Source organism: Corythoichthys intestinalis, chromosome 19 (assembly GCF_030265065.1).
Source record: "Corythoichthys intestinalis isolate RoL2023-P3 chromosome 19, ASM3026506v1, whole genome shotgun sequence".
NCBI lineage: Eukaryota > Metazoa > Chordata > Actinopteri > Syngnathiformes > Syngnathidae > Corythoichthys > Corythoichthys intestinalis.
The window spans coordinates 36,531,862-36,653,577 of record NC_080413.1 but is presented as its reverse complement, the minus strand read 5'-3'; the positions used below and the strand labels follow the sequence as shown (position 1 = coordinate 36,653,577).

Sequence of the window (121,716 nt, the reverse complement as noted above, 5' to 3'; positions counted from 1 at the left end):
TTAACTAAACGATACTTATGTTTGTTGTGAAGGAGTTGCCGAAGCTTATGCCAATAAACGGTGCGTTCCAAAGAACGCCTGTGTCCACTCGCCTTTATAAAATATATATCTCTGTACATATCTTACCCAAAATACAACAACAGACACATAATTGCCACTAAAAGAAAGAAAACACCGAAATATTTGTGGAGCACAAATAGCAATTTGCATTGCATTGTGCATACAGCATAAACATCTCACATCTACTAATTCTCCCACGTTTAGAAGAAATAACATTAGTATGGAACGGCGCTGCACCCAAGCGGCCGGTGGCATTCTCTTCACTCTTAATGTCCATAAACGGCCTCATTGTAATCTGTTTGAGGCAATGTGCGAGCTGGTCATTGAGTGCATGCGTTAATTGCGTCAAATATTTTAACGTCATTAATTTTAAAAAATTAATTAACGCCCGTTAACGCGATAATTTTGACAGCCCTAGTTTGAGTATCTACCGATCCCGATATTTCCCGATCCGATTGCTTTTTTTTGCTCCCGATTCAATTCCAATCATTCCCGATAATTTTTCCCAATCATATACATTTTGGCAATGCATTAAGAAAAAAATGAATAAAACTCGGACGAATATATACATTCAACATACAGTACATAAGTACTGTATTTGTTTATTATGACAATAAATCCTCAAGACGGCATTTACATTATTAACATTCTTTCTGTGAGAGGGATCCACGGATAGAAAGACTTTGACTTTGTATATTGTGACTAAACATTGCCATCTAGTGTATTTGTTGAGCTTTCAGTAAATGATACTGCAGCCATGCCCCAATGCATGATGGGAAGTGGAACCATGACTGCGCGTCGTGCTACCAATGGATATATTTTCTCTGCTTTGGGAAATAACTTAAGGTGTTAAGACAAAGATCAACTGTCACCTTGCTTCCCCACATTGTTTCCCATGATATTTCTAATCATAGGGAGAGGAATTGCAAGGCTTTAGCCAATTGAAGAAAGGCTCCAAAGGCTGCCAAAATTCATTCAACTCATTTAGCGCTGCCTTATTTTTCTCTATATAGGTAAAACGGCGTCATTACAGATTGAGCGTGACAATGAGTGAGAAGGTCGTGCAGCGCATACATTAATTGCGTTAATTATTTTAACGTGACACATTTTTTAATAAATTAATTGCCGCCGTTATCGGGATATTTTTGATAACCCTACCGTAAGCCTAAACTAAAGACTCTGGATGAGTGTAACATATTATGTCTGTAACGTTAAATACAATTACAAAAAACGATTTAATTAAAATATATACAGTGATACCTCAGCTCACGAACATAATTGGTTCCCAGAAAGTGTGTGTAAGGCGAAAAGTTCGTCTTCCGAACATTTATTTCCCATAAGAAACCATTAAAATGAGAATAATCCGTTCCCAGGTCCCCATAAAACATAATTTTCTACTAAATAAGCCTTAAAACTACACAAAAATATACCTTATTTTATGTATAATAAATGTGCTATTGTATTATAATTAAAGAAATAAACTGTACTGTATAATAAAGTCGTTTTATTTACCTTTGTGATGGTAGTTGATGGCTTGATGGAATGGAGTGGGAGGAGGAGGGAGGGAGGGAGTTACTGTTTGGAAGGAGAGTTACCGGCAAAGTGCGCAGTTAGCGTAGACTCCACTGCTGTGCCCCCCACATGCTTTTGGTTGTTAATAAAAGCCATCCGACGCCTCTGGGTGTTTGTATGCACGCCGCCTCCTTTCTGGAGAGGAAATCGGGCGAACCGAAGACAACCGACGACAACGAGCCAACGTGACTCGCCGGTCCACTTCTCACTACGGTGGGAAGCTGAAAGCACCGCCAATTACCAGTCGAGGGCGAATTGGTAACACGAGTCACCTTCCATAAGGACTGTAGGTAACTTTTTCGGTCCCATAATAGCAAAAGTACACTCAATATGGTCCAAAATGTCTATCAAACACAAACCACGTCCGTACTCAACGAAAGTGAGGGGACGAACTGGGACGCCGTGAGCGTGCGTCAGCTTCTCGTGGCGCTTTTCGACCGCGTGAATTGGTTCGTCCGCCGAAAACTAGTTCGTCAGCAGAGACTATATGCTCGCGAATTTAATGTTCTTGAGGCGAAAAGTTCGTGAGCTTAAGCGTTCGTGAGCTGAGGTATCACTGTATATATATATACTAAAAAAAGGCATGGCCGATATTTTTTTGCCGATTCCGATACTTTAAAAATGACGTGATCGGCATCTCTAATTTTCATAGTTACATTATAAATCTCGTTGTACTTTATACGAGGACAATGACAGCTTTCTATTCTATTCTATTCTATTCTATTCTATTCTATTCTATTCTATTCTATTCTATTCTATTCTATTCTACAAGAGTGAACTTTAAAATAGTTTGCGTAGAAAATGTGCTTTCTTAACACTGATGAATTAGGACTTGCATTTTATTAAGGATGACATCTCATCTTAGCCTCAATGTAACGGGCTCTGGCTACTCCTCCTGCTCCTTAATGTGGAGCTCTTGTTCTTCTTCCTCTTCAACGCTGGCGGTCTCCAGTTCCTTTTCCTCTTTAATCTGGCAGGGACGCGGCTTCTCCTGCCCTGCACGAAGAGGAACTTCATTGACATCTGCAGGAAACATGAAACCAAAGACATAATTTATCAAACGTTGCACAGTGAAGTCTCATTGTGTAACTTTGATGTTGGGTTTAATTGTTCATGTAAATATTTGGTTGTGGTTTTTTGGAACATATGAGTCAATCCAGAATTGGAGAACAATTTATGTGCTGCCCTTCAAATTTTGCATCATCATGTAGTTTCTGAGAAATGTACTTGTCCTGAGACCATTTCTTTTTAACTAAGAAAAAGAACGCTTGAAAATATATTTTAAATTCCCAAATAATTCTGGAGTACCCCATAAAGCAGAAATGTGAAGTAATTTCATAACATGCCAAATAGGGTCACAATTAAAGTAATTAAACATTGTCCAACAAATACACCATGAAAAAATAATTTATATGTTGTACTGTATATTTGACAAAATAATCGCGTTTCCGAAGTTCGAGCCTGAAAGGGGACGAACCCGGAAGTGATACGTCACACCAAGAACAGCGATGGCAGCTCTCCATACGGCCGCCATACAAAGCCCTTCAAACAGCGATATAAGCAATAGATCGAGCGCAAGGGAGAAGATCCAAGTTTATAAAGAGTTGGAGGAAGAAGAGGAAGTTGGAATTTCATGTTAGACCAAACATGTATTAGCCAAACGCTAATCAGGGTGCAAAAAATGTGCCTAAACTACCTGACATGGAATGGAGACAAGACCCATCGAGATTACAACATTGGTAAGATATAGGCTGTTATTATTTTCATGATTTGTAGATGCAGGCATTTGCACATAATTGTATGTTTTTGTCTATCTGATGGCATTGTTTAAAAAAATAATAATCAGACTTCATGTTCATTTTGGCAGATCCAGCAGCTCTCGTGCATATAAAATAATAAGATAAAAGCGTTGGAGGGAAAGAAGGAGATGAGTCATTGATGGCTTTCTCCACTTTATTGTGGCAACAATAAGAAAACAAAATAATAGTGGACTGCCGCCACATTTGACCGCAAAGTTTTGCTTCTCGCTCATCTTCCCCTCGCCTCCTACTACTCACAGCTCTCCAGTCCCAGCGTCTCTTAAACGGATCATGCATAGTGTCTTGTTATGAGCTTTTTGTTGACAAAGGTATCGAACACACGACGTGCTGACAACTTTGTTTCTTTATTAACACATGGAGTTAACAGTACGAACACAGCTTGGGGCTCTCGGCAGGAAGTGGCGTCTAATGGCATGAGGAAATGTAGTTTTTTCACACAAGCGAAGAGATTACAAATCACCACTTCAGTGTTGTCCTGAGACTACATTTCCCATGATTCACTGCGAGACCTGCACACTCGCTGATTCGCTGCGAGACATTAAAACCAACACACTTGTTCGTCAACTGTCACCTGTCAGTGGCTCTCGTAAAACACAAACTACAAGTCTATCAAGCAATCACCGTGAAAGAAACGCCGAACCGTACAAATGCAATGCAATGATTGAAGCATGAAGGTGGAAATGCATAATACATATACAAATAAATGTGCACAAACTCACCGGCGGTGTGTCTCTTACGGGAACGTGACCGTGAATTATCGCGACGCCGACCCGCTTATAGGCACATCCACACCCCTTTCCTGATTAACAGTGGATTAACCCTTTCGGACAAGATCGTACATGAAGCACAATTTAAACACGCTGAACCTAGCGAACGCAACAACAATTATGATCGGGGATTGCCACGAGTTAGCTTTTGGATAACGTCTCTAGCTTTTACTGTTCATTCCACAACAGTTGGCAGCTCTGCTTCGACAAAGTCATCAGCCATCTATCCAAAAATCACACTTTTTGGCAAATCCTTGATCATAAGCAGACCGGTTAAGGAAGCAGGCATCTTTGAAGTGTTTGTAGCAGAGAACACTACTCGATGATGGCGTGAAATTCATTCGCTTCGTGCGAAGATGTCCATTTACATGCCCTGCTGTCCTTTGGCCACTCATACAACTTTTCGTTTGCGTGAGAACAAAACATCACCACACACCGCCGTGGCATCTTACCGAGAAGCAATGCAACAAACAATACTGTTCTATGGCGGACTTCCCTCGTGCTTCTTAGTGTGATGTAATTTCGGAAGATTTCCGAAGATTGCCGAAGAAAAGCATTTTCGTTGTCAAGGGCGTTGCTATGGGTTAAACCAGTGCTTCTCAATTATTTTCTGTTACGCCCCCCCAAGGAAGACGTAAATGTTTCGCGCCCCCCCAACTCTCTGCCGCCACTGTAAATAGTATCATTCGTCTATATTACTATTATAAGTACGCCTCGGCCTAACATTGTGTCCTTTTTTTTCTATTAAAGAAAAAAAGTAACATAGATCAGTGCTTCTCAATTATTTTCTGTTACGCCCCCCCAAGGAAGACGTAAATGTTTCGCGCCCCCCCAACTCTCTGCCGCCACTGTAAATAGTATCATTCGTCTATATTACTATTATAAGTACGCCTCGGCCTAACATTGTGTCCTTTTTTTTCTATTAAAGAAAAAAAGTAACATAGATCAACTTATAATAAAGTATAACTTTTTTAACATTGTGTTGCTTGTAACAGAAAAGACTTAACGCGCATCAATTTGCCTGAAGTTAAAAAAAAAATAAAAAATGAAAAAAAAGTCACATCCAAACTGTAAAAATACACTCAAGGTACATTTTTGACCATTTGATACTGAAAAATAAAATGTAATAAAATCAGTAAATAATAACAAATTCAAATTGATTAGAAACATTTACTCTTCAGGACAACATGCCAAAAAATTTGACCGAAAAAAAACAAAACTGAATAGAAGGGGGGAAAAAGGTCTTTGGACAGAAGGAAAGTTTTTATTTTCGCTGATTCACCACAGTGCTCACTGGTTTACTGATATAACACTGACAAAGCAGGACGATTGTGACAATTGGCAATATTCGGCACGTTTTCGCTGAAAAACAATCAAGCGGCTTATCAATGAGATTGAGGTCTAATGTCTTTAAGTGGCATCTTAACTGATTTGGCTTCTCCGCTATAATCATTTTTAGACTCAGTAAACAGTGGTCTTTCCTCATTTCCCACTATATTAAAAGTCAAAGGCAAACGGCCCGAAAAAAGCGCATTCTCGGCGGCCGAGGGAGAACCGTAGGTGAGGGCGGTGGTCGTGACGATCCCAAGCCGAAAACGGCACTTCTCGGCCGGACACGTGAGAACCGAAGAAGACAGCGGGTCGCTGCGTGAGTCCAGCTCTGCATGAGTCGCTTCCGTGTGCTCTTGCTTACTTCAAAAATACTGCACGCACTTTGAAAATGAGAGCGCCACTGCCACCCACGGAGTGGATGTGCAAGTACACTTTATTCTAGTACGGCAAAAAAAAAAGAAGAAAAAAAAAGCATGTTCCCCGAGGTCACTCGCGCCCCCCCTGGCATCGCTCTGCGCCCCCCTGGGGGGGCGCGCCCCACCATTTGAGAAGTACTGGGTTAAACAAAGAATCTGGAAGGGTTGCGTTAAAAAAAATAACAAAAATATGCTTATAATTGTTTAGCCATTGACATTATTCAAAAACATGGTTGTCCAACCTTAGTTCACATTTCCGCTTTAAAGTGCGTACGTCAGGATAAAAAGAAAGTCTTAAATACCATTATTATGTGAATTATGAATTTTTAGATATGAACATAGAACAGTCAAGATTCTTGGCTAAAAGCAAAAAAACAGGCAGTTATCAACTTATCATTCATTTTACATAAATATTTCATACATTTTTTCCATGCATTTTTTTCACGTTTCAAAGTGCATGCATGGGGCTATTTTATATATTAATTACCTTGAATCCTCGACCAAATAATTCTTGATACACTCCTGCCTGCTTGTAGGCAGTATAACTTTCGTCCTTTTTCCACCTAAATCTGGCGTTTGAACACAGCGTGTGTTTGAGTTTATCACAGTGAAAGCCAAATACTTTGCCTGGGTCGGCCCCCCATCTGGAAGACATGGTGCAATGTTTGTGGGAGCTGTCTTGTCAACTGATGGTGAAGTCTATGGATTAAAAAAAAAAGCCCTTTTGTTTTTCCTGTAGTAGTGAAACCGTACCGAACCGTGACTCCCATACCTGGGCCAAAAGACTGGCCTAGCATTTGTGTCCTGGAGGGCACACCTTGTGTGTGTGCATATACAGGGAGGAGCAGAGGTATTTGCACCGCTTGTGATTTTCAAATTCACCCACTTAGAAAATAGGTAGAGGTCTGAAATTTCAATCATCGATGAATTTCCACTCATAGAGACATGATCTAAAACAAAAAATCCAGAACTCACATTGTATGATTTTTCAATAATTATCTGGGTCTTTGAAAAAGACCCAGACAATGTTATTCTGTTTCTTTTTTTTTTTTTTTGAATGGGATTCCTTCGGCGCGCCGCGCAGCCTGAACTGCTTGACCGATCGGCACCATTCAAGTATCGACACATCCGGAATTTTTGCACGACGCAGGGAATTTTTCAAACTGCTCCGAAAAATTTTCTGTTGCGCCGCAAATGGCAATTTTCCGGGAAAAAAAAGCAATTTTCAAAATGTATCTAGTCCTACAATTTTTAACCAAATTACATAATTTAGGTATCAAAAAAATTCCGTGACGGTGAGGGGCATAAAATTTTTATACAGAATTTGGAAAAAATGTACGGTTTCCCGGAAATTTGACAAAAACTTGCCCATTATTTTTGAATGAGAAAAAAAAAATCAAAATGTATCTAGTCCTACAATTTTTGACCAAATCACACAATTTGGGCATCAAAAATTCCAGGACGATGAGGGGCATTAAAGTTATGCACAGAATTTGGAAAACATTTACGATCCCCTGGAAATTTGCCAAAAACGTACCCATTCATTTTGAATGGGAAAAAAAGTCAAGTTTCAAAGTGTATCTACTCCTTCAATTTTTGACCAGATCACACAATGTGGGCATCAAAAATTCCGGGAGGGCGAGGGGAATAAAAGTGTCAAGGAAAATGTTTTGAAAAAATGTACGGTTTCCCGGATATTTGACACAAACGTGCCCATTCATTTTTAATGGGAAAAAAGGAAAGTTTTAAAAAGTATCTAGTTTATTTTTAATGTACTGGGGGTTCATAACTTTCATAAACCCTAACCCTAACCCCTGAGAAAATCAGTTCTAATATTTAGTGTAGAAGCCTATGTTTGCAATTACAGAGGTCAGACACTTTCTGTAGTTCTTCACCAGGTATTCACATATGGAAACAGGGATGATGGGGAAAATATTACATTACGCCTTTGTGATGTATGATTGCTTCTGTGATATAGATTGTAACATCATCTATTGTTTTCACCTTGTTCCCATAGTTAGGAGACGCGCTTGAGTAGGGAATCTCACGAGATAACTTGTTTTGCACCATAGTACGCGCCTGAGTTCCATAGCTAGGACGAAATCTCACGAGATAACTTGTTTTGCACCCATAATATTTACCATTTGTTGCATCTGTTGCAGCACAGCTCATTTGTCCCATGTGAAAAGTCCTTTTTCAAGGGGGCTGAACCAAAAGTAGCTTTAATGTTAGTCACTGGACGGGGTCGCGCCGCTCGGAGGCGGAAGTTGGCCTCTCCGTCTCCAAGGGGTGCGTCTTTACAAAAGCTGACGTTTCCGGGCGACCCGTGAAGTCCGCTGGTGGATTAAGCGTACGGATCGCCCAGCTTTGTCCTTTTACCGCTTTACTGGAGTGTTGCTGGCTTCCCACTCACTTGTCACGGTAAGCAATTTTCATTGCTAAAGGGGCAATTTTGTTTTGATGTAACGGTAACACGGGGATTCTGGGGTTGACAAACTCAAATCTAGCGTCATCGTTGACATTTGTTGATACTTGTTTGCTTGCTCTTGTGAGATTGTAATCAATAAATCTCATTTATTCTGCATTTTCTAATCAATAAACATTGTCTATTGAGCAAAAGTGTGCCTGTTACTGATTCACCGCGAACCTGGAAATTTTGGAAAACAAGGGACTTTGGGCCATTCCTCCACACAAATCTTCTCTAGATCTATCAGGTTTCGGGGCTGTCGTTTCAGCTCCATCAAAAGGTTTTCTATTGGATTGATGTCTGGAGACTGGCTAAGCCATTCCAGAACCTTGATTTGCTTTTTACGCAGCCCTTCCTTGGTCAGCTTAGGTGTGTGCTTTGGATCATTTTCATGATGGAAGATCCAGCCACGACTCATCTTCAAGTATCTGACTAAGGAAAGGAGGTTGTGGCTCAAAATCTGATGATACATTTTACCATTCATCCTCTGCTTTATACAGTACAGTCGTCCTGTCCCCTTTGCCAAAAAGCCCCAAAGCATGAGGTTTCCAACCCCATACTTCACAGTGGGGATGGTGTTCTTGGGATTGTACTCATCCTTCTTTTTCCTCCACACACAACAAGTAAAGTTCGCACCAAAACGTATATATGTATATACTAGGGGTGTAACGATACACAAAAATCTCGGTTGGGTACGTACCTCGGTTTTGAGGTCACGGTTCGGTTCATTTTCGGTACAGTAAGAAAACAAAATGCAAAATATAAATGTGCTAGTTGTTTATTACACACTTTTGTGGAACATTAGCCCTTGCAGAACTGCCTTGGTAACAATTTACAGACCACCGAAGTATAACACAATGTTTTTTGATGAGCTTACCAAAATACTGTCTTCCGTCTGCATGGACTTTGTGTTGTTTTAGTGGGTGACTTTAACATTCATGTTGATAATCCTGAAGAAGGATGTGCTAGAGAGCTTTTAAATATTTTGGATACATTTGGTTTATCTCAGCATGTCACAGTTCCAACACATAACAGAGGGCACATACTGGATGTAATAATATCCAAAGGTCTTAACATCTCTGAGGTCACAGTGAATGATGTTGCTCTGTCTGATCACTACTGCATTATGTTTAAAATGACCACCCCTGTCCATCCTCTGAAAAGGGAAACAGAGGTAATTAGGAAGCGTTACATAAGTGATAACACATGTGCGTTATTCACACAGGCCTATGCCTCATCATTAACCCCTACAATAGCTCCAGTGGAAGAACTTGTAAATAGTTTCAGTTCCAGTCTGATGACTGTAATGGACAGTATTGCCCCGATTAAGACAAAAACTTTGTCAAGAAAGAAGAGGTCACCCTGGAGAAATGCCATACTAGCTATAAAACAAAAGCAAGTTTGTAGACGAGCAGAACGCAGATGGCGAAAAAACAAACTCCTAGTTTTTTATGATATCTACAAAGAGAGTCTTCGCAAATACAACCAGGAACTGAAAAATGCTAGACAATCATATTTTTCAGAGATCATTAGTAGAAACACCAACAATACTCGCACACTATTTTCTGTTGTTGACAAACTGACAAACCCACAAGCATCAACACCTCAGGAATTAGCATCTGAGGTGTCCTGTAATAATTTCGCAGCATTCTTTACACACAAAGTACTAAAGATTAGACAGACTGTGTGCAACTCCGGATTAACAAATGTTACACTAAACGCCTCCCAAAATGTCCCCCATGTCAATCTTAGACAGTTTAGCCTCCTGGACTATGCCACTTTAACAGAAATTGTGTCGAAATTAAAGCCCACAACATGCTGCCTTGACATCCTTCCTTCAAACTTTTTCAAAACTGTTTTTCATTGCATAGCCCCAGACATACTTCAGATTATAAATACTTCCCTCCAAACAGGAGAGTTTCCTCAGACTTTAAAAACTGCAGTAATAAAACCTCTCCTAAAAAAAACTAATCTGGATGCTTCAACCATTAGTAATTACAGGCCAATATCAAATCTGACATTCCTGGGGAAAATTATCGAAAGGGTTGTGTTTGAACAGATCCAGACTTTTATGATGCAAAACAATCTTTTTAACTCATTTCAGTCTGGATTTCGGCCACAACACAGCACCGAGACCGTGCTTATCAAAGTCCTAAATGATATTCGTCGGAATACCGATGCAGGCAAATCATCTGTTCTGCTACTATTGGATCTCAGCGCCGCATTTGACACGGTTGATCACAACATACTACTCAGCAAATTGGAACAGTGGGTAGGGCTTACTGACACTATTCTTCAGTGGTTCACATCCTATTTACATGATAGAGATTTCTTTGTGTCAATTGGAAACTATCAGTCAGAACGAACCAAATTCACGTGTGGAGTCCCTAAAGGGTCAATTCTTGGACCACTCTTATTTAACATCTATATGCTTCCGTTAGCTCAGATAATGGAACAGTATGACATCTCCTATCACGCCTATGCAGATGACACACAACTGTACATTTCTGTGTCCCCACATGATTATAGTCCCTTAGTCTCCCTGAGTAAATGCATTCGTCAAATCAATGAATGGATGTGCCAGAATTTTCTCCAGTTAAATGTGGAGAAGACAGAGGTGATCATTTTTGGGCCAAAAAAGGAAAGGTCAAAGATAAGCAGCCAACTTAGCACAATGTCACTTACAGCTACAAATCAAGTCAGAAACCTTGGCGTAATTATTGACTCAGACCTAAAATTTGATAGCCATCTAAAGTCCGTCACTAAATCCGCTTATTACCACCTAAAAAATATAACCAGAATTAAGGGTCTTCTGACTCAACAAGACATGGAAAAACTTATGCATGCATTCATTTTCAGTAGATTGGACTATTGCAATGGTGTATTTACAGGTCTTGATAAAAAAATCAGGAAGCTGCAGCTACTACAGAATGCTGCAGCCAGAGTACTCACAAATACAAGGAAACTGGACCACATTACACCGGTTTTGAAATCCTTACACTGGCTTCCAGTGAGTCAAAGGATAGACTATAAAATACTACTGCTTGTCTACAAAACACTTAATGGCCTTGGACCAAAATACATGCTTGACTTGTTAGATTCCTATGAGACATCTAGACCCCTAAGGTCGTCTGGAACGGGTCTTCTGCATGTTCCAAGAACAAGAACCAAGCAGGGTAGGCCAGCATTTAGTTATTATGCTCCTCACTTCTGGAACAAGTTACCCGAACGTCTGAAGTATGCTCAAACTGTTAGCTCCTTTAAATCAGCGCTAAAAACGCTTTTGTTTGGCACTGCATATCCATAACTGTCTATATATTTCAACCTACCTGCCTTCTATTCCTCTTGTGCTTATCTCCATTGCTGATTTCAATGATTATTAGTAGTAGTAGTTTTTGCTTTATTTTTATTTTTGTTTTATTTGTATTTATTTATTTTTATTCTGTGATTAAATGCGATCATTTGTCTTGGTTTTTACGCTGTGTTGATTTAAATGTGATTTTTATGGTCTTCATGTGATGTAAAGCACTTTGAATTGCCTTGTGTTGAATTGTGCTATATAAATAAATTTGCCTTGCCTTGCCTTGCCTATACAAATCTAGAATTCTGCTCAAAAATAGAAAATACAATATTCTGAAATGTAGATATTTTGAAAAACAAAATAAAAATAACTTTGGCTAAGACTTTTTCTTTAAAATACAGTGCCTTGCAAAAGTATTCGGCCCCCTTGAACCTTGCAACCTTTCGCCACATTTCAGGCTTCAAACATAAAGATATAAAATTTTATTTTTTTTGTCAAGAATCAACAACAAGTGGGACACAATCGTGAAGTGGAACAAAATTTATTAGATAATTTAAACTTTTTTTAACAAATAAAAAACTGAAAAGTGGGGCGTGCAATATTATTCGGCCCCCTTGCGTTAATACTTTGTAGCGCCACCTTTTGCTCCAATTACAGCTCCAAGTCGCTTGGGGTATGTTTCTATCAGTTTTGCACATCGAGAGACTGACATTCTTGCCCATTCTTCCTTGCAAAACAGCTCGAGCTCAGTGAGGTTGGATGGAGAGTTTGTGAACAGCAGTCTTCAGCTCTTTCCACAGATTCTCGATTGGATTCAGGTCTGGACTTTGACTTGGCCATTCTAACACCTGGATACGTTTATTTTTTAACCATTCCATTGTAGATTTGGCTTTATGTTTTGGATCATTGTCCTGTTGGACTTTGACTTGGCCATTCTAACACCTGGATACGTTTATTTTTGAACCATTCCATTGTAGATTTGGCTTTATGTTTTGGATCATTGTCCTGTTGGAAGATAAATCTCCGTCCCAGTCTCAGGTCTTGTGCAGATACCAACAGGTTTTCTTCCAGAATGTTCCTGTATTTGGCTGCATCCATCTTCCCGTCAATTTTAACCATCTTCCCTGTCCCTGCTGAAGAAAAGCAGGCACAAACCATGATGCTGCCACCACCATGTTTGACAGTGGGGATGGTGTGTTCCGGGTGATGAGCTGTGTTGCTTTTACGCCAAACATATCGTTTTGCATTGTGGCCAAAAAGTTCAATTTTGGTTTCATCTGACCAGAGCACCTTCTTCCACATGTTTGGTTTGTCTCCCAGGTGGCTTGTGGCAAACTTTAAACGAAACTTTTTATGGATATCTTTGAGAAATGGCTTTCTTCTTGCCACTCTTCCATAAAGGCTAGATTTGTGCAGTGTACGACTGATTGTTGTCCTATGGAAAGACTCTCCCACCTCAGCTGTAGATCTCTGCAGTTCATCCAGAGTGATCATGGGCCTCTTGGCTGCATCTCTGATCAGTTTTCTCCTTGTTTGAGAAGAAAGTTTGGAAGGACGGCCGGGTCTTGGTAGATTTGCAGTGGTCTGATGCTCCTTCCATTTCAATATGATGGCTTACTTCAATACTTCAATCTCTACCTCAAAGTTCCTCAAGACAAAGAAGATAAAGATCCTCCAGGACTGGCCAGCCCAGTCACCATACATGAACATCATTGAGGATGTCTGGGGTAGGATGAAAGAGGAAGCATGGAAGACGAAACCCAAGAATGTTGATGAACTCTGGGAGGCATGCAAAACTGCTTTCTTTGATGTTCCTGATGACTTCATCAATAAATTGTATGAATCCTTGCCAAAGCCCATGGAAGTCATACAAAATATTAAACCTGGATCTCACAGCACCACTACTTAATTCGCTTATGTTATGTAACATTTTTTGTATTTAAAGTACGTACATTTTTTGTTCAATTTTCACACTACTTTCTCTAGGCGACAAAACTTTTGTCTTGCCAAAATTTGACCTTTACGTTTTCATTAAATAACAAATCTTTTTTTAGTGAAACAAATATATTTTTGTACATTCAACACCATTTGGGAGGGTCTTAGCTTTCATGTGAGCCATTTCTGAAACCAATTGAATAATTAAAAGTCAGGTTATTAGCAATTGTTTCTACAAAATGGATAAGCGACAAGACTTTTGTCAGGGACAATAAGGAATTCAGGGATTTAGGCCTTTATTTACAAGAATTTTCAAAGTAAAAAGCTCTTTGTCTGCGTTTCCACTCTTCCAGCTTTGACAGAGATAGATAGGCCCCCTATCGGTCTTTGTCAGTCACGTGCCCAAACTAGCGGACACGCCTCCAAGCGCCATTTTGATTGTACCACGGATGTAAACAAACCAGAACAGGAGTAGCTCCTACGCCACATTACTGCCTCCAACTTCATCGCTGGATATAAAAAAAACTCCCTCGTTTATGGTATCAGCGCTTCCATTTTAAAAACTATAAATCTCTCGAAGCTCACGGACATTTCATGAATGGCTAGGTGCAGGATCTCTTTCCCATTTCGACCGCAGTGGCCTATAGACCTTACCCACGTGACGTCACAACTCCGCTCTCCTGAATGGTACCGCCCAATTGTCCGTCAAAACATAGTGTTAACCTGTTACGGCTACGTACATTCCTCCTATTTACGGCGTGTTTTTCTGCTCCTTAACATTAATAATCAAAATGGTGAAGGCGTGTGTGGCTGTTGGTTGCACTAACAGAGAAGATAGAAGGAGAGACTTGAAGTTTTACCGTATTCCGAGGGATCCAAAGAGGAGAGCGAAATGGACGGCTGCAATTCGACGTGAAAACTGGGCACCAAAAAATCACCACAGACTATGTAGTAGTCATTTTATATCCGGTAAGATGCATTTAAGATATACTTAGAGGGTTTTGGTCTGACAAATAACCACAATTAAGATCATTGCTAGGCTAATCGCCGACAACATACACGTATGTATGTAGTGAGAGTGCTATCGCTAAACCATATAAACATTAAAAGCCTTAACTCCATTGACAAACGACATGAAATACATTAGACTTGACAGTGGATGTTAGCAATAACAAAAGATTTTGAATTGAAAATTTCGTAACTCACCTTTCCAAGCACAAGATAGATTCCTGCCGAATTTTTGTGGACGAGGACCTGTTTCACCCAACCAGCAACGAAGTATTTATAAGCCTCCAAGCTCTTGAAGTTTTTCAAATTTTCGTGAGAATAGGCTGATTTTGTGTGGACAAGATAATTGTAAATATCAGCGTAGCAGATGTCAGGCAGACAGGGCGAAGACAGTGGGTCGAAAAACATCGATTTGGGCATCAAATATGGATCTGGCGACTGTATAGAACGAAGCTTTTCCACATAACGCCTTTTATGCAACACATCCAGTGAGTTTACGGCATCAGAAAGCACCGGGTCTTCCATGAAATGCATTTTAAATTCCTCGATCAATTGAAACCAATGCTAATACAGAGACAAAATGACGGACAAGTGGGCGGAACCATACAGCGAGCACGTGGTTTTGTGACGTTGGTGGGTAGGGTCTATACTACGAACTGAGTTCAACCTCCCCAGAAGTAATCCAGTTTACCAGCGGGTAACCAGAGTTGACAAAACCTGGTTGTCTAGTTTGTGGTCAGTCGGTGCTACGACGCTGGTTATGAGGTTGATTAGTCGAACCTGTGTCAACCCAGTCAGAGTTACTGCGCGTTCACATAAAAGGGGGCGGAGACCAGAGTCAAACACTACTTGTGACGATGGCACGGGCACCTTACTTCACGGAGGAGGAATGCGCGATGATCATGCGGAGTTATGAGGAATTAAAATCCACCCTCACCGTGAAATCGAACACCGTTTCAGCGAGTAGAGCGCGACGGGTCTGTTGACAGCGAATTTACAGATCGTGTGATTTGTGAATGCGTCAATATGCCAGTTTTAGGGCTGCAGCTATCGAATATTTTAGTAATCGAGTAATCGACTGAAAATTCTATCGATTAATCGAGTAATCGGATAAAACAAATATATTTTTAGGTGAAGAGCAATTATACATATACATGAGAAAACAAGACATTTCATCTAATCTTGAACCATTTTCAGTCAATCAATGTCTTTATTTTCGATGTATATTGTTGAAAACAGCCAACAATTGCATCTCAGATGTAACTAGAATTTAAAAAAAAGACTAATTCACTGCTTTCACTCAAAAAACTTTTAGATCTTATTAAAAAATATATATATATATATATATATATATATGTGTGTGTGTGTATATCTTACCTAAAAAGGCCGTTACGCTTGATAACACACATCACTTAAAAGTTAGGATTTTTTCCCCACGTGTTTCAATTGAATTTCTCTTTGTGTCAAGCCATTTTTAAGTTCTAGTTAAGTTTTAAGTTAGTCTAAACTGTAAGTCCTGATAGGATTTTGAGTTTTTGCAGTGTTCAAAATAAATGTATGATACAGGCTGTATTGGAGCACATTAGGGACCAGTGCTACTTGGTGTTTTATCCAGCAATGACTACTGAGCTAAAATTGATAGTTAGCATTATTGAGTTTTTATTTTACACCCTGATCACTCCACAATGCTATGTTATGTTAAAGCCTGTATGTAAGACACGTTAGCCACGCATCGACAGTGGTCATAGTTAATTGAAACCTAGCCCTCCGCAGGGCTAACGTTACGTGAGCTAGTAGCGACAGTAACATTAATCTTATTTATTAGCACTTAGCGCTCTTTATTAGCGCTTAGCGATGTACTGCTTTAAGATGGCGGCTGTTTACAAACGCTGCCCAGACGCAGCCGAGTTTGTCAATTCGCATCTAGTTCAACATACATGTGATCTCTATGAGACGCACCAGACGCTACCTGTTACCAATGTAGCATTGTGCGGGCTAGTATTTAGCAACGTCGGCGTCGTTTGTGGCGGCTGTCAGCTGCGGTAAGTTTTTTTTTTTCCCCTTCTTCCTCTCCGCACGTGACAGCGCGTTGTCCCGCATTAAAAGTAGTCCTAGCAAAACGTGATGCTTAGAGCTGTCAAAATAAACGATTACTCGAGGTGAATAAAATTACTCGGATCAGTTTTTAAACTCGAGTTACTCGAGTTGATCGAGTACTCGTTTCAGCTCTAGCCAGTTTACTTATGTCCATGCAAAGAAATAAAGCCTGCTGTCAGGACAATAAAATAAGATTTGGTACGTTAACAGTAAGAAATAATTTATCGCGCATCACCACATGAAGCAGGATAATTGTATGTTTAGTCCCATTGACTGTATGAATACGTATGTCCTTTTTTTCCCCCCTTAGTTTGGGCCTAAAAAATCAAGCCCGACCCGAGCCCGATCAATTAACTTGATTTGCTGGCCCGAGCCCGACCCAACCCCCCCCCCCCCTCCCAAAATTTTATGTTATCTTTGTGAGGACTCAGGCGAAGAAGGAAATGCGGGGATGCCATGCGTTGTTGCGTGAATTAAAGCCCGTCTTTTGTAACGAATTTTGGAACTAATGTACAAAACATTTAAAAAAAAAAAAAAAAAAAAAAAAAGAGAAAAAAAAGGAGGGGGGTGCATCAATAATCGTTTTATAATCAAATCGGAGCCTCTGAATCGTAATCGTAATCGAATCGTTAGGTGCCCAGAGATTCCCAGCTCTATTCCTGTATGTCAAAACCTCTGTCAGCCAAGACAATGTGCCCAGGTAACAAATTATCAAGAAAACCACTGTTCAGGATTATAAATTTGTCACTTGTACGACCTCCCCAGCCTTTTGATAAGAAACAAATGGCTACCCTGGGTGTAATGCCTATTAAGTACTTCATAGTGTGGTGGTGCTTGTAGCTGGAAAACATTTGGGCACGTGCTTTCAGATTTGATGGTTTCTCTGTGAAAATTTCAAAACGGTCAATCACAATCTGTGTCAAATTCTGACTGGTGTTGTGCGTCTCATCCTCTGTGATTAGCTGATCACCTTCTTCTCCAGCTTCATGTGTCCCCTCTTCAGTCTGTAGCTGACCACTTTCTTCTTCAGCATCAGGTGTCCCCTCCTCATTCTGTTGGTGACTGTTTATTTCACCAGGTTCAGATGGTCCCTTCTTGGTCTGCAGCTCTTCAATGTTTGCATCCTGCTGGACCCCCATCTCTGGTGTTTGCAATGTCTCTTTCCGTAACTGCTCACGCTTACTTCGTCTTGCAGAGCGTGCAGTGTTTGTCGGTGTAACACATGTGTGTCCCAGATGTAGGGATGATGCCCAGTCTGGGTCAGTCTCCATCATTTCATAAGCTGGTTCACCTGCAATCACGTTAGGTTTTATTTAGAAAGTTAGGTAAGACTGGATGTTTCCATGGCATTTCACAATCATAACCACTTAATAAGACATGCTACCATCCCATCCAACCATTCCATCAGATGTCAAGAGGAAATCTCACGCATTGATAAATATTTCTGTGCATTTTTGCTGTTTACCTTTATCTTTCAAATCATTCACTCTGTAATGTTTTTATAAACCATGACTGAACAAATTAAACACTGATTTATCACGAACAGGTTAACCCATTTCCTCTGCCCTCCTCTTTGCCTGCAGTTTACAAGTGAGGCTGGCTAGCTAGCTAAGGTTAGCCAATGAGAAAATAGCGACTTTAGAAAACAAAAAACGGCATATTCAGTATCAATACTTAAAAAAAAAGCTCTGACTTGCCTTTATGAAAATGCCGAGAGCAAACACGCATGAAGTCACCCTTCCGTCTCACCGCTGCGACCCAGGCCAGGTCATCCGACGCCTCTTCGTTAGTTCCTCAACCTGCCGTCCATAACCTCTTTTCCAAGTGGGGAAACGAAAAAATCTTACGTGGTGGTCACTTTGCTGCCATTTTTGTTGTGTGATTTAGTATGGCAGCCTTTCACACAACACGAGTGTACCATTTTATCAAAGACAATGATGAAAGCAAAGACGATTCTCACTGCTCAGTTGTTTACAGTAAGTGAGCGATGCACCCAAAATGGCGATTCAACCCAAAATGCACTGCAGCTTTTGCAAGCGTTACGTCACCTGACAAAGACCGATTAATCCTCCCTGCGCCACGTGTCCCGTCAGTATATTAAAAAGTCTAAACCCCCCCCCCCCCCCAAAACGCTATTATTTTCCCCAATATCGTTCAGGCCTATTCTAGAATATGTTAAATATTAATGCTGCTTTTTGTGTTTAAAACGGCTTTTCAAAAAAAGTTATTCAAATTATTATTCCATGTATTGTATCCTTACTTGCACGCATTCAATACGAATTGTTACAAACATTACTGGTTCATATCTGCTCGACAGTGTCAAAGATGTTTTTACCGCCACATGCAGGATAATCTGCGTATTGCCTTGTTGACCAAAACAAACACTGAACAAAGATGGCAGCAGGCTCCTGAGGGTTACATGTCCTTGGCCTGTTTAAAAAAAAAATCTAGAACCGCCACTGCTCTGTAGGGGTCTGGCCCACTTTAACCCTTAAGTATATATATGTTTATAACCAATGTAGATGTACATAAACATAAATATTGTGGAGAAATACAACTAGTAATGATGTAATTTAGGGCTGTCAAACGATTAAAATTTTTAATCGAGTTAATCACAGCTCAAAACTTAATTAATCGTAATTAATCGCAATTCAAACCATCTATAAAATATGCCATATTTTTCTGTAAATTATTGTTGGAATGGAAAGATAAGACACAAGACGGATATATGCATTCAACATACTGTACATAAGTACTATATTTGTTTATTAAGACAATAAATCAACAAGATGGTATTAACATTAACATTCTGTTAAAGCGATCCATGGATAGAAAGACTTGTAGCTCTTAAAAGATAAATGTTAGTACAAGTAAGAGAAATTTTATGTTAAAACCCCTCTCAATGTTTTCGTTTTAATAAAATTTGTAAAATTTTCAGTCAAAAAATGAACAAGTAGCTCGCCATTGTTGATGTCAATAATTCCACAATGCTCATGGTGCTGAAACCCATAAAATCAGTGGCACCCAAGCGCCAGCAGAGGGTGACAAAACACCAAAAAACACAAGTAACAAGTGGACATGACACTGTGCTGTCATTTTAATCTGTTTGAGCGGGGCATGTGCGTTAAATATTTTAACATGATTCATTAAAAAAAATAATTACCGCCAGTTAACGCGATAATTTTGACAGCCCTAATGTCATTGTAAGACACGAACAAACCTGCCCTGTGTAGCAGAATTTTCGGCTGCTTGGAAACAGTGTCCATCTGTTGGCGTTTTCGCTCATTCTCCTCTTTTGGTCGGCGAACTTCCTCCTTGTACTTTGGCGTCGTTCTTGCGCACATTTTCACACAATTAGTCCAACTTCAATTTAAGTCAAAGTAGCTTGATGACAATATTACAGAAAATTGATGTAGTAGTATTAAGAATATGTAGCTCTTCTTACATAACTAACCTGATATGACTTACAAAGCCTTGTGACATCATATGTCATCAGATCATTGTTAATGAACCCTTTTTTTTTTTTACATGAGTAAGTTTTCAGCGACGTAAATTAGGGCTGTGATAAGACAATGGTATGAAAAAGTATCTGAACCTTTTGGAATTTCTCACATTTCTGAATAAAATCACCATCAAATGTGATCTGATCTTTGTCAAAATCACACGGATGAAAATACAGTGTCTGCTTTAACTAAAACCACCCAAACATTTATAGGTTTTCATATTTTAATGAGGATAGCATGCAAACAATGGCAAAAGGGGGAAAAAAGGTTAACCCTCTGCCTAAGGAGACTTAAAGAGCAATTGAAACCAATTTTTACCAAACATTTTAAGTCAGGTGTGTGCCCAGTCACTGATAAGTGGTTTAAAGCTGCCTTGTCCACTATAAAATACACACCTGGTAAGAAATGGCTGCCCTGCCCACTATAAAATACACACCTGGTAAGAACTGTATTGACGAGAAGCATTGTCTGATGTGCATCATGGCTCGGTCAAAAGATTTGTTTGAAGACCTGCGTTCAAGGATTGTTGATTTGTATAAAGCTGGGAAAGGATACAAAACCATCTCTAAAAGTCTGAATGTTCATCAATGGACAATCAAAGAAGTTGTCTACAAATAGAGAGAGTTTGGCATTGTGGCTTCGCTCCCAAGGAGTGGCCGTCCACCTAAGATGATGCCAAGAGTTCAGCGCAGAATACTCAGAGAGGTAAAAAAAAAAAAAAAAGAACCATAGAGTGTCTGCTAAAGACTTACAGAAATCATTGGCACAGTCCAGTTTCTCTGTGCACACATCAACTATATGTAATACTATGGCCAAGAATGGTGTTCATTGAAGGACACCACGGAGGAAGCCACTGCTCTCTAAAAAAAACAAAAAAACATTGTTGCCCATTTAATGTTCGCAAAAAGGCACGTGGACACTCCACAGAAGTTTTGTTAAAATATTTTGTGGACTGATGAAACCAAAGTTGAATTGTTTGGGAGTAACACATAACGACATGTGTTGACGAAAAATGGACCAGCTCACCAACATCAACACCTCATTCCCATTGTGAAGCATGGTGGAGGGAGCATCATGATTTGGGGCTGTTTTGCTACAACAGGGCCTGGACAACTTGGAATCATTAATGGAAGAATGAATTCAAAAGTTAATAAGGATGTTTTGCAGGAAAACTTAAGGCCGTGTGTCATACAGTTGAAGCTAAAAAGAGGATGGATGCTGCAACAAGACAATGATCAACAACACACAAATAAATCAACTTCAGAATGGTTTCAGAAGAACAAAATACACGTTCTGCAGTGGCCATGTCCAGACTTGAACCCTATTAAGACACTGTGGAATGATCTGAAGACAGCAATTCATGCCAGGCATCCCTGACTGAACTACAGCAGTTTTGAAGAGAAAAATGGACCAAGATTACTCCTGATCGATGTGCCAGACTGATCTGCAGTTACAAAATATGCGGGCACAAAATATTAAATGTGATGGTTCACGTACATATTTTTCCACCCTTCTGTCATTGTTTTCATATTATCCTCATTAAAATATGAAAACCTACTGTATAAATGTTTGGGTGGTTTTAGTTAAACCAGACACTGTTCATCTGTGTGATTTTGACAAAGATCAGATCACATTTGATGGTGAGTTTATGCAGATATGTGAGAAATTCCAAAAGGTTCTAATATGTTTTCATACCACTGTATATCTAAATAGTGATGTTTGGCGATACTTTGTATCCCAAAAGGTTATCAAAATGCTCCTGCCAAGAATAGATATGGCTGAAAACACTCAGGTGACTTGAAGTTCCGCTCTGAGACCCCCAATTTGGCCAAATTTCAAAACTGTCCGATATGCATGTGTGATACATCATTGGAAAGCTTAAAATCTCAATTTTCTGGGGGAAGAAACTTTTTTAACAGGAGGGCTTTTTTTTTTTTTTCCCCCTTTTTTTAAAAAATGTTTTTCAGACAGCGAAACCCTATTTGGAGGTGAGAACACGCGAGAGCAGAATTACAGACGCCATGACTTTAACGAGATATTATTGCATACTTACCGTGTTTCGATCCAAAAACTCCATGTAGCATGTATCACTGAGTGTCAAACCACAGCTGTGAATGGCCACAGCTGGATTTTGGGGGGATTTTATGGGTGAAACATGGTAATATAACTAGGGTCGCAATGCAGAAATCGCAGACATCTTTTTCATATATTTACCCTTTTAAACGTTTTGTTTTTCTCAATTTTTCTTTGTTTGGATCGATTATTTGAATGATTATTTATCATCTAACATATTGGAGAAAATGCAACAGTAACAAAAAAAAAATACAATTAAGCGATAGATATGAGGTAGGTATCTGTTATATTTTTACAGACACCATTGTTTTCATTGTGACATCATTTGTTTAAAAGTAAAATATGCAAGTGAATAATTAAAAAAAAATTTTTTTTAATGAAATATTAGACAGATTAATGATTCTAAGCAAAAAATGACAAACATTTTGAATAATAAATATAATTACATTTGTTTTATGGCTGGGTTGAAACCAAAGCGGTTGCGCGACGTCTGTAAACGGGGGTTTCCAGGGTAAAACGGACAAATTAAAAATAGTTTGGGGGCTTAATGCGCCATGAATCTGCTATGGCAGCATATAGACATATTTTTCTATCAAACACGACAGTTCTTTTGGCTTTAAATACAGCAGTTTCTTTTAAAGAGGAGTGCAAGAGCAGAAACTGCTTTTTCAGTCTTGTCTGTGTTTTCCGCCATATATCGTTTTCAAAGGTGTAACTGTTTTGGGGGAAGGAAAAAAAGGACCAACAGGTTGCTGACAAAATCTTCCACTCGAATGGTGTCTGTGATAACTCATTGGCTGACATTGACGGCTCTAGATGTCCAATCCATTTTAACAGGGAGGGTCAAAGATAGATTGGACGTCTAGCGCCGTCAGTGGCACTGAAATAGAGCATTCACAGACCGTCTTCTGGGTTTCGGGGGTATTTATAGGTCACTTCATGTTCATTTTAGGGCATTTACAGATCACTTCCTGTTGAGGAGTCACTTCCCCAGGTCACTTTATGTTCAGTAACCCAAAATCATCAGGAAGTGATCTGTAAGCCTAGGTTCAGACTGCAGGACTTAATGCAAGAATCCGATTTTTTCGTGTTTTTCTGACTCGAGTGAGACATTAACTTGAAGTCTGAACAGGACAAGTTGCATAGAAGTGGACCATTTCAAATCCGATTTAGGTCACTTTCATATGTGGTTTAAATCCGATCAGGGCCACATTTTTCCAGAATGTGGCGGCGGTCTTAACTGTCAAGTCTCCCAAACCGGAATTCATGCAGCAATTACCAAGAGCGTAGGTTTGGTCTCAATATTGGTAGGGATGATATGATGATATGAGTAACCTGCATGTACACTTTTTGCTTGTGACGGGACTTTAAAGGGCAACTGAAGACTTTTCCGGATTTTGGTGTAATTTTAGGAATATAAACTTTGGACGAGTTCGTCAAAACAACCATGACATTATCAACACGTAATTGCAAGGATAATTTGTGTTTTTTTAGTTTTTTTGCACTCCGTTAATGGTCCCTTCGCAAACCCGGAAGTGTGACGTAGATTCCCCGACGCAACAGAGAAGACTATCCACAGCTAGCATTGCAGCAACAACGATGTCAGTGATATTTCCACCAAAGGTAATCATTCAGGATCGCTCTTTCGTGACGCTACCGATGGCAAAGGCTGCCAGGAAAGATGAACTACAATTAATCCCCACATGTTTGAACCTGAGGCGTCAGATGACGGCGATTTACTTGACACAGCAGATGTCGTCATGACGCCAATTGATAGCTTGACACTTCACGAACGGGAGAGTAAGTGGTAAGCCTAAGTCCAGCATCGTGATTTTTTTATTTGAGAGAATGCGATTACATTGTTGTATATTTTTCCATGCTCTCCACATGCTGTAGCTAAAACTGGATATTAGGTGATGGGACAGCTCCTACCGATCTAAATATGGTAAAGCTAGCCCAAATGTGGCTAAATGAATGATATGTTATTGATTTTTCAAAATAAATGACAAAACGATTTTATTTTCCAGGTGTTGCTGTAAACCGTCAAGTAATTACCCTTCCAACATTATGCCTGTGTCGTCAGGAGATCCCAGACGTGAGAGCCAAACTTGAGGAGGCTGAAGCACTGACAGGGGCATGAATTACATTTAAAAAATAAAACCATAAATTGTAAACAACATTGACACATTTTGTTGACTGTTTAATGTATTCTATTGGTATATAATATATTGTAACTATATTACATTCTGAAAAAATATTCAATAGGCCACAATAATAAACTAGGCCTGCAGGCAGGACTGAACGGGCCGTCGCAATCTAGCGCAACTCGGACGTCACGCAACTCGAACAGTGTGCAGGTCAGGGTGGTAGCAGATCCTCCTCTCTAATCATCTCATTAGAACCTAACATGCTCGAAAGTCGCCTCTTTACATTCACACACCTAAGAGATAAAAACCCCTATTGAGAGAGTACTACAAAAAAGGAGCCGCTACTGAGCTGAGCAGCCAAGCCCTTATTCAAAACCAAAGTGAATCTTCTAACTGGGCCAATTCGACTTAGTGTGCCAAATTCTGTGGCTCTATAAGCTGCCTGAGTCTCTGAAAAAAAATTCCTTTTAATGGCGAACAAAGGGTCGTCACGGCAACAGACAGAGACATGTGGAGATGGGCCGTAAAATAAGTATTTCAAAATGTCTTGAAACTATAATGACCAACCTGAAAAGAACTGGACATGTACTGGAAAAACGAGTGACTTTCTATTGCCACTAGTTGGCGCCGTAGGGTTGACGCAAATGACCCCTACAGGACCCTTCAGAGTATGACTCAACAAGCACGAGATGTTTGGCGCAGATATGTTGTAGATCTTCCAAGTTATGACTGTTCAAAACTTGTGGTGAGACAAAATGGCTTCAGTCATGTTCACTTCTCCTGTTAGACCTTCTGCTTCAACCAAACCTCAGTATTTTTCATCAGGCACCTGAACACATGTCTTATGGCTCCCCTGATGCAGGTTTCAGATGAATAGATTTTTTTTCCTTGGAGGAGGAGCTGTTTCGTAAAAAAAAGCATTTCCTGTTTCCACTAGGGGGTGCTAGGCCTAATTGGTAATATTTCAATGCACTCGTGTTAAGGGTGGGATCCCGCACATACATGCCAGATATGAAAAAGATTGAACGTTGTGTCAAGGAGCTATTAGTCATTTACTGAATTTGTCATTTTGCCGAAAAAATGGCCGACTTTGGCACCACGCCTAGGTCAGACCCATGAATGAAAACGCACCATTTTGAAAATTTTAGATCTCCTATGTCTCCTGAATAGTCTCACCAATTTTGAAGATGATCCAACTAACTCCTTCTGTGACAAGGTCTCAAATGTGCACCCTGTTAATTGATAAAAATTTCACATTCGATCTAAAATACCCGATTTCCTGTTGGGTTTGGAATATGGGTTAAAGAGACTTTTTGGAGCAGTTTTGCACAACGTATCGACTGCCTGCATTTCATTACTCTACGTTGAAAAAAACCTAATAGGAAACACCTTTTTGAAAAATTCAAGGGGGCGCCACTGAGCCATTTTGTTACATTTTTTGGTAACGTCGCAAGATTATTGAAATCCACGCAAAGCAACATGTATGTGCAAAATTTGGTGAGTTTTCGTGCATGTTCAGGCCTCCAAATGTAAACTATACTACAAATGGATAAAAATTTCTCATTCGATCCAAAATACACGATTTTCTCTTGGATTTGGAAAATGGGTGCAAGAGGCTTTTTGGAGCAGTTAGGCATAAGGTATTTACTCCCCAAATTTCATCGCTCTACGTTGAAAAAACCCAATAGGAAAGGCCTTTTTTAAAACTCCTTTCTGTTGCCACTAGTTGGCATGTAGAGTTGATGCAAATGACCCCTACAAGACCCTTCAGGGTATGACTCTCAACAAGCACGGGAAGTTTGGCGCAGATATGTTGTATATCTGCCGAGTTATGACTGTTCAAAGTTTTTTGGGAGACAAATTGTTGACGGTCATTTTCACTTTCCTGTTTGGACCCCTCCGCTTCAACGAAACCTCAATATTTTTCATCAGGCACTTGAACACAGGTCTTAAGGCTCCCCTGATGCAGGTTTGAGGTCAACAGATTTTTTTCCCTTGGAGGAGGAACCTGCCTCGTAAAAAAAGGCATTTCCTGTTCTCACTAGGGGGCGCTAGGCCTAATGGGTAATATTGCAATGCACTCGTGTTAAGGGTTGGATACCGCACATACATGGCAGATATGAAAAAGATTGAACGTTGTGTCAAGGAACTATTAGTCATTTACTGAATTTGTCATTTTGCTGAAAAAATGGCCGACTTTGGCACCACGCCCAGGTCAGACCCGTGAATGAAAACGCACCATTTTAAAAACTTAAGATCTCATATGTCTCCTGAACAGTCTCACCAATTTTGAAGATGATCCAACTAACTCCCTCAGCGAAAAGGTCTCAAATGTGCACCCTGTAAATCGATAAAAATTTCATATTCGATCCAAAATAACCGATTTCCTGTTGGGTTTGGAATATGGGTGCCAATGCTTTTTTGGAGCAGTTTTGGACAAGGTATAGACTCCCCAAATGTCATTGCTCTACGCTGACAGACCCTAATGTTATAGGCCAATTTTAAAATTTCAAGGGGGCGCCACGGAGCCATTTTGTTAAATTTTTTTGCAACGTTGCAAAATTATCGAAATTTACAATTTTTCGCACGTATGTGCAAATTTTGGTGACTTTTTGTGCATGTTCAGGCCTCCAAATTGGCAGTTTTCATTTGCCCTGAAAAAAAAAAAAAAAATCTTTTGCAAAACAATAGGGCCTTCGCACGCTTAGTGCTCGGGCCCTAATGATACCAGATTTATGTTGAATCAGCATCAGCTTTCGGTGTCAGATTGTGACGCAACATAGAAAGCTAAGTTATACCAAGCACACAATAGCACACATCAAAGAACATAAATTTAGTAAGCAATGCTAAGTTAGTAAGCAATACAAAGTTAGGATAGCAACGGACTAGCGCAACATTGAAAAATGATCATGGCAGTGGGAAATATGTATTTACTCTTTTCTGTAGCATTAAGTGTTCTCTATACAAAGATAAATCATTATCATTAAAATATGAAGGTAACTAGATTTTTCTTCTAAAAAATGTGTACTGCATATATGACTAGTTTATGATTTCATGTCATCAAAATTTGCTACATTTATTTCTCCTAAGTCATCGTCATCTGATGTCGCACACGGAAGAAATTCAGCATCTGGCAGGCCTCATAGGATTTCTTCAGTCGTCATCGCTGGACACCGCATCACTTGGGTCATCATATGACTCGACCCACTCTCTCTTGAGTTTGGGAAATTGGGTGGCGACTGACTTGCAACGCTTTTTTCATCGTGTTGAGGGTTAGGGTTTTTTATGTTTGGCTTCCTGGTGGAGAAAAAAAAAATCACAGCAGCATAAAAATATTGGATGAATCCTTATTTTAATTTAATAATTTCTTGGTGATCAAATAATAATGACCCAGTCAAAGCAGCATCTATTTGATGCTATTGTTCCCTCTTCAAATAGGCAGACCTTGATGTTGATGTTGTAGTACAATAGTTATTGTTTTATTGAGATGTATTTGCTACATTAGGGCCTGGCAGGTGAATTGTTTTATATATAGGCTTTATATTTACCCTGTGACAGGCCAAAAAACAACGAGCCAAGGACCTATTTGGTGCTGGGGACATTGGAATGTACATAATACCTATTGATATAGTAATAAAATCACATGAGTAGACCTGTCAGCAAACCTATGTACTTATGACAGGGCAACAGCAACAAAAAAAAAATGTCGCGCTTCAACAAACAGGCAGTAGGAGTCCCCCTCGTTTATCAACAGAAGTGCATCAAACTTTAAAATCAGAGGGTCTACTTGCGTCTTTGTAAAACCAAGGTTGCATTGTTGTAGGTTTTCAAAGCTGTCGTCGCTGAAATGATGAAAACAATGAGCCGATTGGGGACCTGTATGCATGCTCACAAAAACGGTCCAAACCTTTGCAGAAGTTTTTGGGGACCACTCCGAGAGTCTCGAGTCTTCCTGTGAGCAATTCATCGCTACACATCGAGATGGCATGACGAATCTCGCGAGTAAAACCCAGAAAATGTATGCAATAGAGCCTACCCACGTACCACGTGCTCGCTGTATGGTTCCGCCCACTTGTCCGTCAAAACATAGTGTTAACCTGTTACGGCTACGTACATTTCTCCTATTTACGGCGTGTTTTTCTGCTCCTTAACATTAATAATCAAAATGGTGAAGGCGTGTGTGGCTGTTGGTTGCACTAACAGAGAAGATGGAAGGAGAGACTTGAAGTTTTACCGTATTCCGAGGGATCCAAAGAGGAGAGCGAAATGGACGGCTGCAATTCGACGTGAAAACTGGACACCAAAAAATCACCACAGTAGTCATTTTATATCCGGTAAGATGCATTTAATATATATTTAATATTAATATATATTTAGAGGGTTTTGGCCTGACAACCACAATTAAGATCATTGCTAGGCTAATCGCCGACAACATACACGTATGTATGTCGTGAGAGTGCTATCGCTAAACCATATAAACATTAAAAGCCTTAACTCCATTGACAAACGACATGAAATACATTAGACTTGACAGTGGATGTTAGCAATAACAAAAGATTTTGAATTGAAAATTTCGTAACTCACCTTTCCAAGCACAAGATAGATTCCTGCCGAACGAGGACCTGCTTCACCCAACCAGCAACGAAGTATTTATATGCTTCCAAGCTCTTGAAGTTTTTCATATTTTCGTGAGAATAGGCTGATTTAGTGTGGACAAGATCATTGTAAATATCTGCGTAGCAGATGTCGGGCAGACAGGGCGAAGACAGTGGGTCGAAAAACATCGATTTGGGCATCAAATATGGATCTGGCAACTGTATAGAACGAAGCTTTTCCTCATAACGCCTTTTATGCAACAGATCCAGTGAGTTTGCGGCATCAGAAAGCACCGGGTCTTCCATGAAATGCATTTTAAATTCCGCCATCAATTGAAAACAATGCTAATACAGAGTCAAAATGACGGACAAGTGGGCGGAACCATACAGCGAGCACGTGGTACGTGGGTAGGCTCTATATATGGCGAGGATAGCGTGATGCTATATTTCCGTGTTCCGAGTGGTGGCGAGGCACCCTGGAAGTTACGTCATCAGGTAGCGGTCGGCAGGGCGGCGCGTCCCTCGTTGCTATGGTGTTGCTATGGCCATAACTCAAAAACTACGCGGTCAATTATTATTATTATTATTTTTTTTTTTTTATGTGACTTTTTGAGACAGCGAATGATGCATTGAATACAATTCAACTGAGTAAAACACCCAAGAGCGAAATCCGAAAAGCTCTTCAGTTGCCCTTTAATAAGACCAAGCAGATTGGACGAATGGCAGTCAGGGCTACATTTCTCACCAATATGAACCAAATTAATTGATAGGCTAAATTATTAATGCAAAATAAATCTTTATTGATTTATACTAACCTCCGCACTGCAAATTTATAACGTCTTAATCTGATATTTTTTCTTAAACCTGGTCAAATAATTTTCTCCATCTTGTTTTGAGTGTTTAAGGCTGGTTCACAGATTATTGCGCCAGATTCTTCCACTTACTTTTAAGTAAATATTACTACAGTATTTGTTCTTATTAGGACCGTACATCTAAAAGTTGGTCATTTTTTCACCTAAATTTGAAAAAAATGCTTTCAAATGATGTTTTGAACAATATCTATTATTGAATTAACATTTCTGACAAACACTTTTTACAAAAAATAAAAAAATATACAAACTTTTTGCTTAAAATAAGTCCGCTACGCGTATTTTCAGCTAGGTATTTTTCTTTATTTCAAGAAATCTGAGTCAAATTTACTTGAAGCACTATAATATCATTTCACTTATTTCTAGTAGATTTATACTGAAAATAAGGGAATTTAAGTTTTTTTCCTTTCTTTTTAAACTGTTCTGCGCATCCGCGTAATGTTAAAAATGGCTGCGAATGCAGCGGTTCCAAAGTAAACACTACAAACTTTCGATAAAGAAAGGAATATTCACTTATGTTTGATTATGGACGGACATGTAGAAAAGTTCTCTTCCGACACATCCTGTCAAGTGGCTGCACACAACTGAACTACACGCCGCTCTCTCACTTTTAACGTCTTTGCCATTTCTTTAAGCATTTATATATGTCATATTCATGTTGCACTTGTATGTTTATGATGTCACTTGTTTATTTAGCACCTCTGGATAACATTGAGAGTCCAACTGAATGTAAAAGAGTGCTTATTCACCACCGCAAAAGCTTTGGGAGCAAAATAGTATTAGGGTAAAAAAAACTGACAGAACACCGGCTGTGAACACGAGTGTGTGTGTGTGTGTGTGTGGGGGGGGGGGGGGGGGTCAAGTCATCAGCCAATGAAACTTGCATTTGAGGGGGAAAAAATGGACTAGCACAAAGGGGTCAATATGAGTCTGAACATATTGAAAGTACAGTAATTCACTCAAAAATGGCAGTGTTAATTCTATCCTTACAACATGGGAAGACAATTTAAATTACCTATATAACTGAAGTCATAATACAAATAAGGTTGCGTAAAAGTTGGTGGGGACAATTTGAACATCCTGAAAAGTTGGTAGTGTTATGTCCCTACCGTCCCTATGCAAACCTACACCCTTGTCAATTACGTCAGCAAAGCGCGAGTGGTTGTGTATTAGCGTTAGTGTTTAGCTTGAACTCGGCTTTTACGCGGGAGGCGGGCTTGACCACAGTCATAAAAAAAAAATTTTTTTTTTATTTAAATGAAGAAAAGGATGCAACCATGTGAAATGAACAGATATGTACTTGTGTGAATAAATGGAAATATATCTACATTTTATATTCTACTTTTTCCCACACTTTTGGCACTCTCAATGAGCTTCAAGATGCAGACACCTGAAAATGTTTTCAATTCACAGGTATACCTTATCAGGTTCAGTTCCTTGTTAAGAAATACTCACATATCAATGTCCGATCTTGCTTTTCTGTTAATTTAATTGCAGGTAAACAACAAAAATTAACATTGTTTTACTAATTAAACCAAATATATAAACAAAAATGCATATTCTAACTGAGGAAAAAGTTAGGACACCCAACCACCTGATAGCTAGTGTTAACCCCTTTGGCTGAAATAACTTCAGTGAGACACTTTTTGTAGCTATCTATCAGTCTTTGACATCGGTCTGAAGAAGGTTTACCCCACTCCTCAACGCAGAATACTTTCAACAGTGACTGACTGTTGGAGGGAAAACACCATGGTGAGATCAAAGGAGCTGTCTGAGGCCTTCAGAAAGAAGGTTGTAGTTGCTTATGAGTCTGGTAAGGGATTTCCAAAGATCTCAAAAGAATATAAAATCAGCAATTCCACTGTCTGAAATATAGTCTACAATTGGAGGACATTCAAAACAACAGCCAACATGCCCAGGTCTGGCCGTCCAAGCAAGTTCACCCCGAGAGCAGATCGCAAGATCCTAAAAGAAGTCTCCAAAAACCCTAAAATGACATCATGGGACCTGCAGCAGGCTCTTGCTACTGTTGATGTGAAAGTGCATGCCTCTACAATCAGAAAGAGACTTCATGACTTCATGGGAGGTGTGCAAGGAGGAAACCTTTGCTCTCCAAGAAGAACATGAAGGTGAGACTGAAGTTTGCCTGAGTGAATGTAGACAAAGACCAGGACTCCTGGAATAATGTTCTTTGGACAGATGAATCTAAAATTGAAATATTTGGACACCAGAACAGAGGGCATGTTTGGCGTAAAACCAATACAGCATTCCAGGAAAAGAACCTCTTTCCAACTGTGAAGCATGGAGGTGCAAGTGTCATGGTTTGGAGATGCTTTTCTGCAGCAGGACCTGGCCAGCTCACCATCATAGAATCCACCATGAATCCTATCGTGTATCAAATGGTGCTTGAGGAACAAGTGAGATCATCTGTGAAAAAATGAAAGCTGAAGCGAAACGACCCGGCAACATGACAATGACCCATAACATACCAGTAAATCCAAGGACTGGCTGAAAAGGAAGAAATGGAGAGTCCTGGTATGGCAGAGTCAGACCCCAGATCTTAATCCCATTGAGATGCTGGGTGCCTTGAAACGGGATGTAAATGCAAAGATCTGACAGCTGAAAGAATTCTGCGTTGAAGAGTGGGGCAAACTTTCTTCGGACTAATGTCAAAGACTGGTAGATGGCTACAAAAAGCGTCTCACTGAAGTTATTTCAGCCAAAGGGGGTAACACTAGCTATTAGGTGGTAGGGTGTCCTAACTTTTTCCTCAGTTAGAATATGCATTTTTGCTGATAAATTTTATTTAATGAGTAAAACGATGTTAATTTGAGTTCTTTAGCTGCAATTAAATCACTTTTCCAGAGATAAAGGAAAAACAAGATCAGACATTGATATGTGAACATTTCTTAATAAAGAACCGATTATTTAACTCATTCACTCCCAGCCATTTTCACCGGAGCAAGGCCCTTCGCTCACAGCTGTTTTAATGGATTTTGACTGATTTTGCAAGGCCCACAGAAAATTCTGTTCTGTTGCTATATAAACATGGAACCCACAAAAAGAAAGATTAATCTCTTCCTTCAACGGGAAAAAAACCTAAGTTCATATCTTTTTCCATTCTGGAGAAATCAGCATTAGAAACTAGCTTAGTTTGAGCAATTTTTCCAAATTCTCATGAAAAAACAAATTGAGATTTTTATGAAAGCATACATTTGAAACATAACTGACTTTAACACAGCTATTTTTTGCTTTAGCTACATCCCAAACATATGTTTTCCTTTTACAAAATAACATAAACAACAAGACAAATGGAGCTTTTGATAGCTAAGTAACAATTTATTTACACATAACTGAGATGACGCTGTTGTGGCCGCGACAGCCGGGTAAATTTTTCACTCATCACCGCCTGTCTCATAAAGATGGATTTTTTTGAGTCTCTGCGGGGTCTGCTCGGCGAGCAGCACGGACTCAACGACATCGTCCGCTGCACTGGTGGTCCCAGTTGTTCTGCTCGGTAGTCCGCCTGGCATCCTTCCGTCGGCACCCCGGCCATGTGGCCCGGCCGTTTGTTGCCGTTGAATCGGGTTACGGGTCTTACCAAATGCGCTACTGCCCTCCAGTGGCCAGTTTTATTGCTTTAAAATGGATTTTCAGCTTTGTGCTTTGGAGCTCTGTTGAATCAGAACCCAGAGATGTCTCTCATGAAAAAAACCCATAAAAGACGTATAAATACGTCTTTGGGACACTGAAACAATTAAAAATAGAACGTATTTATACGTTTTTGGGAGCAAATGAGTTAATGGGGTGTCCTATTTTTTTCCCGATTGTAATTTGTTGCCTTTTCAATGGGGTTGGGACCATCATTTGTAATGCATTGAATCAGGTGTGTCCAAACTTTTGGCCTGTACTGTGTTTATATACGTATATATACTGTATATATAATATACATCTTGACACTGTTTATGTTCAATCCTCGGTCCAAGCTCAGTTGTTGTTGAAGCTTTTGAAAGCTTACAGTAGGGGAGAACAAGTAATTGATACACTGCCGATTTTGCTGGTTTTCCCACTTGCAAAGCATGTAGAGGTCTGTAATTTGTATCGTAAGTTCTCTTCAACTGTGAGGGACGGAATCTAATACAAAAAAAAAACAGAAAATCACGTTGTATGATTTTTAAATAATAAATTTGCATTTAATTGCATGAAATAAGTATTTGATACATCACATAAATCGAACTTAATATTGGGTACAGAAACCTTTGTTTGCTATTACAGATACCAAATGTTTCCTGTAGTCCTTGACAAGGTTTGAACACACACTGCAGCAGGGATTTTGGCCCACTCCTCCATGCAGATCTTCTCCTGAGCCTTCAGGTTTCGGGGCTGCTGCCTGGCAACACGGACTTTCAGCTCCCTCAATAGATTTTCTATCGGGTTCAGATCTGGTGACTGGCTAGGCCACTCCAGGACCTTAAGATGCTTCTTACGGAGCCACTCTTTAGTTGCCTTGGCTGTATGCTTTGGGTCGTTGTCATGCTGGAAGACCCAGCCACGACCCATCTTCAGGGCTCTCACTGAAGGAAGGAGGTTGTCAGCCAAGATCTGGCGATACATAGCCCCATCCATCCTCCCCTCAATACGGTGCAGTCGTCCTGTATCCTTGGCAGAGAAGCAGCCCCAAAAAATGATGTTTCCTCCTCCATGTTTCACGGTTGGGATGGTGTTCTTGGGGTTGTACTCATCCTTCTTTTTGCTCCAAACACGACGAGCTGAGTTTAGACCAAAATGTTCCATTTTGGTCTCATCCGACCACATGACCTTCTCCCATTGCTCCTCTGGATCATCCAGATGGTCAGTGGCAAACTTCAGACGTGTCTGGACATGCACTGGCTTCAGCAGCGGGACCTTGCGTGCGCTGTAGGATTTTAATCCATGACGGCGTAATGTGTTCCCGATGGTTTTCTTCGAGACTGTGGTTCCAGCTCTCTTCAGGTCATTGACCAGGTCCTGCCGTGTAGTTCTGGGCTGATCCCTCACTTTCCTCATGATCAGTGATGCCCCACGAGGTGAGATCTTGCATGGAGCCCCAGAACGAGGCAGATTGACAGTCAACTTGAACTTCTTCCATTTTCTAATAATCGCTCCAACAGTTGTTACCTTCTCACCAAGCTGCTTGCTTATTTTCCTGTAGCCCATCCCAGCCTTGTGCAGGTCTATTATTTTATCCCTGATGTTCTTACACAGCTCTTTGGTCTTGGCCATTGTGGAGAGGTTGGAGTTTGTTTGTTTGAGCATGTGAACAGGTGTCTTTTATACAGGTAACAAGTTCAAAAAGGAGCAGTTACTTACGGTAATGAGTGGAGAACAGGAGGGGTTCTTAAAAAAGAACTAAGAGCCGAAATATTTACTAGTTGGTAATGTATCAAATACTTATTTCATGCAGTTAAATACAAATTTATTATTTAAAAATTATACAATGTGATTTTCTGGATTTTTGTATTAGATTCCGTCCCTCACAGTTGAAGAGAACTTATGATACAAATTACAGACCTCTACATGGCTTGCAAGTGGGAAAACCAGCAAAATCGGCAGTGTATCAAATACTTGTTCTCCCCACTGTAGGTTTAAAGAAATTTTAAATAACCATCTTGCCTACTTGGCTAAGCAAAGCAAAGGACCGTCTCTAAGGTGCTTGTCACATGATCTATTCGGAAAATAATTTTGACCCATTATGAAATACTTTGAAGGATTCTTGTTAATTTAATTGATTTTTGTTTTCTTGCTTTCCAACTTTTAAAGACAATATTTTAAAGTGCCTATGACAGCAAAAAGCACATTTTTTATCATATTTTCCGCAGTATTTTATGCTCCTGAATGAAATGGACCGCTTTGATGTGTGTGGAAGCGATCGCTATATTTATTTAGTTTTTTTGAATCCCGCACCATGAAAATGAGTGACTTCCGGCTCCAGTCTCAAGTTGAGAAAGAGGCTGCTGTGACGTGTACGGTAGAAGGAGTCCTCTTCACTGTCCAGCTGTACTGTTGTATGAGAAGGACTAAGAATTCAGCTGATTTTGCGGATTAATTTGTTTATTTTTAGCATCACGCCAGCCAAACGGCTGCAGAAAAATCTTGCTGTATGAGGGAGTGGCTTGTGTGCCTTTTTGGGGTGTCAAAGGTTCCCGTTCACCGGTGGATATTGGCCAAAACAAGCTCTACTTCTGTGGGACCATTGGACTAACATGAGTAAACATCGTGTTATGTATTATGTGAAACACTGGGATCCTTTTAATACGTAGGTGGCTTGCATTTTGTGGCTGACATTAGGCCTGTACGATATTGGAAAAAACAATTGCTGCAATTTTTGGGGGGTTTGCAATATTATATTGCGATATTAAAAAAAAAATTATTTTATTTTTTTTAAAAGAAATTTTCACTAGATGACTTGAATAGCTGTTTGGAAAGACTGTGGATGACTCACAATGACCAGTGTACAGTGATCCCTTGTTTTTCGCGGTTAATGGGGACCAGAACCCGCCGCGATAAGTGAAAAACCGCGAAGTTGTGCACCCCGCCCCCAAATTTGAATTTTTTTGTGTGTCTCAATGTATTTATTCAGATTTAGCATTGGAAAGAGATACATATAAGGCATGTTTTTTCTCACTTTTTCCCCAAAGTATGATTTAAAAAAAAAAAAAAAATATATATATATATATATATATATAATGTATATATTAGGGATGTCAAACGATTAAAATTTTTAATAGAGTTAATTACAGCTTCAAAATTTATTAATTGTAATTAATCGCAATTAATCGCAACTCAAACCATCTCTAAAATATGCCATATTTTTCTGTAAATTATTGTTGGAATGGAAAGATAAGACGGATATATACATTCAACATACTGTACATAAGTACTGTTTTTGTTTATTATAACAATAAATCCACAAGATGGCATTAACATTAACATTCTTTCTGTGAAAGGGATCTACGTATAGAAAGACTTTTAATTCTTAAAAGATAAATGTGAGTACAAGTTATAGTAATTTTAATAGTTTGTATATTGTGACTAAATATTGCCATCTAGTGTATTTTTTTAGCTAAACTTAATGTTTGAATATCGTATTATTTTGCATAGCTGATTGGGAATGCCAGATCTCTTTGCATTGAGCGCTTTTCTTTTTGTGAACATTATTTTATTTTTGAGAGATAGGAATATTATTTTTGTTGTGCTTTCACTAAATGATACTGTAGCGATTTAAATGTTCTTAACTGCCCAAATGCATGATGGGAATTTGAGGAACCATGAGTCACAGTGGTTGCTGCAAAGGATATATCTTCTCTGCGTTGAGTACAATACATGGTGTTAAGTAAATGATCATCTCCAGCTATACTTCCCCAGGTTGCTTGCCACAATTGTTAAACAAGTATGGAAGAGATGCTACTACAAAGCCCTTTAAATAGCACGGCTCCAATAAATGTCTGCGTTACCAAATTTTCCTGCTAGGAAATTAGTAGTGCTATGGACCCCATTGGACCGGTGAATCATGTTGGCTCATTGTCGTCAGATGGCTCAGTACGTCCGATTACCTCCTGAGGAAGACGGCGGCGAACATATAAACACTGAGAGGCGTGAGATGGCTATTTGTGAATACTTTTATTAACACAAAAAAAAACCATGTGGGTAACGCAGCACTCGGGCCTGCGCTAACTGCGCACTTTCTCTACTCTCACGCTTCCTCTCTCGCTCGACCACTTTCTTCCTCACTGCTCAATCTGACAATGCCGGTCACATTGAAAATAACAGCGGCCCCCTTGGCGGGTGCCGGTAAAACCTGCATCCACTCCACTTGCTTGTCTCTGCCCTTAGCTCTCAATATACTTCAAACGGCGCAATTGTAGTCTGTTCGCAGCAATGCTTGAGTGGGTCGTTCCGCGCATGCGTTAATTGCGTTAAATATTTTAACGTGATTAATTTAAAAAATTAATTACCGCCCGTTAACACGTTAATTTTGACAGCCCTAGTATATATATATATTAATAAATGGTTTTAAGCACTTCAAATGTATTACCATAATTTTCTCACTATAAGGCGCACTTGACTATAAGCCGCCACCCACCAAATTTGACACGAAAACAACATTTGTTCATAGATAAGCCGCACCGGACTATAAGCCGCAGCTGTCCTCACTGTATTATGGGATATTTACACCAAAAGATATAAACCGGTAACACTTTATTTGACAGCGGCATCATAAGACTGTTGTAAGACCAAATGAACCACCATGAAGCTTTGAACCAATTGGATGCAAACCTTCATTGCTTCAAGCTTAATTTGGTCATTATTGCTCCCTTGGGGAAGACAGTCAACCTCTGCTTCCACATGCTGTCAACACTGATGTTGTCCAACATGCCTCCTAGCATGCATTGCAGCGCTAATGATGTAAATAATAATCAAAATTCATGTTCTGTGCGAATTATTTCTTCAGTTACTGTTCCAGTTGTTTCATTGATTACTAGTTATGGTATTTGTTACCACTTTATTTGACAGTGGCACCATAAGACTGTCATTAGACACTCATAATTATGACATGACACTGTCATGAGCATGAATGAATGCCTATAACAGAAGTCATTTAGTGTTATCCGGCAAATTAGCTCACTTTTGAATGGATGTAAAACAACTGAGCTGGACATAAAATGAGGTAGTGGCATAATTTGCCAGATGACACCTAATGACACCTGTCATAAGCATTCAGTATGGCCCATGATAGTGTCATGTCACAATAATGACGGTCTTATGATGTCGCTGTCAAATAAAGTGGAACCTATTAACCCAAATAAATCAACAAATAAGCCGCATTGGACTATTTGGCGTGAAGGAAAAAAGTAGCAGCTTATAGTCCGAAAATTACGGTAATTATGATCAGTTTTAAACATAACTGTCCAACCAAATCATTTTTGAACATGAATAAAGTACTGTAGTAGAAAAATGCTTGGCTTTATTAAATACTTCTGTTTATTTACCTTAGCTGTGACTCTTGGTGGGCATGTAGAAATTACAAACTCCTCATGATCACTTCTGGCATTTAATTTATATGTCTCAAACGTCTCCACACACACACACACACACACACACACACATTCATTCCAAAGCGGCTTCCTTCCAGAAACTGTTTAACAAGTAAACGATGATTGACAGCTGCTGCGCTGTGATGTCCGCTTCTTTAGCAAGATCAAAGATACCAGCATCGTTCACTTTAATAAGCAAGTGCTGCAGTGACTGTGAGGTTCAAAGAGCTGGGAGAAGAGGGTGTGAGGCTCGGCGCAGAGCAGAAAGCAGGGCGTATGTGGATTAAAAAAAATAAAAACTATCGCACGTCCTTGCGATGGGACTATCGCGCACGCACACATCGCGATGGCGATGTTTAAACGATATATCTTTCAGGCTTAGCTGACATGCTCGTCGACTCGGCCGACGACACTGGCGGCTTGTCACACATCCCCCCGCCGGGAGACCACTATACTCGGTTTATTGCCCTCTTCATGTGCCCAATGTTCTATCAAATTTTCAACCCCATCAGAAATAGCAACTTTGTGTTAAAAATGGTCGCGAATACAGCGATGATAAACACAACAGACTATTTATTCATGTTTCATCATGGATGGGCATGTAGAAAACAGCTCCTAAGACACATTCTGTCTGTTATGTTAGCTGCACACTTGCACGCCGCTCTTTGTTTACGTCGTCGCCGTGTAGTAAAACATTATTTTTCATTATATTCTTGTTGACCACGTGGCAGCTACGTGTTCCTCTGACGTTGGCCGGTTTCTCCGGCGGTACTCTCCAGCTGCTTCCCCGGCGAGCTCTCCTGTCCATGGTAGCAGGGGAACGAGCTGTAACTTGCTCTATGCCGGGCGGTTTGCCGATCGGCGAAGACAATTGACAACCCCGGGGCAGTGTGATATGATCCGGGCTAATTTTGTGTGATTTTTTGCTTCGAAAGTGAAAAGACTTCGAGATGTCACTCGGTTCGGGTTAGCATGTCGGCTAGCTGTCACGCCTCTTGGTTTGTTTACATTCTCCGAAGCCGGGGCGCAGGGAAATGTCAAAAGCCTGTCTAACTACGGCGGCATAATATAGTGTTTGGGAGGTGCGACAGTAAAGGTGGAGTGAACAGTTTTGACCAATATGGAGTAATTTTGCCATGTTGTACTGAAAAAATGCATTTTTATTATTTCATATTCCATTTAGCACAAATTTGTCATGACCATACCATTTATTTAGCAATTGGGAAAAATACTTCGATAAAAAGAATATCCTTTAAAAAATATTGGAGTATAGAGACTGAAACAATAACATTTTGAGGCTCTCTTCGTCTCATTTTCCTCGTAATGAATAATTCCCCCCAATGGGCTGCATACTAAATCAGATGAAACCATTCTCCCGCTGACGTCATCTACCTGTTGGGGAAGCTTGAGCCCTATAATGGTAGGCGTGGCTAAACGGCGGATTAAAAGACTAATTTCTCATCATCTACGCATATCCAAATTGTTGTATATAGTCGACTCGTCTCAAAATATAATTCTAATTCACATAATAATGCAATTTTAGACTTTTTTTTTAATCCTGCCGTACGCACTTTGATGGGTAAGTATTTTAAAGGGGAAGTTCAGAATTTTTTTACATTATACTTAATTTTCGAATTAGCAGGGGTTTAATTAGTCGTTGGAGTCGATTTCAGCAAATTCCGTGCATTTGCCAGTTATTTGTTAGTTTCAGGCTCCGGAGTGGCAAAGCTAGCGGGGGGATCAGTGGTGGTTGAAATCAACTCCATCGACTACTTAAACCCCCGCTAACTCGAAGATTAGAATTTTTCACATGAGGCTTAAAGTGCATGTGACACGAAAAAGCATGTTTATTTCATAATACACGCGGTATTTTATGCTCCTGAATGATACGGACCGCTTGGATGTGTGTGGAACTGATCGCTATATTTACTTTTTTGAATCACGCGCCATGAAAATGAGTGACTTCCGGCTTCGGTCTTGCATTGAGGAGGAGGGCGTTGTGACGTGTACGGGTGAAGGCGTCCTCTTCACTAAACAGCCGTACTGTTGTGTATGAGGACTAAGGATTCAGCTGATTTTGCGGATTAATACGTTTATTTTTCGCATCACGCCAGCCAAACGGCTGCAGAAAAATCTTGCTTTATGAGGGAGAGGCGTGTGCGCCTTTTTGGAGTTTCAAACGGTTCCCATTCACCGTGGATATTGGCCAAAACAAGCCCTACTACTGTGGGACCATTGGACTTAGGAGGAAGTGAGTAAACATCTTGTTTTGTATTATGTCAAATACGAATACAGCGATTACAAAGTAAGCACTACAAACTTTCTTTAAATAAAGGACTACTTACTTTTGATCATTGATAGGCATATAAAAAGCTCTCCTCATGCACATTAGCTGCACAACAACTGCAGCCGCCCTACTCCGGGGAACGAACTGTAAATTGCTCTCCGCCGGGCCGTTTGCCGATCCGCGAAGACAATCGACAACCCAGTCGTCATGTCAAATAATCCGGGCTAGTTATGTGTTGTTTTCCGCTTCGAAGACTTTGAAACATCACTCGGTTCGGGTTAGCATGTCGGCTAGCTGTCACGCCTCTTACTTTTGTTTACATTCTCCGAAGACGGGGAAGGGAAATGACATATGTCCGATTTAGGTGTCATAAAATATCATTCGGGAGGTGCGACAGTAAAGGTGAAGTCGACAGTCTTGACCATTATGGAGTAATTTTGCCATGTCGTCCTGAATAGGTGCATTTGTATTATTTCATATTCCATTTAGCACAAGACTGTTCTTTGTCATGACCATGCCATTTATTTAGCAATTGGGGAAAATACTTGGATAAAAAGAATATCCAGTAAAAATACTGAAGTAAAGAGACAGAAACAATGACATTTTGCAGCTCTCTTCGTCGTGTTTTCCTTGTTGTGAATAGTTCCCCCTCGACGGGTTGACTGATCCTTCTCAAGCCATTTATATAGCTATTGGGGAAAAATACTTGGATAAAAAGAATATCCTGTAAAAATATTGGAGTAGAGAGACTTAAACAATGACATTTTGCGGCTCTCTTCGTCGCGTTTTCCTCGTTCTGAATAATTCCCCCTCAATGGACTGAATAGTAAAACCGTTGAGCTCAGTCTCCCGCTGACGTCATCCACCTGTTGGGGACGCTAAAGCCCTATAATGGTAGGCGTGGCTAACCGGCAGATTAAAAGACTAGCAAAGCGCAGATGACGAGAAATTAAATTGTTGTATATAGTCGAATCGTCTCAAAATATGATTCTAATTCACATAATAATGCTATTTAAGACTTTTTTTTTCCTGTCGTATGCTCTTTAATCTTCTCCTTTTAATTCTATTAACGGAAAGTTAATTACATGCAATGACATTTTTCTGACATTCTTATTTTGAGGCGGGGAGAAAAACTGGGAAAAATGTAACTGGTAGTTACTTTGATAATGAAGTAATCAGCAGTGTTGGGCACGTTACTTTAAAAAAGTAATTTGTTACATTACTCACTTCTTCCAAAAAGTAAGTGAGTTAGTAACTGAATTACTCTATAGTAAAAGTAACTAGTTACCAGGGAAAGTAACTATTTCCGTTACTTTAAAAAGAACTTGTTGTATGTCAAAGAATTTGAAATTTCTGAGCAGTATTCGAGTCAGTGGAATAAAGAACAGACAGGTAGTTAACTTGTTAGGTGCTTCAGCAGATTTGAATTGCTTACCACAGATGTCGACAAAAGCTTTGCCCCAGGAAATAAATTACACATTACATGCAGGTTCTTTCCTTTAATTTCGACAAACTTGAAATAGTGTCTATATCTCCACCTCTTAAAGGACAATTTTTCTTCTGAATGCTCTGCTATCCCGACCCTGTGCATCTGTTTTGCGTGTGTGTTTGCCGCACGCGCTGTTCCGGTTTGCTTGTGAAATCACCGGCTCTGATTGGCTTTCCACGACACATGACTCTAACCCTCAGCCAATCACAATCACTTCCATCGCATCTCTCGTGGGGCTGCATTCAGGTAGCTCGTTTCCTGACAATTCACGTCACCTTCAAAGCGTCTGCCGTCCTCAAGATGGAAGCAGAATTATTGCTGGCTGACAGTGGGAGATGGGAACGAGGCTAGCATCAGGTGTAGCAAACACAGAAACGTTACCAAACTTTGGAAAGCATTGTCTAATTGAATGAGCAGGGACAAACAGCTTGGAGTCAGAAGTACGTGCGATATTCTCGAACCTGAACGCACCCCAAGTCTTGGATGGCAAATCAACAGAGCAGAGAGTCGACTCGACACGGCTGGTAGTTTCTTCAATTTATTCAGAGTAAGTAACGCACCGCTTTTGACTGTCAGTAACGGTAACGGCGGAAAAAGTAATTAGTTCGATTACCCCGTTACTGAAAAAATAACGCCGTTAAGTAACGGCATTTATAATGGCGTTACTCCCAACACTGGTAATCAGTCACCAGATTACTTTTTTGAAGCGTAATCTGAAATTAAATTACCTTTTCCACGTAATCTGTGACAACACTGGTAAGGTGGCACAAATATTCCATTATTGGCCCATTGTTTTTATTTTGTACAACAACAGTTTTCAGAACAACGTAAGAGAAAATGTTTCAAGCTGATGAACATTTCCACACTTAATTTCATTGAAACTGAACACTGACAAGAAATGATAAAACAATTAGCGTGTGTTTTAAGTTGAAGAAAAGTCATTAAAATATCACTTACATCATCTGGATTCCTAGTGGTGGAAGCAGTAAATTGTGATGAATAACAGGTCAAGAAAACCGCATGATATAGACGATGTAAAATACTTGTGTGTCCATTTTCTCAACTCAACCTCAACTCTCCATTTTGGCCACTTTGGAAGATCCTCCCTCCCGTTCCCCACCATCGACCACATCACCCTTTCGCTTCCGAAGACCTTTCATCTTCCGTGTTTGAAGCTTGGACAGATCCTGCTTCTGCATGTGCACTTGGCCAAACTTGGTGCCAAATACATCGTGGGAAATATTCTTCTTCTTCGTGGGCTGTCAGGAGACACAGAGAAATTAATTCAATTTCAACAGTTGTTTCGTTGCCGTCTCTTGTAACTGTGGGAAAATTCCTTTTGATTATTATTTTTTGTGAAACACGTGTCCCAAAATATGCACTCAACCATGTTAACATAACCTTTTTATGTTGTTAGAATAAAATAAAATTTAGAAAAAAAAAAACAACACATAACACGCTAAATAAGTTTTACCAAAAAAATGGCTAGAGTAAATTTATCTCTATTTCATAACCTAATACGCTCTGTTTAAATGTCTTGCTCTACCTCATGCAACCCTGGCATGCATTATATCGGAAAAAGACAACTATTTTTTTGTAAATTGCATAAGTAAGTTTGTCCTTTTGCTCAGCAGTGACAGCTAGCTAAACGGGTAGCTAGCCAGCTTCTAGTCCTGGGAAAATGTTAACAGTACAGATATGCAACTTTGTGATTATGTGATCTGCCAATATGCCAAATATTGGAAACACCAAATAAATCCTGTAATAAAAAAATGACCATTGATCTGTAAGTAGGACGCTATGGCCTTAAAAAAATTTGAATTTGATTTACAATTATTTTAAGGAGATGAGGACAAAACAGCAAGTTTAAAAAAAAAAAAAAGTCAAATACTGAATAAATAACAAAGTGCAAAACGTCTGTCTTAAAACTTCTATTTTTCTCTTCCCTATTTGTGTTGCCTACCACCAAACACAAAGAAACTTTCTTCTGAAATGGTCTATCGTACAACTTGTCGCTAGATTTCCTTTTTGGCAAATTGTGTTTTTATCATTCGCGAATTAAATAAAAAAACCTTGAATTCATTCATAAATACAATTTATCGCCAAGCCCTAACTGCAAAATAAGCTCATCAATTATTTTGGTAGTTTATAACCTAATATTGATGAACATGTAGCATAAAATTATAAAATTGAAGGCTTATTTTTCATGAATTTTGACCAATTGTCCTCCAATAGCGTGCCGCATGATTACTATTTTAAGACCGTGACGTTGCCATCATAACGCGGAAGTGGGTCAATATTGACATGCCCTCGCATACAATCCATGTTATTTCTCCTCGTTTTCTCTGGTAATCTTTCAACAAAAAAAGAACATGCCAATCAAACACTGCTGCTATGGAACTTGTAGAAACGACTCTAGACATTACATCATATGAAGGACGTTTTCTTCATACGTTTCCTGAAACCAAAAACTCGGGAGGAAAAAATGTTACGTATGGATCAACTTGGACGTCCAAAAGACCAGTTTAACGCCAGCAAGGTGATTTCATATGCAGTTAACATTTTGTTGGGGGCCATGGTCCTGCAGAGGATGAAGAGGTAAGCCATTTTGATATTTTTATTTAATTTTTAGCTTGGGGTTTTGCTGTGCTGCTTCTGTCTGACAATGAATGACCTGAATAAAATTAAAATGGTATCTGACTGCTACCGTTACCGGAGATGTGTAAATAAATCATAGAATTAATATTTGTTTATAATGAAAAACTTAAAAGTGTTTTTTGGCTGTCACCGAGTAGCATTTCGCTACACAAAAATAGCAATGTAAATTGCCCCCAAGATCGGTCAGAGACGTAAGACAACCAGAGGATATAATATATAAGAAAGACAGGGCATATGGTGGTAAACATCTCGTTAGTACACTTATTTCCATGCATTTAATATTAGGGACAAACAGGTGGTTGACACACCAAGCCACAATTGCTAACGTCATGAATATTAATGAGCAAACGTGAGGTGTTGCTTGCGGTACGCCATTCTGGAATGACCCTAATTCTTGTCTATTTACCATTTAATTTGTGGACAAACAGGTGGTTGACCCGCCTAGCCACAATTGCTAACGTCATGAATATTAATGAGCAAAAGTGACGTGTTGGTTGCGGTACGCCATTCTGGAATGACCATAATTCTTGTCTATTTACCATTTAATTGGTAGCCAAATATGCGTTATAACTACCTTTAGAGCCTTTGGCTGCTTGTGAGATAACTTATACAAGTCGTCTGAGGCAATGTGTGTTCTTCTTAAAACAAAGTCAAACGATGGCCCGATCTCTTCCAGTTCAATGCGTGGTGTCCTGCAGCCTGACTTCTTCAACAAAGACCTGCAATCAAAATCAATGTTACCACAGACATTCATTGAAAAGGGCCAGTCAAAACCATCAATTTTGAAATTAAACCAGCTAAATTTTTCTCCGTCTATATCTGAAAATTAGCCATTCTGGTCTAATAAGAGCAATATGTAAGATTGGTGGGCAAAATGGTACTGCATCCAGAGATTAGTAGATTTTATTTATTTTGTTATAAATAAATACATACACTGCTGGCCAAAAGTATTGGCACCCCTGCAATTCTCAGATATTAACGCTCAATTTCTCCCAGAAAATAATTGCAATTTCAAATGCTTTGGGACTAATATCTTCATTTATTTTGCTTGCAATGAAAAAACACACACACAAAAAAAGGGTGGAGGAATTAAATCATTATCATTTTACACAAAACTCCAAAAATGGGCCAGGCAAAAGTATTGGCACCCTATGAAAAATCATGTAATGCTTCTCTAATTTGTGTAATTAACAGCAACTGTTACTTACCTGTGGCACATAACAGGTGGTGGCAATAACTAAATCACACTTGCAGCCAGTTAAAATGGATTAAAGTTGACTCAACCTCTTTCCTGTGTCCTTGTGTGTACCACATTGAGCATGGAGAAAAGAAAGAAGACCAAATAACTGTCTGAGGACTTGAGAAGCAAAATTGTGAGGAAGCATGGGCAATCTCAAGGCTACAAGTCCATCTCCAAAGACCTGAATGTTCCTGTGTCTACCATTCACAGTGTCAGCAATAAGTGTAAAGCCCATGGCACTGTGGCTAAACCCCCCCCCCCCCCCCCCCAAATGTGGATGGAATAGAAAAATTGACAAGAGATTTCAACGAAAGATTGTGCGGATGGTGGATAAAGAACCTCAACCAACATTCAAAAATTGTTCAAGCTGTCCCGCAGTCCGAGGGTACAACTGTGTCAACCCTTAATATCAGTCGACGTCTGAATGGAAAGGAACTCTACGGAAGGATAACCAGGAAAACCCCACTTCTGACCCAGAAACAAAAAATCCAGGCTGGAGTGTGCTAACTTGCCTGAGAAAGCCAAAAACGTTTTGGAAGAATGTTCTGTGGTCAGATGAGACAAAAGTAGAGCTTTTTGGGAAACGGCCTTAACAGAGTTTACAGGGAAAAAAAACGAGGCCTTCAAAGAAAAGAACACGGTCCCCACAGTCAAGCATGGCGGAGGTTCCCTGATGTTTTGGGGTTGCTTTGCTGCCTCTGGCACTGGACTGCTTGACCGTGTGCATGGCATTGTGATGTCTGAAGACTACCAACAAATTTTGCAGCATAATGTAGGGCCCAGTGTGAGAAAGCTGGGTCTTCCTCAGAGGTCATGGGTATTCCAGCAGGACAATGGCCCAAAACACACTTCAGAAAGCACCGGAGACTTCTAAAGTGGCCAGCAATGAGTCCAGACCTGAATCCCATAGAACACCTATGGAGAGATCTGAAAATGGCAGTTTGGAGAAGGCACCCTTTAAATCTCAGACACCTGGAGCAGTTGGCCAAAGAAGAATGGTCTAAAATTCCAGCAGAGTATTGTAAGAAACTTATTGATGGATACCGGAAGCGGTTGTTCGCAGTTATTTCGTCTAAAGGTTGTTCTACCAAGTATTAGGCTGAGGGTGCCAATACTTTTGTCCGGCCCATTTTTGGAGTTTTGTGTAAAATGAGAATTTTCATCGTCTTTTGTGTTTTTTCATTGCAAGCAAAATAAATGAAGATATTACTCCCAAAACATTTGTAATTGCTATCACTTTCTGGGAGAAATTGAGCTTTATCTCACAGAATTGCAGGGGTGCCAATACTTTTGGCCAGCAGTGTAAAACATTGAACCTATAGCGTATTTAAATTTTGGGATTAAATGTATATGTTGAAAAAGGTGTTGTTGTTTTTTTTGACACCTTGCTCGCTACCAGGTCATGTTGGATAAGGCGCTATTGGAACGGAAAAGTTAACCGTTGACAGAGAAGGTGCTACTGTATTGGCCCGAATATAACACGGCCCTGATTATAAAACGACCCCCCTTTTTCAAGACTAAAGTTTGAAAAAAGACTATTTGAACACCAAACTAATTTTTATACAGAAAATAATTACAATACATCCGAAACAAATGATTACAACAAAATACTTGAGAGAAAAAGCATGTTATTTTGCCTCATTCAAATCTTAATATCTGAACATTTGAATATGTCAACTAAAGCGCAATCACATTCGTTAATGAATGGCTTCTGGTTTTTGAAATGTAAATAAACCAATCTATTGTGATAAAACAACAAAATTGCAATAACTGCATTAACCATCAAAGTGAAGTCTAACTGTAATTGTCTTGAAACAAATCTGAATAAGGAAAAACATTTCAATAAAATAATGCAAACTGGTTAAGCTTGAGAGTAGCTGAGATCTGTCATGACAGAACATCGCTTCAATGATATCTGGCGCCATCTAGTGTCGTGAATGGGTTTAACGTCTAGACAGCGAATATAAGACGACCCCTCTTTCAGTCTAATTTCAATGCAAAAAAACCTGTCTTATAAAAATTTTTCTAAAATTTAATTCGAGGTTGAATATGAAGATGTAGAAAAGCCCACCGAGGAAAGGTTAGCTGCAGATTTAGACCATGGAGAATTCCAATAGTTTGTATCGTAGCCGTATTATGTTTTGTTGTTGCTGTTAAGCTAATGCCGTACAGAGCACAGTTGGATATTAGTGTGCTATTTATTTAAGTCTTGTGAAACTGGTTGTGTCTTAATGCCATCTAGCCGCGGAGATTTGCTTTATAATACATGGACGTTTTTATTTCCAATACAAAAACTCAAACACACACTGTAGGTGAAATAGAATGCTGTCTTTGTAGTAGCGTACTAGTAAACTATTCAGCATGTGCGTGTACTGCCATTGTACACGCCTTGTACTGAGAAAATGCGCGAGCAAGACAAATTTGGCCGAACCGGCTGTTTTTGGACGGGGAAAACAAGACTACAGCGGGAAAAAAACACGACTACCGAGTTCTGGTAACCTGGTCAAAGACAAATTTATTTATTTTGTAATTGGATGACTAGTTGATGTTTGGACATCTATTGTAAACACTGAATCAAGACAATAACTAAAACGGGCTGAGTAACGACTTTTAAAATGAAAAAATCTCAGCTTTACCATTGAACGCTGTGTAAGACTTTTCCAAAAAAACTCTTTCTTTAGGGTCTATTGAAATATTACGGCCATTTAATGAATAACTGAAGTGCAAATCTTACAAATTGCTCTTATAACAGGAAACGAGTTTCACCTGTAACTGCGCATGAATATTTTGCCATCCACAGCAGTAAAGTGCAAAACATGTTCTAAGCCTGCCAATCGGACGGCAGACACACAAGGACCCCTGAAGAAGTCTGGAAAACAAAAGCAAGACAGAAATGCATTATTTTCCATTAAATTTACATGTCATTTTGTGTTCCACGTGGACATACCAATAAGCAGACTTTTGAGACGTTTGTACTCGTTGTCCATTTCGAACGGTTCACCAGCAAACACGAGCATTGGTTTGGTCCCCTCGGGACATTTACTTATCTACAGCAAAAGAAACAGAATGAAAAACTGACAGACTCATGGAAAAAGCCATGTTTCTTTACTACACATGCACAGATGACGCCGCTTGTATGCATGCATTTTTCAGGAATTAAACTACAGTGGACACTCACGATACGTTCTCAACTCACCTTACGAGCTTTTCACGATACTAACAAAATCAAGTTTCTCTCTTGCTTGGCGTGTCTGAGTGCCTCGGCACACTGCCAGGTGGCATGCAAGCTCTTTCTTTTGCCTTTTCATGTCCTTGCCCCCGCTAAGGGGCATATACGCATCTCACATCAACATAATCCCCTATCTTCCCACATGCCACTCGTCCTTGTTGTCTTATTTTGTATTGAAGTGCATCCGAGTGACTTAAACATTAAACATGCCCCGTTTACTTACACCAAAAATTTAGTTTTGTTCATGCTATCGTTTCCTTTAATGTTAAGGAGCAAGTACAGTGGTATGAAAAAGTATCTGAACATTTTGGAATTCCTCACATTTCTGCATAAAATCACCATCAAATGTGAGCTGATCTTTGACAAAAACACACAGATGAAAAAAACGGTGTCTGCTTTAACTAAAACCACCCAAACATTTATAGGGTTTTTAATGACAGAAGGGGGGAAAAATAAGTGAACCATCACTTTTGATATTTTGTGCCCCCCCCTCCCCTTTGGCAGCAATAACTTCAACCAGACGCTTCCTGCAGCCGCAGATCAGTCTGGCACGTCGATCAGGATTAATCTTGGCCCATTCTTCTCTACAAAACTGCTGTAGTTCAGTTACATTCCTGGGATGTCTGGCATAAATTGCTGTCTTTAGGTCATGCCACAGCATCTCAATGGGGTTCAAGTCTGGACTTTGACTTAGCCACTCCAGAACATGTATTTTGTCTTTCTGAAACCATTCATCATTGTCTTGTTGCAGCATCTATCCTCTTTTTAGCTTTGACTGACTGACAGAGGGCCTCAGGTTTTCCTGCAAAACATCCTGACAAACTTTTGTATTCATTCTTCCATTAATGACTGCAAGTTGACCAGGCCCCGAGGCAGCAAAACAGCCCCAAATCATGATGCTCCCTCCATCATGCTTCACAGTGGGGATGAGGTGTTGATGTTGGTGAGCTGTTCCATTTTTCCTCCACACATGATGTTGTGTGTTACTCCCAAACAATTCAACTTTTGTTTCATCAATCAAGGTGATGCTTCCTGAGTACTATCAGGAAGTGCTGCATTTTGCTGCTGCCTTGAAATATTATTTAGTTGTAGCATGGTGGGTCATGGGAAGTGTTACACGCATTTCAGTTGTTTCTTATGGAGAAAATCCATACGAGCACTGACACGTTACAAGTTATGGTCGTGGAGCAGACTGTGCCCGTATCATGAGGGTCCACTGTATTATAAATTGGGAACCTGCAGAGCCTACCTTAATCTCACTCAGGGAGACATACTTCTCAATTCCCAGTTCAAACATATCCAGCACGTGGAAGTCAAATAGACGCCCTGTAAATAAGACAAATATTTTGAAACCACAGCCCTTCTAAATAACAAATCTCTGTATTAGTAGAATGTTAATACATTTGTGCTTTGTTTCTGGCAACTTTTACTCCTAATGGATTCCTAAAAGCTGTCATTTTACTTTGATGCATTTGATCTGATCTAGAGTTGCTGTCAATTTACTGACACACAACCAGCAGCAGTATGAAATAACATTTTTGTGAAAACAGGAAATATGAAATACTTTGGGTCAAAGAGAGAAAGGGTACTCTTGGTCTATAAACTGAGACAGAAAATGAAAAGCGTTCAAAAACTGTACCAAATATAAGGTTGTTTGGTCGCTTCTTGTTGTGGGAACCAAACAAAAACAGAGAACAGTCCGTCTTCTTGGAGAAAAATTCCTGAAAAAAATATAAAATGAGACATTCACAGATGATTTAACAGCATGACATCTATAGAAATGTGTTGAGAATTCTTGTTCTGTAGTTTTACTAACCAATGATGTAGAGTCCTCAAAAGGTCTTGTGATGTTCTTCCTGAGAAGGACATTCAGATTTTTTATTTTTGAGGTTAAGTACAGTAGACACGAGGGATGTCCCGATCCAGGTTTTTGCACTTCCGATCCGATATTGTTTTGCACTTCCGATCCGATACCGATACTGGCCAATACCGGCCTGTCTGAGCATGTGTTAAAGTTTAAAGTTATTTAGCCTCCTTACTTAGTTGTCAGACTCATGTTGAAAAAGGTTTTAGTACTCTTGATAACAACTAGCCAGCTGAATTAGGTGAGTTTGAATAACACAGAACGGTTGGTAACAAGAAACTGACCTGTGTGACAAACACAAAACATTATAAATAACAAAGAGAAATGGCATAGTCAGTCAGTAAAACATGCAAATAATATTGTAAACTCTCTTAAAAAAGAAAAACACACAAACACCCCATCCATCCATTATCTTCCGCTTGTTCCGGGGTCGGGTTGCGGGGGCAGCAGCTTTAACAGGGAAGCCCAGACTTCCCTCTCTCCAGCCACTTCAACCAGCTCCTCCGGTGGGATCCCAAGGCGTTCCCAGGCCAGCCGAGAGACATAGTCTCTCCAGCGTGTCCTGGGTCGTCCCCGGGGCCTCCCGCCAGTAGGACATGCCCGGAACACCTCTCCAGGGAGGCGTCCAGGAGGCATCCGAACCAGATGCCCGAGCCACCTCAGCTGGCTCCTCTCTACGCGGAGGAGTAGCGGCTCGACGCCAAGTCCCTCCCGGATGACCGAGCTTCTCACCCTATCTCTAAGGGAGAGCCCGGACACCCTGCAGAGGAATGTCATTTCGGCCGCTTGTATCCGGGATCTTGTTCTTTCGGTCACGACCCAAAGCTCGTGACCACAGGTGAGGGTAGGAACGAAGATCGACTGGTAAATCGAGAGCTTTGCCTTTCGGCTCAGCTCCCTCTTCACCACTACGGACCGGTGCAGAGTCCGCATTACTGCAAACGCCGCACCGATTCGCCTGTCGATCTCCCGTTCCCTCCTACCGTCACTCGTGAACAAGACCCCATGATACTTGAACTCCTCCACTTGGGGCAGGATCTCATCCCCGACCCGGAGAGGGATCTCCACCCTTTTCCGACTGAGGATTTGGAGGTGCTGATCTTCATCCCAACCGCTTCACACTCAGCTGCGAACCGCTCCAGTGAGAGTTGGAGGTCACGGCTTGATGAAGCCAACAGCACTACATCATCTGCAAAAAGCAGAGATTCAATGCTGAGGTCACCAAACCGGACCCCCTCAACGCTTCGGCTGCGCCTAGAAAGTCTGTCCATAAAAATTATGAACAAAATCGGTGACAAAGGGCAGGCTTGGCGGAGTCCAACCCTCACTGGGAACGAATTCGACTTACTGCCAGCAATGCGGACCAAACTCTGACACCGGTCATTAGGCATGTGCCGGTATGAGATTTTGCCGGTACGATAACCGTGAGCAAAAATACCGCGGTTTCACGGTATCACGGTATTGCAATTATAGCTCCAAAATTTTTAGATGTATGGGTTTTTAAAAAAAAAACAAAAAAAAAAACGTTTTTCCATTGAACAGGTTTGTTTTTTCAGAACATATTTGCAAATTGGAACATGAATATAATGTGAAAATAAATTAATGTGAAAATAAATAAGTTAACAAAAAAATAAAAAATATTTTATATAAAATTAAATAGAACCTAGACTATACCCACAGCCACAGCTCAAGTTGCTCAATATTAGAGCAAGAACAAAATAATTGCTATAAAAAAGTAAAAACACTTCTAAATAAAATTAACAATATATACTGTATGACTTTTTTTGAGGGGGAGAAGCTGAAGTTTCACATTTTCAGCCACTGTGTCAACTCTCTTCTACATGATGTCATGCCTTTGTGTTAAAAAGAACAAAGAATTCATAAGTTAGTAAGTTAGTTAGCGATGTATAAGTTAGTTTTATAAGTTAGTTAAAATGTAAATATTGTTGAGGAAAGGTTTCATCTAAAACAAAAAGTGAGGAGTGAGACCTCCTTTCGCAATTAGCGATCTTTGACGCGATCCTTTTTTTTCTCCCTCCTTCATTTAAGCTTGTTTCTCACTCAGCGGCTGTGAGACATAAAACGTCCACGAAGCTGCTCTCCCAGCTTAGCCTAGCCTAACATTCGTCTTTGTAAGTTTTAGTTAGTTTGTATATTGAATTTGAAAGGAAAATGTGTGTTTTGTTTTTGGCGACCTTTTTCATGGTGCTACTGCTATCCTGTTGAACCTACTCACATGTGGAAAAATACAATTGTATAACGTTTTAAATGTATTCATTTGTATATTTCACACGATTTGAGAGCCAATAAATTGAAGAAAAGTACGCCTTGTGTTTGGAGGGTTTGCTGGCTGTTTAGCTGAATAGCGTCACTGACACTCACGGCAACAAACAGGGGAAGGGTGAGCGCTGCCGCACCAAGCCACTTCGGCTGCATTTTGGCACATGAAAAATAGCGAATACCGTACCAATGTATGACGGAAAATTTTAGTGGTTTTGAAACCGCGACGTTTTCACACCACGGTAAACCGTGAAACCGGTAACCGGCACATGTCTACCGGTCATACAGGGACCTAACAGCCCTTACCAAGGGGCTTGGTACCCCGTACTCCCGGAGCACCCCCCCACAGGACTCTCCGAGGCACACGGTCGAACGCCTTCTCCAGATCCACAAAACACATGTGGACTGATTGGGCGAACTCCCATGCACCCTCGAGGACCCTGCCGAGGGTGTAGAGCTGGTCCACTGTTCCACGGCCGGGACGAAAACAACACTGCTCCTCCTGAATCAGAGATTCGACTTCTCGGCGGACTCTCCTCTCCAGCACCCCTGAATAGACTTTACCAGGGAGGCTGAGGAGTGTGATCCCTCTATAATTGGAACACACCCTCCGGTCCCCCTTCTTAAAAAGGGGGACCACCACCCCGGTCTGCCAATCCAGAGGCACTGTCCCCGATGTCCACGCGATGTTGTAGAGACGTGTCAGCCACGACACCCGTACAACATCCAGAGCCTTTAGGAACTCCGGGCGGATCTCATCTACCCCCGGGGCCTTGCCACCGAGGAGCTTTCCAACTACCTCAGTGACTTCAACCCCAGAGATCGAAGAGCCCACCTCGGAATCCACACAAACAACCTCAGTGGAAAATCCCACAAACCCCCAAGCTATTAGATGCTTTTAATGTTTCATGCATTAGTTACAAAAATTGTATAAAAAGCCTCTCAGGTTTAAATAAACGACTATTTCAGTATCAAGTTAACATTTTAAAACAGTAAATAAAATACTCAAGTCCCCATTCTGTATCAGCAGCTTTAAACTACATTCAATTCATTTAATTTTCCGAATCAACTGTTAAAGTTGTTAAAATTGCTCCCGTTATTCCGTAATTTCCCTTCTGTCTACTTTCGACATGTGAAAGTTTTAAAACTGTTTTGAAAATAGATTCAAGTCATGATTTTGCTGATTTTATTTAGAGTATTTTAGATAAAAAGTTAATTAGGTTCGCTTGGAAGGTTCACAACAGCCTACTAGGGAAGTCTCCTGCTTTAAGATGGCGGCTGTTTACTAACGCAACTAGTTTTTAATACTTCAATGTTGCTAACGCCGTCGAGTCTGTCATTTTGCATCTAGTTCTATATACATATGATATCTATTATCTACAGTAAAACGATGTTGACGTAGTTTGAGCTAAAGCCGTGAGTTGAGCATTGGCATTACCCAGGTCGATGACAAGCAAGATGTTTACTCTCAGGACGCAATGCGGTCCGTTTCTCATTGCGTCTCGAAGACCGCGCTGTGTATTAGTTCTGCTTTACTTGACATATTTCAATAATCGGAATTTAGATGTTTGTGAATCGTTCTTGAATCTTCCACTGCCGAATTGCTCAAGGATGTAATGACGGCTGGGTATGTTGTAACGTGGTTCTAAGTGTTGGATGGTGCGTCTTTACTCACGAAAGATAATGGCTCGTGATCCAGAATGAATTCTTCGGCAATGACTCTTGTTATTCCCTGGGCTTTGGGACTGTCCAGTGCCAGTTTGTCACGCATAGCAAAAGTTTCTGCCAGTGTTAGCTGCGTAGGACCTTTCTTTTTGTCTTCGGTTTTCTTAACATACAGTGGGGAGAACAAGTATTTGATACACTGCCAATGGGTTTTCCCATTGACTGTGTATCAAATACTTGTTCTCTCCACTGTACTTCTTATATTGTTTGAGGTGGTATTTCGCTAAATGCTTGATTAGGTTGGTTGTATTAAAATATCTTACACCTTTACCACCACGCTTGACTTTATTGTGGCATATGTTGCACTCTGCCTCTTCGTCTTTGTTGTCCTTTAAGGTGAAATGATCCCACACAGCTGACATTTTTACCGATAAAGTCTCTCGGTAAATTGGGAGAAGGTAATGTAAATGTAGTGTGTTGAAGGTGTGGCGTAAAATGCGGACCGGATTTTAGAGAAACCAAAGCAAAAACTGGAATGGATTATGTAAATTGGTGCGCTGGAAAACCCGGACCGGACTTTAAAAAAAAAAAAAACTGGATCGGAAGTATGGATCGGAATTTTTCAGTGTTGGCCGATCCGATACCAATTCCCATTTTTTTTGCCCAAAATCGGCGTCCGATCCGACATCTCTAGTACACACATCTAGCAGAATTTGAACATTTCTAAACCTTCTGATTCAAGTAAGCACAGACCAACTGACCTTTCACAAACTCCTACATGGCCATCGACCAGTCCTATAGACTAGGGCTGAACGTTATTGTAAAAAACTACCATTGTGATTTTTGGGGGGTTTGCGATATATTGTTATATTATATTGCAATATTAAAACTAGAAGAATTTTGACAAGCTAACTTGAATAGCTCTGTTTTGGATAGGCCTAAACGATATTACAAAAAATTAAACATTGCGATATATATTGCCGAGGCGCCACACTTTTTGCATTGGCTGCACCTAACTTTTTTCTTAAGGTATCCCAGCACCCACATTTTTCATTGCATCACCTTTAACACCATACTCAAAATCACTCACCATAAAATTAACATAATTCTTTCATTCATTCATTCATTCATCCGAACCGTTTATCCTCACAAGGGTCGTGAGGGTGCTGGAGCTTATCACGGCTAACTCCAGGCAGAAGGCGGGGTACACCCTGAACAGGTTGCCAGCCCGTCGCAGGGCGCATATAGACTAGGGCTGCAGCTATCGATTATTTTAGTAGTCGATTAATCGATGAACTTGTTAGTTCGAATAATCGAGTCATCGTATATGGAACACAAACAATTAAAATACCCGAGCTGAGCCTAAAAAATAAATGAGGATCTAAGTACAACAGAAGTACTTGGTGGTTACATAGCAAAAGTCTGCTAGCTTAAATGCTATAAAATGCTAACGTTTTTTAATTTTATTTTCAATGCTCTTAAAAAATAGTTCAAACACATATTCCCACAAAAAACAGCAAAATATACCTATAAACTAAACTACGAATACATTAAAAAAACATTAGCTCAAACAAAACTTAGCTTATGTTGGTCTTAACAGGGAGCCGCTGGATTCAACCATGTGACATGAGTTATATCAAAATCACTGTTGCCACTAGAGGGCAGTTTATCTACCCAAATCAATAAAACTAAATGCAAACACTTTCAAAACAAACCATTACAACGACACTTTAATTAAACGAATACTTGAAGCAGCAAAATTTAATTCGAATCTTTTTCCTAATCGAATTACTCGAGTTAATCGATTAATTGTTGCAGCACTAACCATTCACGCACACACTCATACCTACGGACAATTTGGATTGTTCAATCAGTATACCACGCACATTTTTTGGGGATGTGGGAGGAACCCGGAGAAAACCCACGCAGGCATGGGAAGAACAAGCAAACTCCACACAGGAGGCCAGAGTCGTAATTGCACGCACGATCTCAGAACTATTAGGTGGACATGCTAACCACTGTCCCACCGTGCCGCCTTCATAATGTGAATTATTTTTAACCAAGAATAACGTAGAAAATTTAAATTTAACGATGATTGACAGGTTTGTGGCTTTGATCCAGCCAAAGAAGCTTGGTAGCGTACGATCAAAGGCACAAATGTATCAATCATCATTAAACTTGCAAAAGTGTGCTGAGGAAACACATCATGTAAGTGAGAGGCTGTTCTCAGCAGCGTGAGCGTCAAATTGTGATTGGATTGAAATGGACTCACTCAATGAATTTAATAAAGACAAGCATTTTTCTACATTATTCTTGTTTAAAATAATTCAGATTGCGAAGGCAGCACGGTGGGACAGTAACATGTTTGAAACTTTTTGTTAAATCCAAAAACAAACTTTTTTTCGGTGTTGGCACAGTCTCAAAAATCAGGCGACTCGGACTTGGGTGCAAAAATATGCGATCGAGACATACTTGGGCCAAAAAATGAAAGGTCAAAGATAAGCAGGCACCTTAGCAAAATGTCACTTACAGCTACACATCAAGTCAGAAATCTTGGCGTAATTATTGACTCAGAGCTAAAATTTTGATAGCCATCTATAGTCCGTCACTAAATCTGCTTATTAACACCAAAAAAATATAGCTAGAATTAAGAGGCTTCTGACTCAACAAGACATGGAAAAACTTATGCATGCATTCATTTTCAGTAGATTGGACTATTGCAATGGTGTATTTACAGGTCTTGATAAAAAATCAGGAAGCTGCAGCTACTACAGAATGCTGCAGCCAGAGTACTCACAAATACAAGGAAACTGGACCACATTACACCGGTTTTGAAATCCTTACACTGGCTTCCAGTGAGTCAAAGGATAGACTATAAAATACTACTGCTCTTCTAGAAAACACTTAATGGCCTTGGACCAAAATATGTGCTTGATTTGTTAGATTCCTATGAAACATCTGGACCCCTAAGGTCGTCTAGAACCGGTCTCCTGTATGTTCCAAGAACAAGAACCAAGCAGGGTGAGGCAGCATTTAGTTATTGTGCTCCTCACCTCTGGAAAAAGTTTCCTGAAGGTCTGAAGTATGCTCATACTGTTAGCTCCTAAAAACGCTTTCATTTAGCACAGCATATCCATAACTGTATATATATTTCAAGCGCTTATCTCCACTGCAGATTTCAATTATTATTATTATTATTAGTAGTAGTATTTTTTCTAAAAATTCTATTCGTGATTAAATGTGATTTTTATGTATAATTTTATTTCCCGTTTCGATTGTTTCTGTTTTTACGTTCTATTGATTTAATGTGATTTTCATGATCTTCATGTGATGTAAAGAACTTTGAATTGCCTTGTGTTGAATTGTGCTATACAAATAAATTTGCCTTGCCTAATCTGGAGGATGTTGCACTGTTGTTGCCCCCCCCCCCCCCCCCCCAAAAAAAAAACAAAACACTTAAAACATTCCGGTATACGTCCCCCTGCAATGGCTTGAGCCATCGGAGTCACGAAGCAACCTTAACTAAGGGGGGGTCGGAGCTTTTGAGAAAGATTACAAAGTGTTTCAAAGATATTATGCAGCTGATTTTCCTGTGGGAGCGCACACAAAGTTACACATAACAGTTATAATTTAAGTTAAAAAGATATGTTTACAGCATAGAGGTATAATTTGCCAGTAAAAGTACGAACCCACTTAACCATTTAAACTGAATTGTTGCGTAAAGGTGAATAAAAAGACACTCACTTTTTGTAAAGAACAGCATTGGGCTTTTTCAGGGAATACTGAAAAGGAAGAAAAAAAGAAAGGACTTCAATCAATTGATACACTTTCAATCAGCTCTCCGTGCTTAAAACTGAAAAGATACAAATCCTCAATGTTGCTATAAGGACCAGTTTTTAAAATGATGATAAAAGATGAATTTTTATCCTGTGTCATAGACTCCACCATCAGTTGACAAGACAGCTCCCACTGACATTGCGCCACACCTTCCCGTAGGGGGCCGACCCAGGCAGAACGTTGAGTTGGGTTTTACTGTGATAAACTCAAACACACGCCGTGTTCTAACGCTGAATTTAGGTGGAAATAGGACGAAGGTTTTAGCAGGCAGGAGTGTCTCAAGAGTGATTTGGTCAAGGATTCAAGGTAATTATTATATTCAATAGCATCATGCTTGCATTTTGAAACGTGAAAAATAACAAAAAAAACACCAAAAAAAATCAATGGATAAAATTAGTGTAACTTTGGCTGGAAATATTTACGGCAGTTATAATATTTATAACTGCCCGTTTTTTTTTTTTGCTTTTAACCAAGAATCTAGGCTGTTTTACGTTCATATCTATAAATATTCTGCGGTTTAAACATTTATTTACAAGAATTTTCAACTTAAAAAGCTCTTTGTTTGGTGACGGCCGCCATGTTGGATTACACAGTACCGTAACTTTGGCTTGAAATATGTTCGTAAAATGAATGATAACTGCCTGTTTTCTTGCTTTTAACCAAAAATGTAGACTGTTTTACATTCACACATATATCTAATATATATATATATATATATATATATATATATTAGAGCTGGGAATCTATGGGCACCTAACGATTCGATTACGATTCAGAGGCTCCGATTCGATTATAAAACGATTATTGATGCACCCCCTTCCTTTTTTTTTTTTTTTTTTAAAATGTTTTGTACATTAGTTCCAAAATTGTTCAAAAATACTCTCAGGCTAAACCAAGCTACTATTTCAGTATCAAGTTAACATATAGCAGTAAAAAAATATCCCAAAATAACAGTAAATAAAAAACTCCAGTCCCCATTCTGTATCAGCAGCTTTAAACTACATTCAATTCATTTAATGTTGTGAATCAACCGTTAAAGTTATTAAAATTGCTCCTGTTATTCCATAATTTCCCTTTTGTCTACTTTCAACATGTGAAAGTTTTAAAACTATTTTAAAGATAGATTCAAGTCAATATTTTACCGATTTAGGAGTATTTTAGATAAAAAGTTAATTAGGTTTGCTTGGTAGGTTCGCTACAAGAGCCTTGCAGGGAAGTGTACTGATTTAAAGGGTATGTAGCAGCAAAGGAGGTGTGAGACATCAATAGAACCGTTATGTGCCAAGATAACAAATATTGATAAAGTTAACAAAAAATCAATCACATTAATGAGCAATTATCGAAAATAGATCGAAAATGACGAACATTCCCGAAAGTGTTCCGGAAACAGCCGAATGGGGCGGGGACGTCACAACAAGTGATTGACAGTCGAGGCGGAGCCAGGTGCCATTGTTTTTTAACGATGAGAGAGTAGCGTTAGGGTTTGTTTGACGAAAACATCACAAAAATGGTTCAAAACTGCTGTGCTATGTGGTGTACAAATAGTTATTTATCGGAATATAGTATCCATGAGTTCCCGAACGTGAAAAAAAAAAAGCTGGACTACGCAGACAATGGGTAAAGTTCGTCCGTGCAAAGAGGGCTAATTTTCTACACACAGCCTCCGGCACGCTTTTCTGTGGTGCGTATTTTCCACCTGAAAGCTTCTTGAACTATGGACAAGTGAAATCGGATTTTGCTAAAAGATTGCTGCTCAAAGGAGATACGGTGCCAACCATACACGCGCAGCCACCTAAATGTCCCGAGATATCAAGAAAGAGGACGATGAGTGGCAAAGGAGGCTAAGGCTAAGCAAAGGAGGGGAGCAGCCAAGCTCGAAATGGCCAGAGTGAGTACTCTTTTATAATAAAAAAATGACACGCATTGGATACAGGATTGGACACATGTATAAATTATCGTTCGTAAAATATATAGAACAAATTCTCTGATCCCATTCATATTTGTGTCTGTTGGCAGAGCGAAAAGCTATGATGTTTCATCAGTGTCATTGCTCCCCTCAATGACCGTTTCATTACGCTGCATTGGCGTTCGTTTGGGCTCAAACTGGTGACCTAAAACACCGATTAAAGCTTCGTAACTCTCCTCGTCACCATTAGATGAACATTCGTCACGTCCTTCTACGTCGGAATCGTCGCTGAAACTAGAAACGAAATTGACTGCCATCATCGCCGCCATTCCGTATTAAAGCACTGAGCCTTTTTCTTGTTGAAGAAACACCCCTCACTGTCAATTCTGAATTCTCTTTTATTGACAACGAGGGGTGTTTCTTCATGAGGGAACCTGGAATATGTGCAGGACGAACACAATGCATCAGCATAAACAGCTCAAAAACACCCCTAATTCTCCCCTCACTAGAAGGAATTATATTGATGCAGACAGGCGCTGCCCCCCTAGTGGCCGGTGGCACTCTCTTCACTTGTCGTGACGTCACGCACACAATCAGCCAGATCTCGGGCGCCGGTCGTTTTAGCTTGACAATCGAGCCAAATTTCTCTCATTTTCTTGTGTGTAATTACACGAAGTGGCATGATATGAATACAAAAGGCATGCGTTTATGGATAAATGATGGAATATTAACATATCCCCAGGGCATGAGATACCCTTTAAGATGGCGGCCGTTTACTAACGCCCGCATCTAGCTTTTTGGAGATGTGCTGCTAACGCTACCGAATCTATAATGCATCTAGTCCTATATAATGATATCTACCGTAACATTATGTGGCTGTACTTTGTAGCAGTTTTTCGGCAGCAGTCAGGTATGTTGTTGTGTTTTTTTATCTCGTGGCATGAGTTGAGCTAGAGCCGTGAGTCGAGCATTGGCATTACCCGCGGGGCCGGGTAATGAGAAGCATGATGTTTAGCTACTCTCGCTCCGTTCCTCATTGTCCCGAAGACCGCGCGGCGCGCTGAGTGTGTTGTACTTCCGCTTTACTTGGCATATTTCAATAATCGGAATTTGGATGTTTGTGAATCGTTCTCGAATCTTCCACGGCCGAATCGCGAATAATCTAAGAATCGGAAATTTTGCACACCTCTAATATATTTATATATATATATTAGGGATGTCAAACGATTAAAATTTTTAATCGAGTTAATTACAGCTTAAAAATTAATTAATCGTAATTAATCGCAATTAATCGCAATTCAAACCGTCTATAAAATATGCCATATTTTTCTGTAAATTACATATATATTCTGTAAAATAAATTGTTGGAATGGAAAGATAAGACACAAGATGGTTATATACATTCAACATACGGTACATAAGGACTGTAGTGGGCATTTCACTCTACTGTCATTTAAATCTGTCTATGCTGTCCTTACTCCGAAGCGTCTACTTTTTCCAAAGCCAGACAGCTAGTGAACGACGCCTTAATAATTCTTCTTCCTTTTTCATCTGATTTATTAATAAAATGGCCTCAAACCATTGTCCTCTTTAGACCGTCGTAAAACTACAAAATAAAAGTACATAAGCATTGCATTAGCAACAACGTTAGCTTAGCACGCTATACAGGTTCACTAAACATAAACAAAAAGCGTCTCATACAAAAAATATAACATTTCGCTTACTAACATAATATGTACATTCTTTACAACAACCATACTTACGGACAAATCTTGTCCAAGGATCATATAAGCACAACATTATCAGCCCGAGACGTCGTGCAGCCATAATGAACTGGTAAGAAAACAATAAACCATGTCGCAAAGCGACCACAAGAGTTCGCTGTTGGACAGCATAAAAAGCCTTGTTGTAAAACTTACCAAAAGGCAGAATACTGTCTGAGCAGGACATGTGCGTTAATTGCGTCAAATATTTTAACGTGATTGATTAAAACAATTTCTTACCGCGCGTTAACGCGATAATTTTGACAGCCCTAATATATATATATATATACATACACATATATTTTAGGGCTGTCAAACGATTAAAATTTTTAATCGAGTTAATTACAGCTTAAAAATTAATTAATCTTAATTTATTGCAATTCAAGCATCTCTAAAATATGCCATATTTTTATGTAAATTATTGTTGGAATGGAAAGATAAGACACATGACGGATATATACATACAACATACTGTACATCAGTACTGTATTTGTTTATTGTAAAAATAAATCCACAAATGGCATTAACATTCTTTCTGTTAAAGTGATCCACGGATAGAAAGACTTGTAGTTCTTAAACGATAAATGTTATAGTTACAAGTTATAGTAATTTTATATTAAAACCCCTCTTCATGTTTTCGTTTTAATAAAATTTGTAAAATTTTCAATCAAAAGTAGAGTTAATATAATAATAAGAAGAATAAAAATAACTAACAAAAATAGAGTGAAAAGTTTTACGTGTATTTTGCATAGCTATTTTGATATGGAATGCCAGTTCATTTTGCATTGTTGTTTAACTGTGTGTCAGAATAGGGCCTCATTACTATAGACTGAAGTGCTTTTCTTTTTGTGAACATTTTTTTTTTTTTGAGAGATAGGAATATTATTTTTGTTGTGCTTTCACTAAACGATACTTATGTTTGTTGTGAAGGAGAAGCTTATGACAATAAACGGCGCGGTCCAAAGAACGCCTGTGTCCACTCGCCTTTACTGTATAACATATACAGTGGGGAGAACAAGTATTTGATACACTGCCAATGGGTTTTCCCATTGGCAGTGTATCTGTACAGTGTATCTGTACATATCTTACCCAAAATAAAACAAGAGACACCTAATTGCCACTAAAAGAAAGAAAACTTACCGAAATATGTGTGGAGCACAAATAGCAATTTGCATTGCATTGTGAATCCAGCATAAACGTCTCACAACTACTAATTCTCCCACATTTAGAAGACATAACATGAGTATGGAACGGCGCTGCCCCCAAGCGGCCGGTGGCATTCTCTTCACTCTTAATGTCCATAAATGGCCTCATTGTAATGTTTGAGGCAATATGCCAGCGGGTCATTAATTGCATGCGTTAATTGCGTCAAATATTTTAACGTGATTAATTTTAAAAATTAATTAATGCCCGTTAACGCGATAATTTTGACAGCCCTAATATATATACATATATATATATACATTCTGTGATTTAAGCATTTATTTACACAAATTTTCAACTAAAAGCTCTTTGTTTCGGGATGGCCGCGATGTTGGATTACACAATATCGTAACTTTTGCATGATATATTTACGTAAAGTGAATGATAACTGCCCGTTTTTTGCTTTTACCCAATAATCGAGGCTGTTTTACATTCATATCTATAAAAATTTTGCGATTTAAGCATTTATTTACAAGAATTTTCATCTTAAAAAGCTTTGTTTCGTGATTGCCACCATGTTGGATTACAAATTACCATAAATTTGGCTTGAAATATTTACGTAAAATGAACGATAACTGCCAGTTTTTTGCTTTTAACCACAAATCTAGAATGTTTTACATTCATATCTATAGTAATCCCGCGAATTAAGCATTTAATTACAATAATTTTCAACTTGAAAATCTCTGTTTACTGACGGCCGCTAGGTCGCTAGCGGCTTTGGTTTTGAAAATATTTGAATTTGAAGTTTTTGAAAATAGGCCCCCTACGGATCGGCCCAGAGCCCCGTCAAATGATAGTGAAGTCTATGCCTGTGTTTAGTGTTTTCACAAACCTTCAGACAGGTGTGCCTAATAAAGTAGCAGGTGTGTGTACTTACTATGTCCTTGAGAGCCTGGGTGACAGTTTGATTGGCGTTTCCTCCTTTCATGATCATGGCGCTCTTACCATCCTCTGCCAGTTTGGGTGCTCGGCTCTCCAGGAAGCGCTTGGCGCGCTTGGTCTTTGGTTTTCTGAGGACAGAACCAGAATTTAGAATGAATATATTCTCGAGTAAAAGCCACTTATAGCAAACATGGGATCTTAACTAGGGGTGGGAACCTCTGGGTACCTAACAATACGAAACGATTTGTGATACAAGGCTCACGATAACGATCTCACGAAATAGCGAAAAAACAATTATCGATATATGGGTGAGGAAATTATATTTAGGGATATATTCGATAATCTTTTTATTGTAGGATTCTTTGCAAAACAACTAATAAACAGAAAAACGAGCTATTTTCATCCTTCTGCTGTGAATTAGAATGAGTTCATCACAAGTAGAAGACCAATCCAATTGAACCGGGAGGGTGGCAGCGAATGAACGATGTTCATTCGCTGCCATCCCTCCCACTTCAAACGGATTGGACGTCAATGACCGTTAGTATCAGCCAATGCCAGGCAATGAGTTCATTTTAAGGCATTTCACGTCATTTCCTGCTGATTTTCAGTTACTTCCTTTTCCTTTCAGGCATTTACAGGTCATGTCCTGCGGGTTTTGGGGCAGTTACAGGTCACTTCCTGATGATTCTGAGTTATTGAAAAGGAAGCTATTTAAGAATGTCCCCAGATGATTAGGAAGTGACTCATAATCAACAGAAAGTAACCTGTAATTTATTTAAAATGAACAGACAGTGACCTGTAAATGCCCAGAAAAGCTGTGGTTTCAGTGCCATTGAAAGCACTAGACGTCCAATCCAGTCAAAGTGAATTGGATGTCTAGCACTGTCAATGGCAGCCAGTGAGCTAACCTAGACACTATTGTAATGGAAAATTTTGGTAGCGAACTGTTGGTTCCTTTTTTGTAAGCAGTGACACCTTTTTAAATTGATATATCGATTCTTGGTGGGAGTATATTGATAACCTTTTGGGCTACAAAGTATCACGATATATCACCTTTCTGTTATACTGTTACACCCCTAATCTTAACTCATTGGCTTCCATTAATGGTGATAGACGGACCAGAGTTGCTATAAAAATTAACTGTTTTTATATTGACAACACAGTAAGATATAATATTATCACTTCCTTAACAACTTTTCTACTGTTCGAATTGCTTGAATGATATTGCATAAATGAACCTATTGGATGCCATTGATGGCAATAAGATAAGGTTTGGCAAGTAGAGGTGTGCAAAATTTCCGATTTTTAGATTATTTGTGATTCGGCCGTGGAAGATTCTAGAACGATTCACAAACATCCAAATTCCGATTATTGAAATATGCCAAGTAAAGCGGAACTAAAACACAGTCAGCACTAGAGGTGTGCGAAATTCCCGATTCTTAGATTAATCGCGATTCGGCCGAGGGAGATTCGAGAACCATTCACAAATATCCAAATTCCGATCATTGAATTATACCAGGTAAAGCGGAAGTAAAACACAGTCAGCACGGTCTTTGGGACGCAATGAGGAATGGACTGAGAGTATATATCATGTTCAACTCATGCCGCTAGATATAAAAACAATCATCCCTGACTGCGGCCGACAGCCGCTACAAACAACGCCAGTTGCTAGTTGCTATAAACATACGGCTACAGTAGATATCATATATATGTAGAACTAGATGGAAAATGAAAGACGACGTCGGTATTAGAACATGTATTATTGAACAGAGATGCTATATGACAGACTTTCCAGCGTAAGTAAACAGCCGCCATCTTAAAGCAGTAGACCTCTCTAGAAGGCTCTGTTGTAGCGAACCTAATTAACTTTTTATCTAAAATACTCCTAAATCGGCAGAATCTTGTCTTGAATCTAACTTTAAATGATGAAATAGTTTTAAAACTTTGACAAAAGTAGACAGAAGGGAAATTATGGAATAACGGGAGCAATTTTAACAACTTTAACAGTTGATTCACAACATTAAATTAATTGAATGTTGTTTAAAGCTGCTGATACAGAATGGGGACTGGAGTTTTTTATTTACTGTTCTTTTTGTATATTCGTTTACTGTTATATGTTAACTTGATACTGAAATAGTTGTTTGGTTTAGCCTGAGAGGATTTTTGAACAATTTTGGAACTAATGTACAAAACATTAAAAAGGAGGGGGTGCATCAATAATCGTTTTATAATTGAATCGGAGCCTCTGAATCGTAATCGTAATCGAATCGTTAGGTGCCCAAAGATTCCCAGCTCTAGTCAGCACGGTCTTTGGGACGTAATGAGGAACGGACCGAGAGTAAACATCATGCTCAACTCATACCACGAGATAAAAAAACAATACCACCTGACTGCGGCCGACAGACGCTAAAAACTACGCCCACCTAATGTTACGGTATATTTCACATGTATAGAGAACTAAATGCGAAATGACAGACTCGGCAGCGTTAGCACATGTACAGAAAACTAAATGTGAAATAAAGGACTTGATAGGGGTTAGATTGGGCCTAAAAAATCCAGCCCGACCCGACCTGCGGGTATTAAAGCCCGACCCGGCCCGAGCCTGATCAATTAACTTGATTTGCAGGCCCGAGCCCAAAAACCCCACAAAATTTGATGTTTATTTGTAGGCGCGAGCCCGAAACCCCCCCCCGAAATTTTATGTTTTATTTGTGAGGACTCAGGAAAAAGAGGAAATGCGTGGTCGCGTTTTGTGTGATCACATTTGTGATGATGCCTGTGCATAATGATAACAAACTGAAGCCTGTCTTTTGTAATGAATTCTCCCAGTTAAGCAAGACTAAGATGCATATTCAATAAACATTTATATCTTTTATATTTGTGTGTGTGTTCTAACAGGCGGATAGTGGATTTGACATTTATTTTAATCTCCTCGAGTTGGCAGAAACCCCCCCCGCAAGTTTTCTCAATGTTTAAATAGTCTACATATTTTTATGATTATTATAAATTCATTTACACAATGAAATAACGCTGGAAAGGTTTGTTAAATATATTTATTGTATGAGAGCAAAGCGCCACATTAGTTTACATTCAGCGAAGCTGACACAAGTTTTCTGTATAGCATCTTCAACAATCGACTTGAAGCCTTTCCATACCCCACTCCTACCGCGGTGCATGTTTGCCTTTCAATTCCCCAGACTTTGGTTTGTTTTCACTTCTTGCTGCTTCATATCGAAAAGGAAATTCGGGTCGGGTTTAAGCTCTAAGCCTCGCCGGCGTTAGTGAACATAAACAGCCACCATCTAAAAGCAGTAAACTTCTTTGGAAGGCTGTTCCGAGCGAACCTAATTAATTTTTTATCTAAAATACTACTAAATCGGCAAACTCTTGACTTAAATCTATCTTTAAAGGATTAAACAGTTTGAAAACTTTCACATGTCGAAAGTAGACAGAAGGGAAATTATGGAATAACGGGAGCAATTTTAACAACTTTAACGGTTGATTCACAACATTAAATTTATTGAAAGTAGTTTAAAGCTGCTGATACAGAATGGGGACTTGAGTATTTTATTTACTGTTTTGAACTGTTAACTTGATACTGAAATAGGTTATTTAAGCCTAAGAGGATTTTTAATAGGGTTGTTCCGATCATGTTTTTTTGCTCCCGATCGTTTTAGTTTGAGTATCTGCCGATCCCGATATTTCCCGATCCGATGGCTTTTTTTTTTTGCTTCCGATTAAATTCCAATCATTCCTGATAATTTTTCCCGATCATATACATTTTGGCAATGCATTAAGAAAAAAATGAATAAAACTCGGGCGAATATATACATTCAACATACAGTACATAAGTACTGCATTTGTTTATTATGACAATAAATCCTCAAGATGGCATTTACATTATTAACATTCTTTCTGTGAGAGGGATCCACGGATAGAAAGACTTGTAATTCTTAAAGGATAAATGTGACTTTGTATATTGTGACTAAATATTGCCATCTAGTGTATTTGTTGAGCTTTCAGTAAATGATACTGTAGCCATTTAACTGTTCTGCCCAAATGCATGATGGGAAGTGCAACCATGACTGTGCGTAGTGGCACCAATTGATATATCTTCTCTGCGTTGAGAAATTACATAGGGTGTAAAGAAAATGATCAACTACTACCTTTCTTCCCCACATTGCTCTCCCACGATATTTCTAATTGTTGAGAGAGGGATTTTAAGGCTTTAGCCAATTAATAAAAGGCTCCAAAGACTGCCAAAATTCACTCTACTCATTTTACACTGCCTTTTAGCTCTATATATAGGTAAATTGGCGCCATTATAGATTGAACGAGACATTGTGTGAGTGGGTCATGCAGCGCATGCGTTAACTGCGTTAAATATTTTAACGTGATTAATTTAAAAAAAAATACCGCCATTCACGCGATAAATTTGGTAGCCCTACTTTAAGCCAAAGCTAAAGACTCTGGATGAGTGTAAGACATTTTGTCTGTAACATTAAATACAATTAGAAAACGATTTAATAAAAAAACAAACAAACAAAAATTTTTTAAAAAAAGGCATGTCCAATATTTTTTTGCTGATTCCGATACTTTGAAAATGACGTGATTGGACCCGATCAATCGGGATAATCGATTTATAATCGAATCGTAGCCTCTGAATCGTAAACGAAGTAAACGAATCGTTAAGTGCCCCAAGATTCCCACCTCTATTTGCTAGCAATCATTCTACTGCATTCAATGACAGTGAAACATGATGACTCAATTCCAGCCATCCTCGTTGAAATTGATTTGATATCCATTGCCGGCAATGGCCGTAAATTTGTTCCATTTAAGATCTAATAACAATCTTCTACAAAATTTTGGTAAATATCTGCTTCAGAGATATAAAATACTTGCTGTTGTGACACGAATTGGAAAATAAAAGATTGTAGTTCTGGTTGGCTAAAGTATTCAAGATATTAAATGTTAAAGTTTGACCACAAAGATATATTGGTGTCATTATATAATATCAGTGTGTGCCACCACTTATGAAATGTGTCTAATTTCATGCATTTTGACCACTTCCAAAATACCAGGAATTATGCAATACATTAAAAACGGCATTTTATGTCAAAGCTCTATGTTCTGAAATCGTAGATATTTTTAGGTAGATATGTTTACCCAGAAATCATCATTTCTATAACAATTAATACCAATTTTTGCCTAAAAATTGCTTGGATTTTAACATTTCGGCCGGATACTGTATCTCAAAAACTATAGCCTATTGACACTTTTTGCCTCATTTTTCTTTTTTAGTGACCCAAATTTAGTAAAGTCTCACTATACCTTTATCCAGGAAGAATTTTGCTTGTAGACCAGTGTATCGAGAGACTGTATAAGGCTAATATTGGTTGGTAATAGTTAAAGAATAAAACTTTTAATAAAATGAGGATGAGTTTTTTTCCCTCTTAAATGTCTATATGCTTAATATATTATCTCCTGAACAAATCGAAATAATGACTATTATTCTTATGTATTTGTTGTCCCGCTGGTGCTGCATTTACTTGTCAGACATTTGAACGAATGTAGTAATCAAGTGTCACTTTTAAAGGAAAATAATATTGATTTTCAAATATAATATGCTTGCGTACCCAAAAATAATATCTCTTGTCAGGATGATAATTGATGTAGAAGTTGAGTTTTACGTTACGCGTACAAAAAACACGCACCCCAAAGGTATCTATAAAAATACAATGTCACATAATGTACTTAGCATCAACAAAACTTACATTATACCGTCGGATTGGGTCATTTTGAAGCCTTTATTCGCGTTCTCTTTTAATTTCTCACGTTGCCAAGTATCCACGCGCTGGAGAAGAACCGGAAGATAACACGGGTTGACTCGGGTCGACAACGTGGTTGTTAAATGGTGCTCCAGATTCAGTATTGCCCTCTAGAGTTCAGTATAAGGAATTGCAGGGACGGACTAGTATTTTCACAGCCGTTATTGATTGAGCGGAGACATACACATATTTTACATTAGGAAAAATAAATCTCACTGCTCACTTTCAAACAAAATTAAAGAGCAATTTATTGAGTCAAAAAATGAATAACTGGTATATCACTCAGTTCACATGACGCCCACCAGGTGGCACTTTTTGCTCACTTCACGAAATGTGACATGTGACAACCATGGTGACAGCGGCATAGTACTTTTTATGGTGTTTTTTTTTTGTGTTGTTTTTTCCTGTTTACGATTTTCCTCAATTAATAGAAAGGGTATTGCATAAACTTTAATTTTTGAACGATGCATAAAAGCTAGACTACTGTTGGGGAGGTCATAAATCAGCTACAGTTTAAAGGGACAGAAAACAAATTTATCATGGGACTCCCAGTCCCAGCGAGACAAATGGAATGATTTGACTACATTTCGTTTTACTTTTGTGTAATAGTGGCGAAAACGTAAATTAAAGCCAGTTCGTGCAGACATTTTTTAAAACGCTAGTACTATTTTTAGCCAATCAAAACCAAGTACCATAGGCCCCTATACATGATTGTCTGCTCTTTAGAATGATGTCTTTAATACCCATTTTGTCCCATGATGCATGTGTTCATCTTTTAATGTACGTGGGTATAGCTGATGTCATATAACAGCTGCACTCGTAAGTGCTGTATATATTTGAATTTCAACATTGATTTTCAACTTCATCAGAGAACTGAATAATTTACAATTTGTACTCTTAAATTCTTTGTTACATGAACGCCATTCACACCAATCAAACACAATAAATCCAACATGTTGTCTGTCCCTTTATGCGTTTTTGTTTCCCATCATTCTTGAGGGGAATTCTAAAACAGGCTGCTTAGGCAATACTTTTCGCCAAGATTGTCATCCATTGAATTTGGTACGCCCACCGGTGTCGTGCCAATGTAGTTACCCCAGTAAAAAATTGTATCCCCTGGGCAGAGCCATATGGAGGTAGATTTGTGTCTTTATTATTCAACCCAAAAAATGTCGCTTCAATTAAAAAAAAATGTGTTTGAATGCAAAAATAAATTTGTAACGCAATGTGTTTGAAAGCAAAAATAAATTTGAAACTCAAAAGACTCCCCCCCCCAAAAAATGCATGTGCATATTTCTTTTTTCTTTTATTTATTTATTTATTTTTGATTGAAGTCGGTTTTTTTTTTGATTGAAGCAACTTTTTTTGATTGAATAATTGAGATTGAAATATTTGCATTTGAACACTTCATTTTTCAATGAAAAAGTTTTCTTTGATTGAAGCAATCCTTCTTGTTTGGGCCATATTATGATTAGGACACTTGTGTATAAATCATTCAATCCCCAAAAAAGTTGCTTCAATTAAAAAAATATTTTTGGTCAAAGAATTTTTTTTTTAAATACCCCCCCCCCCCCCATTAAAAAAAAAAAAAAGATTATATGCAAAGCAAATGACCATCTAAGGTGCTCGAAAAATAATTTTGACCCATTATAAAAAATTTTTTTTTTGTTCATTTCATTCATTTTTGTTGGTTTTATTGCTTTTCAACTATATATATAGGAAAGTCAATTACATGCAATGACACTTTTCGGACACCAGCCCCCCCCCCCCAAAAAAAAATCCGCTTATGCAAAAACCTAGCATTACAGCCCATTGACATTCAACTGGCACCCAAGTAAGTCAACACCATTGACGCAACCAGACGTGTCCCCAAATCAACAAGAAGTGACCTGATATCAACAGGACGTGTCCCCGAAATATCCCCAGATCAACAGGAAGGGACGTGATAAATCTATATCTACCACAGCAAAGCCCCGTTGTAATTTTTTCTCCAGAAATTTCAGTTTCAAATTTTGTTTTTTTTCTCAAAAATTTTATTTTTTTTCCCGTTCAGGCACGACAAATCAAAATATACAGCATTTATATGTATTAACAATTAATTCAACTCGAAAAGAAAAGGGCTGACGGGAGAAGCCGAAGCTTATTGAAACCCGTCCCCAGTATACCATATAGGACGGAGGAAATATCGAATATCAATATTTGACATCCAGATTTCGTAGTGATTACAAGTTTTTTTTTTTTTTTTTTTTTTTTTATAATAACCATCCCCGATTGTTTATTTTCCCAATAGTCTATTGTCGATCGTGGCAATGTGCTCGTTATGATGATTAATTGATTGTATGCCCACATAGACGACCTCTGTATAAATCTTAATGGAACACTGTGCGTCTAGTTATCAAAATACATTCACACAAGGGCGTAGGTTTGGTCTAAACATTGGTAGGGACAAAATGACATAACACGCATATACAATTAATGCTGGGGACAGGACATTCATAATGATCAATGCAAAATAAATCTGTTGACTTATACTAATTTTAATGTGTATTGGTTCAGCCTACACAGTTTACTTCAAACCTTTGTTTTCAAAAACTACTCAAAAATTTTGAAAACTTGTCCGGATTTATGAGCAAATTTAAATTGCATTATTTGAACATAAATTATATTAACATACATATTAAATACAAGCTTGTTAATCATATAACTATCCAGGAACTAAAAAAAAAAAAAAATTTGTCTTACAACCACTCAACATTTGCTAAATAAATAAACCAGAACAACAGTCACGGAATAAAAATAAAAATGGAGCTGTCCTTCACTACTGCTTTTGTCCACGAGCACGGACAAACAAACAAACAAACAAAAAAAAAAATGAAAGCCCCTATGTAAGACCACATAAAATAAAAAGTAAAATTGGGTAGAAGGGGGTAAACATTGGTTCCTTACATTTCCCCCAGTTAATTTAACGTAACAGTTGAAAACCCATAAGGGAAGACACTTCTGTAGCTTCCTACTTGAGTTTTGCAGGTCAGCAAGTTCACACAGTTTAATGTTATTCCAATTCTGATGCAGGTCGGACTTTCAGTAGCAAAATTAGTGGTGTGTTCCCCACTTCAACAACATTGATGTCTTTTTACATTTCTGAAAGTGGCTGCTGCTGGCTGAAAAAAAAAAAACAAAAAAAAAACCTTTGAATATACCTAATACTAGTATGTGTGTGTTGGGGGGGGTCAAGTCATCGGCCAATCAAATGTGCGTTTAGGAGGGGGGGAAAAATGGACCGGCACAATCAGGAAGTGAAAAGATGTACGTCTAAGTCTGAACATAATGAAAATAATTCACTTAATAAGGGTGGGGTCAGCTGCAACAATTAAACCATATGGGAGACAGTCTAAATGACCTACTATGCAAACCTACGCCCTTGGATTCACACTAGCTTCCATGATCGAAAAGCTAAACTCCTGGCTTAATTTTTTTGCAAACTCAGTTTTGAAATAAAAAACTGACAACAGCACAAAGATGAATAATTTCTTTTATTATTTAGGCATCAAGCTCAGAGCACATATAGAATTATAGCACATCTTGACCTTCCAAATAGCAAAAGAGAATTAAAACAGTAAAGTTTCTCCATCCAACCAGACACGTTTAATGAACAGCATCCTCATGGGAGATTTTCACAAACTTTCCTTTAGTGTTTTAACTGGAAGATCCACAAAAGGAAGTCCAAGGAGCTGGTGTGCAGGTGCGATCGTGTGGAATTACTTTTAACGATACAGCCCCAAAACTAGTGTAACAAATAACGCCAGAAGATTGGACCTCAGCAAGAAAAATTGGTAGGCAAAATGCCGTGAGCCAATATATTTCAAAAAGTAAATCTTGAACAGTGCTGGTGTGCATGTAGGACCTCATAAGTTAAGAGAAGCGTGCTGAGGTGGTTAAGTAGCGCAGAAGTTGGTCCTCAAGGAAATAATGAAACTTCTCCAAAAGGCAATGATAGAACTAGAGGAAACTACTTCAAGTGCTACATCGTTCATGCACATTTGCAGGTCAACCCTTCACTTTTTCTACTTTCTCAAATGCAGCAGGTGGTCCAAAGGAATACAAAAACTGCACGAGCTCAAGCTAAAGGAAGACCGAGAAGGCGAGTGTGCCGCTTCGACTCATCTTCGGCTGGCAAAAGAAGGGCAAGCACACAAACGAGGACTCTACACGACACGGTCTAGCAATACAGCACTAGTTACATGCACCACCGCATGATAAATTCCCCCTCCCCTCCGAGCCCAAGTTTAACAAAAGGGCATTGATTCGAACAAAGAATAGTGAGGGAGCCCAATCCACAGCAAAAACTAAATATGTCTGGGCAAAGGTAATGACAAAAAATGGCAGATGGTGCATTTGGTTGGACGTGGAATGATCCGGGATGACCCTGGCATGCTCAGACAGGTGGGCCTAGATTGTACGCTTACACATTTTTGTATAGGGCGGAAAGACACAGAGGCAATGGATATTGTCAAGGGGAAAAAAAAAAACGCTTTGCTGGGCAAGCGGAAAGTTTCTGATTCATTATGCCCCGCCGGCTCGCCACTCTTCTAATGACTGGGGAGACCTGCCGGGACTGGGGACAATAGGCGGCCGGTATTGAGTGCACGCCTGAAGTTATACATTCAGCTCAAAAGTGGACCAGGCTTTTCTCTAGAGACGTGTACATTCGAAAGATCAAGTGGATGAAATGGTGTCAGAATCTGGCTAGACCGCATTCCTTTTCCGTGTCAATGTGAAAACTGAATAGTAGAGGAAGCCAGATGCTTCCAACAACGTAAGACATGGCAAAGTGCGCTAATGGATGTTATTGAATTATTCAGATTCTCTTTACTAGCTGTGAGTCTCTGGTGGAAGCCATTTTGTACGCTTCTAGTATTTACCCAAATAGCAGGCGTGCAAGTATGCCGTTTAAACAAAAAAAGGGGCAAGTCTTACCGAAACGTATACATTCAGAGACAAAAGGCCATCGAAAACTACTCTAAAGTGCACTCTGTTACGATTCTAGCCGATCGTCGCATTTTAAAAGCTAAATGTGGAACGCGTACAGTAATCTGAGCATGTCAGGGGCGTGGACTTAGTGGGGTCTGAAGCCCTGTCTGTGCGGGATGAGGGAGGAGACCTGTAGATAGGGGCCTTTGGAGTGGGCGCAAGTGGAAAACCTGAAATGTAGCTGGTTTAATTCCTCTACATGCACTTCAAGATCACGGCAAGAGTGTGCTAGCATATCGAAACAGAGAAAAGAGCTTTCATGCAAGAGGTCTAAGTCACAGATACGACAATGCAAACAAATCAAACAGGGGATTAAAACTGGTTTGTCGTCCTTGTTGCTAGGGGATTCGTGACGGGAGACGAGGGCGGGAGGACGAACGGAGGAAAGGGACGACAAGAAGCTCTCTACTGGAAGGCGATCGCTGCAAGGGAAGCCCGAGCGACCGCCTTTTTTACGCCTCTTCTTCATCTTCCACCCTCAGCTCTTCTGATTCTTCTGGCAGTTCTTGGCGTAACTTGTGAACACAAAATTGTAATCGTTGAATTGAGCCAGCTGGCGGTCCAGACGCTTGAACCCGTCGAGTTTTTGGGTCGAAGAGAAGACGCTGCGACATTTCGAGCTCTGTGGAAGGAGAACAGAGTTCAATTTAGACTGATAGAAGCAACTTGACTAGAGCAGAAACAATTACTCTTATAAGTAACTCGATTTTAAAAATTGAGGCATTTTCTCCGCCTCAAGGAATCGTTTAATTTTGCCAGCTCGAAGCATGACATTTTGCCCAGCCTACTTTAAATGTGGCACAACGCGCTGACGTCACGTGCATAGAGGAAGAAGGGAGAGGCGGCGGATACATTTGATTTCAACCGCGCTTGAATATAGAGGTAATGACGATAAAGCAGACAAAAGTGAAGAGAAAGGCATCAAGAAAAAAAAAGGAAAATGTCAAAACTGTGGGAGCATTTCAAGCTGGAGACAAAGGCAAACACACACATGTATTCACTGTTAGACGGTGCTGGCATAACACTAACCCCGCCCGGCCCCGGCTACCCGCAGCCCTGCAGACGCTTCCGCACCCATTGCTGGACCCTGGACAGGCGCCACCCGCCTGCCTAGCCACCGCTCCACCGAAGTATAGGGTGTCATGAATAGTAGAGGTGGGAATCTTTGGGTACCTAACGATTCGATTACGATTCAGAGACTCCGATTCGATTATAAATCGATTATTGATGTCACCCAAACCCCCCTTTTAATGTTTTGTACATTAGTTCCAAAATTGTTTTAAAATCCTATTAGGCTAAACCAAACTAATATTTAAGTATCAAGTTAACAGTTAAAAACATTAAATAAAATACTCAAGTCCCCATTCTGAATCAGCAGCTTTAAACTACATTCAATCAATTTAATGATGTGAATCAACTGTTAACGTTGATAAAATAGCTCCCGTTATTCCATAATTTCCCTTCTGTCTACTTACAACATGTCAAAGTTTTAAAACCGTTTCATTATTTAACAATAGATTCAAGTCAAGATTTTGCTGATTTAGGAGTATTTCAGATAAAAAGTTAATTAGGTTCGCTTCAACAGAGCCTTCTAGAGATGTCTACTACTTTAAGATGGCGGCTGTTTACAACGCAGCAACTACGAAACAGCAAACCTGTCGTTTTCGCATCTAGTTCTTTTTATATGTTCTCACACCACAGTCGTCTGTCATTTAGCATCTAGTTCTGCATATATGTGATACAGTGGGGAGAACAAGTATTTGATACACTGCCGATTTTGCTGGTTTTCCCACTTGCAAAGCATTTAGAGGTCTGTAATTTGTATCATAAGTTCTCTTCAACTGTGAGGGACGTAATCTAATACAAATAAACAGAAAATCACGTTGTTCGATTTTTAAATAATAAATTTGCATTTAATTGCATGAAATAAGTATTTGATACATCACAAAAATCGAACTTAATATTTGGGACAGAAACCTTTCTTTGCTATTACAGATACCAAACGTTTCCTGTAGTCCTTGACAAGGTTTGCACACACTGCAGCAGGGATTTTGGCCCACTCCACCATGCAGATCTTCTCCAGAGCCTTCAGGTTTCAGGGCTGCTGCCGGGCAACACAGACTTTCAGCTCCCTCCATAGATTTTCTATCAGGTTCAGATCTGGTGACTGGCTAGGCCACTCCAGGACCTTAAGATGCTTCTTACGGAGCCACTCTTTAGTTGCCTTGGCTGTATGCTTTGGGTCGTTGTCATGCTGGAAGACCCAGCCACGACCCATCTTCAGGGCTCTCATTGAAGGAAGGAGGTTGTCAGCAAAGATCTGGCGATACCTAGCCATGTTTCACAGTTGGGATGGTGTTCTTGGGGTTATACTCATCCTTCTTTTTCCTCCAAACACGACGAGCTGGGTTTAGACCAAAAAGTTCAATTTTGGTCTCATGCGACCACATGACCTTCTCCCATTGCTCCTCTGGATCATTCAGATGGTCAGTGGCAAACTTCAGACGTGTCTGGACATGCACTGGCTTCAGCAGCTGGACGTTGCGTGCGCTGTAGGATTTTAATCCATGACGGCGTAATGTGTTTCCAATGGTTTTCTTCGAGACTGTGGTTCCATCTCTCTTCAGGTCATTGATCAGGTCCTGTCGTGTAGTTCTGGGCTGATCCCTCACCTTCCTCATGATCAGTGATGCCCACGAGGTGAGATCTTGCATGGAGCCCCAAAACGAGGCAGATTGACCATCAAGTTGAACTTCTTCCATTTTCTAATAATCGCTCCAACAGTTGTTACCTTCTCACTAAGCTGCTTGCTTATTTTCCTGTATAATAGACCTGCACAAGGCTGGGATATTATTTTATCCCTGATGTCCTTACACAGCTCTTTGGTCTTGGCCATTGTGGAGAGGTTGGAGTTTGTTTGTTTGAGCATGTGAACAGGTGTCTTTTATACAGGTAACAAGTTCAAACAAGTGCAGTTACTTCCGGTAATGAGTGGAGAACAGGAGGGGTTCTTAAAAAAGAACTAAGAGCCGAAATATTGACTAGTTGGTAATGTATCAAATACTTATTTCATGCAGTCAAATACAAATTTATTATTTAAAAATTATACAGTGTGATTTTCTGGATTTTTGTATTAGATTCCGTACCTCAGAGTTGAAGAGAACTTATGATACAAATTACAGACCTCTACATGGCTTGCAAGTGGGAAAACCAGCAAAAGCGGCACTGTATCAATACTTGTTCTCCCACTGTATCTACTATAGCCGTATGTTTGTAGTAACTTGCCACTGGGCGTTGTTTGAACCAGCTGTCGGCCACAGTCAGGTATTTTTGTTTTTTTATCTTGCAGCATGAGTTGAACATGATATTTACTCTCAGTCCGTTCCTCATTGCGTCCTGAAGACCGCACTGACTGTGTTTTAGTTCTGCTTTACCTGGTATAATTCAATAATCGGAATTTGGATGTTTGTGAATCGTTCTCGAATCTTCCACGGCCGAATCGCAAATAATCTAAGAATCGGAAATTTTGCACGCCTCAAATGAATAGGGTGTCATTTTAAAGTTATTCTCAGTGTGAAATCTGAATTCTGTAGTATTATAGTATTTAAATATTACATTATTAAATCTGAAGTATGTGGGATTAACTCCAGAAATCGTTATTTATATGACAAACGTGATGTGCTTTTATTTTGAAATGTTCACTGGAATTACGTTCGCTAAACCGCTAACAACTTTACACTCCGCAAAAAAGCACTTTTCGTCATTGCCTGTGGTGTCACTAATAGATTTTTTTTTTCGTTTGCAAATGCTGTTAACCAGCGATTTTTCATGTTTGAAGTGTCACCTTTTAACCGCAAGTTTGCGTTTTGGAAAAGACTGCCAATGTTTTATAGCAGGCTAAAGTAAATTGACTTTTTTTCCCCCCATTAGTCTCAGTGTAGCAATGCTACACATGCTACTATAAAGTTTACAGTGTTTAATATAGTTGTGTTTCCTCATTTTGTATGCGTGAACTGTAATTCTACGGCGTGCTGTTGACCAATAAACATCTGGACACAACAACTGGAGTCTAATATGTCATCTACACGCACGCACAAATGTATGCATGCACGCGGTGATAAAACGCAGCCGCGAAAATGACCGCCCTCATTTTTATTTACCTTGCGATAAATGGACTCATTGCATATCGCGACAGGCTTAGCAACTTCAATAAAACATGTCATTTTCTCCTCGAATCTACACAATTCACGTAGGTCACCCTTTTTGACTTGAGTGAGTGATTTTCATGCCTGCATTAATCAATGGAATTTTCAATAGAATACTCAATTACTTAAACATTGGATAGGTGCAGCCCTTAACTTGACTAAAGCCGTGGTGTGGGTGTTTAGTGTATACCTGATTGACAAAAAGCGTGGTCACAAATTTTCCTGGCTTGAACACATCCACCACCTTCCGGACGAGGTCGTCGTACGATGTCTGGGAGAGGTTTGTCTCGAAGCTAACGTAGGAGAAATCTGGCTCTGGGGTGATGTGAATGGTCCAGTATGTACCCTGCGGAAGGGGAAAAAGGACACACAATTAGAGGGTTTCTACAGGTATCAGCAAATCATATATTTATTATCATTTATTCAATGGCCTTAAATGTGTAATCAGTTAGACTATACGGCATGTCACTCCACTAATGTGCCTCTTATCTGTGCAAGATATTGCACAGATAAGTTAGCCGGCTAATATTACCCGCCACTTAATATAGACTAGTGGCTCTGTACAACAATCGGATACCAAGGAAGTTAAGTCATGGAGCGTTAGAGGAGTTCCAAAAAAAAAGATTATTACATGCATCGCGATTCGACACGCGACGATTCAATTACGATTCATAAAGGCTCAAAAACGATTTTCCCTCATAACTTTATGGAATGGAATGGAATTTTATTGTCATCATCATCGGTATCATTGATAATCATTGACAATTACAAAATGTGATATGATTTGCCCGAAGGAACCGAAGAAGACGACAAAGGCGGACGGGATGAAGCATATGCTTATCAGTTTCCCGTCCCCCATGCAACCAAAGACGCACATTCAGGCATGGAACATACATCAAAACTGTGCTTCAGGAAATCAGAGTGCGACTGTACACGGTGAAGTCTGTACACTGTCATTTTATGACAGCCGCTCGTAGCGGAACGAAATTCAAAACACGTCTGCCGCCCGGACACCTTTAACGGACGCACGCAACACTTTATAATGGATGCTGCCTGTAACTGAGTGAGAGATTTACTCTTTTTCAAAAGACTTTACAATAAATTTGTGTATGAGACAGGCAGGCATGCGCACGTTATGTTTTAGAGCAAGAGGGGAAGAGAGATAGTTCGTTGCTCGTCTTTCAGATGTCCAGCTGTAGTTTCAAGTCATGTCAATTGAAAAATGTTTGTTGTTGTTGTTTTTGAGGTGTTAATAGTTAGTGCCGAGCGCTAAGCTAATTAGCTAATTCGCTAACGTGTATGTCATATGCAGAACATGTAAAACCATGATTAACCCTTGAGAGTCGAAGGACGCCCCGGCGCGTCCTCAGCGCACGTCGTCTTTGAAGCGCCCTCACGTTTTAAATACGTCACCCACATGCCGTTGGTTGGTCTCGTTTTCAAGTGCGGAAGTTGCGGTTTACTCTTGTTATTATTTGAAGTCAATCGACCAATTAAAACGTGAGATATTGTCATTTAAGTTTTATAATTTTATTGTCCTCTCAAAAAAACATTAAAACGCTGCATGGATCATTTGTTTGTGTCTATATTTCCATCATTTCTTGTCCTTTTTCAAAACGGAAGCTCCATGAAAAAAACACAAATCAAACGAACCCTTTCGAAGTCACAGTGGAAGCACAAAATGCGTTTTTTAAATAAATATAACTGCCATGCGAGGTTCCACCGAACGAGAGGGAGGAGTGTTCTGAAGCAGCGAGGTGGCGAGCCGACGGCCGTTTGGATCGAGCAGCGACTTTGTGTGACTTTGAGAATGAACGGAAAACTAAATTTAGCGCAAGCAATTGTGCTATTTGATCAACTTGAGGAAGAGGATGGTCCAAATTCGTCATCATCGTCTTCTTCGGAAGAGTCCTCGAGTGAAGATAGTGACGTATTTGAACACGTGGGTGACGCCATCGACGAGCAGAGGTAAGCAAACTCACTTTTTTTTTTTTAGGCTGGAAAAAGTTTCTTTTGAAAGTTTCTTTTGATATTGCATGACAAAGTTAATTTTGATGCAATATAAGTGTGTGTTTGTGTATATAATAATAAAATGTGCATATCAGATCAAAGTCGTACGTGAACTTTGTGTATCCAAGGCAGGAATTTATAATTGTGGTGATCTTCTTTCTATATGAAGATTAGGGATGTAGCACATATTCAGCTATGGTATTCTTTCTATTGTCATACATATAGATTTCCATTATTATTTATTGCTGTATATATTTTTATTTTATACTTTATTATTTTCATAAATACTGACATTTTTTCATGTACATTTATAGTGACAATGAAAGTAAAGTGAAATGAAAATGGAAGGGTGGAAAGAGGACCAACACCCCATGGAAGTGTGGGCTGTGTGATGTCGCCCTGTTTCGAATTCCAGGACGAAACTGCTTTTCGGAGTGGCATGCCTGAAAAAAATGTAACTTGTGTATTGTAAATATTTTTGAAAATACTTTTTTTCCCCCAATGTTATATATATATATTTTTTTTCCCCACAATCAGTCTTCTCAATTTGTGTATATAAACGTGTGTTCAAGAAGCTTGATTGTGTGTACATAGTTTTCATCAGGTGATGGGCCGCAATACCTAAACTCGTAAAGAGATGGCCTCTAAACACTTTTTGTGTTAGATGGTATATATTTTTTCACTGTTCGGTCTGCTGTATATAACCTGTTTTGACTAGAGCATGTATAAAGGCAAAAAACGCCTATGCTATACCTGTTGTTTATGTTGAATTGTCAAATATAAGACTATTTATTCTAAATTTTTTTGGTTGAATGTTCATCCTAACATGTTGAATACATATTACAAAGTTTCAAAACGGTTCGTTACGCATGTTTGGTTGTCAATTGGACATCAAAATTAAAAATTTTGACAAAACGATTGTGGAATTTTTGGTCTTTTTGGGCCCAAAATGATGATTTATAATTGGTCAGTGACGGAAACAACAGTATGGACATGAAGTTCAAGGTGTCACAAAAAAAGGGACCAAACCAGGCCATCGTAAACAATTCTTTCTTTGAAATATAAAGGCAACTTCAAAGGCATGCAAAATCAGACAAAATAGGCCCAGACCTTAAAGGGTTAAGTACAGTGGTTACACTACAAACATGCAAAATAGTACAAAAATCTGTGAAAACAAAGCATATTGGTTAAAAGAAGGCTTATTTCTAAAGACACTTTGTTTCCAGACAATGTGGAATTCATTCCACCTGTGTAAATTGTATTGTTGAGTGAAATAAGTATTCCCTTTAAAATGGTTAATGTTTTTGCACTTTCTTGTAAAAAAGCAGCTTAAGGGCAGCTTTTTGTTGTATGGGCGTGTTTTCATTTTTCCTGTTGAATCATTAGGATATTTTAAATAAATAATGGAAAAAAAGTTGTTTTGTTATTAATTTGTAATGTACGATGCATCCTGATAACTGTGATCATCGTTCAAGAATCGAATCGTAGCACCTTGAATCTTAATCGAATCGAATCGTTGGGTGCCTCCTCTAACCATCGCCATTTTTCGTGCAACATGACGCATTGTAAACTATGCAGGCGGACGATCAAGACGTGGCATTCCTGCTCCTCTTTTCAAAGTCATTTTTTACACTTTATTGCGAGTGATGTTTGGCTCTTTTGATGGGTGTATTTGCCTTTCCGCCAACCTGTAATCTTAAGTGTGGTACCGGCCGGCTCGCTGGCCTTGAACAAGCTGTGAAGAGCTGATAATGCATTCACACATTTTTCTTGAAACTTTAAACGTACGTCACAATAATATGCTTCAATTCAGTTCCCATGGTGGTCCTCCCCTCCCGGATTAAGCGGAGATGAGAGTTTTATTACAGAGCTCGCCTGTCACATCTCAAATTGTGATGCCCCACTTGATACTTTGATATATGTAACAATTTCAAATGCTCACATAACAAATCCCATGCATCTTAGTTTGGAGACATTTAATGGTCAATATTAGAGCTGTCCCGACTAGTCGACGTAGTCGACGTCATCGATGACGTAAATCCGTCGACGAGCACAACATGCCGTCGACGGTAAATGAAGGGTTAAAAAAAATATGCGTGGAAAGTTAGAATGTCGGATGCTCTGTTTGCAAGCAGGGAAAGCGGCACAAAGCCAAAAAAAAGCGCACCAGAGTGTCCAAAACATTGACTTATTTCAAAGAAACAAAGGAGAGTACACTCTTCTGTCCTGTCTCTTCAGTGCCAAGCTTAGCTGCACGTCGGCCGTGAATAAACACCTCAAGCGCCTTCACGCAGTTTGTAAGTTTTTTTTTTTTTTTTTTCATTTTTTTGTACACCAGAGGGTGCTGTCGCCTTACTAAATAATAATGTTTCAATGACAATGGGCCTATAAGTGCTATTAGTATTGTTCTTAATGCTAATTGAAAGGTTTATTTCATGTTATGGTTTATTTTATGGTATAGAAAATTATATAAGTTTAAAAGGTCATAAATATATACAGTATATACAGTGATTGCACTCAAGGGAGAGATTGTCAATGATAAGGTAATAAGGTAAAGGCAATTCATATAGGCAATTCATTGATATATAAATAAGGTTTAAAAGGAAAAATGTGAAAAGTTTTTGTTAATTTCTAATTGTGTTGCTTTATTTGTGTGCGCCGTAGCTCTTACGGTGTGTTTACATCAAGGATGGAATAAAAGTTGTAAACCATCAGTTTAAGAGACCATCTTTTCAATCGGGATGCTACACTAGTTAATTCTATCAGCATTTGAACTCATTGTTTATTTGTGATTTATTATTGTTATTTACGTGTTTATTTGTACTTTAATAAATGATTTGAGTGTTCCAATATGTTTTTTTTAATTGATAAGCGTCAACAAAAATTTCATTGCTAAATTAGTTAAAAAAATAAAAAAATAAAAATAATAATTATTAGATTAGTCGACTAATCGTAAAAATAGTCGGCTGACTAATCGGGAGAAAATTAGTCGTTTGGGACAGCCCTAGTCAATATGCATAATTTCTGTGCTAAGAAGTGACCAGCCATTGTAGAAAGGCAGAAGGCTTCTACATTCACTTTAAAAGCAATATGCCTATTGGCCCAAAATGCCGATATTATCAGGTATCATTTAAAAATGCTTTTATTGGCCGATTTTGTCAGTTACCTGATAATATAAGACAACTCGAATGAATGATGTTAATGTTTTTAACCATCATGTTTATATAATTTTTAATGCCTCAAACATTTAGTTAGCCTCTTACGGCCTGAATTTTGACAAAATGCGTTTAATGACTTTTAATGTTTTTTAATGAGCCGACGTCCAATCCCCATTCTGACTGGGAGGATCGAAGGAACGAGCAACTGGACGTCTAGGGCCATCAATGGCAGCCAATGAGTTAACATAGACGACTCCAGTGAAAAATATTACACCTGAGGACATTTTTGTCAGAATTCCTTTATAAAACATCTTTTTAAAATGATTAATTGATTGTTGGTGGGAACAAAATGATAACCTATTGGGATACAAAGTATGGCAATATTGATGTATTGTATTGTAACAGCAACACAAGACAAGTCACAATATAAAGCCGATGCAACACTCACGTCAGTCTTCATTCCGTTCATCGAGTATCCACATGGGTTGAACAATGTGGCATCTATCACTGAACCTGGTATCAGGTCACAAATTCCACTCATCTGTAAAAGGAGGGACAAATAAAAGAAAAATGGCATCAAATATGCTTATTCTGAAAACATTTTGGTACTTTTGAGTTGCGCTTTTTTCAAATTGGTGTATATTCTGAATCAAAGGAGCTGTGCTTATTTTGGACGTTAGAGAGAGTTTGTTAGGCTTCACAAAGTAGCAACAGAAATCCTGCCAGTCTCAAATTAGCTAAATGTCACAGTCATTGAGCAGAGTATCATATAAAACCATGAATTAAAGGTTGAATGCAGTCTACGAATGTTGAAGAAAGCTGACAAAGTGGTTGTTAAGATGAAGTGCTGCAACATTGTAATTTGATAAGCTAAATGAGGCTTATTTTAGCACTAGCGTTGCACAACCGTCTCCCTTGCAGCTGGCCGTGAAATTCTGCAACTACTCAATTCTTCTGAACCGCTATTTGATTGCTAAAGTAATACTACTGACTGGAGGTCAACCGATATATGTACCACCCCCACCATTGGCCAATTAACAAAGAAAATGAGCCGATAAAAATAGGATTTTGATGTGGCATCTGTGTGGGCAACCGCTGACTGACAGTAGAACCCCGGAAGGACCCGGCAGCAGCTTGAAGGCAGGCTGCAATAGGAAGCTTCAGGCTTGCCTGTTTTCTAAGTATTGTAAGATTTTTTTTATCTTGCATCAAAAGAATATACAATGTTGCTTTAGCCTTCAAAATTGTTTACTAAGTGATCCTTACACTCTAAACGTGACTTGTAGCGTAGCATTAGCGTTAGGATGCAAACTCTCATAGTTGTTTACATCTCGTCATGACATCCTGGTGGGTTTAATTATTTGAAATAATGTCCTGTTCTTGCTCAGTGTGATTAATTATACAAAAAAGTGCAGCGTTTGTATGTTTGTTTGGTAGCACTAGAACAAATTAATCCATCAAGCCTCAAGTCTTGATTGGAAATTTGTAGCTGTTGTAGCAATTTTAAAAAAATTGCCTTTCATAATCTACGCGCCTTAAAAAAAAAATATATATATATATATATATATATATATGTTATATATACACTCACCGGCAACTTTATTAGGTACACCATGCTAGTAACGGGTTGGACCCCCTTTTGCCTTCAGAACTCCCTCAATTCTTCGTGGCATAGATTCAACATGGTGCTGGAAGCATTCCTCAGAGAGTTTGGTCCATATTGACATGATGGCATCACACAGTTGGTGCAGATTTGTCGGCTGCACATCCATGATGCGAATCTCCCGTTCCACCACATCCCAAAGATGCTCTATTGGATTGAGATCTGGTGACTGTGGAGGCCATTTGAGTACAGTGAACTCATTGTCATGTTCAAGAAACCAGTATTAGATGATTCCAGCTTTATGACATGGCGCATTATCCTGCTGAAAGTGGCCATCAGAAGTTGGGTACATTGTGGTCATAAAGGGATGGACATGGTCAGCAACAATACTCAGGTAGGCTGTGGCGTTCCAGCGACGCTAAACTGGTACCAAGAGGCCCAAAGAGTGCCAAGAAAATATTTCCCACATCATTACACCAGCACCACCACCAGCAGCCTGAACCGTTGATACAAGGCAGGATGGATCCATGCTTTCATGTTGTTGACGCCAAATGCTGACCCTACCATCCGAATGTCGCAGCAGAAATCGAGACTCATCAGACCAGGCAACGTTTTTCCAATCTTCTATTGTCCAATTTCAATTAGCTTGTACAAATTGTAGCCTCAGTTTCCTGTTCTTAGCTGAAAGGAGTGGCACCCGGCGTGGTCTTCTGTCACTGTAGCCCATCTGCCTCAAAGTGCAGAGATGCTCTTCTGCCTACCTTGGTTGTAACGGGTGGTTATTTGAGTCACTGTTGCCTTTCTATCAGCTCGAACCAGTCTGGCCATTCTCCTCTGACCTCTGGCATCAACAAGGCATTTCCGCCCACAGAACTGCCGCTCACTGGATATTTTTTCTTTTTCGGCCCATTCTCTGTAAACCCTAGAGATGGTTGTGCGTGAAAATCCCAGTAGATCAGCAGTTTCTGAAATACTCAGACCAGCCCTTCTGGCACCAACAACCATGCCACGTTCAAAGTCACTCAAATCACCTTTCTTCCCCATACTGATGCTCGGTTTGAACTGCAGGAGATTGTCTTAAACCATGTCTACATGCACTGAGTTGCCGCCATGTGATTGGCTGATTAGAAATTAAGTGTTAACGAGAAGTTGGATAGGTGTACCTAACAAAGTGGCCGGTGAGTGTGTATATATTTATATAGATTATATATATATATACATATACACACATATATATGTTTTGTAGATTTTGCTTACACGAGTGACATCACTTGCAGAAACACCATCTTTCATGTAGAACTGGTCCATAATGGCTGGATCAAGGTCACTCATCAGAACTTCCAGTGTTTGATCCGCATACTTGTTCTCCCAGTACTCTGGCAGGTCCAGAGTAAACAGATACCTGGTGAACAGCAAAACGTTTTGTTTTCCTAAAAACTTTCAAAAATGGCTTCAGCAAACAACACAGTTTGGGATAAGAGGTGCAGAAATGATGATCTTACCAGCAGTCAGAGTTCAAACGTCCCATACAGTAGGCTGCACCATCTGAAAAAAGCAAAGGCGGGATTAATTATTTTAACGGTACCCATCTAGTTTAGTTAGACATTCTCCAGGGTAATTCATCTGACAGTTCTGTAGGTATAGTCCCATGTTATATGTTTATTAATTTCTGTTCTATTAGGATCTTCAGGCTTGTTCACAAAGTACCTGTTCACCTTTCTGTAACTATTTGAACTTTCTTCCTCAAAGATATGATGTCGGACCAACACTCAGATTCTCCTGGAACCGTTCAAATTTTTAAATGTTCGATTTCGAAAGTTTCGATGCCCTGACCGCCGACCGGAAAAAAATAGCTGCCGAACATCCCGAAGAAGAAGCCACATAAAGTGTTTGTTTGATTTCGACCATAGGCATTGTACGGTGACGCTCAAAAGTTTGGCTCAACTTCACAAAGAAAAATGAGCAGTCAGCTCAGTGCATGATTTGCAACACAACTATTTCATGAGAAGGTTGGTGTACAACCAAAATGATTCAACACCTCCAGCATCCTGGAATACAAGTCACCGAGTGCCACGTATTTGACACGCTGCACCGGTCCTCTAACCAGTCAGAACCAGGTACGTAAAACAGTAAATTATGTCTCCCTTTAGCTAAAATTGAGAGGGCAAACAAATTGTACTGTTAAAGCAGTAATGTGAAGTAATTTCATAACATGCTAAATAGGGTCACAATTAAAGTAATTAAACATTGTCGAACAAATAATGCATGTAAAAATAATTTATATGTTGCATATTTGACAAAATAATCGCGTTTCCGAAGTTCGAGCCTGAAAAGGGACAAACCCGGAAGTGATACGTCACACCGAGAACAGCGATGGCAGCTCCATACATACGGCCGCCATACAAAGCCCTTCAAATAATGATTCAAACAGCGATATAAGCGAGAGATCGAGTGCAAGGGAGGAGATCCAAGTTTTTGAAGAGTTGGAGGAGGAAGAGGAGCTTGGAATTTTATGTTGGACCTAACATGTATTAGCCAGACGCTAATCAGGATGCAAACAATGTGCCTGGACTACCTGACATGGAATGGCTACAAGACCCATCGAGATTACAAGATTAGTAAGATATAGGCTGTTATTATTTTCATGATTTGAAGATGCAGGCATTTTGCACATAATTTTGTTTTAGTCTATCTGATGACATTGTTAAAAAAATATTAATCAGACTTCACGTTCATTTTGGCAGATCCGGCAGCTCTCGTGCATATAAAATAATAATATAAAAATGTTGGGGGGAAAGAAGGAGATGAGTCGTTGATGGCTTTCTCCACTTTATTGTGGCAACAATAAGAAAACAAAATAATAGCGGACTGCCGCCACATTCGACCGCGAAGTTTTGCTTCACGCTGATCTCCTCCTCGCCTCCTACTACTCCAGCGTCTCTTAAACGGATCGTGCATAGTGTCTTGTTATGAGCTTTTTGTTTACAAATGTATCGAACACACGACGCGCTGATAACTTAACACATGGAGCTAACAGTAAGAACACAGCTCGGCACAGCTCTCGGCAGGAAGTGGCGTCTAATGGCGTGAGGAAATGGTTTTTTCACACAAGCGAACAGATTAGAAAGCACCACTTCAGTGTTGTCCCGAGACTACATTTCCCATGATTCACTGCGTGACTTAAGCTGCTCGCTGATTCGCTGCGAGATCGACTCAGTGCCAACACGCTTAATTGTCACCTGTCAGTGGCTCTCGCGACACAAACTAGAAGGCTATCAAGCGATCACCGTGAAAGAGTACGCCGAACCGTACAAATGCAATGCAATGCTTGAAGCATAAAGGTGGAAATACATAATACAAATAAATGTGCACAAACTCATCGGCGGTGTGTGTCTCTTACTGCAACGTGACCGTGAATTACCGTGGCGCCGACCCGGTTATAGGCACATCCACACCCCTTTCCCGATTGACAGTGGATTAACCCTTTCGGACAAGAACGTAGATGACGCACAATTTAAACACGCTTAACCTAGCGAACGCAACAACAACTACGATCGGGAATTGCCACGAGTTAACTTTCGGCTAACGTCGCTAGCTTATACTGTTCATTCCACAACAGTTGGCAGCTCTGCGTTGACAACGTCATCAGTCATCTATCCGAAAATCACACTTACGTTTTTGGCAAATTCTTGATCATAAGCAGACCGGTGAAGGAAGCAGGCATCTTCGAAGTGTTTGCAGCAGAGAACACTACTCGATGATGGCGTGAAATTCATTCGCTTCGTGCGAACGAAAGATGTCCATTTACGTGCCTTGCTGTCCTTTGGCCACTCATACAACTTTTCGTTTGAGCGAGAACAAAACATCGCCACACACCGCTGTGGCATCTTACCGAGCAATGCAACAAACAATACTGTTCTATGGCGCACTTCCCTCGCACTTCTAAGTGTGACGTAATTTCCGAAGATTGCCGAAGAAAAGCATTTTCGTTGTCAAGGGCGTTGCTATGGGTTAAACAAAGAATCTGGAAGAGTTGCGTTAAAAAAAATAACGAAAATATGATTATAACTGTCTAGCCATTGATATTTTTCAAAAACATGGTTGGCCAACCTTACTTCACATTACTGCTTTAATACGGTCGGAGAACAAATGTCAAATTAATAGTACGAGAAGTCGTATTATTGCTAATGATATTCAAGCACCTACATACTTTACGTAGCGAGTTGCCGCCTCCATGAAAATCAGCAATATTGAAAGCATCTTGTGTTTTACGATCCATCTTACAAATAAGGAAATCCCTATTATTCTGCCTCATCTACATCAAATTATAATCAATAGAATGCTTTGTCGTAGCTCCCAGGATAGTGGCTCACAGATACAATAACCCTACGTAATAATGCGACTTTTCTCGTAGCAATAGTACGACTAATCTCGTAGTCCTTTTTAAAAAATTTATTTGGCTCTACTACTCCGTCGTATCAACGTGCATCACTGTTTTTTTTCACGTGTTTCACTCCAGTGATACGTGACATTTATTTATCTACTATGCTGGTGTGAGCACCAGCCACTGGTTATTGTCTGAGGACCCTGCTGCATGGTGGTGCACTGAAAGAAAGACTTTTCATTTGCCGTCAGATCTAGCCTTCTGATATCTATGCTTTCAGCTACATTTACACCCAGTCAACGTGTATTCTCTACTGAATGCTCATGCTTACTGCCTGAGAAGGCAGATATGATATTTTCTTCAACAAAAACTTTCTGATTTTATACTGTACCCGCTGCTAATCTGGACTGGGTTTTACAAGGTGTTTTGTTTGTTTGATATTCGGCACAAAGTTAGCCCATTAGTGGGAGCTCAATAACATGTAAAAGTGCCTGCAGCAGATGACACTCGAAAACATAGGCAAAAGAATGTGTACATGTTTTCTCCGTCAAGTTTTGAAAAATAAACATTTTTGTTAAAGTGCACTCCTGTGGAAAGAAACTATCATATTCAAGTTCAAAGACTGATATTCATATACAAGTTTAAAATAGCCCTGAGAGAATTTCATATAGTTGAAAAAAATCTAGAGCTGAAACGAATACTCGAGCAACTCGAAACTGATTCGAGTAATTTTATTCACCTCGAGGAATCGTTTAAATTTGCCAGCTCTAAGCATCACGTTTTGCCCGGACTACTTTTAATGCGGGACTACGCGCTGACATGCGTAGAGGAATAAGCAATAAAAAAAGAAAAATTAAATTTTTTTTTACTGCAGCCGACAGCCACTACAAACTACGCCAGCATGATGCTAGTGTGGTAGGAGGTAGTGTCCGATGCGTCTCATAGATATCGCATGCATTTGGAAATAGATGCGAAATGACAGACTCTGCCGCGTCTGGGCAGCGTTAGTAAATAGCCGCCATCTTTAAGCAGTAGACTTCTCAGCGCTAATAAATATAACGTTACTGTCACTCGCACATGTAACGTTAGCCCTTCGGATGGCCAGGTTTCTATTGATTATGACCACTGTCGGTGCGTGGCTAACGTGTCTTACATACAGGCTTTATTTAATCTATAAAAACACAGCGCTGTAGAGTGATGAGGGTGGAAAATTAAAACATAATAAAGCTAACTGTCAGTTTTAGCTCAGTAGTCATTGCTGAATAAAACACCAAGTAACACTGGTCCCTAATGTGGTCCAATACAGCAGGTATCATACATTTATTTTGAACACTGCAAAAACTCAAAATCCTGTCAGTACTTACAGTTTAGACTAACTTAAAGGGGAACTTTGAAGTAAGGTTGGCCAACCATGTTTTTGAATAATATCAATGGCTCAACAATTATAAGCATTTTTTTTTTTTTTTTTTTTAATGCAACCCTTCCAGATTCTTTGTTTAACCCATAGCAACGCCCTTGACAACGAAAATGCTTTTCTTCGGCAATCTTCGGAAATCTTCGGAAATTACGTCACACCTAGACGTGCAAGGGAAGTCCACCATAGAACAGTATTGTTTGTTGCATTGCTCGGTAAGATGCCACAGCGGTGTGTGGCGATGTTTTGTTCTCGCTCAAACGAAAAGTTGTATGAGTGGCCAAAGGATAGCAGGGCACGTAAATGGACATCTTTCGTTCGCACGAAGCGAATGAATTTCACACCATCATCGAGTAGTGTTCTCTGCTGCAAACACTTCGAAGATGCCTGCTTCCTTAACCGGTCTGCTTATGATCAAGGATTTGCCAAAAAGTAAGTGTGATTTTTGGATAGATGACTGATGACTTTGTCAAAGCATAGCTGCCTACTGTTGTGGAATTGAACAGTATAAGCTATGAGAGCCGCTGACAGGTGACAGCTGAAAAATAGCGTGTTGGTTTAGCGTAGCCATTGAGTCAATCTCGCAGCGAATCAGCGAGCGCGCAGGTCACGCAATGAATCATGGGAAATGTAGTCTCGGGACAACACTGAAGTGGTGCTTTGTAATCTGTTCGCTTGTGTGAAAAAACTACATTTCCTCACGCCATTACAATTCCTGCCGAGAGTTGTGCCGAGCTGTGTTCTAACTTTTCCATAAGAACTGCTCCATGTGTTAATGAAGAGACAAGGTTGTCAGCGCGTCGTGGGTTCGATACATTTGTAAACAAAAAGCTCATAACAAGACACTATGCACAATCCGTTTAAGAGACGCTGGAGTGGGAGGCAAGGAGGAGATCGGCGAGAAGCAAAACTTCGCGGTCGAATGTGGCGGCAGTCCGCTATTATTTTGTTTTCTTATTGTTGCCACAATAAAGTGGAGAAAGCCATCGAAGACTCATCTCCTTCTTTCCCCCCAACGTTTTTATATTATTATTTTATATGCACGAGAGCTGCCGGATCTGCCAAAATGAACATGAAGTCTGATTATTATTTTTTTTAACAATGTCATCAGATAGACAAAAACATAACATTATGTGCAAATGCCTGCATCTTCAAATCATAAAAATAATAACAGCCTATATCTTACCAATGTTGTAATCTCGATGGGTCTTGTATCCATTCCATGTCAGGTAGTCTAGGTACATTGTTTGCATTCTGATTAGCGTCTGGCTAATCATGTTAGATCCAACATAAAATTCCAAACTCCTCTTCTTCCTCCAACTCCAACAGCGGAAACGCGATTATTTTGTCAAATATACAACATATAAATTATTTTTTCATGCTTTATTTGGTGGACAATGTTTAATTACTTTACTTGTGACCCTATTTGGCATGTGAAGAAATTAGTTCACACTACAGCTTTAAAACTTAACTAGAACTTAAAAATAGCTTGACACAAATGGAAATTCAATTGAAACACGTGGGAAAAACACGTAGCTTTCAAGTGGTGTGTGTTATCATGCGTAATTACATTTTTAGGTAAGAAATGTTTTTTTTTTAATTATTTTTATAATATCTCGAAGTTTTTGGAGTGAAAGCAGTGAATTTTTTCTAGACACATCTGAGATGCAATTGTTGGCTGTTTTCAACAATGTACATCGAAAATAAAGACATTGACTGAAAATGGTTCAATATTGGATTAAATGTCTTTTTTCTCATATATATTTATAATTGCTCTTTACCAAAAAAAAAAGGTATATCCGATTACTCGATTAATCGATAGAATTTTCAGTCGATTACTCGATTACTAAAATATTAGATAGCTGCAGCCCTAAAAAAAAAATCATCAAGAAGTTAAGACATTAATATAAACTATGCATATAAACTATGCTTTTTTTTTTTTTTACCCTGCCTACAAAAAGAATCGAATCGGAATTCTCCGAGAAAACCCACACAGAGAACATGCAAATTCCACAAAAGAAGGCCGGAGTCTGGGATTGAACCCTTGATCTCAGAACTGTAAGGCGGATGTGCCAACCACTCTGACAGTGTGCCGCCCATTTCAGTTATCATTGGTATTATTGCTTTCTATTAGCTACTGATTTGTGTGTCGACATCATTTCATTAAGGAGAAAAAAAAACAGTCTTGATTTCTCACTCATGCAGAAAACTTACGACTACAAGTGTCAGGAATATATAACAGGAGCTGGTCTCGAAAAATCCATAGGCTACATTCTATAGGGCTACTTTTGCAGCCGGCAACACTTTTATTACATACTTGGGAAAATCTGGCTGAGAAAGTCTACTTCCTCTTGGAAGTTTCGATGAGGGAACTCTTGATGGGTTGGTTTCATGAAATTCTTGCGGGAGTAGAAGAAATTCTACAAAACAAGATAACAGGAGTTGGATGTGGGTTTGCCGATTAACAAAAACACTGACTGGCTTCAAGTCTCCGCAGGGTTAGATCAGCGAAAATGATAGCGAGTGCCAGCGCTGAAAGGATTTTAAATGATAAGAGGATCACCTCGATGGCATCAAAACCGCAGTACTCCCTGGCGAGTTCCAGCAGAGGCACCAGTGCTTGCAGTAAGAGGGTGGTTCCACATGTTTTCAAAATGAAACGTCTCTTGGAGACAAACATGCTACTCTCACTGAATGGAGGAAAAAGACGAGACAAAAGGATACTTTATAATTAGATTGCCAAAGCGCACAAGTCATACATTACAATTCCAGATTATCTTTAGAACCATTTAACAGCAGATGCGTATCAACTTAATAGAAGTTTCAGTTCAATGGTTGCAGTAGCTGTTCTTTATGCCACATAAAAAACATTTTAAAAATATTTTGTAGAGAAGTACAACTTTGTTTAGTGCAGTGTTTATTCATTTTCACATTGCTTGGCATATTTTCTAGGTTGTGGTGACCTGCTACCGCAATTGTTGATAAAGAAACCAATGGGAGCTTCTTAGCTTCTTCCTGCAACAAAGACATTTATAATGCTAAGTTGTAGTGGATGATACACAGCTGCACTGGGGATTTCTACTGAACATGAGTGACAAAGAGCCTTTACGGGGTTAATTTGTGGGCTCACACAAGCCTGACTATTTGCATATGCTTAATAAAAGCATAGGCATAAACATAATAAAAGTGTGTGTCAAGGGTCGGGAGCGAATCTCCTCGAATGCATCACGGTGTATTCGAGAACCGAGGCCCAGCTTAAGTGTTTATTGCTTTCTTTTTACTCCTGAATTGTGCGTCATGATCATCTGTTGATTTTAGTGCTGCAACGATTAATCGATTAACTCGAGTAATTCGGTTAGAAAAAAGCTTCAAATCAAATTTTGCCTTTAGTATTTGTTTAATTAAAGTGGCCTTGTCATGGTGTGTTTTCAAAGTGTTTGCATTTTGTTTTATTGATTTGGGTGGATACACTGCCCTCTCGTGGCAACAGTGAATGTCATAACTCATTTACCATGGCTGAATACAGATGCTCCCTGTTAAGACCAACTTAAGGCAAGTTTTTGTTTGACCGAATACGTCTTTTTATGCATTCGTAATTTAGCTTATAGGTACAGTGCCTTGCAAAAGTATTCGGCCCCCTTGAACCTTGCAACCTTTCGCCACATTTCAGGCTTCAAACATAAAGATATAAAATTTTAATTTTTTTGTCAAGAATCAACAACAAGTGGGACACAATCGTGAAGTGGAACAAAATTTATTGGATAATTTAAACTTTTTTAACAAATAAAAAAACTGAAAAGTGGGGCGTGCAATATTATTCGGCCCCCTTGCGTTAATACTTTGTCGCGCCACCTTTTGCTCCAATTACAGCTGCAAGTCGCTTGGGGTATGTTTCTATCAGTTTTGCACATCGAGAGACTGACATTCTTGCCCATTCTTCCTTGCAAAACAGCTCGAGCTCAGTGAGGTTGGATGGAGAGTGTTTGTGAACAGCAGTCTTCAGCTCTTTCCACAGATTCTCGATTGGATTCAGGTCTGGACTTTGACTTGGCCATTCTAACACCTGGATACATTTATTTTTGAACCATTCCATTGTAGATCTGGCTTTATGTTTTGGATCATTGTCCTGTTGGAAGATAAATCTCCGTCCCAGTCTCAGGTCTTGTGCAGATACCAACAGGTTTTCTTCCAGAATGTTCCTGTATTTGGCTGCATCCATCTTCCCGTCAATTTTAACCATCTTCCCTGTCCCTGCTGAAGAAAAGCAGGCCCAAACCATGATGCTGCCACCACCATGTTTGACAGTGGGGATGGTGTGTTCAGGGTGATGAGCTGTGTTGCTTTTACGCCAAACATATCGTTTTGCATTGTGGCCAAAAAGTTCAATTTTGGTTTCATCTGACCAGAGCACCTTCTTCCACATGTTTGGTGTGTCTCCCAGGTGGCTTGTGGCAGATTTTAAACGAGCCCTTCTATGGATATCTTTGAGAAATGGCTTTCTTCTTGCCACTCTTCCATAAAGGCCAGATTTGTGCAGTGTACGACTGATTGTTGTCCTATGGACAGACTCTCCCACCTCAGCTGTAGATCTCTGCAGTTCATCCAGAGTGATCATGGGCCTCTTGGCTGCATCTCTGATCAGTTTTCTCCTTGTTTGAGAAGAAAGTTTGGAAGGACGGCCGGGTCTTGGTAGATTTGCAGTGGACTGATGCTCCTTCCATTTCAATATGATGGCTTGCACAGTGCTCCTTGAGATGTTTAAAGCTTGGGAAATCTTTTTGTATCCAAATCCGGCTTTAAACTTCTCCACAACAGTATCTCGGACCTGCCTGGTGTGTTCCTTGGTTTTCATAATGCTCTCTGCACTTTAAACAGAACCCTGAGACTATCACAGAGCAGGTGCATTTATACGGAGACTTCATTACACACAGGTGGATTCTATTTATCATCATCGGTCATTTAGGACAACATTGGATCATTCAGAGATCGTCACTGAACTTCTGGAGTGAGTTTGCTGCACTGAAAGTAAAGGGGCTGAATAATGTTGCACGCCCCACTTTTCAGTTTTTTATTTGTTAAAAAAGTTTAAATTATCCAATAAATGTTGTTCCACTTCACGATTGTGTCCCACTTGTTGTTGATTCTTGACAAAAAAATTAAATTTCATATCTTTATGTTTGAAGCCTGAAATGTGGCGAAAGGTTGCAAGATTCAAGGGGGCCGAATACTTTTGCAAGGCACTGTATATTTAGCAGTTTTTTTATGGGAATACGTGTTTGAACGATTTGTTAATAGCATTGTTAAAAAAAAAAAAACCTTAGCGTTTTATAGCATTTAAGATTGCGGATTTTTGGTATGCAAGTTGGCCAATTGTTCTTTTGGTGTATTTAGATCCTCATTTATTTATTTATTTTTCTATACCGTTTGAGACTGAGTTCAGATATTTTTATTTTTAAATGAAAGTGCAATTCTGCATAGTTTGAAGCAACTCTGGAAATTTATTTTGTATTCGCATTTAATGCTCTTTTTGGAAGTGTAATCTTGGCAAGTTTTTTTTTTTTTCCTTCTTTTAAACATCTCCAAAATATTTTTTCTGCATCACATTAAATGTTCCTAATCTGATAACTCGATTATTTGAAATAACTAGTTGATGGATTAATCGACTACTAAAATAATTGATAGCTGCAGCCCTAGTTGAATTAGGAGAATTATTAAAACTGAGAAAGTTGACTTGGACTATCTTCGCTTCAACTTTTTCCTCCTTCTCTTGGATTGGACATATACTAGTGACGTTAGGCCTTGTGATTGATGTCTATCATCGTCAATGGCACTGAAAGAGTTAACCAATTTGTTTTCCAACTAAAACTGGAAGTCATCACTCTTGGTATGTAAAAAAGACTATGAACTTTATTGACACTCAGGCTACATCTACACTAGGAGGGATAACGTTCTCCGTTATTTTGCACACTACTTCCGTACCTGTCCACACCATGTTTAACCCCTGCTTCTGCAAGGTACGCCTGCATTTGTGCAGAAAGGAGCAGCCTCATGTGTTACATCGTGGTCCACGCATTTTACTTCTGAAGTGTAAAGACATCACTTACTGGCGGGAAATTTCGAGATTACTACTAGACTAGAGGATAAACTAAACAATGGCTGTGGAAAAAAAGAGGAGCAGGAATGCCATGGCTTTATCGTTTGCCTCCATTGTTTACCATGCAACACTAAAAATGGCGACGACGCACACCACGACGTCACTCCCTTTGTCTTCGATTGCTACAACCCCTAGCAAAAAGTTTGGAATTACCAGTCTCGGACGAGCACTCACTCAGACATTTTATTATGTAGAACAAACTGGGATAAAAAGCTTGAACAAATAATGAATTAGCTGAAAAGTGCAACTCTTTAGCATTCAGAAACACTAAAAAAAATGAATAAAAAACATTGTGCTGGTCAGTAAATGTTTGTTTTTAGAGAAAGTGCAGGGAAAGAAATGTAGAATCACTCCATTCTGGGGAAAAAAAAGATTTAATCACTCCATTTTGAGTTGAAAATACAGACACACCCAGTCAATTTTCTTTCCTTAATTGGGCCCCTGCCTCATCTTAGATCTGCTAGTTAGTCAGCAGTTAAAAACAGTCTTGTTATCACACCTTGGAGGGCTGCTGGACCAATTGGATTCACAAGAATCATGGCTCCAAAGAGAGATGTCTGTTGAGACCAAGAAGAGGATCATCAAACTTCTTGAAGAAGGTAACGCTACACGTATGGTTGCCAAATATGTGGGCTGTTCGCAGTCAGCTGTATCAAAAATCTGGACCAAGTATAAACAGCATGGCAAGGTTGTTAAGGTTAAGCGTACTGGTCGACACTCAAACGTCATGACAAACAACTAAAGGCCATATGTTTTGAAAACAGAAGATGTACAACAAGACAAAAGAAGAAATGGGAGGAAGCTGGAGTCAAGTATGTGACAGAACTGTGCAAAATCGCCTAAAGGAAATGGGATTTTCACACAGGAAAGCTAAAAGGAAACCATCATTGGCACTTAAACAGAAAAGAACAAGACTGCGATGGGCTAAGGAGAGGCAATCATGGACTGTGAATGACTGGATGAAAGTTATTTTCAGTGATGAGTCAAGAATCTGCATTAGACAAGGTGATGATGCCGTTCCAGTGAGATTTACAAAGATGACTGCCTGAAAAACACATCAAAATTCCCTCAGTCGTTGATGATATGGGGCTGCATGTCAGGCAAAGGTACTAGGGCAGGGGTGGGCAAACCGGTCCTCGAGGGCCGCAGTGGGTCCTGGTCTTTGTTCCAACTGACCCAGCACAGCTAGTTTAACCAATGAGGTTTCAGCAGAAATGAGAAGCACCTGACTGCAATCGACTGATTACACGTGTAAAACAGCAGATTGGTGAAAAGGTGTCCTCTTAATGCAGTACTTCTCAAATGGTGGGGCGCGCCCCCCCCAGGGGGCGCAGAGCGATGCCGGGGGGGCGCGAGTGACCTCGGGGAACATGCTTTTTTTTTTGTTTTTTTTTTTGCCGTACTAGAATAAAGTGTACTTGCACATCCACTCCGTGGGTGGCAGTGGCGCTCTCATTTTCAAAGTGCGTGCAGTATTTTTGAAGTAAGCAAGAGCACACGGAAGAGACTCATGCAGAGCTGGACTCACGCAGCGACCCGCTGTCTTCTTCGGTTCTCACGTGTCCGGCCGAGAAGTGCCGTTTTCGGCTTGGGATCGTCACGACCACCGCCCTCACCTACGGTTCTCCCTCGGCCGCCGAGAATGCGCTTTTTTCGGGCCGTTTGCCTTTGACTTTTAATATAGTGGGAAATGAGGAAAGACCACTGTTTACTGAGTCTAAAAATGATTATAGCGGAGAAGCCAAATCAGTTAAGATGCCACTTAAAGACATTAGACCTCAATCTCATTGATAAGCCGCTTGATTGTTTTTCAGCGAAAACGTGCCGAATATTGCCAATTGTCACAATCGTCCTGCTTTGTCAGTGTTATATCAGTAAACCAGTGAGCACTGTGGTGAATCAGCGAAAATAAAACCTTTCCTTCTGTCCAAAGACCTTTTGCCCCCCTTCTATTCAGTTTTGTCTTTTTTTCGGTCAAATGTTTTGGCATGTTGTCCTGAAGAGTAAATGTTTCTAATCAATTTGAATTTGTTATTATTTACTGATTTTATTACATTTTATTTTTCAGTATCAAATGGTCAAAAATGTACCTTGAGTGTATTTTTACAGTTTGGATGTGACTTTTTTTTTATTTTTTATTTTTTTTAACTTCAGGCAAATTGATGCGCGTTAAGTCTTTTCTGTTACAAGCAACACAATGTTAAAAAAGTTATACTTTATTATAAGTTGATCTATGTTACTTTTTTTCTTTAATAGAAAAAAAAGGACACAATGTTAGGCTGAGGCGTACTTATAATAGTAATATAGACGAATGATACTATTTACAGTGGCGGCAGAGAGTTGGGGGGGCGCGAAACATTTACGTCTTCCTTGGGGGGGCGTAACAGAAAATAATTGAGAAGCACTGTCTTAATGGGTTGCAACAAAAACCCGCACCCACTGCGGCCCTTTGTGGAATAGTTTGCCCACCCCTGCACTAGGGGGATGGCTGTGGTTAAATTTCAATAAATGTACAAGTTTACATTCAAATTTTAGAAAGCTTTCTTAACCCTTCAATTGAAAATATGTTTGGGGATAATGAAATCATTTACCAAAATGACAAAGCATCATGCCACAGAGCTAAAACTGTTAAAGCATTCCTTTGAGACTCATCAAGTCAAAGTCATGGCCTGCAAATAGCCTAGATCTCAACCTGAAACCAACTCAACTTGAAAACCTGTGGTGGAAATTAGAAAGAAAAAAAAAAGGTCCACAGCAAGGCTCCAACCTGCAAGGATGATCTGCCAACTGCAATCAAAGAGAGTTGGCACCAAATTGATGAATACTGTTTGTCACGCATCAGAGACTGCAAGCGGTCATAAAAGCCAGATGTCTGAGTGAGTGCTCGTCCGAGACTGGTGATTCCATACTTTTTGCTAGGGTTTGTGTACGAAGACACCAGTCAATATTAAGTTGCGAGGCCGTAGTTTATAACATTACACGGCTACCTACCCCGTGCAACAACATCTACGGAGAAGAGGTACAACATTAGTGTAGCAAACATGCTCTAACTAACTAAAAATTTAAGGCCATTATCCATGCTAGTGTAGACATAGCCTCAGAGGGCGAAGGTTGTTGAGTGTCAAAGTGGCTAAGGCTCAACGTCACGTCACCTGAAAGTACATGGAGTGGCAATGTCAAGCGACTGTAACCAATGACCAATCTAATCCTGGAAAGCCCTCTAATCATAGCCAAACCCAGCAGACGCACTGCTCCACATCTCACCTGAGTATATAAGCTTCCTGTTTGTCGGTCTTTGTCACACTTATGATCAGACAGTGCACATTCTCCAAAAGTTTGTCCCACTCAAACCTAAAAAGGAAACACAAGCATGGGCAAAGTTTAGCGTTTGGCAGGTCCTTTACATGTAAAACAGTGTTTCATCCTTAAGATAGGTATCCTATATACCATCCTAAGGTGAGTAAGTGAAGGCAGAAATAAGGTACTTGCTGCAGAGCACCACAAAGTTGCAAGGTTGTGCAGATAAGGGTTATTCGAACACTGGCTTAGCGCATCAACAGTAACTCTAGAAAAACCTTGCATACTCAGAACTAATTCAAGGAATTTTAAAACTCGTACAAGGCCTACAAAATATAATGAAAAAGGAGTCACACAACCCTGTTAACACTGCATATCTTGCATTTTTTTAAATCCCCAAATCTATAGTGTGTGGCACATTTATTTTATCAAACCATCTTGAAGTGATAAATTGACAAGGTGTTGAAGGTTAATTTCAAATGAAATAGTCTAAATCCATTTCATTTTTACCTGTACAGGTATTCCCTGGGTTAAGAACCAGTTTCGTTCCTAAGCTGGCGACGTAACCCGAATTTCTGCGCAAGACTGAATGAACCCTTTCAGTACCCCAACATAACTATCCATACAGCCAAAGTTCCATAAAGTCCAAAAGTATTGTACAGTATTTTGTTTAATGATGGAGGATATACTGCCCTCTGGTGGCAGCGTTGGGTCAGGCTGGACTGTTGTCTTATGTGACTGAGAAACAGACTGATGTCTGACTGGATATAGGACAGCTGCACTCTGGTTTGGCCCACATTAGGCTGTAAGGTGTTTCAGCCAATAAATGTATGCATTTAGAATTAAATTTACAGCTACAGTTTGTAGAGTTATGTGTGGGCGATTTGCTATGAGAATTGTAAATACGTTAGGATTCTTAGTATTTAAGCTAACGGACTTTTGTTAGGATTCGTAGTATTTAAAATAGCGGACTTTTGTTAGGCAAATTAGGCTTATGTAATCTACTAAATTTACATATTGATCGGACTGATGGACCTTTGAACACCAATTGTTTTGTGTCAAGTGTTTTATTTTTAAAATACAGGGTGACAAGTTTACACTGCCATAATACAACTTAAATGCCATGTTTATTCATTTTAGAATTAGAATTTAATCACAAATTATACATTATTGTAAAGAACATGTACAGTACACTCTATTTTTCAATGTGTCCTCCCTTAAGTGTCACAACAGCCTCCAGGCGCCTGCGGAACGCTTGACAGGTCTTCTTTATATAGGATGCTGTCATCTTTTCCCAAGATCTAACAATGGACCTCTCCAAGGCTGCCACAGAAGTTTGTGGCTTCTTACAGGCACTGTCCTCCACAGTTGCCCATATGCTATAATCCAGGGGATTGAGATCTGGACTCTGGGTGGCCACATATCACCTTGTCAATCAACTTTTTGGTCCCCACAGATCGGGCACTTCCAGACCCAGGTTTTCGTGAGGCTGTTCCAGTATCTTTCAGCTTCTTTTTAACTTTGTAGACTGCACATCTGGATATTCTCAGATTTGCTGCAATCTCAGTAGGTGTCAGACCGGCACGCAGCAATTCAGGTACAGCTAAAGTTTTCTTCATTTTCAGCAGAAGCACAGGAATTGTAGAGACAAGAGATTACCAGTTGAATTGAGTGACCTTAATGAATCACTTAAGCATGACAACCTATTTAGATATGTTTCACTGGCTTTTAAACAAGCAGTCAACTGAGTGTAAACTTTTTTTTGGGTCACCCTGTATGTGTTGTTTTGAACGTGTGTTACAGCTTTACAAATTCTTAAAAGTGAAGTAAAAACCTTCAAAAAGCACAGTTGGCTTGTTTGCTCTCTGTAAAGATAACTTCACGTTTCGTGAAGACAGAACACAGCATATAAATAAAGTAAAAAGATACGGTGAGGTACAATATGGTACTGTATATGCGCCAAAAAAAAAAAAATGACAGGAGACTAAGGCGGACGAGACGCCGGCGTCGGAAAGTCGAAATTGCGCAAATCTAGTGCGTCGTAACCCGGGGACTACCTGTATTTACTAATGTTTCTGGGATTATGATACTAAAGCCTGAGTTATGCTCCTGCTTTGCGGTGACGGCGAAGTGACTACGGTGTCAATGAGCATTCGATAGTTCTGAGGTGAGGGAACGAGTTGCTCTGTAATTAACCGCCAAGCCACTAGAGGGATATGGCGTTATGTTTGTACGGATTTGGGGCATGCTTGTTGACTTACTCTAGTCTAGTTTAACGGGGAAAAAATAAACAATGAAAGATGGAATGCTTGAATGGGGATCTTCAGCTCATCAACATTGAATAAATGTTGATCATACAAATGTTGAGGCGCACGCGACGCAAAGACTGTTTCGACTTTTGATGCCGCATAGAAAGTTCTAGCCTCGAGTGGAAACCAGCTAGTTGTGGCGGCTAGCTTTAAACTGGCGTCGAGCACTGCGTCCAGCGTTTTGTCCGAGGTCTGCAAAGCCCTCCAGTCCGATTTGTTTGTAGTGTCCTACAACCAGCCAGTGGGAAGCCATAGCAGATTTCTGGCGGCTATGGAAGCCTTGATGCTGACGTTATCATTAAAGCACAGAGGCAGACCCAATCAGTAATGATGTATCGAGTGTGAACTGTCTGTTGTTGAAAATTAAACATCAAAACAACTCTTTTGACACCAAACCTGCTTTATTCTTCATATTCTTGAAGTGTGACATGTAAATAAGTCACAGACTCGCAGCAAAGATATGTACACAATAGGCATATACCGGCTACCGGTTTCATGGTTTACCGAGGTATGAAAACGTCACGGTTTCAAAACCAAAAAAAAAAAAATTTCCGTCATACCGTAGTGCGGTATTCGCTATTGTAAAAGCCTCAAAGATGCAGCCAGAAGTATCTTGGAGCGGCAGCGCTCACCCCTCCCTCTCCGGTTGTTGATGTGTGTGTGTCAGTGACGCTATTCTGCTAAACACCAAAAAAGAAACACTCCAAACAAAAGGCGTACTTTTCTTGAATTTATGGAGGTCTCAAATCATGGTAACTGAAATATACAGTTTTAAAACGTTGTACAAAAGTATTTTACACGTGTGAGTAGCTTCATTAGCACAAACACAACAGAATGTGAGGAAGTCATCCATGAAAAAGTTCACCAAAAACAAAACACACATTTTCCTTTTAAAACAAATTAACTAAAAACTTACAAAGACGAATGTTAGCCTAGTCTTGGCTGGGAGAGCAACTTAGTCGAGGTTTTAAATCTCACGGCCACTGAGAAACAAGCTTGAATGAAGGAAAAGGGATAACATCAAAGATCGCTAATTGCGATCTTTGAGGTTAGATGATCTTGCCCTAAGCACAAATGTACGCTCGCCGGACAAGGAGAGGTCTCACTCCCAAGTGTTTTTAGATGAAACCTTTACATAACAACATTCAAATTTTAACTAACTTATCCATTTTTAACTTATGAATTCTGCGTCTTTTTACCACAAAGGCATGACATGTAGACTAGAGTTGACACAGTGGCTGAAAATGGCAAAACTTCACTTGAGCTTTTGCCCCCTCAAAAAAAGTACAGTCAATATTTTTCAATTTTATTTAGAAGTGTTTTTACTTTTTTATAGCAATTAATTTAGTTCTTGCTCCAGTCTTGAGCAACCTGAGCTGTGGCTGTGGGTAGTCTATAAGTTCTATTTATTTTAATTTTATTTAAAATATTTTTTTTGTTTATTTATTTATTTTAACATAATATTCATGTTCCAATTTGCAAATATTTTCAGAAAAATAAAAAAATCCCGGAAAAAAGTTTTTTTTTTTTTTTAAACCCATACCTCTCAAAATAACACATTTTGGAGCTATAATTGCAATACCGTGATACCATAAAACCGCGGTATTTTTGATCACGGTTATCGTACCGTCAAAATCTCATACCGGCACATGCCTAGTACACAATAAATGCTGAAGTGCACCAACCAAAAATATGACATAAAGTGATGAAAAGCAGTCAGTTTTTGGCCAACTTGGTCACCGCTTCGTGTGCCCATTCCATTCCGAACACTCACATACTGTACTTGTCTCGGTGGTTCATTTTTTATTCAATCGCTGGCTGACCTCCAGCCCCGTATTTTCAGCAATCTCCTCCCATGAATTGCTTGCCATTTGGCAATCTTCATAATGTCTTGACGAGACATTGAAGAAGTTGTAGTACTTGCCCTTTGTTGAAACTCTACTCGGCTTGGTCCATTTTTGCGTGTAGAAAAACAATGTTTGTTAATGGCGGTGACTTCGCGCTGAACCAGAAACAACAGTCTGAGCGGACCAATCATAGTCCATTTCCACCACGTCACACGCGTTGAAGCGACGCGAAGCCAGGGGAAAAAACACAGAAGGAGCCAGACAGGCTCCAGTGCAGGATCGTAAATTGGGTCTTCCTTGACGGCGCAGGTCTGACACAGAAGCATAACTCGGCCTTAAGTCTATGGATACGATATGGATAGGTATAGGTAATTTTTGAAATGCTGACCTGCAGATCTCTTTTTTTTTTTTATCTTAAAAGCATGCACCTTTAATATTCCAAGTGCCAGTGAATGAAAACTGCTTCTTTAACTCTACATGTAGTTCTCTCAAAAATATTGAAAAATTGACATTTGGCCTAAAATGCCATCATCCTTTACTTAAAAAAAAAAAAAAAAAATCTGCTACTGCAGGCTATTCTTTTATCCGCCCCGATTAAAAAAAAAAAAAAAAAAATCAGGGTCAGAAGATCAATAGAGACTAGCCCATACTACGTAGCTCCCTCATTTCAACAGGATTGGTTTAAAAGTAATTTCTTAGGACATCAGTAAGTTTGCACAAGAACAAATAAACAACTTCAGGGTTGCCTTGACAAGCCTCCAGCCTGTTAAAAATTAAATGTAGTATTTTGCTTTACAGAGAGAATCACAAAGTATGAGGAAATTAATACTAAATCACATCAGGTGAAGTTATTTTTTCGCTTCTTCATACCTTTTATTGCTGGTAGTCTGCCAAATGTGAGCATTCACTAAATAACTAGTATTATCTGATTGAGTTCACTTACAAAGGAAAGTGTACATATCATGTTGAGGTTGTGAAAGTATGATAATACCCCCAAAATGCAGTTATATGTTCAAATTATATACTTGTATTAACAACCACGAAATTCTGCAACCAAATGCAAACAGGCTAATAGCTGAGACACCATCAGCGGACAAGATCTGTTCAATTTTTAGTGATCAACCGAGCCCCCAAGATTTATGAAATCAGCCTTGATTGATTGGTCGGCACCAAACAATTTATGCACCTTTACTTTTAGGGAACCAGCTGTCATAGTTTATTTGAACTTTTTTTTTTTTTTTTAAATGCTCAAAATTTCTTGCAACCATTTGGGAGTAGCAAACGAGCTGTTGCGTTTCACTTGGAAAAACTTCAACATACATAGTTGAATACGGTGGAGCTTTATGAGGCATTGCTGAAAGCGACCTTTAGATATGTTCATATTGCTCACGTACCACCAATATATGGGTTTCACGAACACTGACAGAAAACATGCCAGCTGCCCTGAAAAGTGGCAAATCTGGAGCGAAAGGAGACCGGTTTACGCTAAGCATGGGAATTACAACAGTATTTTTAATTAAAATCTAAATTTAGTATTCATGATTTTCCAAAGTTTCAGGAGAATAAACAAACCGCAGGGTACAGATTCCTACTCTTGTGTATCAGAGCCTAAGGATGAAACAAATGTGAGCACACAGTCCCATAAAAAGCAGGTGTGTGCAGAAATATCTAAGGTCATGTTAAATATTTAACACCTGTTTAGTGTTTCCCAAAATAAAGAGTGGATGAAAGAATTTGACATTTCCAGTTTCCATTGGTGTTTAAAGGATCAATTAAACCACTATAGTGAAACCAAGAATCAATGCAGCGCTATTAGTTGTGTCATCCGGACTCATTCCCCTTACAGACCATACTAAACACAGTCATTTCAGCAAAATGCTCTGAGGCGGGAAAGGACACCATCCCTACATAAATCATCTGATTCTGAGACTTTTCACATGCCTCAGTGGGTGTTTCCGTTTAGGCTGGCTAAGGAGTGCAAAAGTAATCAGATTAACTCTGTCCCTGTGAAAACAGTGGCGTCAATAACCCGAGGTCATCACAGTTAATTTTTTTCCTTATTCAGAAAAGGTAAGATGGATGTCGCAACCTACAGTTATTTGGGAACTACTGCTTATGATTTAGGGCTGCAGCTATCTATTACTCAAGTGATTCATTAATCTATCAGAATAATCGAGTAATCAGATTAGGAACATTTTAACGCGTTACAGAATAAAATTTAAGAGGTTAGAACAAAGGCTTGCTAAGATTGCACTTTCAAAAGAGCCTCATACACGAATACAAAATAAAATTCCAGAGTGTTTTATCAAACTATGCAGAATTGCACTTTTATTTAAAATTGAAAACACCTGACTTTAGCCTCAAATGGTATTAAAAAAAATCATGAGTATCGAAGTACTAACTAAACTAAACTGAACTAAAGAACAATCTGCTAACTTTCATACAAAAGTCCGCATAGCCTAAATGCTATACAATGCAAAGGTTTTTAACAATGCTCTCAACCAATCGTTCAAACCTATATTCCCACAAAAAAAACTGCTAAATATACCTCTAACTAAATTACGGATGCATAAACAATCACATTAGCTCAAACAACTTACAACCTTATGTTGGTCTTAACAGGGAGCAGCTGGATCCAGCCATGTGAGATGAGTTATGTCATTCACTGTTGCCACGGGAGGGCAGTGTATCCACCAAAATTAAAATACGAAATGCACACACTTTATAAAACAAACCATTACAACGCTGACAAATCCTCAAAGCAGCAAAATTTGATTTGAAGCTTTTTTCCCCCACCGATCGAATTATTCGAGTGTAGAGCTGGAACGAATACTCGAGGTACTCAAGTAACTCTAGTTTAGAAATTGATCAGAGTAATTTTATTTGCCTCGAGGAATGGTTTAATTTTGTCCACCTCGAAGCATCACGTTTTGCCCGGACTACTTTTAATGCGGGACAACGCGCTGACATCACGTGCGTAGGCGAAGAAGCAATAATACCTGACTGCAGCCGACAGCTGCTACAAACCACGCCCGCCTAATGCTACAGTGGTAGCGTCTGATGTCTCTCATAGATATCACATGAATATGGAAGTAGATGTGAAATGACAGACTCACCAGCGTTAGTAAACAGCCGCCATCTTAAAGCAGTAGACTTCTCAGTGCTATTTAATAAGATTAACGTTACTGTACTTTGCTAGGATAATGTCAGCCCAATGGAGGGCTAGGTTTCTATTAATTATGACTACTGTTGATGCGTGGCTAACGTGTCTTACATACAGGTTTTTTTAATCTGTAAAAACACAGCGCTGTAAAATGTTGAGGGTGTCAAAAACAAAGCTAACTGTCAATTTTATCTCCGTAGTCATTGCTGGATAAAACAAGTAGCACTGGTGCCTAATGTACTCCAATACAGCAGGTATCATACATTTATTTTGAAAACTGCAAAAACTCTCAATCCTAACAGGACTTACAATGTAGACTAACTTAAAACTTAACTAAACCTTAAAAATAGCTTTATACTAGCTGAAACGAATACTAGAGCCACTCGAGTAGCTCAAGTTTAAAAACTGATCTGGGTAATTTCATTCGCCTCGAGGATTCGTTTAATTTTGCCAGCTCTAAGCATAACGTTTTGCCCAGACTAATTTTAATGCGGGACAAAGCGCAGACGTCATGTGCGTAGAGGAAGCAGCAATAATATCTGACTGCAGCCAAAAGCTGCTACAAATGATGTCAACATTGCTAACAACTATGCCCGCATGATGCTACGGTGGTCGCAGGTAGGGTCTGATAAGTCTCATAGCTATCGCATGTATATAGAACTAGATGCGAAATGACAGACTCGGCAGTGTTAGTAGACACCATCTTAAAGCAGTAGACTTCTCAGTAGGAGTGGGAACCTCTTGGTACCTCACGATACGATTCGATATGCGATACAAAGCTCACGATAACGATGATCTGACGATGTGGCGATACCACGATTATTGATATATTGGTCAGGAAATTCTAGGATATTCTACAAACAACTAATAAACAGAAAAAACAAGCTTCTGTTGTGAATTGGAATGAGTATCACTAGTAGACATTGAATCCGTTTGAAGTGGGAGGGATGGCAGTGAACGAACCTTTGTTCATTCACTGCCACCCTATGCCGTCAGCTGCAGCCAGTGCTAGGCAATGAGGTAATTTTAGGCAATTTAAGGTCATTTACCTGTTGATTTTCAGTTCCTGTTGATTTGGGGGTATTTTATGGGTCACTTCTTGTTTATTTTGAGTTACAGAACTGGAAGTGACCTGGGAATCACCCAAATCAATAGGCAGTGACTCAAACTCAACAGGAAAATACCTGCAAATACCGTAAAATGAACAGCAAGTGACCTGTAAATGCCCTGAAAATCGGACAGAACGACTGAATACTCTGGTTTTGAATGAACAAATGTTCCCAGTCTAAATGGATTTAGCAACTTGTTGGTTCATTTTTATTTTATTTTTTTAGACATTGACACCTTTTTAAAACGATGTCTCGATTCTTGGCAGGAGCATATCGATAACCTTTTGGAATACGAAGTATCACGATATATCACCATTTCGATATTTAGTCACACCCCTACTTCTCAGCGCTAATAATTAAGATACACGTTACTGTCCCTTGCCCACGTAACGTTAGCTATGCGGAGGGCTAGGTTTTTTTTTAAGTATGACTACTGTCGATGTGTGGCTAACGTGCCTTACATTCAGGCTTTATTTAATCTTTAAAAACATGGCGCTGTAGAGTGATGAGGGTGTAAAATAAAAACATAATAAAGTTAACTGTCAATTTTAGCAGAGTAGTCATTGCTGGATAAAACACCAAGTAGTACTGGTCCCTAATGTGTATACCATGGATCATCCATTTATTTTGAACACTACAGAAACTCAAAATCCTATCAGGACTGAGAGTTTACATTAACTTAAAACTTTACTAAAGCTTAAAAATAGCTTGACACAAATGGAAATTCAATTGAAACACGTGGGAAAAACACCCAACCTTTAAGTCAAACGTAATGACATTTTTGGGTAAGAAATTCGTTTTTTTTTTTTTTTTCTTCAATAAGATCTACAATTTTTTGGAGTCAAAGCTGTGAATTTGTTGTTCTTTTTATATAGTGACATCCGAGATGCAATTGTTGGTTGTTTTCCACATTGTACATCGAAAATAAAGATATTGATCGTCTGAAAATGTTCAATAGTGAAATGTCTTGTTTTCTAATGTATATTTATAATTGCTCTTTTCCTAAAAAAAACGTTTTATCCGATTACTCGATTAATCGATAGAATTATCAGTCGACTACTCAATTACTAAATAAATTTGATAGCTGCAGCCCTTCTCGAGTGAATAAATTTTAATCGTTGCAGCACTATTGTTATCTGCTTAATCAGGACATTTTAAACACAAAAGAAACCTCTTTAGATTGAAATTCTAAGATTGACTATAAAAAGAGCAAAACTTGCAATTACTGCTGTGATGATTAAAAGCAACAATTGTTCGACTTTCTGCATGCATTTGCCATCAATAAAAGATCACCACTAGAGAAACCAATTGGTTACATGGTGGTATAGATCTAGATGCACAGTATAACCATTTGTGCAACATGCCACTTTTATCATTGATAGTCCTTTACTAAATTACGTAACAAAACCATAGAAAAAGCCTTCCAATCACCATTTGCCTCGAGTATACGATTTCAACGAATCCACAAAAGGGCATTCAGCAAAGATCGGCACACTGTAAAATGACTTTTTCTGTCGGATAATTTCCTTTAGGGCAAATGCAAATACACGGCACTTTCTATTGCATTAAAACAGTTGATACACAAAATGATAGTGACAAAGTGACAGTCGAAAGACCAAGGTTAACTCCCACTTCAGTGTGAAATGTACACCGGGCTATTTGTGGCACTTCGGTGCGGGTCACATTTCTCCATGATTGGTCTCCTGGCAAGGAGTGCATATGATGGCCAAATACTACAAGTTACAAAGACAAAAAGATTTTTATTGTAAAACCAGACTGCACTGGCGTCAAATCTACAAGCAAGGCACAAACAGGAAAAATTCAAGAGACCGTTTTGAAAGATGTAATTGTCCTCTTGAAAACCCCCTGATCAAATCAGCATGAGTGAATGTACTAGTAACTGGTTTAGAGAGCTGGAGGCGGGGTCAAGGTGAGTGCACTATCACAATATACGTTTATAAGATGCCGTTGTGGACTTATTTGGAAGTTGGCCGACTGCCCACAGACCTGATGCACAGTAGCACAGCAAGCCTTTAATCTGTTCCTGCCTGTAAATTAACACCAGTCTTTATTCATCAGGTTGATAAAGAACAACCTTTGTGATAGGATGACGGTTTATGTTAATTATTGGTGATTATGAACAATGCACCCTGCGGGCCACTGCCAACATTTAATGGAAAAGATAATCTACAGTTCAACAAAACCTGAACAGGGGAAGTACTATATTTTCTGGACTATGAATCGCACTAATAAGAAAAAATGTTACCTTTTTTTAATCCATGCATGCTTCACTAATGCCCAGATGAGCACACATAGCCTTGACATTTTAATGGAGACTGCCCCGAAAAACCTGTTTTCTTACCTTCAAAAGAGAGGGTTCAGGTTGACCACTCTGGGCGAAGACACGCCTGTGCACGTCTACGCGACAGCAGCGGTGTTTCACAGAGCCTCCACTTGGCAAAAAAACACTTTTCTAATACATTTAAGACTTGCTACAACAGGGGTCGCGTTAACCGAATATTTTCCATCGTTGACCGGTTTTTTAAAACGGTGACGGAAAAAACTGAAGTCCATCCGTCATTTTGACAGGTTACAATTCACACCCCAGACCGCAGGGTGGCGAGTGAGCATATTAATTAGCTATTGTCTATCTTGATGCATGACGTCGTTGGCCTTACTCGGAAAAATGTCAAGGCAACTGAGTGTTTACCTGGCACGGCCAGACTGGTCTCCCTGTATTTTTCCAAACACTGAGAGAAAAGTCTGGGACACAGCCTCTCGAGTAGGTACAAAATCATTCGACAATTCAGATTTGTTTATTTGCGTGACGTGCAACGTCACTCTTGCGCGCCGAAAGTCGTCTCTACAACAACACGGATGGCGAACGAGACAGCCGAGAATCTGTTCCAATCCGCGGTAAATTCAGTTTTAAATGAGCTAAAACACATTGACACGAGACATTGACAACAGTCTGTCTCGCGCTAGCCATGTTGAATAAACTCTGTTCTCCTCGTATGTTTACTTCTGCGCGCAAGTCCCTTGTCCTGCCCTCGTCGCTTTGCTAACGGCACGTCTGCCCGTCGCTGATTGGTGCACTCCGCTGTCTGTTTGCCTCTTGTTAAGCTTGTTCGGACAGAATATTAATTAAAAATGAATGAAAACTAAATACTATTGAATATGTCATTATTATCATTTTAAAAATGTAAGTGACGGGTAAAAATAGATTATGACCGGATTTTATGACACTGTCAGTCAAAATGACAGACAACGAAAAAGTCTAGCGCAACCTCTGTGCTACAAATACTCCCCGGTTGGGACAAGAGCTGCAGCTATTGATTACTTTAGTAGTCAAATAATCTATCAACCAGTTAGTTCGAGTAATCGGATTAGGAACATTTAATGCGTTGCAGAATCAATTTTAGGAGATTTAAAACAATGGCTTGGTAAAATCACACTTTCAAAAGACCATTAAATATGAACACAAAATAAAATTCCCGCGTGTTTCTTCAAACAATGCAGAATTGCAGTTTAAGAATAAATGAAAATATCTGAGTTTAGCCTCAAACATAAAAATAGATGATCTAAGTAAAACAAAAGAACAATTGGCTAACTCGCAGAGCAAAAGTCTGCTTGCTTAAATGCTAGGAAATGCTAGCTTTTCTTTTTTTTTTAACATTCTTTAATTTTTCAAATAAATGTTCCTGCATAAAAAAAACTCTAAATATACCCATAAACTAAATTAAAAAAGCATAAAAAAATTAGCTTCTGTTGGTCTTAACAGGGAGCAGCTGGATACTGCAATGTTAAATGAGTTGTCATATTCACTGTTGCTACCAGTGTATCCACCCAAATCAATAAAAATGCAAACACTTTCAAAACAAACCATAATTAAACAAATACCGGGAAAAGCAACATTTGATTAAGCTTTTTTCTAATCGAATTACTCGAGTTAATCGATTATTCATTACAGCACTAGTCACTATGAACTCCACTTTTCGCAATTTCAACTTTACGACGCCTAAGAATTGTCCAACATTTTGTCTCGAGCTGTTTTTTTGGGCGCATAAACAGTACCTTATTGTACCTCACAGCATCTCATTTTTAACTTCACTTATATGACGTGTTCTGTCCTCACTAAATGAAGTTATTTAGCTTGACATACAACAAAGCACTTCCTTCACTTTTGACAATTTGGGAAAACACACATATGCACACTTGTTATGTTCAAAACAACCCACATTTTAACATTAAAACAACTGGTGTTCAAACGTCCATCTAGTCTGATCAATATATAAATTTAGTAGATTAAATTAGCCTAATTTGTCGAGCAAAAGTCCGCTAGCTCAGGGGTCCCCATCTGCCGGGCCGCGGACCGGTACCAGTCTGTGGCGCATTTGCGGGCCGCAGAGAAAAAAAAAATTTAATAACGACCGCATTCTGGCCGAATTAACCGTGCCCCTGCTTAACACACCAATATCTCTGTCTACTCTAGATATAATACTACGGGATAGATTACAATGTTTTCATAGAAGTCCATTGATTGGACTGCTAGCAGTACATCTTGTTTGTGTACATAATATATCTATGTGCGCTTGTCCTAGATAATAGCGTATTGCTAGGCCGCGGCGCAGCGCATTTGTTCCCTGAAATAATTAGCCCCCACACACGAGCGAAGATAACAGGAAAACAGACGTCTTTGGTAATATTTTTACGGCAAAAAGGATATTTTTACGGCGAAAAGGGCACCTGACGAGCCTACAACCTTGAAGACCCACGAACTGCGAAGGAGTGGATTCGTGACCCATTTGTGAATAAACAGCGAGATCGCAAATGACGGCGACCTTATTAAACGTACATTTGAGACAACAACTCTACCGAGGTTCTGGATTAAAGTCATTCTGGAATATCCTGACATCACGACAACAGCGTTGAAAACCTTGCTACAATTTCCAACATCGTATCTTTGTGAAGCGGGCTTCTTAATTAATGTTTAACGACAAGGCGAAGTCGTTAATGGTGAGCGCGGTGTGCAGCTGTTGTGTGAAGCTTACATGGCAGGATGAATCTGAGGATAACTTTTCTACAAGTCCTTCCATGATCAAACGTAAGTTAATATTCCTTTCTTTCAAGAAAGTTTGTCGTGTTTACTTTGGAATCGCTGCATTTGCGCATTTTGCGGCTATGTTTAACGTTACGCGCATGCGCAGAGCCGCATCGTTGCAATTTTTGATGGGTTGCAAAATTTGTCAGAACACCGGTCCGTGAAAAAAAGACCCAAATAACACCGGTCCATGGTGCAAAAAAGGTTGGGGACCCCTGCGCTAGCTTAAATGCTAGGAATGCTAACGTATTTACAATTTTCATAGAAAATCGCTACACATAACTCCACAAACTGTAGCTCTAAACTTAATTACAAATGCATACAAACATATATAAGCTGAAACAATTTACAGCCTTTTGTGGGCCAAACCATAGCGCCTCTACCCTTTATCCATGTCAGATGTTTGCGTCTGCTCCTGAGTAATACAAGACGACAGTCCAGCCAGACCCAACGCTGCCACCAAAGGGTAGTGTATCCGCCATCATTAAACAACACACTTTAGGTGTAGCTATTTTATTTTTATTTTTAAAGGGTTAATTCAGACTTATGCGAACATTTGGGTTACGCCGCCAGCATAGGAACAGAACTCGTTTGTAACCCGAGGACCACCTCTACTGATGTTTTTTATGATCTGGTGGGGATTTGATTGGCCAAATGCGCTTTGCTTCATGTTCGTTCTCGTACAAGCATGCACGCAATGCACAAGCTAAATATAGGCTGCAGTTAAGTTTTAGGTAAAAAAGTGGCAAACTTTGTAACGTCCCTTTGAGCACACGCCTACAAAATGAAAACGCTCAAAGAGCGCGTCAAGAAAACCCTCACTTAACCAATCGCAGGTGGAGTTAGACCTACTGGCATTATTCCTTCACCAAACAACCCCAAAGGCACATAGTGTGTGTGTATGCGTGTGACTAAGGTAAGTCATTGAGTATTCAGAAACTAGAATCCACAAGAAAACCCCAATTTGTTAATAAAGAACCATTTATATGGAATATTACAATAGAAACATCACAATGAGAGGATGTATTTTTATGAAAACCGTAAGTACTCACCTACTTTCACATTCACTCATAATTGTTGAATAATGGGACCGTTGCCAACTCAGGAACTCTGTAATTATTGTGTCATTTTGAGCAACGGATTTCTTCTGGCATCTGATGAGCGCTTCAGAGTAGCGGCACTAGCTACAGCTTTAGGATGTGACAGCCTATAAATGCATTACTATTTCATAGAGTATGTTTCAAAATCAAAGTAGGATTCTTTTAACTTTCATGTTAAACAAAGTCTTTCAAAACAGTGGATGAAATGCTCAGTGTTAGATCACACCTAGTATGAATGATGTTCATGTGGAAAGAGGGTAAAATATTTAAGCAAATTTCAAGCAAATTTTCAAATTTCTTACTATACTATACTATACTTACTATAAAGAACAAAATAAACGTAAAAATATGACACCACTTATGAGCGCAGCCATTGTGTGACGACTGTTATGTCAGTTTTAAGCCCGCCCAGCAGCCATTTTGTCATCCCCACAAATACACACACAAACGTGGACCCGGATCAACTTTACCGATGACCATGCCTGCCGTTTCTGTTGAAATATCAAATATAGGCTACAGGAAGTCCCCGGGTTATGAATGAGTTCCGTTCCTACAATGGCGACCGAATTTCCATGCAATTCGAAATTAACCCTTTCAGTACCCCTGAACACCCCCTAAATCTCAAAATAACTGTGCAAAAACATGAATTACGCATCATTGTACTGCCTCGCCAAGACGTTGGCGCCAAGTCCTAGCTAGACAGCGAGCTCCGAAATGATAATGTCAGACCTACGTGTTGCTGACTTTATTCACCAGCTTGTGACATCAACACTTGCAGAATGAAACAAAAATAAGCACTCAAATTTGCGTTCATAACTAGCTGCTGATACAGCTTAACAATCCACACAAACAAACGATTAGCTTAAGAACCGTTTTCTTCACTCTGACCAGTTATAACCACAATTTGGCCCCAGGAAGACAAAAAAAAAAAAAAAAAATCCTAAATTCGTTTGTAATAATAATGTCCTACTGACAACCAAACATTAAGCAAACCGTTTTAAAGCTTGATGATAGTTATTCATGTAGTGTTCAACAGAAAAAAAAAAAAAAAAAAAAAAAAAAAGACTGATTTCAGGTAGTACCCGGGTTACGACATACCCACCTTACGTGATTTTGACTTTACGCCCCCGGAGTCTCCTCTGCCGTTTTGTGCACGCACGAGGAAGAGCGCATTTGTGCCCAAAGAAATATTACAGCTGCAAGCTTGTGCGCACATTTGTTGCTTTTAAAGCATCCAGAGGAAACTCCAGTATATAACACCTTTTGTACTGTTTATTGTGCATTTTCAATTGTTGCCAAATACATGGGGTGAGTTTATGTGAATATTTTTGATAATGTGCGGATGCTAGCTGATGAAACATGCTAATCGTTTGTGTGGTTTGTTATTGCTGTATCAGCAGCTAGTTATAAACTAGGGTGAACAAACGTCCTTCTTGGGGCACCTAACGATTCAATTACGATTACGATAGAGAGGCTACGATTCGATTATAAATTGATTATTGATGCCCCCCCTCCCGCCAATAAAAAAATTGTTCAACAATCCTCCAAGGCTAAACCAAACTACTATTTCGGTATCAACTTAATAGTTTAAAACAGTAAATAAAATACTCAAGTCCCCATTCTTTATCAGCAGCTTTAAACTACATTCAATTATTTTAATGTTGTGAATCAACCGTTAAAGTTAAAATTATTCCATAATTTCGCTTCAGTCTACTTGGACTGTGAAAGTTTTAAAACTGTTTCATCACTTAAAGATGGATTCACGTCAAGATTTTGCCGATTTAGGAGTATTACAACAGAGCCTTCCAGAGAAGTCTACTGCTTTAAGATGGCGGCTGTATGCTGTTTACTAACGCCAGCAAGTCTGTCGTTTCACATCTAGTTCTCTATACATGTTCTAACGCCACTGTCGTCTCTTATTTCGCATCCAGTTCTATATATATGTGATATCTACCGTAGTATTATGTGGCCGTATGTTTATAGCAACTAGCACCTGAGTGTTGTTTGTAGCTGCTGTCAGCCACAGTCAGGTAAAAATTCAGCTTACGTTGCCAGCGTAGGAAAGGAACTGGTTCGTATCCCGGGGACGACCTGTCTTACACATCAGAAAATTTACAGGCAATTTACATGGCGACTCTGCAACACGAAGACGCAATGAATAAGTAGCGGAATGGCCTCGCGTTCATATGGCGTCGGCGAAGACTAAAGGCAACGATGCAAATTTCTGAATCCTGCCTCCAAACTGGATTCAATTCGGGGGGTCGCAGCGCATTCATATGAATGGAACCCCATTTTGCTTCGATGACATAAGCACTCGCACACGTCACATTGGGCGTGCGCAGTGGTGCTATTAAACTTTAAAAACAACAAATGGCCGATCATCGGTTTGTAATTTACTGTTTTTATAATAAATATGTTGAATATTTCCATTTTTGTGCCTTTTGGAGCAAAAGAAAAATGCCATTGCTTAGAGAGGGCGGGTATGTTGTCTAACGGGCTGAGGAGCTTGTTGGGGTCAAAGTGCATCATTGGCCATCACCTTGTAAATCTGCACTGCCCCCTACGGCCTGGCATGAATACTACATCGTTTTCACGCAGAATTGCGACATTGTTCGAATGGAGACGGAACCATATAAATGCCAATTTAAAATTTTTCGTATTCTTGGAGAGTCACCATGTAAACGGCCCCTAAAAGTTTTTACCCCCCTCTTCAGTAAACAAGGCTGTCCACTAGCATACACATTTAATGTCTCTCTTCCACTTCAAGTATTTTTTGGGTTATAATTTCAGATACACAATGGATAGTCTGTTCTTTTGAGACAAAATGCTGAAGAATGCTAATGAGCTGGCTGTGTTTGCTATGTGGTAGTACACCCTTAAGCAAGCAGGTCTTTGCACAAACAACTTCTAATACACTAGAGGGAGGAAAGCAAGGCTGGAAACGTGACTGGAACATTCTCAAGGCAAGCTATTAGCCCACTGAGGAAGTTGGACCTTTTAATTACCAGCTCTCATTCTATAGCCTAAGCACAGTGAATACCGAGTTTAACCTCCTCATACCATCAAACGTGGCATTATTTCAAAGCCATAGTATTTTTAGTGAGTTTAGTATAAAGGCGTAAAGCATGGCAGGTAGCTAGCAAACGGACACGCGGTGGTGACGACCGACCACATGCTTAACACCAACGTGGCTCCATGTAGGGGAAAAAGCATTCAGCCTTTCTTCAGGGAGGCCATGAAATGACCCGTTTTGCCTAAATTAAGGTTAAAATTTATATTTTCACAAAATGATGCAATTCAAATCAACTAATATTCGACACTCATAGGCCTTATTAAGGTTCATTCACGCTTTTAGTAGGTGTACGCACAAATAACGCTTTAACTGTTGCAACATTGGCCCTGGAAGAGGGGAAAAAAACGAATAAAAAATAAATTTAATTATATAACGGGAGGATTAGTAGCGCTCAAACATAAATCATTCCTAAATTACAAATTAATAAGCGTTTACTCGATCGCTTCCAGCTTGTTTTCCATTTGAATGAAACCAAGCGATTAAGTCTAGACCGTAAATGCGTAAGCATCATATGCTTCTACTTAATATCCAGTTTTGTTAAGTCATCGTACGTCTACTAAGAAAATGTATGACTCAGGTCAGTCGGGGGGTGGCCATTTTTGACTGGCGGAGTAAGCTCATTCCTGTGTGGGCTCGGGTGTCCGCCTTCGGTATTGCCTCATTTAGAATGAATGAACAAACAACTAATACAGTCTATAAGGAGCATCTTATTTCACTTAAAAAATAAAACATAACATATGACAATGAGCATGTAGTCAGGGTGACAATGACGTCCTAAATAGCAGTAAAAGCTAAGGACACCTGATACAAACGAAGTTCCACAATGAAACAAACCTTGGGATGGTTCGCAGGTCCCCGGTTCCCTTGGTCTCATCCTGCCGGGAGAACCACAACTCTAACAGTTTCTCGGTTCCCTCGAAGAAATGTGCACCGTTATCTTCCATCATGAGACAACAGACACACAACCAAAAAAATAATAACGTCGTCTATAACGTATTGTCTTAATTAATCCAATTTCAATAAGATTATAATTTATAGATGTACAGTCCGTCAAACAATCCAGGTGATGATTTTTCTTGTTACCGTCTTCCCTTTGGCAGAGAATAACGTTAGCGAGTGCTAGCTAATATCGCCGGCCATACTGTGTACAGCTCTGAGCGGCGACTGTGAAATAGCGTTATATAGACACGATGGAAATGTCGTCATCTGGTCTGACCAATCGTGTTGTAGGACTGCGGTTGGGATGCTGTCATTGGTCCAAAGGACTGTCCGTTTCAGCAATGGCAGAGTTCTCCTTGACAACACGACGTCACGTGACGACATGCGTCGTTTTTGAATCACGTCTTTCATATCTCGTTAGTTTTTCTTTATTTGTACTTCGCGGTGTCCACAAAACACGTCATGATTTCATAAAAGTAAAAGTATATATTTCAACTTTTTAAAAATCACTGTGAAACATTAAAGCAACAGTTTCAACCTTTATGAAATATTTCCTTAACATTTGTGATAATATGTCGACTGACAACTAATTGAATGACACTTCTTTATATTTTGAGGGGGTTTGTATCGCTTTCACCAGTGTTCTGCCAAA

The 121,716-nt window shown here is 39.4% G+C and overlaps 3 protein-coding genes across 4 annotated transcripts; all 3 read right to left on the bottom strand.

Annotated features, from left to right (window-relative positions):
• Positions 1-511: 511 nt before the first annotated feature.
• Positions 512-20,229, bottom strand: LOC130907217 (involucrin-like). Of its 2 annotated transcripts, none has more exons than XM_057822036.1 (3): positions 18,473-18,740; positions 17,746-18,066; positions 512-2,655 (listed from the first exon to the last, which is right to left on the bottom strand). In XM_057822036.1, the coding sequence occupies exons 1-3, from the start codon at positions 18,501-18,503 to the stop codon at positions 2,519-2,521; spliced, it is 489 nt and encodes a 162-aa protein (XP_057678019.1). In that variant the 5' UTR covers positions 18,504-18,740; the 3' UTR covers positions 512-2,518. The 2 variants fall into 2 exon arrangements, with proteins under 2 accessions (XP_057678019.1, XP_057678018.1); XM_057822035.1 differs by lacking the exon at positions 512-2,655 and adding an exon at positions 19,996-20,229 and having other exon boundaries at positions 17,312-18,066; positions 18,473-18,588.
• Positions 20,230-43,585: 23,356 nt separating this feature from the next.
• On the bottom strand, positions 43,586-71,247 carry rpf2 (ribosome production factor 2 homolog). The gene is made up of 10 exons (XM_057822120.1): positions 71,114-71,247; positions 65,335-65,467; positions 59,493-59,530; positions 51,756-51,795; positions 51,579-51,660; positions 51,189-51,265; positions 49,658-49,757; positions 49,477-49,579; positions 46,045-46,189; positions 43,586-44,071 (listed from the first exon to the last, which is right to left on the bottom strand). Exons 1-10 carry the CDS (start codon positions 71,134-71,136, stop codon positions 43,883-43,885), a joined length of 930 nt encoding a protein of 309 aa, XP_057678103.1. The 5' UTR covers positions 71,137-71,247; the 3' UTR covers positions 43,586-43,882.
• A 3,434-nt stretch (positions 71,248-74,681) lies between these two features.
• amd1 (adenosylmethionine decarboxylase 1) lies at positions 74,682-121,275 on the bottom strand. The gene is made up of 9 exons (XM_057822715.1): positions 120,960-121,275; positions 102,391-102,477; positions 95,536-95,662; positions 95,290-95,392; positions 88,677-88,719; positions 88,432-88,576; positions 86,020-86,112; positions 80,594-80,749; positions 74,682-76,820 (listed from the first exon to the last, which is right to left on the bottom strand). The coding sequence occupies exons 1-9, from the start codon at positions 121,070-121,072 to the stop codon at positions 76,677-76,679; spliced, it is 1,011 nt and encodes a 336-aa protein (XP_057678698.1). The 5' UTR covers positions 121,073-121,275; the 3' UTR covers positions 74,682-76,676.
• Positions 121,276-121,716: the final 441 nt, after the last annotated feature.

What these genes read in the sequence shown, in the direction of transcription:
- rpf2 (XM_057822120.1), bottom strand. Translation starts at nt 71,136, where the DNA reads ATGACCCAATCCGACGGTATAAT. An exon ending in TCTCCCTGAGTGAGATTAAG is followed by an intron (nt 49,758 to 51,188) that starts GTAGGCTCTGCA and finishes CTTTTGCTGTAG; the next exon opens with ATAAGTAAATGTCCCGAGGG. An exon ending in ATATTCATGCGCAGTTACAG is followed by an intron (nt 46,190 to 49,476) that starts GTGAAACTCGTT and finishes TTTTGATTGCAG; the next exon opens with GTCTTTGTTGAAGAAGTCAG.
- LOC130907217 (XM_057822035.1), bottom strand. Translation starts at nt 18,503, where the DNA reads ATGCGTGTTTGCTCTCGGCATTTTCATAAAG. An exon ending in CTCTCGGCATTTTCATAAAG is followed by an intron (nt 18,067 to 18,472) that starts GCAAGTCAGAGC and finishes ACGTGATTGCAG; the next exon opens with GTGAACCAGCTTATGAAATG.
- amd1 (XM_057822715.1), bottom strand. Translation starts at nt 121,072, where the DNA reads ATGATGGAAGATAACGGTGCACATTTCTTCGAGGGAACCGAGAAACTG. An exon ending in TCTCAGCCAGATTTTCCCAA is followed by an intron (nt 88,720 to 95,289) that starts GTATGTAATAAA and finishes TGCTTTTTTCAG; the next exon opens with ATGGTGCAGCCTACTGTATG. An exon ending in CTGCAAGTGATGTCACTCGT is followed by an intron (nt 86,113 to 88,431) that starts GTAAGCAAAATC and finishes CTCCTTTTACAG; the next exon opens with ATGAGTGGAATTTGTGACCT.